We start from the raw sequence: 144,179 nt of genomic DNA, 5'->3' as shown, positions 1-144,179 counted from the left end.
TGTAAACCTGAGCTATTTTTAGAGGAGCCCCATCAAAAAAGTGGGTTCTCTGGGCAGAATGCCAGTTGTTTCCCAGACTCAGTACCTTTTCTTCGTGAAATGGGTAGAGAAGGAGCCCGGGGAGGAGGGAGCAGGAAGAGGAGAGCAATTGCATTACTGAAGAATCTCTTCCTAGAGACCCATTGGTTCTCAAGTTGCCAGATCTTCAAAGCTAAATATATACCCATGTGGGTATTTTAAGCAAGAGAGAAAATATCAGTGGTGATGGTCTAGAGACACAGTGTTATTAGGATTTGTTTTTTAAGCCTTCTGGCTATGTTTGTTACAGTAAAAACCTTTTGAAAGAGAAAAACCATAATCATTACTCTTTGGCCTGGACATTCTTGGAAACATGAGAGCCTGGGTTTTGTAAGAAGCAACCTGCCTTCTGGAACACCATTTTCTTCATAAAATACCATGTGTGCTTTCTTTGTTATTCCTGGGGAAGGAGTGCCAATTTCAAAAGCCCTTCCTCTAGTTAAAAATTATGTTATCAAATATCTACTTAATAAGTAACTGTAAAATTACACTCTGTTATATCAAGGGTGAGCTTGAAGGCATCAAGAACTGGTTTCTTATCAAAGCCAAAGAGGAGATAGTTATGGCAGAGAGTGAGGGCTAGAATGAACGAAGGTATAAAGACACCTGTATTTGATCACATCTTGAAATTACAGGGTTGTTGGGAAAATATTATCAAGTCTTCCTGAGAACGGGCAATATTCTAGTTGCTATATCTTTTTTTGGTTTGTTTTTTGAAGCAAAGCACGAGTATAGTCCTAAGGAAAGAATCTGAGTCTTATTTTTTAAATTCCCACAATGACTTTAGTGTGGTAGTCACTCACTGAGGTGATGAAGGGATTAAGCAATTCTGGAGGAAAGGTTTGCAATCAGTAGCATGACCCACAGATTCCATTTCTCCCTGCTGCAGTCCTAGTACCCAGGACCGTGGCTCAAGCCCCAAATAATCTTGACTTAATTAGGCTCTGGGCTGCCTCTTATTTCCCATTGCAACCTGTCTAAGGAGGATGGATTATATTGCATAGAAATAAGTATGACTCTATGAATCATTGTACCAGTTTGTCTTTTTAGTCATCGGTTAGATTGATTTTCTTAGCCATTATTCCTCTGAAAGATTCTCTTCAAAAAAGAACATCAGCCAGGTACCCTTTCTGGCCAAGATAAGGTCATGGGTAGACAACCTTCCACCCAAACTTTCCATCGGAGGAGTCAAGGTCAACGTTACTGAGAATCTATAACTAAGGTTGCCACCTTTGGGAAATAAAAATATAGGGCATCCAATTAAATGGGAATTTCGAGTAAATAATGAATAACTTTTTAGTATAATTATGTCCCACATATGGTTATTCAAATGTAAATACACTAAAATTAAATAAAATGTAAAATGCAATTCCCTGGTTGCACTAGCCATATCGTCATATGCTACATTTGGCTATGGCTACTGTATTGGATTAGTGCAGAGTATAGAACATTTCCATCACCAGAGAAAGTCTGTCAGACAAGTGCCAGTTAAAGCAAACCAGGAAGATGATTGTTTGATCACCCAGTTGACAGCTTCACCTGCTATGGCAGTGGTTTTCACCATTTTACAGCTCTCAATTATTTTTATTTAATTGTTTAACACAGTGTATTATTGGTTAAAGAGAGGAGGCATCAAGATACTGATTTAGCCCTGGCCAGTGAGGCTGAGTTGCCAGCTTGATCCCCAGTGGAAGGTAGGTGCCCTTTCTGGCCAAGATAATAGAAATTATCTGTTATCTTGACCTGGAGGAGGCAGCTGATGGATGTTTTGCTCTCACATCGATGTTTTTCTCTCTCTCCCTCTCCCTTCTCTCTCTCTAAAAGTCAAATTTAAAAATCTTTTAAAAAAGAATACTGATTTAGTGTATAGAACAAGCTACTGAACTGTACACTTATAAATGGGATGATTCAAAAAATAGAATGAACTAATAAAGGGCCCTGACTGGGTAGCTCAGTTGGTTAGAGTGCCATCCCAATAAGCCAAGGTTGTGGGTTTGACCCCAGGTCAGGGCACATACAAGAATCAACCAATGAATAAGTGGAACAACAACAACAAATCCTCTCTCTCTCTCTCTCTCTCTCTCTCTCTCTCTCTCTCTCTCTCCTCCCTTCCTCCCTTCCTCCCTTCCTCCCTTCCTCTTCTCTAAAATCAATTTAAAAAATTTAAAATAGAATGAGCTAATGAGGGACATAAACAGAATTATTCTGAATTTTGACCTCAGACCTGTAAGTTATATTCATATTATCCTTTCTTGATATGTCAGAATAACTCCAGTTCTTCAAAAATAAAAGTTAAAAGAAGAAAAATTTTATCCAAATTGGCTTTTCCTTTATTGGGAATAAAATTGTCCAAACTCACAGTGTGTTATTTCTGGAGAAGTACTTGCAAATAGCAAGTACAAAACATGAAAATTATAATAATAAAGTAATTGATGTTTTTAAAGTGCAAAATTCAAGAATTTCAAATATCAGGCCATGGAAGCAGTTTGGAGGGTTGTAATACATAGTTAAATTTCAATCTGCATATTAATATATATTTAGTCCCCAAACACAATATAAATATGTCATTTGAATTTGTAGATAAACCATGGTCTTTCTTGCATACTTAATTTAAAATAAATTAAGCAGCATGCATCACTTGTTAAATGGGGAAGAGTCAAACTTTGTCTTTATATGTTATGAATATTAATAAAGAACATGTTAAAATGCAAATAAGACAATCTTTAATAGTATACTGATCTAAATTCATTTTCTAAAACTTAAAGTTGTTTGCTCTTACATGCCATACTCAAAAACACACAATGATTTCGCATTTCTGTGGGGGTTGATGAGATTACAGCTTCTTGTGAATGCAGGTTATAAGCACGGAGACTGGAAGACTGTGGGTGGCTGACCTGGAGAGGGGAGGGGGGGGTTGGTGTGTGTCTGCGTGTGTGTTTTCTCTTAGCCAGGGCTTTTGGGCCACACCATTTCTAGTATAAGCAATAGAACTCAGATTCAACCCAGTTTAAGCAAAAAGAGGTATTTATTTGCTCTGGAAACTGGCATGGCCAGAGGTATAGCTTGTTACAGGGACTCTAAGATGTGAAATGACATCATATGGGCTCTCTGTCACCCTCTCCTCTTAGCTCTGAGTTTCTCTGGGTCGGTCGCTTTATCTCCTAGATATTCTTCCATGTAGTGAGGGGAGATGGCAAAGCTCACATCATCCCAGCTTAGTTGACCCCAAAGAGAGCTTCTCTCTTCTATCAGCCACAGGTAGGTGCACAAACAGATGATAGGAGGGAAGCAGGAAAGCACAGGAAAGAGTTAAACGACTAGGGAAGAAACCCATGGAGCTCTGCTTGGCTCATGCTCCCACCTCCAGTGGCTGGGGAAATGGGCTATTAGGACTGGCCAGACCTTGAGGACTTGTCACCTTTATCATCCAGGGAGATAGAGAACCACACACAGTGCGAGAAAGGCAGTTCTACATGATAAAGGGGCTTCTGTTACCCGAAGAAGGAAGGCCGGAAGTGCCGGACTAAGATAAACCATAGACAATGGCTCTGGTGTGTCTTTGTGGGACCCAGATAATAGCTTGGAAAACAGCTTGAGCTCCTGAGCTGGAGATTCCCCCTTTGTCCCTCTGGATCCCATCTGGAGAGTTGCTGCTTTTGGTTGGGTCCAGCCAGTGGGGGGTAGGGGGGCACACTGGCAGGAGGTTGGAGACAGGAAGAGGGTGGTTGGGGTATTTATTCCCCCAGCTCACCCCCTGCCAGGCTGGGTTGGGCAGTAGCTGTTTTTCTCTAGCAAAGGCCACCGCTACCAGCAGCTTTGGTGACTGCCCCCCCCCCCCCCCCCCCCCCCCCCCCCCCCCGCCTCTTCAGGCCTGGTGTGAGGTGGTTTCCTCTGTTGCTTTCCCTGGAGTGCCTCGCCACCCCTGGTTGGTTTCCTTGACCCCTGCCCTCATTTTGCACATCCTTGCTGAACAATTCTCCATTCCGCTTTGGAGTGTGCCACCTTCTTCCTGTGGGGACCTGCCTGATACGCTGCCCATGCCCCACACCATGGCGATTCCAGTCCTCCTGGATTTGCCCTTCTAGATACAAATATGGGCTTCCAGTTGTGAGTACGCAAAACAGAGTTTATTCCTTTATTATTTATTTGTGTCACAGCTGTAAATCTACCTTTGCCCAGCCCTGTATTTCTTTTTTAAAATATTTTAAAGTTATTTTTTAATACTCATCCGAGGATATTTCCCATTGATTTTTTAGATTGAGTGGAGGAGGGAGGGAAAGCCAGAGAGAAATATTGATGTGAGAGAAACACATCTATGCATGTGGCCTTACCAGGGCTGGGGATGGGGAGGAGCCTGCAACTGAACCGGGCTGACGCTCTATCCATTGAACAAAACTGGCTAGGGCCACCCTGTGTTTCTGAAGGACTCCTGCTGAAGGCTTCATCCTGGGCAGGGCTGTCACCGCAGCCAGCCTGTGCCCGCAGAGCTTTATGGTTGGTGGGTCTGGCTCTACAGCTTTGCTCCCAGCAGTGGATGCAAGCCCCTCCATTCATTTCCCGAAGATAAACTCATGATATTTACTGTACATTTGCTGAAGGTGTAGGGATAACACAGAAATGACAAGGTAGAAAAGGCAAACAAAACTGAGGGTGAGAGCTCCGGGGCCCCTGAGCTGTGTAGTGCTTAGGAACTGCTCTCTCTCTCCTTCCTGGGGCCCAGAACAAACCCCTTGAATAGGCCAGTTCACACCTGGCAAGAGGCTTTGTACTGACTCCCAGGGACTGTTCAAGAGGTCACTTTAGCAGGCTCATCAGCTTAAGCCAGTTCTTTTTGAGGTGCAGAGAGATGGTAGATTGGCAGGAGTTGACTACTCAAATGTTAAGGAGTTGAATTGATTCTAAGAAGAGGCTCCATAAAACTGCTGCTGTTGAGTTTGCGGCCTGAAGGCGGAAAACACCCAAAAGCTCAAAGAATGTCAGCTATGTTGGTCCTAAGAAAATCCGTTTAAAATATGAAAAAAAGTCTGGATTCTTCCGAGGCCCTGAAGATGGATGGACACAGACAAGGCCTACAGCCTTCATTTTGTTTTAACTAGAGATTTCAACATTGACGGGGGGGGGGGGGGGGGAGAAGGGGGGGAGGGAGGCTGGGGTGGAGTGTGTGGTGTGTAGTTTTGTGTTTAAACCCTTCACATTCCCATGTCCTTTGCAGACTGGGGACTCATGAGGTGGGTGCTGGCGAACAAAACAAGATGTGCTTGAATGCACTTGATCCATGAGTAAGTTTCCCTAAATGAAGAAACAAGGGCAGCCCGAAGAATTTCAGGTGCCACAGATGTTCTCTGGGACCCAGGGGCGGGGGTGGGGAAGAGGTCACCTTTACCCCACACTCCAGGCCACATCCCAGGCAGCATATTAGCATCCCTGTAAATTAGAGTAGACGCATTTTAGGAGCAGTGTGTAGGTGTCGATGGAAGTTGGCAAAAGAGAACTCATGTTGTTTAGTCTTTAAGAGAAAAATAAGGTATGCTAGTTTCACTGTCCCCTAGGGCTTCCTGTGCTGACGGAAATGGCCTGTGTCTGTGCAGTTCCATTCCAATAGCCATGAGCCACATGTGACTATTGAGCACTTGAAATGTGGCTAGTGGGATTGAGGAGCAGAATTTTTAAAATCTATTTTTTATTGATTTCAGAAAGGGAGGGAGAGAAAGACAGAAATATCAATGATGACAGAGAATTATCTGCCTCCTGCACACCCCACAATGGGGATTGAGCCCACAACCCAGACATGTGCCCTGACCGGAAATCGAACCATGACCTCCTGATTCATAGGTTGACGCTCAACCACTGAGCCATGCTGACCAGCTGAATTTTAATTTTAATAACCTCACATGGCTAGAGGCTACCAAATTGGACACCACAGCAAAATATGCAAAATGTATCTGGTTTAGGGCAGAGGACTAGGGGATTTATATAGACTTGGGTTTTACTAATGTTCATGAAATTAGGCCAGTGTACACACAACTTGGTTGGCTTGTGTTTAAGATTTACACAATCAGTTCTGGCATGTGATGGTGATGAACCAGAAAGCAGAGGAGAAAGCCTAGGCCTGTAGCTAGAGGAAGTGGTTGAAAAAAGATGAGCGAGGACTGGGCAGGAGAAAATTGGTAAAGAACATGATCCATCCATATACAAGTACCCACGGGGCATGCCCTGGCCTAGGAAGAAGCTGCAAGTGTATGACAAGTTGGTCCCACTCTCAAGGGACTTACCACCTTTGACATTGACACAAGATCTAGCCACATAAAGCACTTGGCGAGCAAGGCAGCCCAGAATGTCAAAGTTATGCCAAACAAATAAATACAGTGTGGACCAGAGAAGGGAGAGATCCGGGTCAGCCAGATCTTAGAACCAGACTGCCTGGACTGACTGCTGGCTTCTCCACTTACTGGTTGTGTGACCTTGGGCAAGTCACTTACTTTCTGTGCTCACTTTCCTCTTCATAAAATGGAAATAATAAAAGCGCCAATATTATAGGGTTGTGGTGAGGATTAAATGACATAATATATGTGTGGTGCTTAGAAGCCTTAGCTATTATCAAAGGGGAGAAGCAAAGGTAGAGTAGGGGAGAGGGCATTAGCTTTTAAGACCTGCATTTATACTGAATGTAACTGAAACTGCTTGTGAACAATCTGATACTGAGCAAAAATAACATTTTTAAAAAATTTACAAAAGAAAATGGACATGAGCTCATGGCCAGAGTCCAAAAGATAGAAATGGGCAAGATAAAACAGTTGCTAAAAATGTTCATGCACTAAAAATGGTGTGGCTCAGCGGTTGAGCAGCGACTCATGAACCAGGAGGTCACCGGTTCAATTCCCAGTCAGGGCACATACCCGGGTTGCGGGCTCAATCCCCCAGGGGTGTACAGGAGGCAGCCGAAGATGTTTCTCTCTGCCTTCCTCTCTCTCTCTCTCAAAATCAATAAAGGAAAACAATTAATAAATGTTCCTGGTATATAACCACAAAGGAAGCTGGAGAAGGGAGAAAATGGGTCAGTTCTAAGGAAGCCATTGAGGCTACAGAGAAGGCTGTTCAATACCTTTGGTTTCAAAGGGCTATGTCAAAAACCAGGAACCTGGCATCATTAAAGGATAAACACAAAGCCTGTCACATATGTCTCAGAATAGAAATTAAAAAGCTAGAATAAGGGAAACAATACTAATTAGAACAATATTGATGGTAGCAATAAAAAAGCTTTTATTCTATATTTGAACCAGAAATGAAATAAGGAGGTGGGGGGAGTGAAGTGATATAGGCAAATGGCAGGGAGAAGAACCACACAATTCCTTCTTTGTCTTGAAACTGGAGGTAGAACCTGGCCAGCCGACATGGCTCAGTGGTTGAGCATCAACCTATGAACCAGGGGGTCATGGTTTGATTCCTGGTCAGGGTACATGCCCGGGTTGTGGGCTCAATCCCCAGTGTGGGGCGTGCAGGAAGCAGCTGGTCAGTGATTCTCTCTCATCATTGATGTTTCTATCTCTCCCTCCCTCTCCCTCCCTCTCTGAAATCAATAAACATATATTTAAAAAAAGAAACTGGAGGTAGATGCAGAAATAGAAGAGTCCCTGGATGTTTGGAATAAGTTCAAGTCAGACAGTCTGCAGATGGAAGAGGCTGTCATGGCGGATAGTGCGTTCTGTTTTGTATGTCAAGTTTTTGAGAAAGCACCAACTCAGAAAAAGGGAGAAGGTACCTGAGAAATGGAGGACCTGAAAATTATGGCAATTGAAAGCCATAGATGTTGTGTGGGTTTAGCGGGGCGGGGGGAGGGGGTAGAGGAGGAGGGTGACTTGGAAGTAGGCATCTAAGCTAGGACCATATGTGTGAAGGGATGCCATTTGGAAAAGGACTTGACTATCCTTTGTATGAGGAGAGAGTGGGACTATGCCCTGTGGATTGACATTGGCGGGAAACACAGTCCAATTCAATGTCAAAACTTCTGAATGTGCTGTACTGGCATGGCTCAGTGGCTGAGCATTGACCTATGAACCAGGAGGTCACGGTTTGATTCCCAGTCAGGGCACAAGCCCGGGTTGCAGGCCCTATCCCCAGTGTGGGGCATGCAGGAGGCAGCTGATCAATGATTCCCTCTCATCATTGGTGTTTCTATCTCTCTCTCTCTCCCTCTCTCTTACTCTCTGAAATCAATATATATATAAAATATATTTTATTGATTTTTTTAGAGGGAGGAAGGGAGAGGAATAGAGAGTTAGAAACATCGATGAGAGAGAAATATCGATCAGCTGCCTCCGGCACACCCCCTACTGGGGATGTGCCTGAAACAAAGGTACATGCCCTTGACCGGAATCAAACCTGGGACCCTTCAGTCCACAGGCTGATGCTCTATCCACTGAGCTAAACCGGCTAGCGCAACAAATATATTTTTTAAAAAAACTTCTGAATGCTTAGAAGCAATTACCAACTGCCTCAAAGTAATGGTGTCTATACAGCAGTAAGGTCCAAACTGAGATTAACTGAATTTGTCAAGGTCGTTGTAGACAGAATTTTCATATAGGGTATGAGTTTGGTAGGTTAGGACCTCAAGCCTTAGTTCTTAGCCTATTTTAGGCCATAAACTCCTTTGAGAATCTGATAAAAACTATGGGTCCTTTCTATTAAAACACCTGTATGTGCCAACATACTACTTTTTCTGTTCAATTTTTCAAGTTCACTTTCCCTAAAGCAGAATCTTGGTCCCTGGGTTAAGAAGCCCACAGCTGAAGGGATTCTTCTATCTCTAAAATGTACCGGTTCTAAGTCCTTTCCCCAGAAGTTGCATTTTTACAGGTTTATCCCCAAGTGGTCTTTTGTTAACATTTTTAGGGCTGGATACAAAAAAAAGAGCGGGGGGCGGGGTGTGCTAGCAGTGCTTTCTCTCCACATCTGTGTGTTGGACACTTGCTACTCACAATCCAATGCCAAATCTCAAAGGTTCAACTTTCTAAATCCTGAAAGGACCAATGCCAAGTTTGCCTCTTGTCTTCCAGCTGTGTCTGCATCAGGGGGAAGCCATGTTGTAATACACAGATGCACCACCAGATGGCACCCTTGGGAAAGTCTTGCTTTGCCAGTTGGCTCCCCAGTTCTGTTGTCCCCTCTAAGCATAGTCAGGTAAAATGCTTGTGGAAGAGGGAGGAGAATCTGCTGTGGGGGAGGAAAGATGGCAATGACAAGACAGCCCTGGCCTTTTCCTGGTTTTTGGTATACAGAGTCAAGCCTTGATTATTTTCTTCTACTTCGTAGTTGCCAGCTTTTGGAGGCAGATGCATAGATTTATAGTAAAAGCAAGCATTTTTTTTGGTCCACATACATTTATTTTATGCCTCAGCTGATGCACCGTATGATTTAGAAGCTGCTCATAATCTGGGGGAAGAGCCTGTTCTTCTTTTGGATTGTAAGCTTGCATATTCATTCTTTTATTGCATCTGTCCCCAACTTAACTTCCGGTAAAAATATTTGGTTTGCAGGGAAACATCACAGAAGGCCTCTATAGAAAGGGAAAATTCATTTAGATCTGCTCCGTCTGCTGTGACCATCAGGCCAACTGGAAAGAAGATCAAAGTGAAAGAAGGGGGCAGATGTGGGCTGGGATGGAAAGCAGGATTATATCTGAAATCGGCAAGTCCCATCTTCTCTCTTGCTCCTTCCAAATTTTTCTGAAAAAAAACAGTTCTTAAAAACCCATGTTCAGTTGGTTAGAACATCATCCTGACATGCTAAGGTTGCGGGTTTGATTCCCAGTCAGGGCACATACAAGAAGCAATGAATGACTGTATTAATAAGTGGAACAACAAATCAATGTTTCTCTCTCTCTCTCTTTTTTCCTCCCTCCCTCCCTCCCTCCCTCCCTCTGTAAAATCAATTTTTAAAAAACCCATGTTCATGCTACATTAAGCCTTATGTTTCTAGTTCTCACTTATGGCTTGGGGAGGTATTTGCTAAGTTTACTTAAGAGAGGAGCCGATGTTGATTAGAGTACAATTATCTGTGTTGAGAAAGAATCTCCCCACTGGTTCGTGGTCTTTGGCAGGCAGTTAGCAGAAATAATCAGCTCAGAACAGATGCCATATTTCTTTGGGGCCTGGGTTTGGCCAGCTCTCTTTTCATTTTTGTACCTGCAAGTGGAAAATCACCACTTTAGTGAACATGTACCCCATGGAAAAAATATTTGAAATTACCCAATAGAGGAAAGTGGCCTTTCTAAGATTGGCAAAGAAGAGGTATGGCAGAATCACACCAAATTTAAAATGGGGGATTCTTTCCCCCTTACATTTATTTAGAAGGTAGCTCTGCTAGAAACCTGCCTTTCTGAGCAGAGACGTGAAACAGAATTCCAGAGTGTGGAGACGCAGGCGTCTAATCATTGAGAGGGCATCTTTCTAGGCCTGGCTTTGTGCTGGGCGTTCTGGGGAATGAAGAGATTAAAGAGACATTGTTCCTCTCCTCCAGGAGCTTCCAACCTGGTGGGAAATGCAAACATACAGGGACCCATGTTATGCCTGGAATTATAGTTGAGTGCCAAAAGCAAAATAAAATCAAAGTACAGCTCTGCTTGGCTGGGCAGCGCTGCGGCAATTGAAAATCTGCTAAAATGCAGACTGTTAGCAAAGTCAAATTATCCTTTGTCCTCGAAATGTAAGTAACTGGCTGGATATGGGCCATTTTTCTTCATCTTTATACTTTTCTGTTCTTTGTAAAATTTCTAAAATAAGCATGGTTAGTTTCTTTTTTTCCCCCCTCATAAAAGCAAGTGGGAATCTGGTAAGAGGCAAATGTATACTTTTTTCTTTTACTCAAACTGATGTTAACAAAAGCAAACACTTATTTGGTAGTTACTATAGTGCCAGGTACTGTTCTGAGTGCTTCTATATATTAATTCATTTAATCCTTTCAGCCACCTCATGAGACAGGTATTATTATTAAACCCATTTTTCCCTGGCCAGTGTTCTCAGCAGTTAGAGTGTCAGTCCAAGCACTGAAGGGTTGTAGGTTTGATTCCTGGTCGTAATTGGGGCACGTACAGGAGACAACTGATCAATGTGTTTCTCTCACCTCTCTCTCTCTCTCCCACTCTCTCTAAAAATCAATGGAAAAAAATATCCTCCGGTGAGGATTAACAACAACAACAAAACACCCCATTTTACAGAGGAAGCAATTGAGGCACAGAGAAGTTAATTTGCCAGGGTTACACCAGGAGTTAAGTAGCTGAGCAAGGTAGCTCCAGAATTCAAGCTGCTTAATTTAGTGAGTTTTCTAAAGGAAGAGTTTTCCCTCCTAAATTAATTTCCCACTTAACTGAAGCTTGTCATCCTGTTTCAGGATTGGGCTTGGGAATGACCCATTCCTGGAGCAGGATGGCGTAGGAAGGGAGATGCTGGGATTGAAAAGTCAAGCCCAAATGGCTCAGTTATCTGGAGGAACCTCCAAGTGTAGACCAAAGAGTTTGCAGCTGGTTGGCCTAGCCTGGCCTAAAGGATTCTGGGAAACTGCAAGTCATTCTCTGGAAAAGCTACCGAGCCTGGGAGGGAGCATGGGGAAGGAGTTGTGTCAGGTTAGCAGTATATCCTGGAGAAATGGATTTGGGGTTTGGGTTAGGGTTCAGGGTTAAGGTCCCAGATTAGAGTTGCATGTTAGAATTGAGGTTAGAAGGTTAGGGATAGAGTTGGGTGTGTAGTTTGGTGTTTGAATTAGGATTAAGGGTTTGAGTAACCATTAGTTAGGATTTTGGTTAGTGTTAGAGGTTTGGATTAAAGTTAGCTTTTAGGAGTTAAAGTTTGGTTTAGAGTTAGGAGTTATGGCTAGTGTGAGGGTCAGAGCAGGCCATTAACATCAAGCTCTTTTTTAAAAAATATTTTTTATTGATTTTTTAGAGAGAGAGGAAGGGAGAGGAGAGACAGAGAAACATTAATGTGAGAGGGAAATATCCATCACCTACCTCCTGCTCACCCCTACTGGGAATCAAGCCTGTGGATCCAGCCCACAACCCAGGTGTGTGCCTTGACTGGGAATTGAACCAGTAACCTTTCAGTGCATGGCATGATGCCCAACCAACTGAATCACGTTGGCCAGGGATCAACATCAGCTCTTTTGAGTGGCTAAACGCTCTTGCCACTTGCTGGAGTCTGGGAGAAGACATGAGAATCTGGGGGAATGATTTTCAAGAACAAAGCAAGACCCTAGACCAGTGGTTAGCAAACTCATTAGTCAACAGAGCCAAATATCAACAGTACAACGATTGAAATTCCTTTTGAGAGCCATATTTTTTAAACTTAAACTATATAGGTAGGTACATTGTTATTAACTTAATTAGGGTACTCCTAAGCTGGCCTTTGCTAAAAACATCCTCAATCTGATTGAGGTACATTCGCTGAGGTCGACCCCTTCCAACTCTCCCATCCACACTCGTCTTGTATACTTGTTTCGCCCAGGCTGAAAACCAACTTCTGTGCATGGGCCACGAAGTTTCAATCGCACTGTACGTGCGCACCCGCACATGGTATTTTGTGGAAGAGCCACACTCAAGGGGCCAAAGAGCCGCATGTGGCTCGTGAGCCGCGGTTTGCCGACCACTGCCCTAGACCAAGGTGGACCTCAGGATACAGCCCCAATCAGGTCTTCTAAATAGAAACAGAACAGGACCAAAGAAGACTCCTCATGACAGGAGCTGGGCTTGCGTGTGGGGAGTGAGCCATGACCAGGTCTGCTGAAGTGGACCTAGGAGGCACAAAGCAAATACTAGAGGTAGGGATTGGCAACAAGAGTCCTGCAATGCAGTTACTATGCAGGGGTGAGTGAGACTGGAGCAGTGGGATGACTGTGGCTTTGAATCAGAAATGGTATTCCTAAGTCTAAAGTGTGGGACATCAGTGAACTTGTTCCAGTACAGTCCTCCTTAGGACTGGCTTAGCCTGGCAAAGTGGCCATGTGGATGGGTCTAAAAAACCCTGGACACTGGACTTTTCTTTCTCACATTGCATGGTTTCTTAGTCTATATCCCTCTTTGGTAGAGGGGACAAAGAGTCTCATCAGCTGCAATGTTCTGGTCTGGTGGCCAACTGGCAGCGATTGTAGTGCCCTCCAGGGTCAAGAGAGCGCTGTGACTCCCACAAATACAGGCAGGAATTTTCAGGCCAAACACAGAACATCCCATGGAATTCTTATAAAGGGATGGCAAGAGAATGGGAATAGATGGATTTCTAAAGGTCTGGGTGGGTAAGGGCTTAAGGATTGCATTCCGGACAGTACTGATGGAAGGACTCACTGGAATTGGAAGCCAAAGTCATAACCTAGTTGCCGAGTAAATGCACTTGGAGGAGCAAATATCTCTTTGAGACCTTGGTTTCGATTCTTTTGGATACATACCCAGAAGTGAAATTGCTGGATATATGGTGGTACTATTTGTAACTTTCCGAGGAATCTCCATACTGTTTTCCATAGCAGTTGTGCCATTTACAATCCCACCAACAGTGTACAAGGGTTTCCACTTATCCACATCTTCAACAACACTTGTAATTTTCTGTCTTTTTGAGAGTGGTCATTCTAATGGGTGTGAGTTGATATCTCATTGTGGTTTTCATTTGCATTTATCTGATGATTTGTGATGTTGAGCATCTTTTCATATGCTTGCTGGCTATTTGTATATTATCTTTGGGAAAATGTCTATTCAAGTCCTTTGCCCATTTTTAAATCAGGTTATTTGATTTAAGCTGTTGTTCAGTTATAGGAGTTCTTGATATACTCTGGATATTACCCCTTATCAGATAGATGATTTGCAAATATATTCTCTCATTCCTTAGGTTGCCTTTTTACTCTGTTGGTTGTGTCATTTGATGGTCAAAAGCTCTTAAGTTAGATGTAGTTCCATTTGTCTTTTTTTCTTTTGTTGCCTGTGCTTTTGATGTCATGTCTAATAAATCATTGCTAAATCCAAATATCAGGAAGCTTTCCCCCTATGTTTTCTTCTAGGAGTTTTATTGTTTGGGGTTTACATTTAGACCTTGAGTCAATTTTGAGTTCATTTTTGTATATGTTGTAAGATAAGGGTCACACTTCATTCTTTTGCATGTGGATATCCAGTTTTCCCATCACCACTTATTGAAGAGTCTGTCCTTTCTCTATGGAGTGGTCTTGGCACCCTTGTCAAAGAGCATTTGGCAGTATATGTAAGGGTTCATTTCTGGGCTCTTCTTCTATTCTATTGATCTATGTGTCTGTCTTTATGCTAGACCTCACTCACTGTTTTTTTTTTTTAAGTTTTTTTTTTAAGAAGAATTTTTATTTACTTATTTTTTAATATACAGTGGGGCCTTGACTTACGAGTGTCCCGACTAATGAGTTTTTTGAGATATGAGCCGTCTCTCGGCCGATTTTTTGCTTTGAGTTGCGAGCTAAAATTCGGGTAACGAGCCAGCTTCAGATACCCCACCGCTAGTTGGCGCAGCGAACGTTACAGTGAATGCCACAACATCAGCCCAGCATCACGTGTCTCACTCGTTCACTTTATGATTTGACATACGAGTAATTTGAGTTATGGGCTCTGTCACGGAACGAATTAAACTCGTAAGTCAAGGCCCCACTGTATTTTATGGATTTTCACAGAGAGGAAGGGAAAGGGATAGTTAGAAACATCGATGAGAGAGAAGCATCCATCAGCTGCCTCCTGCACATCCCCTTCTGGGGATGTGCCCGAAACAAAGGTACATGCCCTTAGGACCCTTCAGTCTGCAGGCCGACGCTCTATCCACTGAGCCAAACCAGTTAGGGCCTCACTCACTGTTTTGATTACTCTAGTTTTGTAATATGTTTTGAAATCAGGAAGTGTGACTCTTTCAAATTTGTTGTTTTGGGCTATTTGCGGTTCCTTGAGCTTTCATAGGAATTTAAAGATTTTTTTCTATTTCTGCAAAAAAAATGCCATTGGGATTTTGGTAGGGATTACATTGACATCTTAACAATATTAAGTCCTCTAATCCATGAACACAGGATGTCTTTCTATCTACTTGTATCATTTTAAATTTCTTTCAGCAATGGTTTGTAGTTTTCAGTGTATAAGTAAGTCTTTCGCATCTTTGGTTAGGTTTATTCCTAAGTATTTTATTCCTTTTGGTACTGTTATAAATGGAATTGTTTTTTTTTTACTTTCCTTTTCAGATTGTTAAGTGTACAAAAAAATAACTGATTTTCATGTGTTTGTTTTGTATCCTGCAACTTTGCTGAATTCGTTTATTAGTTCTAACAGGTGTGGGTTTTTTTGTAGAATATTTAGGGTTTTGAAGTACAGCTTTTAGAAAAAACATAAGAATAACATAAGAACAAAATATTAACATATGCCTGAAATGATGAGTCTTTAAACAGTTCTTGTGAAAGTAAGCTGAAACTTCACTAGAGAGGGAGCTTATCCAAATTCCAGTAAACCTGAAATTCATGGCACCATCTATTGTCCCCCTGAGGTAAAAAGAGTGGACTAATCATATAATAGTTACCATTGCCCATTACATAATGGAAAGGAGTGGGCAGACTTTGTCAATTAAGTCTGTTATAATGTTCATGCATGTGATATTTTTGTTTTCAATGACATTTTTATTCCCTTAACCTTCTAGGGAGACTTCTGATAGCCATATATAGAGGTTTCATCATGCCAGTGCAGAATATAAAACACTGTTAGGGCTTTTGAATATTTTTTATTACAGTGAGTATATTGTACATGTAGTTTCAGCTTCACATTTATAAAGCTCACAAGAAGAGATGGTGGTACTAGTAAAAGAAAAAGTCTGCCGGTTGGTGTGGCTAAGTGGTTGAGCTTCGACCCATGAACCAAGAGGTTGTTGGTTTGATTCCCCATCAGGGCACATGCCCAGGTTGTGGGCTTGATTCCCAGTAGGGGGTGTGCAGGAGGCAGCTGATCAATGATGTTTTGCTCTCATCAGTGTTTCTCTCTCTCCCTTTCCCTTCCTCTCTCTCTCTCAAATTAATAAAAACATATATATTTTTTTAAAGTCTGACTTTGAGGTCCATCTGATAGATAGGTGTCAGGCATCTTCTAATAAGGCTCCTAGAGATTCCATGGAAAAAACAGCTAGAAATGTATTGGCAAAATCTCATTGCAAAGTAGGAATCTTTATTTCAGTAAATTCCTTGCCTGTGAACATTCGTCAGCTTAGAGATTGTTGGAGGCAAATGCACATGTGGAAAAACAAAAAACTTTCTTATCTTGCTACTTCTACTTAAAAATATTCTGAGACATTGATTGTGAACCTTTTTGGGAATTGTGGCAATAGTATTGGGTTAATTTTAAATACGGTGTGAGGCAAAAGTAGGCATATAGTTGTGAGTACCCGAAACAGAGTTTATTGTATTATCATTTATTAATTGTTGTATTATTTTCCATGTGAACAACAGTAAACCTATTTTTTCCTACCCTGTATAGCCTATTCTGAATCCATCAGAGTTCTTAGTTGCCAATGTCAAAATCCACTCTCACACTTAGCCCTGGCCAGGTTAGCTTAGTTGGTTGGAGTGTTGTCCTGATCAAACCTGAGGGTTTGATCCCTGTCAGGGCACATAAAAGAAACAACCAATGAATGCTTGCTTCCCTCTCCCCTCCCCTCCCCTCCCCTCCCCTCCCCTCCCCTCCCCTCCCCTCCCCTCCCCTCCCTTCTTCCCTTCCTCCCCTCCCCTCCCCTCTCTCTGGAATCAATAAATTAAAGAATCCACTCTCGTTCATTTAAGGAGTTTATTCAAAATATTAAATAGCTTTCAGAGTCTTGAGGAGGGCCAGAGAGCAGGGCTTGAAGTCTACGCAGCTAGAGAGGCAGACAAATCTCCCAAGGATTCCATGGGACTGTTCCAGAGGAACCAACCTGATGCAGTACTTACGATCCTAGATACACCACTCAGCTCTGAGTCCATGACACCCAGTTCAATTTAATCAGTATTAAAAAACATACAAACACAAATGAATTTATATTTTAAAACCTTACAACAGTCTTTAATGTGTAATAGACTATGAGATTCGTTACCGATTGAGTCTGTTTGAGTAAGGCCAACTCTTCATTTTCAAGATGAGGAAGGGATGCCTAGCAAGATGATATGACTTTTGTGAGGCCTTTTGACTCTCAGGCCATTATGAGTCGGCTCCAGTTTGTGTTGAATTAGTAAGACATTGTCAGTGTGCATGAATATCATTGCCGGACTCTCTTTGCTAATTTGTCACTGGAAGGATGATCATACATTCTCCCCGTACATTAACCTGCCCTTAACTAATTCCTGACCTTGGACAAGTCATGCAACCTCTCTGGCTTCAGTATCCTCATCTCTAAAATCCTCAGAAAATTGATATTGAGCACTCCACTAAGCACTGTAGGTGCGCTCTCATTTAATCCTTACCCCCATACTATGAAGCAGATATTTCTTTCTTTTTTTAAAAATATATTTTATTGATTTCTAACAGAAAGGAAGGGAGAGGGATAGAGAGTTAGAAACATCGATGAGAGAGAAACATCGATCAGCTGCCCCTGCATACCTCCTACTGGGGATGTGCCCGCAACCAAGGTACATGCCCTTGACCGGAATCGAACCTGGGACCCTTCAGTCCACAGGCTGATGCTCTATCCATTGAGCCAAACCAGTTAGGGCTGAAGCAGATATTTCATTTGTTTTATTTTATGGATGTGGACACTGGGCCTAAAGGGGTTTGGAATCTTACCCCAAGGGGTAAAAATCAGAGCTGCCATTTGAGTTAGAGCACTTGCCCTTAAACCCTGTCTCTCCAGTTTTATGGAAAATTCCAGCTTTAATATTATTTTCTTCTTTGATTCGACCTTGATACCTTAGTGGGATTTGGGTACCTTGTTTGCTCTTGTGAGACCTATAATCGCCCACCAAGCTGCACTCTTTTTGGTCTTGGCCCAGTGTGATGTAATGACACTTGTCCCTGTTTAACAGGGAAGGTTGTGGGGATTAACGAGGTGATAGTGGGTAAGTGTTTTGAGCCTGTTTAATAAAAGCTTGGTCTCGTGGGCTTTCATATGGGAAAAGAATTCTTTTTAGTAGGAGGGAGAAACTGATGAGCACTCAATCGCAAGAAGTATTTTGTTTTTAGATTGGTGGTCTCTTGAACCAAGACCTATCATTTTGTTTAATGATTTCCAACTCGAAAAGGCAATATAACAAGTGAGCCTTGAAATCAGTTAGTCAACCAAAAGGCAAACATTTTGTAACCAGGAGATAGGGGAGCTTTACAGCCTTTAAACAATATAATCTGAGAGCACCCCCTGCCATTTTACCAACTGGCAACATAAAATACGTGGGTTTTAATCATTATAGTGCGATAGCCGGGGCAGCCAACTGATAGGAAGCTCAAACCTAATTTATTCCCAGGGGGAAAAACATAAGCTAAGAACCATGTTGTGTGTTTATTTTGTTTATGTTTTATTTTTTTTTTAAATTTTTTAATTAAATCTTTATTGTTCAGATTATTACATTTGTTCCTCTTTTTCCCCCCATAACTCCCCTCCTCCCAGTTCCCGCCCCACCCTCCACCCTCACTCCCCACCCACTGTCCTCATCCATAGGTGCACGATTTTTGTCCAGTCTCTTCCCGCATCTCCCACACCCCTTTCCCCCCAAGAATAGTCAGTCCATTCCCTTTCTATGTCCCTGATTCTATTATGATCACCAGATTATTTATTCACTTGATTCTTAGATTCACTTGTTGATAGATGCATGTTTGTTGTTCATAATTTGTATCTTTACCTTTTTCTTCTTCTTCCTCTTCTTAAAGGATACCTTTCAGCATTTCATATAATCCTGGTTTGGTGGTGATGAACTCCTTTAGCTTTTCCTTATCTGTGAAGCTCTTTATCTGACCTTCAATTCTGAATGATAGCTTTGCTGGATAAAGTAATCTTGGTTGTAGGTTCTTGGTATTCATCACTTTGAATATTTCTTGCCATTCCCTTCTGGCCTGCAACGTTTCTGTTGAGAAATCAGCTGACAGTCGTATGGGTATTCCCTTGTAGGGAACTGAGTTTCTTTCTCTTGCTGCTTTTAGGATTTTCTCTTTGTCTTTTGCTCTTGGCATTTTAATTATGATGTGTCTTGGTGTGGTCCTCTTTGGATTCCTTTTGTTTGGGGTTCTCTGCGCTTCCTGGACCTGTAAGTCTATTTCTTTCACCAGGTGGGGGAAGTTTTCTGTCATTATTTCTTCAAATAGGTTTTCAATATCTTGCTCTCTCTCATCTTCTGGCACCCCTATAATTCTGATGTTGGTACGCTTGAAGCTGTCCCAGAGGCTCCTTACACTGTCTTCGTATTTTCGGATTCTTTTTTTACTTTGCTTTTCTGGTTGGGTGTTTTTTGCTTCTTCGCATTTCAAATCTTTGCCTTGATTCTTGCGCTCCTCTGGTCTGCTGTTGGGAGTCTGTATAGTATTCGTTATTTCAGTCTGTGTATGCTTAATTTCTAGTTGGTTCTTTATCATAACATCGAGGGTCTCATTACATTTCTTGAGGATCTCACTACATTTATCGGCGGCTTCTAGACAGTTCTTAAGAGACCTTAAAAGTGTGGTTCTGAACTCAATATCCTCCATTGACAGTTCTGTCCTGTTTCTTTGTCTCCGCATTTTTTATGCTTTCTTGGTGCACCCCCTAGTGGTCTTTGTGTGCAGTCTTGTTGTAGTTAAGCCTTGATTGTTGTCGGCAATACCGGGGGGTGATTTGACCTCCAGGCTAACTGGATATCTTGTTTATGTTTTAAAATCTACTGCAAGGGATTAACAATTCAAACACTATAAATATAACAGTCAAGTAACTCCTTCTAAAAATGATAAGCTGAGCCCCCTGGAAGATGCAGGGCTCATGGAAGGGACGTTAAGTGCAGGGGGCCGGCTTCCAGCTCTTCTCATGCTCAAAGGAGCCAACGGCACATGCGTTGGGCCCTAGGTCTCCTAACACCAATGCAGTACCTTCATGGGCCATTCATTACTTTAGAGCAGGGGTCCTCAAACTTTTTAAACTGGGGGCCAGTTCACTGTCCCTCAGACCGTTGGAGGGCTGGACTATAGTTTTAAAAAAAACTATGAACAAATTCCTATGCACGCTGCACATATCTTATTTTGAAGTGAAAAAACAAAACGGGAACAAATACAATATTTGTATTTGCATGTGGCCCGCGGGCCGTAGTTTGAGGACCCCTGCTTTAGACATTCTGACATCTCAATGCCCTAATATCTATTAGATCTCTCCTGCTTTCTCTTTGAGGGCACCTTGACCCTTCCCTCATAACCTTACCCGTAATTTTCATCATCACTTGCCAATGGTTGCCTCTTTCACCACATCGTTAATTCCATGTCGGTATACCCAATACCTAATGCAGAGTCTGGCACAGAGTAACTGCCCAATAAATATTTGTGTTTTTGTGGGAGAATGGGTGAGAATCGACAAAACAATTTTAATAAGATTTAAAATCTTTCTGTCTTCATAAAATCACAGCTAGACTTCAATTTTAGAAATGTGTGCTGCACCCTGGCCGGTTTAGCTCAGTGGATAGGGCATCAGCCTGTGGACTGAAGGGTCCCAGGTTCGATTCTGATCAAGGGCATGTACCTTGGTTTCGGGCACATCCCCAGCAGGGGGTGTACAAGAGGCGGCTGATTGATGTTTCTCTCTCATCGATGTTTCTGACTCTCTATCCCTCTCCCTTCCTCTCAGTAAAAATCAATAAAATATATTTTTAAACAATGAAAGAAAGAAAGAAATGTGTGCTGCAGAGTTTGTGTGGCTCCTGAAGCTGATTGGAGAAAGTTCAGAATATGGGCCCAGGAGCTCTTTTATCACCACGGCACTCCTTGGGGTAGGGGGAGCGTTAGTGGAATTGGGACATCTGTGAAGCTTTTCTTCTGTCCTCTGATGCCACTGTGTTCATGCTCAAGACCGTGTGTATGTAGTGCAGTGGCAAAAAATTAAAAAGTGGGATTTAGAATCAGAAATGCCTCAGCTCAAATCTTACTTTCACTATTTCCTGGCTACGTGGTTTTAGCCACCATAGCCGCCATAAAAATGTTATTTCATGCTTCACTAGCATAATTGACTGAGGGCCCAGCTCTTCCCCCTTTGGATTCACTGCTACATTTGCATCTAGGCCTTGTTTCCCAGGTCTGCTCTTGAAAGGGCGAGTCGTCGTGGGGCCTATGTGGGCCGGCCGCCGGGCCCCATGAGGCACAGCCTGACCACGCTGCTGGCGGCCTCGGGCACCGACTCCCCAGCCCACGGCGGGAGCCCAGTGCAGGCCACCCGCCCGCCGCCCCTGGACCGGACCCACGCAGCGGCGGCAGCGGCGGCGGGGTGCGTGCCATCGCCCGAGGAGATAGAGGAGGAGGCGATCGCCGGCGCCCCGGGAACGAGACGGAGGACGTGGACTTCCTGTCTGGGCTGGAACTGGTCGATCTGCTGGACCGCCGGCAACCGGACTGGCCCCTGGAGCCCGGGCTCAGCTCGCCCTGGGGGGCGGCTAGGACTGCGCCCTCCATCTTGCCCTGGGTCCTCCATTTTTGGGGCGGCCGCCATGTGCTCAGGAGAGTGCCTTCTTCCCGGAAGCCCAGGCCCCTGCTGGCCACGCCCAGGATTTCTTTACAATCAAGGGACGTGCGCACCATAGAGATGACCACATCCTTTGTAACAAGACTCAACTCGCGCCTGACCAATCGGCGGGGCCCACAGTCCCCTCCCCTGCCCTTACTATAAAACCCACAATCCCATCAGGCCTCGCTCTCTTTCGGCCACTGGGCTTACCATTGTTGCATCGGTGAGTGTGGTCGGGGAGCCGAACTAGTTCGAAATGAAGGACTCTTTGCTTTTGCATCGGACTCGCTGGCTCCCTGATGGGCTTTTTGGGAACCTTGAAATCTGGGCACAACACTCCCAGCCAGTGACTGAGCACAGTCAGGGTTCTGGCACAGGTCATTTCAGGGACATGCAGGACTCCTTTACCTTGGCTTGAGGACTCCCCGTCTGCCTGGCTGTGCCTTTCCGAGAGCTGCGCCTCTCTGGGACTCTTCCTAGAAGTCCTGCTCCCTTCTGTCTCTCTTCCACAGGGACCAGACTGGCGCTGCCATACAAAGTCACACCATGCATCTCCTGCTCCTCCCCCTGAGCCTTTCGCAGGCATTTCCCACACACATCCTTTGCACATCTAATCCCATCATGGTATCTAGTTCTCAGAGGGCCCAATGAATTACAATTCATAACAGTAGCAACATGACAGTTATGAAGTAGCAACGAAAATAATTTTATGGTTGGGTCACAACATGAGGAACTGTATTTAAAGGGCCAGAAGGTTGAGAACCACTGTGTTAAATGGAGATAGCAGAACTTCCCCTTAGGGTTGCAGTGACAATCAACATATACACTTCAGAAATCTGTTGGACATCTTGCACAGAAAAGCTACCATTAATTCCCAGCTTTTTGCCTTCATCTTGCCCATCCCTGTTCCTTCCCATTCGCTCTTTATGGAAGTATCTTGTAGTTCTTCCCTTCAGGTCTCAAGGTATCAACTAACTGGATGCCCCTGCTCCGTTCACCTGGGTTAATATATTAATGAATGTGAATCTTCTGTGGTATAACCCCCAAGTCATTCTAACAACAGAACAACTTAAATAAATAATGAAAGGGTGGTGTGTCTTTGGCACTCTCCTAAGTCCCCCTTCTGCCTCTCTTTCTGTTCCTACCCCATGGCGGTGGGAGGAATAACTCGCAGCTGTTTCTTCTCTGCCCCCACTAAAGCCTGTTGTCAAAAAGGCCATGACAGTGAGGGCTCCTCATGCCTGTTCTGTATTTAGCTGCCTGTTCCTCTTGCTGATAGCATGGGTCTGCCATGTACAGCTGGGAGTAAGAGCAATGAGGCTCCCAGTGTCACTGGCTCTGGATGCTCTCCTCGCTGCTCTGGAACTTCCTTTTAAGAACTCCATTCCTGAATGGCGCTCCCTCCCTTCTAAGCCTGAGGTTCTACTTGCACCAGAGGGATTGACCAAATAGAGCAGGGCTTGCTTATCCCTTCAAGCACACATGCTACAAGCATAGCACATAGAAGGTTCTATTTGGTAAATGGCAAAGTCCACCCTTGCCTCTGGTGTTGGAGTCCATCAAAATGTCTTCTTTGCCACCCAGACGTCTCTGGTTTCACCCCACAGTAACTCATAAATGGTCTGATCTAGGGCAGACCTGGCATTAACTCAACTTGACTTCTGAACTAGGGCTACAGTGGGTGTCTTGGCTGTCTCCTAGCTGAATTGAACATTCTGAACCGTCTGCAACCTCCCTGAGAACTTCCAGCCCTGAGCCTTCCTTTCAGTATTTTCTGATGTGGTGTTATGACATATTAGAGTTCTAGATGATGTTTTGCAAATACCACCTACCTCTGTAGAGCCCAACAACCCAGGAGATCCTTTCAAACGGGCTAGAAGTATCACGCAATGGCCTCTAAGAGCACGGAAGAAGCAGCCTGTGCCGTGTCTCTGCCTTTGGTAGTACACCATTTCCAAGACCTTCAGGCCCCACATGCATGGACTCATGGCTCTGCCAGAAGTTTGGCACAGGAAGTGTAAAAACAAGGAATATTGAGACAGAGCGTAAATGCTGCATATTATAAAAAGTAACACCATAAACAAGTCTAGGTAGCAGACATTCTGGATGCCCCATCCATATTTTTGGTCCTCACCATTCCCATGCTTGCCAGTGGCTTCCTCCTTTAAGCCCCTGTGCCTATCATCAATTGATGCTAATTTGTCACTGGATCTACTTCCTTTCCTTTCCCCTAGGGTGGGACAACTCAGTTGGCTACTTAGTTGATAACTTTCTTTCTTTCTTTTTAAAAAAATATATTTTATTGATTTTTTACAGAAAGGAAGGGAGAGGGATAGTTGATAACTTGCTCACAAATGTACCCCATGTTGGTTTTCTTCCCTTCCTTTTCACACTCCTATTTCCCTACCAATGCTTATTTGGTCTATCTCTCAAACTACTCATACTCAAATCCTCATCTCCAGGCCAGCTTCTGGGAGAAGCCAACCTAGAACAGTTCATATACCAAACAATATTCTTTTAAAAAAGCCCTTCAGCTGGCTGGCGTGGCTCTGTGGTTGAGTGTCAACCTATGAACAAAGAGGTCAAGGTTTGATTCCAGGTCAGGACACGTGCCCAGGTTGTGGCTTTGGTCCCCTGGGGGAGGGGGGCATGTAGGAGCCAGGCAATCAATGATTTTCTCTCATCATTGATGTTTCTATCTCTCTCTCCATCTCCCTTCCTCTATGAAATAAAATAAAAAATAAAAAGCCCTTCACACTGCTTATACCAATGAACTCCAATTATTTTGCTTGTGTACCTTCATTAGTACACATCTGTTATATTCATACGTATTTATTTATAAACTAGAGGCCCGGTGCATGGATTTGTGCACCGGTGGGGTCCCTTGGCCTGGCCTGCATCCTCTTGCAATCCAGGACCCCTCAGGGGATGTCAGACTGCAGTTTTGGCCCATTCCCCACAGGCCAGGCCAAGGGACCCCACCGGTGCACAAATCCATGCACCGGGCCTCTAATATGCATATAAGATCTTTGGTTAATCTCTTCCTGCCCTCCCCCCTCCACCCTTCCCTCTGAAATTCATCAGTCTGTTCCATGTTTCCATGCCTGTGCATTGAGCATCTGCCCCCTGGTGGTCAGTGTGCATCATAGGTACCAGTCAAAAGGTCGAACGGTCGCTTAGGCTTTTATATCTATAATAATAAAAGCGTAACATGCTAATTAGACTGGACGTCCTTCCAGACGAAACTGGGACTGCGAGGGAAGCCCAGGTCTCAGGTGCCTGCCAGTGGCTGGAGGGAAGCCTGGCCCCGGGTCCTGGGTGCCAGAGGGAAGCCAGTGCTGGCAGCTGGGGAAAGGAAGGCCTACTCTTGCATGAATTTTGTGTGTCGGGCCTCTAGTATATAGATAATATACTATCATTAACCAGGATATTAAGTCAGAGGCTATATCCAGAGCAAGCTTTCTATCAATATCTCCAATAGGTACCTGGGTAATTTTGACTTCTCAAACAAACTCTTTTCAGGTCTGAATAGATGGTTATTATTATTTTTTTTTACTTCAACTATTGTGGACAAATAAGGTTCTAGAAGGACAAGAAATGCAACATTTGTTGCATTGTCAGAGGGAGAAATCTAATATTTTCTGGTTGTTTGTTTTTTTACCTTATTGTTATTTCCAGCTAGGTTGTTTTTGTGGGATTCTTCCAAGTCACCTGCTTCTTTTGTGAGGGTTGGTTTCATTATAACTAGAGACTAGAATCTGTAAACACATTTTAAGCAGGCAGAGAAAAACTGAGATGTTGCAAAATACTGAAAGCAAATGACGAAGCTTATCATCCCCTCAATTGAGCAACTCCCACTCTGTCTCCAAAATAATTTGTTTTGTTCCTGTTTTGAGATTGTCTGACTTGCCCATAAATGGAAGGTGCTGGCATCAATCCATATATAAACTATTACTTGAGTTTCTTTTTCAGATACAGGTGTTATTTTTATTAAGGGTAAATCCACATACTAAAATTAACCACTTTAAAATGTGTATAATTTAGTGACATTTAGTACATTCACAGTGTTGTTTAACTCTCTCTCTACATATAGATATCTATAAAGACACTTATATATTATATCTAGATATAGATGTAGACATATATATTTCTATACAGACATATTTAGGTGTAACAATCTGTTAAAAGAGAGATACATTATTGACAAGAGCTATCAGAGGTGTGGGTTTTCTGGACACAGTGTGTGGAATCTTATTAGCAATCTGTGTTTTATGTCCTTGCTCCTAAGCTTGAGTTATCACCTTACTTTGGGTTATATAAGCTTTTTGCCTCTAATTCCAAGAATAGTTAAGAAGGAAGGCCCTGCAGTCATATTAGCTAGGACCTAATCCCTCCTCATCACTCACTAGTTCCTGTAACCTCAGGTAGTTGCTTTATCTCTTTGAGCCCATTTCATTACTTGTAAAGGTAAGATATAACAGTATTTACCTCCTAGAATGCTATAAGGATTGAATGAGCTGGTAGAAGTTACTTTACACAGAGTAAAACTGTTCAGTAAACATGATGTTGCATCACTGTGGCAGCATTATTATAACATTCAGCACCAGCGTCTGAAATAACATGTTTTTTTTGTTGCTTGTTTGTTTTTTTTGCCTCCAGAGTTTATTTTCTTATTCTCTGGATCAAAAATAAATCTAATAGAAGTCATCGAGGTTTTCTTCCTGCACCCCAGTGGATCATCTTGACCACCCCTGGCAGTGTGTTCCCCTACTCTGGAGGCTACTGGTTTGGTTTCATCCAGCCCCCAGTTCTCTGTTCCTCAAGAGCCTCCCTGCCCTGCACCCACATTCCTGTACCTGCCCCGCCTCTCTAGGACACTCTGCTCCAGTCTGTCCAGCAACTGCCCTCCTCCAGTCCTTTGTTCCTGGCGCTGCTGTGTGCCCTCCTGTCCCCTTTACACCCACATTTTGTTCATTTTTCCTTTCCTGTGGGATTCTTCTAAGATATTCCAGCCCAGAATGATGTCACACCGCTCCACATCCCTGGAACAAGTCTGGCCCTTGCCGCACATTAAAAAAAACTCACCTCCTACTTGTCTCTGCAACTGAACTCTAACAGGTACCCATAGGCCAAAGCTACTTGAGTGCAGAGACGAGGGAGAGCTAATTGGAGTTGACGTGGTTTTTATTAAGTGGCATCCAGTCCCACATCCCCAAACCAGCCCGTGGGCCTGAAGATCATCTTGGGCTCCTAGCACAGACTGTGCTCTTCAGAAATCCCAGCGTCTCCTCTGGTAACCCTGGGGAGTTTAAACATTAATTGGTCTATGCCACAGAGGCAGTAAGGAAGCCATGAAGAGATTACTCTGACTTCCAGCTGAGAGGACAGAACAGTGCCAGGCTCAGGGTGATTTCACTCACATTTCTCTTAGATTACATCTTTTGTTCTGCCTTCCCAGGCTGAGTCAAGCACATTCATAATGAGACTTTTTTTTTTTTTTTAAAGAAGCCCAGAAGCCCACAATTATTTTCTTTAAATAAAATGAAATCTCCCAAAGCATGGGTTGAACCCATGTTTTTTCTTTATGGCTTTATTAAAGATATATTTCACATACCATACAACTCACCCATTTAACGTGTACAGTGGTTTTTAGTATATTCAGAATTGTGCAATCTGACCTGGTGTTGTCAGTTTTACATTCAACTTGGAGAGGCAATAGTTCCCATTTATTCAACTAATTAAAGTCCATCCATAATCAGTTGACTTAGTAAGGGAGATTGTTTTAGATAATCTGGTGACCCTGATTCAACCAGGTGAAAGTCATTAAGAGCAGAGCTAAGGTTTCCCAGAGGAAATTCTGCCTGCAGACTGTAGCTTTAGCCTATGAGTTCCAGCGGCCTCTTTCCGGTGGCCTGCTCTATGGATTTCAGACTTGCCTAGCCAGCCCCCACTATTCCATAAGACAATTCTTTGCACCAAATCTCTTAATATACATCTCCTGTTGGTTATATGTCTCTGGTTGAACTCTGACTGAGACACACTCACTTTTATAATATAAAAACAAAGTTCTCTTTTCTACCAGGGCCTGCTTTTCTTTCCTAGGATCCCTTGTAGTCTTATCCCCTTTTGCCATGTGTTCTTTTTTTTTAAAGTCTATTTGTTTATTGATTTCAGAGAGGAAGAGGGAGATAGAAACATCAGGATGAGAATCATTGATCAGCTGCCTCCTGCACGCCCCCTACTGGGGGGATCAAGCCCACAACCTGGGCATGTGCCCTTGACCAGAATCAAACCTGGGACCTTTCAGTTCGCAGGCCAATGCTCTATCCACTGAGCAACACCAGCTAGGGTGAGAGGCTTTCCTTTGACACCCCCATGAGAGCCTAACAGTGCTAGGAACGTAGAAGGTACTTGTGGTAGATGGCAAAAATGGCCACAAATTCTTCTTTTTTCGTAAGAATTGCAGTCTGTTACTCCATCTCTTTTTTTTTTTTTTTAATGAATCCATCCTGTTTGACTTCTTTTTTTTTTTTTAAATATATTTTATTGATTTCTTACAGAGAGGAAGGGAGAGAGATAGAGAGTTAGAAACATCGATCAGCCGCCTCCTGCACACCCCCTACTGGGGATGTGCCCGCAACCCAGGTACATGCCCTTGACCGGAATCGAACCTGGGACCCCTCAGTCCGCAGGCCGACGCTCTATCCACTGAGCCAAACCGGTTTCGGCTGTTACTCCATCTCTTAAATCTAGGCTTGGCTCTGTGAATTACTTTGTCAATAGGATGTGTGTTACAGGGAGAGACTTGAAAACTACTTGGGTATTAGGGCTTGGAACTCTAAGATGACCTTGAGCTAGTCTGCTAGTGGGTGAAAGGCTACATGGAGGAGAAGCAAGGCATCCTACCTGAGAGTCTATCAACCACTAGACATGTGAGAGAGACCATTCTAGATCATCTAACACCTACCAGCCTATAAGTTGAACACAGACACATAAGCCAGCCCAGATCAGAAGGACTACCCTATTAATTGAATCATGAGCAGAATAAAATGTTTATGGTTTTAAACCACTAAAATGAGGTTATTTGTTACACAGCAATCGATAACTGGTACAGTGCTTAATAAATTCCCAAGCTCAGATAAAGAAAGGTATGTCATTTCAGTTTATAAATATTGTGTGCTTGCTATATGCCAGGCTTTGAGCTTGGCACCAAGAATATGAAGATTAGAATATGTGGTTCCTGAAAGCTTCCTTAAATATGACACCAAAAGTATAAGTGACAAAAGAAAAAAAGAGATAAATTGGCTTTCATCAAAATTAAAAACTTTTGTGCTTCAAAGGACACTAGCAAGAAAGTGAAAAGACAATTACCAGAATGGGAGAAAATATTTACAAATCATTTATCTGATGAGGGACTTATACCTAGAATATATAAAGAATTCTTACAACTTGATAATGTTAAATAACCCAATTAAAAAAATTAGCAAAGGATTTGAATAGATATTTCTCCAAAGAAGATATACAAATGGCTGATAAACATATGAAAAGATGCTCATTATCATTAGTTATTAGAGAAATGCAAATCAAAGCCACAATGATATATTATTTTCCATCTACTAGGATGGCTTATAATAAAAAAAGACAGACAATAGCAAGTCTTGACAAAGATATGGAGACATTGCAACCCTCATCCACTGCTGGGGGAAGCATAAAATGGCGCCGCTGCTTTGGAAAACAGTTTGGCAGTTCTCCAAAATAATAAACACAGACTTACCATATGACCTAGTCTGGAGTATATTCTGACACCAACAGCCAATTCTCCAATCCTCTGGACACCAATGGGATGTCCAACATTCTATTTATTTTTATTTTTAAATTAATCTTTATTGTTGAGAGTATTACATATGTCCCTCTCCCCCCCCCCATTGCCTCCCTCCACCCAGTTCCCACCCCGCCCCAGGCCTTCGCCACCCTATTGTCTGTGTCCATAGGCAAGGTATATATGCATATAAGATCTTTGCTTAATCTCTTCCCATCCTCCCATTCTCCTTCCCTCTGAGAATTGTCAGTCAGTTCCATTTCCATGCCTCTGATCCTATTTTATTCACCAGTTTATTCTGTTCATTAGATTTCTTATTTGTTTATTTTGATTTGTAGATTCAATTGTTGATAGATATGTATTTATTGCCTTTTTATTGTTTCTTCTTCTTCTTCTTCTCCTCTTCTTCTTCTTCTTCTTCTTCTTCTTCTTCTTCTTCTTCTTCTTCTTCTTCTTCTTCTTCTTCTTCTTCTTCTTCTTCTTCTCCTCCTCCTCCTTCTCCTTCTCCTTCTCCTTCTCCTTCTCCTTCTTTTCTCCTTCTCCTTTTCTCCTTCTCCTTCTCCTTCTCCTTCTTTTCTCCTTCTCCTTCTCCTTCTCCTCCTTCTTCCTCTTCTTCTTAAAGAATATCCTTCAACATTTCATGTAATACTGCTTTGGTGGTGATGAACTCCTTTAGCTTTTTTCTTGTCTGGGAGTGGCAAGAAATATTCAAAGTGATGAATAGCCCTAACCAGTTTGGCTCAGTGGATAGAGCGTTTGCCTGCATCGGCCTACAGACTAAGGGTTCCAGGTTCGATTCTGGTCAAGGGCATGTACCTTGGTTGCGGACACATACCCAGTGGGGAGTGTGCAGGAGGCAGCTGATCGATGTTTCTCTCTCATCGATGTTTCTAACTGTCTATCCCTCTCCCTTCCTCTCTGTAATAAATCAACAAAATATATTAAAAAAAAGAAAAAAAGAAACTATTACTTAAAAAAAAAAAGTGATGAATAGCAAGGACCTACAACCAAGATTACTCTACCCAGCAAAGCTGTCATTTAGAATTGAAGGTCAGATAAAGATCTTCACAGCCAACATTCCATTTAATTCTGACACTAACTACCTGGAGTTAGTGTCAGATTCCATATATTTAATGATTCAGTCCCACAAGACTGCCCATATTCCAGACTGTTGTGCCCAGATTTCAAGGTTCCCAAAAAGCCCATCAGGGAGCCAGCGAGTCCGATGCAAAAGCAAAGAGTCCTTCATTTCGAATTAGTTTGGCTCCCCGACCACACTCACCGATGCAACAACGGTAAGCCCAGTGGCCGAAAGAGAGCGAGGCCTGATGGGATTGTGGGTTTTATAGTAAGGGCAGGGGAGGGGACTGTGGGCCCCGCCGATTGGCCAGGCGCGAGTCGGGTCTTGTTACACAGGATGTGGTCATCTCTATGGCGTGCACTTCCCTTGATTATCATTGGTTAGTCCAGAGAAATCCTGGGTGTGGCCAGCAGAGGCCTGGGCCTCCGGGAAGAAGCCCCCACCAAGCACATGGCTCTGCCCAAAAATGGAGGACCCAGGGCAAGATGGAGGGCGCAGTCCTCGCCCCCCCAAGGGCGAGCTGAGCCCGGGCTCCAGGGGCCAGTCCGGTTGCCGACGGTCCAGCAGATCGACCAGTTCCAGCCCAGACAGGAAGTCCACATCCTCCATCTCGTTCCCGGGGGCGCCAGCAATCGCCTTCTCCTCCATCTCCTTGGGCAAGGGCACACGCCCCGCCCCGCCGCTGCCGCTGCCGCGTGGGTCCGGTCCGGGGGCGGCGGGTGGGTGGCCTGCGCCGGGCTCCCGCCGTGGGCTGGGGAGTCGGTGCCCGAGGCCGCCAGCAGTGTGGTCAGGCTGTGCCTCATGGGGCCCGGCGGCCGGCCCACGTAGGCCCCGCGATGACTCGCCCTTTCACAGACACCATTCATAAGCATTGGGCTACCAGTATTTCTAACTGGCTTTAAATCAGAGGTTCCCATGGCCCACTCCTCAGGGTCAGTAGTTTTTTAGAATGGCTCACAGAACTCAGGGAGATACTTATATTTACCAGTTTATTGTAAAGCATACAACTCAGGAACAGCCAGATGAAGCGGTACATAGGGCAAGGTCTGGAGACGGAAGGAGTTGTGGAACTTTCATGCCTCTCCAGGTGCACCATCCTCCCAACAAGTCCATGTGTTCACCAATCTGAAAACTCTCTGAATCTCATTGTTCAAGGGTTTTGATAGAGCTCCATTTCCAGCACCACCTCCCCTTCCCAGAGGTCTGTGGGTGGGGCTGAAAGTTCCAATCCTCAGATCATACAGTCTTTATAGTGATCAACCCCTATCCTATGTCAATCTAGGGGTCCCACACTAAGTCACCTCATTTGCATAAACTCAGGTGTGATTGAAAGGAGCTTGTTGTGACTAACCACAACAAAAAGACACTCCTAACACTGAGGAAATGTCAAGGCTTTTTAGGAGCTCTTTGCTAGGAACACTATGGGCAAAGACAAAATATATTTTTGTATTATATCACACCCAGCAATTTCACTCCTAGATATATACCCAAGGAAAATGAAAGCATACATCCACACAAAAACTACTACATGAATGTTCATAGCAGCATCATTCATAATAACCAAAAAGTAGAAACAACCCAATGTCTACCAACTGATGAGTGGATAAGCAAAATATGATATATCCATACAATGGGATATCATTTGGTAATGAAAAGGAATGAAGTTCTGATAAGTGCTGTGACATGGATGATCCTGAAAACTATTGTGCTAAGGGAAAGAAGCCAAACACACAAAAAACACATATCCTATTATTCTATTTGTGTTTTTTACTAAAGCACAATGTACAAATATTTTTATATTGTAACTAGTCGATCTCAAACTTGGCTGCTTATTGGACTCCCTGGGTAGCTTTAAAATGTAATGGTATCCCAGCTGGTGTGGCTCAGTGGTTGAGTGTTGACCTATGAACCACGAGGTCATAGTTTGATTCCCGATCAGGGCACATGCCCGGGTTGCGAGCTGTGCAGGAGGCAGCCAATCGATGAATCTCTCTCGTCATTGATGTTTCTATCTCTTTCTTCCTCTCTCTTCCTCTCTGAAATGAATAAAAATATATGTTAAAAAATATAATGATACCTGGGACCTACCCCTCAGAGATTCCAATTTGATTGGCCTGGGCATGGAGATTTTTAAAAATACCTAAGTGAAAAAATAGCCAAGGCGGAGAACCTGTTCTCTAACCTCAGATTCTCTTTGGCTTGTGTGGATGTGCTGCTCAGGGTCAACATTACTTGAGGATTGAATGCCACGTGTCACTGACTCATGTTTTTATAATTCACATAAACTCTTTTTGTGTGTTGGCTTTCTCTAGAGCAGTGGTTCTCAACCTTCCTAATGTCGCGACCTTTTAATACAGTTCCTCATGTTGTGGTGACCCCCAACCATAAAATTATTTTCGTTGCTACTTCATAACTGTAATGTTGCTACTGTTATGAATCCTAATGTAAATATCTGATATGCAGGATGTATTTTCATTGTTACAAATTGAACATAATTAAAGCATAGTGATTAATCACAAAAACAATATGTAATTATATATGTGTTTTCCGATGGTCTTAGGCGACCCCTGTGAAAGGGTCATTCAACCCCCAAAGGGTCAGGACCCACAGGTTGAGAACCGCTGCTCTAGAGGATTTGTGTAACACTATTTTGACAGCATCCACTCTCTCCATAGGTTGGCACTGTCTAAGGTGAATGGATAAGCATGTGGACATGCCAGGTCATTTAGCCTGAATGGGTATTAAGAGGTCTTAAAACAATGAGTTACAAAAGTCATTCTTGAGCATATTTGACATGCACTCCTATCTCTCCTGAAGATGATGTGCCTTGATAAAATAGCGTGCTTTTTACTGGAAGAAATGATGCTTTCAGATGTATAAATTACACAAGGGAGCCCAGCGGAGTGGCTCAGTGGTTGAGCATTGACCTATGAACCAGGAGGTCACGGTTCGATTCCCAGTCAGGGCACATGCCCGGGTTGTGGGCTTGATTCTCAATAGGGGGTATACACGGAGGTAGCCGATCAATGATTCTCTCTCATCACTGATGTTTCTATCTCTCTCTCCCTCTCCCTTCCCCTCTGAAATCAATAAAAAAAATATTAAAAAAATAAATGACACAAGGGAGATTTGAATTGTTCCTCCGCTGTTTCCTGCAGAGGTCACACACCTTTAGAAGGGCACTCTGCAGCCAGGGGGGGGGGGGGGGACTTTCCCAAACAGGGACCTAGATGGCATATTTGAAAGATAATGAAAGGCTTCTTTTAATAAATTACCTTCAAGAGGGAAAAGGAAATGCCTGTTTTATGAGCCAAAACAAATGGGCTGAACAGAAATCAAACACTTCAAGTAGAAAAGGAAGAAAAGGGCATTTGAGCAGAGAAGAGAGATGAGTCTGGGGTAAGTTGGTGCATCCAGGGTGTGAAAGGTATATGGCTGACCCCAGTAGGGGGATGACCAGCTAGCTCCCCTGTTAGGGCTGTTGGCCGGTGTAAGCCGAGCCTCCTAGGTCCTGAGGCACAGGAAACACGGGCAAATGTCTGTGTTAGACAGAGGAAGTAACAGTGAAAGTAAAAGCACAGATATGGAAATACCTCCTGACTCCTGGGGAAATGGCAAGCTCTCCCCCAGTTCACTCTCCTATATGTTTGCATGAGAATGCTGACGTGTGGGCTGGAGTTCCTGGGAACCTCATCCTGTTCAGAGAAGTGCTTGGTGGAGCGTGGCCAGAAAGTCTGTTCCAACGGAGTTCAGAGCTGATACACTTTCCCACGCGATTTCAAGGCGGTGGTGGGTTCTGTCTTGTATTTATACAACCAACAGAAAGAATCTATTTTAGAGAAAACAGCCAAAGAAGGGAGCTGAGGCTAGCAATTTCATAGCCTGCTCTGTAATTTAGCCTGGTATTCTCTGCTGAAGAAGAAAATAGTCCATGTGTTACCAGACAGTGGAGGATGAGAGGAGGAAGGTTCAAGCAATTTGGACACTGGTCTTGGAATTTTCTATGTGCTGGGAAGGGAGGAAAAACTTTTGACTTACCCCCCCCCCCCATTTTAACATCATAGGAAGGCATTGCGTATTTGCAGAGGAGACAGACACACAAATTAAGGTATCGATGGACAGAGACATAAACATAGCAGGGTGGGCAGTAATAATAGAGAGAATGAGAGGAAATGAGAGTATTGGTCAAGAGCATGGGCTCTGAAGACAGACTGCTGCTTGGGATTGAGTCACAGCCGCCACTGAGTAATAATTGACCTTGAGCAGGTTATGCAACCACTCTGTGCCCCAGTGTCCTTATCTGTAAAATAGGATAATAAGAGTACATATCTCCTGGAGCCTGGCATAAAGTGAGCCAATAAAAGTTCACTTTTATCATTATCATTAGTATAACTTGGATACTATGAGAGAACAGATGAGGATGAGCTAGCCTAGCCTGAAGCAGTCAGACAGAATCACCTCCCAGGCCAGGGAAGGTGGTGGCTTGGGCTGAGTCTCAAATGATGGATAGGAATTGGCGAGAGAGGAAGGAGACGGTGTTCCCAGTCTAGGCAGAGGTGTGGGGTCTGTGGATGAGAAACAGGGTGTTTGTAAGGAAGGTTTCCAGTGATTCATATTTTTTGAGTCAAAATTCCCCTCCATGTGTGAAAAATAGGTGAACACATATATGAAAGTCACAATGTTTTCTTTCCAGCCCACAGAAAATGACTGGGGTGCAAGGAGGTCAAGAACATCTTGTGATGTCCCTGATCTCTCCAGGGTCTGTAGTCTACAGTTTAGAAATCATTGCTGGAGACCTGGCTGGTGTTGCTCAGTGGTAAGAGCGTGGGCCCGTGCACCGAAGGATTTCAGGTTTTATTCCCAGTCAAGGGCACGTGCCTGGGTTGTCGGTTTAATCCTCAGTCATAGTCTCAGGCATCAATGGGCCCCCCCCCCCCCGCCCCGTTCCTCTCTCTCTAAAAATCAATGCAGAAATATCCTCGAGTGAGGATTAACAACAAAAATTTTTTTTAAAAGAAATCATTGCTGGAATCTGCTGTATTTTGCACTCAGGTCCTGCTTTCCTCCAATAGCGCTACCCAGATGGAGAGCCATGGAAGGTTTTCAAACAGAGTAACCACGATGGGAATGATTATTCAGCATCTACATAAAACTTCTTTCAGTGCGCCTTTATTTATAGCAGTGTCTACAAATCAAAAAACTACATTTCCCAGACTCCTTGACAGCTGTGTAATTTCACTTGTACCAATCAGATGCAGTCATGTGAGACCAATTCAGTTCTCCCCTAAGTGAAGAAAGAGGCTGGTGAAGCTTCTGTTTGTATGTGCAGCTTACAATAGGCCTGGTGTGCCTGTGAAGTCAATGGGTCAGCAGTGCCTTCCTGAATCCTTAGACTACATCCGAGGTATGCGAGGCTAGAGCCAGCTGCTGAGAGGGCCACTTGCCAGTTTGCTCACATAACACCTTCCCAAGGGTGGTGGTTTGCTGTCTGGAGAACCAGGTTAGCACACGTCTAGTGTCTGCTGTATCCCAGACCCAGATCCTGCCTTCTTTCCACCTCCAGCCTGTGCAGGGTTACCCCCACTCTGCCTGTCTCCTTTCCCCCAGCGTGTGGCCCCTCATTAATGGCATCTGGTCTCTACTGCAGGCTTGGGAAGGGAATCTGCACCGAGGTTTTGGTTACTTTCCTCCCAGAAGGCACCTGGGCTTCTTATGCAAACTTCCCCACATTGATGCAAACCTGACCATTTCCCTGCCTGGAAGCTTTTTGTTTGTTTGTTTAACCCACAAGTTCTCTCCCCAGACACCTTGCCACAAGTGACGCCACTTTGCAGAGGAAGAGGGATGTAGCCTAGGGTGGAGGGGGAGATGCTGATACAGCAGGCCAAGCGATCTAGGAAAACTAACTGGAATGGAGAGGCAGGGATTTCCAGGTAATTTATACATTTTAATTTATTGATTGATTTTTTGAGCGAGAGAAACATCGATCTGTTGTTCCACTTATTTCATGCATTCATCGGTTGATTCTTGTATGTGCCCTGACCGGACATTGAACCCACAACCTTGGCATATTGGCACGATGCTTTAGCCAACTGAGCTACCCGGCCAGGCCTCCAGGAAATTTATAGAGAAAATGAGTTGAAACTGTGTTCTGAAGTAGAAAGAATAATGTTTCAGAATCTTGAAGCAGACACTTAAAGTGAGGTAAGCAGTAAGCTGTAAGCACTAGCCTGGGGTGGTAGGCCCGGGGAAGTTTCTGCCAGTCCTAGACAGGGTCCCCATGGGCATTGTGTACGCTGTGTTCTGCACTCAGACACTTGGCTGAGGACACAGAGCAGGAGCAGAAATACAACCCATGTACCTCTTGCCGAACTGTGTGCTCTGGGAGAGAAGAGATGGGTGTCTTTTAAAAACCGCATTAAACCTCAGCCAGCATTGCTCCGTGGTTGAGTGTCAACCTATGAACCAGAAGGTCACTGTTTGATTCCCGGTCAAGGGCACATGTGGGGCGTGCAGGAGGCAGCCGATCAATAATTCTCTTTCATCATTGATGTTTCTATCTCTCCCTCTCTCTCCCTTCCTCTCTGAAATCCATAAATATATATTTAAGAAAAAAATCCGCATTAAAGTGTCATAGGTGTAGCCCTTGTTCCAGGTGATGAGACAGAGAGGAGAGGCCCAGATACCACCTGTGTCAAAGCCTTCTGACACCTGGAAAAATGCCCCCCCCCCACATGTGTAGAGCTGTCTGCCCAACCCTCCCACAGCTCTGCATGAAACAGCAGTTTGCCCTTTTATTACGTAACCACAAGGGAGGGCAAGGTGGCATTGACTTTGTTATTGTTTCTTCTGCCAAGTGTTCTCATGCCATAAACTGTGCATTACAAAGTCTGCAATCACTTTTTTTGAACTTTGAAAATTGCTTAGGGAAGAATTCTTCATCTCAAGAGAGGGTGTGGGGAGGGAGGAAGAGGAAAAAGAGGCGGAGACCAAGTCATCTTGGAATGCAAACTGCTGGTTTCCCTTCTGGAGTGACGACCTGAGTTTGGTCTTTTGTTCCTTGCGCAGGGAACGTGTTCAACAAGTATACAAGTGGATCAGGCTGTTTGTGGAAATGCTTTGAAGGTGCCTTCTGCTGTAATAGCAGGGCAGGTCATGTTTTCAAAACCACAACCACCAAAAACAGACAACAGGTCAGACCGGAATGAGCTGCTGAGACCCTCAGCCCACTGTTCACTGGGTACCACCTTCAGAAAGGGGGCGGGGTGGGCAGAGAAGAAGGATGGGTCCTCAACAGCAAGGGCGCAGCCTGTATGCACATTGGGGCAAAACCCCACAAGCCTGCACAAGAGACTACGGTAGGTAGAAAGGCAGCTTTGGGAGTTTCAATCGTAAATGTAAATCACTAAAACCTCTTTTTAAAAAGCACCAAAAGGACTTTATCCCAAGAAACCAGAAACACCGATCAGAAAGGATATATGCACCTCTATGTTCATAGCAGCACAATTCACCATAGCTAAGATCTGGAAACAGCCTAAGTGCCCATCAGCAGATGAGTGGATTAGAAAACTGTGGTACATCTACACGATGGAATACTATGCTGCTGTGAAAAAGAAGGAATTCTTACCATTTGCAACAGCATGAATGTACCTGGAGAGCATTATGCTAAGTGAAATAAGCCAGTTGGAGAAAGATAAATATCACATGATCTCACTCATTTGTGGAATATAATGATCAACATAATTTGATGAACAAGAATAGATCCAGAGACAAATGGTAGGGGAGGGGGGGTTAGAGAGCAACCAAAGGACTTGTAAGCATGCATATTAGCATAACCAATGGACACAGACACTGGGGTGGTGGGGGCTTGCCTGGGGTGGGAATGGCTGGGGGTGGGGGGTCAATTGGGGAAAAAGGAGACATATGTACAACTTTAGACAATAAAAATAAAATAAAAGAAAAAGCACCAAAGCAGCCCAGCCGGTCTGGCTCAGTGGTTGAGCGCCGACCTATGAATCAGGAGGTCATGGTTCCATGCTGGGTCAGGGCACAGGCCCGGGTTGCAGGCTTGATCCCTTCTGTGGGGTGTGCAGGAGGCAGCTGATCAATGACTCTCTCTCATTATTGATGTTTCTATCTCTCTTCCTCTCTGAAATCAATAAAAAGATATATTTTTTTAAAACGCACCAAAGCCTTGGTATTACCAATGGGCACAATTGCACAGTGAGAGTGTTCCCTTTATTGGATCTTACGCCATCAGAATTACTGAGTAAATTGTTAATCCATTCATCAATCATTAATGTGATTAAAATGACCAACTGATTTTTTTCAGCATTAATTGAAAAAAAAATGCACCAAAGCGAACGAAAATGCTGGCCCAAGCCTGTTTATTCCGTCAGTAGTAGATGTTTTGCTCTCCCAGTGCCAGTCCTCAGCATTTACTGTTTCATGCACTCTGGCCCAACTTCAACAGCCAGCAATGCTGCTCAGCCCAGAGACGCTGTCTGGACATCAGAGCAGCCCTCAAACACGCTGGCTTCTCAGGCAGCATGACTCAGATACGTGTATTCTCTCTGGTCACGCTGCTCCCCAGCAGGAGGATTCTCCAGTGGCTCACAATGGCGACTCACTTGACAACACACCCTTAAGTGGCTTCCTTCTCTGCCTTGTCTGATTTCCCCATTACCCTGCTGATGTTTCTAGAAATCTCCTCCTGAATCAACTACTTGCACTGGAATCTTTATATCAACTCCTACTTCTGGCTGTACCAGAACTAAGACAGCCTCCTAACATTGTCTGTTTTATTCAAATTTGCTCTCTTCCCTTGTTGAGCAGCTTTAACTGCCCTCCAAACAGGTTCATTCTCAAACTCAATGCCAGGTTGGAGTGGCTCTTCCATCCAAATAATGCATTTGATACACGGTATATGCAAGGTTTAACAAGCCTTTTGTGATTCTAAGGAACTTTCCAATTCTTTGGCAGACTAGAATTTATTACAGTAAATATTTGTTCTGGTATCTGACTCATAGATGGTATTTCACTTGGTAAATGTATTCTCTGATAGATTATATGAAGAGGGTCATGTTTAAATAAATTGGGGGAATTTAGAACTCAAACTAATTCTCTTGTAAATCCTTCCATAAACAATCCCAAATTCATCAATTTCCTTAAAGTGAGCTACCCTCACCTTGATTTAAACAGACTTGACCCATAGTCTTCCTGTTTTTTATGCTATTTCTATTAGTGCCTTTTAGCCTATTACCAAAGACCTAATACAGAACTATCTGAAATACAATATTAATGGTACAGAGCAAACAGGAAATTAGTTTTGTTCCCCAACATCACCCTAGGGCTGCTCTAATATTCCTTTATCTGTCATTAATTTGTTGAGAGAAGCTGGATAAATCACTGACTCTGCATTCTTCAGTTTTCTAGTGTATTGATCAATAAATTAATATTTGAAGTTATATGAACTCAAGAAGGAATGGGACTATATTTCTTTCTTAGAAAATAAAATATTAAGGCTATTTTAGTATTAAAGCAATGTATGCACAGAGAAAACTAGAAGAATTCAGAAAAGTAGAAGATAAGAAAAGCATCTGTGTTCAGATACCTTCCCCCTATTTTTGCAATTATAAATAATGCACAATAGGATTTCATGTTAGATTGTGCTTCCGCACTACCCCCCCCCCATAATTAATTCTCATTTGTGATAGATAGACCCTGTGCTTTATAGATAATGGGTTTCTATACCTTTCTTCTGTTTATATTGAGTGCCTACTCTGTGCTTGGCATCTGAAAGGGGAACACAGACCTCTAATCCACAAATAACAGCAGCCCAATAATTGAGTTCTATACAGGGTATTTTAGCAAGTCTCTAACTCTAGCTAGGGAAGGGTTTTAGAAGCATGAATAAGACTTTTCCAGATAGAGCGCCCAGATAAGGATAATAAGAAAATAAATCAGGGTACTGTGATAGCAATGGGAGGAAAGCAGCAACAGTAGACAGGGTGGATAGGGGAGACCTCTCTGAAGAGGTGACATTTGAACTGAGACCTGAATGACAAGAAGTTTCCAGCCTTAAGGACCTGGTGGAAGAGTGTTTAAGGCCAAGGAACAGTAATCACCAAGGAGACTTGAGTGATCTTGGCTTATTCAAGGAAGAGCATGATGGGAATGACATGTGTGAAAGGGAGTGTAGTAAAGTTGACATCAGGGAATGGGAGAGGAAACTAAAGTGCGTCAAGTGAAAGGATTGCATGGCAAGTTTGAGAGTTCATCTGATACTGGGGAACACAAATCAGAAGTGGTTAGTAGCAATAGAAGTAGAGAAGGCAGATGGTTAGATTGATATATGGTTGGAGATTGCAGAACAAGTGCAGCAAAAAGGCAGTGGGTAGAGGGGAATATCCTGGGAGTGGAGTTTGTAGTGTTGTATTCTAAGGCAGCGGTTCTCAACCTGTGGGTCGCAACCCCTTTGGTGGTCGAACGACCCTTTCACAGGGGTCGCCTAAGACCATCCTGCATGTTAGATATTTACATTATGATTCATAACAGTAGCAACATTACAGTTATGAAGTAGCAACGAAAATAATTTTATGGTTGGGTCACAACATGAGGAACTGTATTTAAAGGGCCAGAAGGTTGAGCACCACTGTTCTAAGGGCTAAGCTGGATAAGAGTGGAAGGTGAGATGGTTGGGAAGAGGTGGGTGTGACAAACAGGAAGAAAACAAAGGGCTGAGGGATTGGAAGTCCTAGAGAGTTAAGAGAGCATTTGTGAGAGAAATAGGCAGAGAGAAAGCTAGGACAAAAGGTTTCACTCAGAGACTATACTGGGGTGTAAGACAGCATTGTTCAAATAGCTTTGGGTGATGTCAGTGTCCCTTGTTGAGTTAAAATGGAGGTGATGGTTGTCGAGGTGTGGTATAAAGTGGGGTATTGGGACTTCATCAAATTAAAAACTTTTGTGCTTTAAAGGACACCATCAAGAATGTGAAAAGAGCCCTGGCAAGTGTGGCTCAGTTGGTTGGGTGTTGCCCTATGCACCAGAGGGTTGCTGGTTCGATTCCTGGTCAGGGTACATGCCTGGGTTGTAGACTTAATTGATGGTAGCGGGTGTGCAAGAGGCAGCTCATTGATGTCTCCCTCTCACACTGACTTTTCTCTCCCTCTCCCATCCTCTCTCTCTCTAAAAAATTAAATTAGGTTAAAAGAATGTGAAGAGACAACCCACAGAATGGGAGAAAATATTTGCAAATTATTTGTGTGATAAGGAACTTGTAACTAAAATATATAAAGAACTTTTACAACTCAATGATAAAAAGATAACCAACCCAATTAAAAATAGGAAAAGATCTGAATAGATATTTTTCCAAAGAATATATACAAGTACCTCAAAAGATGCTCAACATCATTAGCCATCAAGGAAATGCAAACCAAAACCATAATGAGATACCATATCACACCCACTAGAATGGCTGTAATCAAAGAAGTATATAATAAACAAGTGTTGGCAAGGATATGGAGAAATTGCAACTCTAATGCACTGCTGGTGGAAATGTAAAATGGTGCAGCTGTTTTAGAAAATAGTTTGGCAGTTCCTTCAAATGTTAAAATTAGAGTTACCATATGACCCAGCAATTTCTCTCCTAAGTATATACTTGAGAAATGAAAGCATATGTCAACACAAAAATTTATACACAAGTGTTCATAGTAACATTATTCAATAGCCAAAAGTGGAAACAACCCCAGATATCCATCAACTGACAAATGGGTAAACAAAATGTGGTATATTCATGTAATATTACAACATGGAAAACTCTTGAAAACTTCATGCTAAATGATGGGGACAGTCACAAAAGACTACTTATTATATGATACATGATTCTCTTCATACAAAATGCACAGAATATGTAAATCTATAGAAACACAAAGTAGATTAGTAGTTGCTGAAAGAAGATTAGGAATTAGGAGTAATGGGGAGTGGCCAGCATTCTGTTAATGAAATTGAACAGAAGAGAACAATAGAATAGAACCAAGTAGAATAGGATAGAATAGAATACAATAGAATAGAATACAATAGAATAGAATACAATAGAATAGAATAGATCTTTACATCTCAACTCAGGTGTCATTTCCTCAGGAAGTCTTTCCTAACTAGGACAAATTCCCCTGTCCTTTGTAACACTAAGCACAGTTGAAAGTTTGCATTTATTGTATGAGGATTGGATGGATGTTGGAATCCCAGGGTGTGGATATAAATCCATTGCATCTCCAGCACCTAGCCCAGTGCCTGGCACATAGCAAGTGATTTGTAAATATCTGGGAAGGAAGGAAGAAACATAGAAAGTAAAGAAGGAATGAACTGGTAAATTGGGGGTCAAAGTTCTAGATGAAAAGAACAGAGTAACCTAGAGAGAAAGGAATAAAACGGGAATGTAGATGAGATCTGAAAAATAAAGGTTTCTAAGACTGTGTTTTCAAACTGGGGGTCACAACATTAGTGAGTTTGTGAAAATGATATCCTAAGTTGAGGCCAGCATTTTTTAAATGAAATTAAATGAATAGAAAATATCAGCATCTATTGTACATACCAAGAGTGGTTGAGATTCTATTGCAGTGAGACTGGGTGGGAATGCTAGAATGGGCTGTTACCCAAGGGAAAAGCGAAAGGGGAGGGGAGGGGAGGGGAGGGGAGGGGAGGGGAGGGGAGGGGAGGGGAGGGGAGGGGAGGGAAGGGAAGGGAAGGGAAGGGAAGGGAAGGGAAGGGAAGGGAAGGGAAGGGAAGGGAAGGGAAGGGAACAGCTGAAGTGTCGGGATTGGATGGTTGGATAAGAAGTAAATGGACCGGCTGTAGGATATAACCATTGGCTTCCAGAGAGACCTGGTAGTCAACCCGTTGGGACCAATGGCCATTTGGTTGCTCTAGGTTAACTGTGGTGTTACAAGCTGATGATGGGAGGTAGCCTATTGTTATATTGCCCTGTGACCTTGTAAAGCATAAAGGGGCTTTGGGGGATTAGTGGGGTCTATAGAGTGATAGGACCTGTGACCAGGATGGAGAAAGGAGCTATCTTAGTAAGAGACTGAATATAAGTACAGAAAAAAAGGGAGGCTTGACTTTGCCTGGGCTGTAGAATAATTACATTGAAGAGTGGGACCATGGGATATACCCTGATAATTTAGCTGCAGGTGGGATAGTTAGGAGTACCTGATAAGGGCCTTGCCATCAGGCTGTACATTATTTGATGGATAGATTGCCTTTAGAAGGACCCAGACCCTGGCTGTTGAGGAGGAGGGGGGATATTTCCTGTAAAAGGTTGAGGGAGGACCTGATCAGCATGTTCTCTCAGTAATTGTGGGACTAGATTTAAAATGGTAACATAAGCCCTAGCTCAGGGGTCCTCAAACTACGGCCCGAGGGCCACATGCAAATACAAATATTGTATTTGTTCCCGTTTTGTTTTTTTACTTCAAAATAAGATATGTGCAGTGTGCATAGGAATTTGTTCATAGATTTTTTTTAAACTATAGTCCGGCCCTCCAACGGTCTGAGGGACAGTGAACTGGCCCCCTGTTTAAAAAGTTTGAGGACCCCTGCCCTAGCTGGTTTGGCTCAGTGGATAGAGCGTCAGCCTGCAGACTAAAGGGTCCCAGGTTCGATTCCGGCTGAGGGCACAGGCCTGGGTTGTGCAGGAGGGGTGTGCAGGAGGCAGCTGATCAATGACTCTCTCTCATCATTGATGTTTCTATCTCTTTCTCCCTCTCCCTTCCTCTTTGAAGTCAATAAAAATATATTAAAAAATAAAATTAAATGGGGATGTAGTCTCCTAGAAGGGTCTCTGTGGAAGGGAAGTTTCCTAATAACAAGGGTCCATACATGAGTTCAAAAGGACTAAGAAAGGAGGGTGTGCAGGGGGTTGCCCTGATGCACATAAGCGCTAGAGGTAAGAGAGTAGTCCAAGGTTCTTTAGTTTTGAGAGTTAATTTAGTTAGGTAAGACTTAATTAAGGAATTCACGTTTTCTACCTTGCCTGAAGATTGAGGCCAGTAGAAAGGGTATAAATTCCACTTCATGTTCAGAGTGGAGGAGACCTGTTGGGTTATTTGAAATATAAAAGCAGGTCCTTTATCTGATTGTAATGAGGTGGGTAGGCTGGATCTGGAAATGATATGCTGAATGAGAGCTTGTGTGACCTTGGAGGACTTTTCAGATGCAGTGGGAATGCTTCTACCCAGCCTGAGAAGGTAATCTACTAGGGTTAAGAGATAATAGGTTCTTTTATTTTAAAAAATATTTTTATTGATTTCAGAGAGGAAGGGAGAGGGAGAGAGAGATTGAAACATCAATGACGAGAGAGACTCATTAACCAGCTGCCTCCTGCACACCCCACCCTGGGGATCAGGCCTGCAACCTGGGCATGTGCCCTGACTGGGAATCGAACCACGACCTCCTGGTTCATAGGTTGACACTCAACCATTGAACCACACTGGCTGGGTGATATTTGGTTCTTTTAATAGGTGGCATGTGAGTGAAGTCAATTTGCCAGTCTTGTCCAGGGATTTGGCACCTTGCCTGATGAGTGGGGAAAGAAGGTCTAACCTGTCCTTGGCGAGATACTGAGTAACAAGTAGAACAGGTTTTGGTGATATCTTGCAGTAGGGAAGCTAGGCTAGAACATGTGATGAGGGGTTTTAGGAGTTGTAAAAGCGGTCTGTATCCCACATGTAAGGAATTGTGAATAGCCTGTAAGATATTGAAGGCCTGTCCCTGGGGAAGGATATATTGTTCCTGAAATTTTAACCATGGATCTTCCTGAGTGGCCCTAAGACTAATAGGGGCTGAAGTTCCTCTGGAGTGTATTTGAGTGTTACATGAGGTAGAGCTAAGAGTTGGGAAGATCGAGGCTTCCTCTGAGCTGCTGCCGTGGTCTCCTGGTCTGCTTTGTTATTTCCCTGTCTTGTGGGTTCATTCCTGACTCGGTGTCCTTTGCAGTGTATGACTTTTAAGAAGGCTTGAAAAGGGGAGAGAGGTTCCTAAATACTAAGCAGGAAGACCTATTGAGGCTTTCAATGATAGTGTCAAGGACTGTGGATGAGCGGTGGAAATAAATAAAGTCTAGGCTCCAATCTCAGTATTTAAGCAACAGGAGAGAGCCTGGGTGGTGTTGCTTTAGCTTAATAGGAGAAAAGGGGTCCCTTCGACGTCAGGGATTTGTCCTGACTCACTGGACAAACTTTTCTACAACTTTCACAAACCTTCTTACCCATTCACAAATAACCCATTTTAGCCAAAAAGTAAACATTTATAGATTTTCTGTAACAAAAGCTAGACTCAGATGAACTTAAAACTTGTTGAAATATTTAGATGTTTATCATTTAACCCAGCAATACTCCAAAGCCTTTAAGTTACCAAAGACTTTGGAAAATTATGTATAGGCCTATGAGGCTGGAGAAAAAGTGGAGGGAGGAGGGAGCAGGCCCTGCAGCCTGTTCTAGGGCTGCGGTTTCCAAGCCTGCAGCTGCTTGGATTTAAAACTGCCACACTTTTCCTTAGAGATAACACGTGAAGGTTTGGGTGATAGTGAGTTCTGCCTCTGATAGTAGCAGGACTGTTAAGTAAGCATTTGCAGTTTTGCAGAAAAGAACGTTGTTCTTTAGGAAGAGGGGGTGAGAAGGCGTTGAGGTGAGAGCAGTTTTTCAGAGCATTGAAGGGGGTGAAAATGCTGGCCTTGGGATCTAAAGGCTCAGTGAAGATTCCCTTCGCTGTGTCATAGAGGGGCTTTGCGAGAAGACTAAAGTTGGAAACCCAGAGGCGAAAGTACCCAGTGAGCTCGAGAAAAGAGAGTATCTCTTGTCTAGAGGAGAGGACAGTCATGGAGGAGATAACATGTTTACTGCCTAAGGTAATGGCTCGACTTTGTGGGGTGAGGGTGAAACTGAGGTAGGTGACTGTGGTTTGGGACAACTGGGCTTTATGAGGGGATGCATGGTAGCCCTGGCCGGGCCCTGAGGTAGAATGAGAAAAGAGCGAATGGGGGAATTTAGTAAGATGCAGTGTAGAGGTGAGGTGGCTAATGACTGTGAGACTAATCCGTTAACCCCCATAGTAGAGACTGAGGAGGGGACAAGGATCCCAGCGAATTTGGGAAGGCAGAATAAGTGGCCCCAGTGTCAGTTAAAAAGGAGATTGGCTTACCTGCCACTACAATTGTTACCCAAGGCTCTGTCCTGGTGATGTAAGTCTGGGGGCCTTGTCAGGGCCTGGGCAGCTTCAGCCTTCAGTGGCCAGTCTTACGAGGTCTGGGAGCTCCAAACTGGATCCAAAGGGTTGCCTTGCTGGACTGGCTGAGGTCCAACCTGGAGGGGCAAGACTACAGTCTGATTTCCAGTGGCCTTTCCTTCTGCACCTTGGGCAGGACGCAGGCAGGGGTCTCAGGTTTGGGCAGGACTTGGCCCAGTGTCCTTCCTCACTGCATTTGAACCGTGGGCCCAGAGGAGGCTTAGCTCCTGACTTACCCTTGGTTGGAGGACCGGCACTTTGTTTGGGGTTCATGAGAGCGGTGGCTAGATCCTGAAAGGACTCCTTCTGGGCCTCAGCCTTGGCCTGATCTCACCTTTGTTTTTGGATTTGGGTCTCCTTGTTTCTATTATTAAAGACCTTAAAGGCCAGGCTAATGAGGTCTTTTTGAGGGGTTTGTGGGCCTGTGTCTATTTTTCAAAGTTTATGGCATATGTCGGGGCTGATTGGGATATAAAATGGGTGTTCAGATGAAAAGCTTCCTTTGGGAAGGTGGGGTCTAAGGTGGTCAATTTCTGTAAGGCCTCCGTGAGATGGGAGAGGAAGAGAGCTGGATTTTCGTCAGGGTCCTGAGTGATTTTATTAAGTTTGTCATAGTTGATTGCCTATGGCAGTGATGGCGAACCTATGACATGCGTGTCAGAGGTGACACGCGAACTCATTTTTTTGGTTGATTTTTCTTTGTTAAATGGCATTTAAATATATAAAATAAATATCAAAAATATAAGTCTTTGTTTTACTATGGTTGCAAATATCAAAAAATTTCTATATGTGACACGGCACCAGAGTTAAGTTAGGGTTTTTCAAAATGCTGACACGCCGAGCTCAAAGGGTTCGCCTTCACTGGCCTATGGGAAGCCTTTTTGAGTCTGGCAATGAGACAGGTGATCATAAGGCTATGAAGCCAGCACCCTGGAGAATTAACCTGAGTGTCCCACCTCGGGTCAGTTCAGGGGACAGTGTCAGAGCCAACCGGGTTGGCCACCCCATCCTGTCTATGGAGGGGATGGCATGGTCCTGAGCTATTAGGCACACTCTCTCCTTCTCCTCTGGGGTGAGAGAGGAAGGAGGACAGGATGACATAGATGTTGTGCCATGTCAGGTCATAGGACTGGGTCAGGTACTCAAATTCCTTAGTAAAGGTGGCTGGGTCGATGGAAAAAGACCTTAGTCTTTTTGCAGTCTGGGAAAGGTCAGACATAGAGAATGGGAAGTGGACTCAGACTATGCCCTCGGTTCCTGCTATCTCCCTCAGGAGTAAAATGGGAGTGGGAATAGAAGTGGCTGTTGAGGAAGGTGGTCTTTGGGTGGCCTGAGAGCACGTTAGGTAGGGAAAAGGCTGTATTGGAACTCATGTTCTCAGGATTTGGGCTCTCAGAGGCCAGGAGATAAGGTGGTTGCTGGTTAGGAGGGTCTGGGAGGTTGGTGGTCTGCTGAGTCAAAAGTAAATTCAGAATCAGAAGTGTTAGGGGTATGATATTTTGTGTGAAGGGGAAGATCTGATGGGTAGAACAGGACTGACAGAGAGAGGGTCTAAACCGAAGGGTGAAAAAGGCCTGGACATAGGGAATCTGACCATTTTCCATTGTGGTGACAGCAATGATCTAAATTGCGCTCATTATCTAGTTTATATTGTGGCCAAACAGTGTTACAAGAGAAACTGAGGTGCGTGGGCCTGATCTCCCCTATGAGGGTAAGGCATTTTAGGGGGTGTGGAGGGAGTGTTCCCCATGATAAGGAGAATAAGCGTGGGCCACAAGAGAGGAGGGTGAGTGACAGACCTCAATCCAAAGGTGACTGTTTAGGCAGGCATCACCACCTCTAAACAAACCACCATGAGAAACAAGGGGCGACCCTCCCGACTGGGCGTCCCCAGTTCAGAAGGACGCAAGGCCAAACGGCCAAGGAGTCTTCTGGTCTAGCGCTAGGACTTTAGAGAAGTCAGTGAGAGTGAGTGGGCAGAAGGCTCAAGACGAGAGAAATTGTGGAACGTCACTCACCTAGAGAAGATTGGCCGGTGTGGGATGGAGGGTCAGCAATGGAGAAGGAGAGGTTTCTGATCCAGTGTGCTCCTTGGCTGGTTCCAGAGGGCCTGTAAGGGAGGGAGGCCTAAATGAGACCAACAGTCGATCATGTCACCTGAGTATGATTCTGAGGTAAGCCCAGGACGAGCTACCACTGCCTACTGCTCTCCGAGTAGCAAAGTTGGGGTGACTGAAGCCAGGACGATGGCTCCCCTTCCCCGTGGAACCCTCCTGGGTTTTTGGCACCAAATGTTAGGGTCACCAAGGAGACCCAAATCCCACCAGAGGGATGCACAAAGCCAAAGTGGTAAGGGATTATACATTTATTTGGTCATCTGGAAAACCAGATGGGCTGAGCCCCCAAATGGCACCAGCACCCAGGGATGGGAAATCAGAGGTTTTAAAGGACTCTAGGTAGGCTCTTTCGGCAGGGAACTCTCTGGGCAGGTCTGGATCCTGGGAAAGTCCGGAGGGGAAAGATAATGGTCTTAGCAAGTGGAATGTGGTCTTAGCAAGTGGAATGTGGTCTAAGCGAGAGGGAATGTCGGTTGTGAAATGGTCTAAAGGTCAGTTCCCATGGGAGGGGATATAGATTCAATTATTTGATTAGACCTAAAAACGCTCGGCCACTGAGCCAAACCAGCTGGGCAGTACCTTATTTGATGAAACACTAGAGAGCCCAATTTAGACTGATCTTTTCAGAAAGTTTTTAACAAAGTCTTCCTTTGTACTTCTGCAACAGGTGGTTCTTTCCTTGGATCCAGCCCCAGGCCATGGTATCTGGTGACTGTTTAACAATAGGCTCTCTGGAAGTGAGGGTGTGTGGGTAGCTGTGGACCCAATTTGTAGCGTTCGCCAATTTCTGTGGTGTGAAAAATTACATCACTGCTGATTGCAGGCTCCCAACTTGATGCCACCAGATGCAGAGTTGGGAAGACGTGAATGCAGGGAGCTCCTCTGAACTAGAAGCAGCTGGATCCACGCCACTGGCCCCAAGACACATGAAACCCTACCTGAGGGCAATGTTCTATGCACTCGAACTGATAATGTTTATAGGATATTTGATTTATATTTATGCTGCTAGTCAAGTATTTTCACAATTACTACACATTTTTGAAAAACACAACTAAATGCAATAACTTCAGAAATGCAACAACAACAGTAATTACAATATTTACCCCTATCCTAGATCTGTATGGCACCTTCTTATTAAATTGCTCTCTTGATCAGACACCCTGCAGGGTTTTGCTCTTCTTTTTGCCTTGTGTCAACCTATTATTTTAATGACTAACATACTAAGTAAGCATTCCCAAGAAAAAACTACTCTGTAATTTTATTTATTGACTCTCTTGATGATCTTACTGACTCAGATCTTGGGAAACTCCCTTTTGGTGGGATTGTAAAATCAAAGATCAAAAATTTTTTTTAATGTGAAAAAATGTTCATCACAAATAGGGGAATCGCTGAGGCTATGGATCCTTTATCAAGGCAACCAATCAAAGTGTTCCTCTCACTTTGATGTTTCTCTCTGTCTTTCCCTTTCTCTTCCACATTGTCTAAAAATCAATGGAAACATATCCTCAGGTGAGGATAAAAAATAATAAAGAAATTATTATTATATGAAAGACACATCTTGAAAATTCCTAAAGAATGTTGTCATTTTTCATGGTGAAGGGACTGGAGTCCGTGTTGATGAAAAAACCTTGCTGGCTGCGGTGACTGGCAGTGGCTGCAGCAGCGGGGTGATGGGGCTGGTGCCTTCCCCTGATCAGCCCGGTCACCTCCCACAAAGGGAGGCCAGACTGTGGCTTAGGCCCGCTCCCCAAGGGGACAAGGGAGCGGGCCTACGCCGTCACTAGGACATCCCCTGAGGGCTCCCAGCATGTGAGGGGGGCAGGCTGGGCTGAGGGACACCCCCCCCCCAGTGCACGAATTTCGTGCACTGGGCCCCTAGTTTTATTATAAATATCTTTTATTTTTCCTTTCTATTAGGTCAGTGGTCGGCAAACTGTGGCTTGCGAGCCACATGCGGCTCTTTGGCCCCTTGAGTGTGGCTCTTCCACAAAATACTGACTTCAGCGCATGGGCCACGAAGTTTCAGTCGCACTGTACATGCGTGCCTGCATGTGGTATTTTGTGGAAGAGCTACACTCAAGGGGCCAAAGAGCCGCATGTGGCTCGCAAGCCACAGTTTGCCGACCACTGTATTAGGTCATTACATTGATTTTTTTTACAATGATGTGTAAGGGTATGTGGTATCACCTATGAATTTCTCTTCAGATAAGTACAGGAAGACTGCTAAATATAGACTATATTATAGTAGGGATTGGTGGGTCTGAGACTACTGATCTAAATAGCTGTCTTTAGCATAATATGACACTACCATTTATGTTTCCAAGGCTGCCAGTGTATCCCCCTACCATGTGGTATCAGAGTGGCCTGTCATATTCCCTTGGCTTCAAGACTGTTAAAAGATTATTCAATTCTGCCCCAGCCACTACTATTTGTAGTTTACAATCACAATTTTATCATCATCCTTCTTCTTCTTCTTCCTCCTCCTCCTCCCCCTCCCCCTCCCCCTCCCCTCCCCCTCCCCCCCCCCCTCCCCCTCCCCCTCCCCTCCTCCTCCTCCTCCTCCTCCTCCTCCTCCTCCTCCTCCTCCTCCTCCTCCTCCTTCTTCTTCTTCTTCTTCTTCTTCTTCTTCTTCTTCTTCTTGTTTCCTTACTGGCTCTTTCTTTTAAAAATTTTTATCTTTATTGTTGAAAGTATTACAGCTATTTCCCCCTTTTCTCCATTGACCCCTTCTAGCCCACACCCCCTTTATCCATCTTCTTGATGGGTACTTCCAGTTTTGCCATTTGTTCCTCGGAACATTCTTGAAAAAAGGACATACTCACAAAGTCCAGTGGATAAAATCTTTGAGGCAGTTGTAAAATGAAGTGAACCCAAATTTCCTTGAGTTTAGAATTTGCCCCTGAGAAATTTGGAGGCAAGTATTAACAAGCACATCTATTTCATCTCACGCCATGCACATTGGCAATAAACACCCTGGTAAGAAAATAAAAATAAACAGTTAGTGCTATGCACATAGTTACAATAAATAAATAAATAAATAAATAAATAAATAAATAAATAAATAAATACTCTGAGCTGGATTCAAATATGAACCTAGAGTTCATGTTGTCCACACAGTGGATGAGAAAAAAAAAATGCATCATCAATGAATAAACCTGTAATGAATATGCAGGATTAACCTTTGGCAAGATTGTGAAGTAGCTGGCTTTGCTTCCAGCACTTCCATCTTCTTTCTGCGGAGCCCTTTTCTTCCGTCAGTGCCTCTCACAACCGCAAGCCTAAGGCTCTCAGTCAACGTGCAATTAGCAAGCATTTTTTAGCTACTTCTACTGTATGCCAGGCAATGTGGTAGGTGCAGTGAAATTTTTTTCTGAGTTTAAAAAATTGATTTGAGATGAGAGAGATTGAGAGAGGGAGAGAGAGAGAGAGAGAGAGAGAGAGAGAGAGAGAGAGAGAGAGAGAGAGAGAGAGAGAAATTTGTTGTCCCACCTATTTATGCATTCATTGGTTGATTCTTGTATGTGCCCTGATCTGGGATGTATCCTGCAACCTTGATGTATCTGGAAGATGCTGAACCACTCAGCCAGGGCTCTTTTTCTGATCTGAAGGAGTCTCCCTGTCAGGAGGAAAGGGGTCTGCTCAACCTTTTTTTTTTCTTACTAACTCTAGAATCTTTTAAAAGCAGATGAGCTTTTTATAGAGATCAGGATAGTGGTTATCTTGGACAAGGAGGAGTGACTGGGAATGGGCATGAGCGCTTCTAGGGAGCTGGTAATGTTGTGTTTCTTTTTTTATTGTAGTCAAAATATATATCATAAAATTCACCTTAACTGTTTCTAATTGTGCAGTTCAGTAGTGTTAAATACACTCACATTGTTGTAAATCATCTCCAGAATGTTTTCATCTTGCGAAACTGAAACTATACCTATTAAACACCAACTCCCCATTCTCCCTCCTCCCAGCCCCTGGTGACCCCTACAAGTAGAATGGTGAGTCTCCTGCTTATTTCTATAAATTTGACTAGTTTAGATACCTCATGTGCATGGAATGAGTCAGTATTTATCCTTTTGTGACTGATTTGCTTCATTTAGCATAATGTCCTTAAGATACAACCAGGAGGTCACAGCTTGATTTCTAGTCAGGGCACATGCCTGGGTTGTGGTCTCGATCCCCAGTGTGGGGCGTGCAGGAGGCAGCCAATTAACGATTCTTTCTCATCACTGATGTTTCTCTCTCTCTCTCTCTCTCTCTCTCTCTCTCTCTCTCTCTCTCTCTCTCTCTCCCTCCCTCCCTCCCTCTTCTTTCCTCTCTGAAATCAATAAAAATATATTTTTTAAAAAGATGCATTCATATTGTAGCATGTGACAGGATTCCATCCCTAATGTTATATGTCTTCTTCATCTGGGTGCTGGTTACAGGGGTATGTTCACGTTGGGAAGATTTATCCAGCTGTGCCCTTATTAACTGGACACACTTCTGTATGCATATTGTACATCTAAAGAAGAGTTTACTTTAAAAAAATAGATGAAGATAAAATTTTAAAATCAATACTACCATTTCTCCTAAGGTCTTAGTGACTCATGGTGTTAATGTTGCCTTGGTTGTGTTAGAAGTGAGGGTTAGAGAAGGCAGTGCTTAACTCAAAGGACTACTTGCTGAGGGCAGAACCTCCAAAGAGGCGGCTTCAGATAGGCCCTCTTCAAACCTCACTTGAAAACAAGGCTCTTGAGCCCCTTTATTGAGAAGAACATCACGCCCTCAAATCACTAAAACATAATACCCCCGAATAAAAGCAGAAGGTGAAGAAAAAACTGTCCTTAAAGAGGAGTATGAAATTGGGAAGAGAGCCCATTAAAATAAAATTTTAGAAAGAATAAAACAAAGTTGGAAGAAGACAGTCATGGAGGTTTGCCAGATTTAGCAAAAAATAAAATAAAAAAATAATATAGGATACCCAGTAAAATTTGAATTCCAGATAATCAACAAATAAGTTTTTAAAGTGTAAATATGCTCCTAGTAGTGCCTGGGATATGCTTGTACTAAAAATACATTTGTTGTTTATCTGAAATTCAAATTTCACTGGCCATTCGGCATCTTACCTGGCAATCTGAGGTGCGAGGGAAGAAGGAAGGAGATATATGGGCATTGACACCCTCCAATTGAAAATCTGTGTATAGCTTTTGACTCCCCCTCAGAAACTTAACTACTAGTAAATAGCCTGTTGTTGACCAGAAGCCTTATCGATAACAGAAACACTCGATTAACACATATTTTGTATGTTATGTGTATTACATACTGGATTCTTACAATAAAAGTAAGATAGAGAAAACAAAATGTTATTAAGAAAATCATAAGGGCCCTGGCGTGGCACCTCAGTTGGTTAGAGCATCGTCCCGATGCACCAAGGTTGTCGGTCTGATCCTTGGTCAGAGCACATACAAGAATCAACCAATGGATGAGTAAGTGGAACAACAAATCTCTCTCTCTCTCTCTCTCTCTCTCTCTCTCTCTCTCTCTCTCAAGATCAATCAATCAATAAAATCATAAGGAAGAGAAAATACATTTATTGTATTTACTGAAAAACACCTGTGTATAAATGGACCTGCATGGTTCAAACCCATATTGTTCAAGGGTCAGCTGTAATCATAGGGAACATAAAAAATGTCTTTCAATACAGGAAACTACCCCAAAGCCAGATTTTTTGACAAGTACCTAGTATTGAATAATGGTCCCTACTCTAAGCGAGGGAAAGAAATTTCCACACTAGGATTAAGATTTTGCAATTAACAAAGAATTAGGGGACGTTTCTTGAATGTCTTGCCAGGGGTTTGGAGTTTAAACCAAATCTGGTCCCATTCACTGTTTTCCAGAGAGCTGGGTGACATCTGCTGCGTAGGATAGTGTTGTGTGGGCTGTAGACAGGAAGACAGAAGACTTCTGAAAGGCCTAGTGCCTGATAGTGACTTGTCTCATCAACTTTCATCTGAAAAAAAATCCTTGATGTGTATTAGTAGGAATTGCCATTAAAAGTGGTACATTACGCCCTAACTGGTTTGGCTCAGTGGACAGAGCGTCAGCCTGCTCACTTAAAGGTCCCAGGTTCAATTCCGGTCAAGGGCATGTACCTTGGTTGCGGGCACATCCCCAGTAGGAGGTGTGTAGGAGGCAGCTGATCGATGTTTCTCTCTCATCGATATTTCTAGCTCTCTATCCCTCTCCCTTCCTCTCTGTAAAAAATCAAAAAATATATTTTTTAAAAAAGTGGTACATTAGTACTGGTGGAAAACAAATTCCTAAACACTCCGCCCTCCTTACGCATTAAAGCAAAAGCATCCAGGATTTACTCAAGGTGAATGAGGGCAGTTATTCTGGCAGAGTTGGTCTTACCACACAATTTCTGATTCCCTTTGAAGCCTAGTAGTTGAACCCTTCTAATTTTGAGTCAGGAGAAGGGATAATCAGGCCAGATCAATGAAAGTGCTGAGGCTCATTGTTTAAAGAAATACATTTTAAAATTGCAAATATATCATGAGGATTAAATAATTAACAAAATGACCCTAAACTGAGGTTCTGCAAGGCCTATTTTAATGATTTCAGGAGTATAGTTGTACCTAATTAAAGGCACATGTCCTTTAAATGGTTTGCCCCTAGGAATAGGTAAACTATATATAAGTTCTATGATCTTTTTACACCATTAATTGCTTAGTAAACTTTTCTTTCATAGAGTGAAATAAACTTTGACCTGGTTCAGGTTCAATTATTACAACACCTTAGAACAATGAAGCTGAATTTATTATAGGGAAGCTGAATCTATGACTGTTATCAACTGGGTATGTAGACTCTTGGTTGATACTTTTTATGGCCTTATGCAACTGTCAACAGCCCTGACCTGCATGTCCTTGGATGATTCCCTTAGGTGTCCACACCTCAGCTCCTCAGCTACAAAATGAGGAGTGATCTCTACCCTGTAAGCTCTAAACCTTCAGGATCAGATTGCACTAAGGGCGTGTCCATCTCAAGGATAGATAACTTAGAACAATTTACCTAGATGTGTTCTTGGTAGTGATGGTTTCATCTTAATAAAATAAAGGTAAGAAGAATGTAGTAAAAGTGTTTCAATTCCTTCTTGTCCCCTTAGAAATCTTTTTTTTTAAATTAAATCTTTATTGTTCAGATTATTACATTTGTTCCTCTTTTTTTTTCCCCCCATAACTCCCCTCCTCCCAGTTCCCGCCCCACCCTCCGCCCTCACTCCCCACCCACTGTCCTCATCCATAGGTGCACGATTTTTGTCCAGTCTCTTCCCGCATCTCCCACACCCCTTTCCCCCCCAGGAATAGTCAGTCCATTCCCTTTCTATGTCCCTGATTCTATTATAATCACCAGTTCATTCTGTTCATCAGATTATTTATTCACTTGATTCTTAGATTCACTTGTTGATAGATGCATATTTGTTGTTCATAATTTGTATCTTTACCTTTTTCTTCCTCTTCTTCTTCTTAAAGGATACCTTTCAGCATTTCATATAATCCTGGTTTGGTGGTGATGAACTCCTTTAGCTTTTCCTTATCTGTGAAGCTCTTTATCTGACCTTCAATTCTGAATGATAGCTTTGCTGGATAAAGTAATCTTGGTTGTAGGTTCTTGGTATTCATCACTTTGAATATTTTTTGCCACTCCCTTCTGGCCTGCAAAGTTTCTGTTGAGAAATCAGCTGACAGTCGTATGGGTATTCCCTTGTAGGTAACTGAGTTTCTTTCTCTTGCTGTTTTTAAGATTCTCTCTTTATCTTTTGCTCTTGGCATTTTAATTATGATGTGTCTTGGTGTGGTCCTCTTTGGATTCCTTTTGGTTGGGGTTCTCCGCGCTTCTTGGACCTGTAAGTCCATTTCTTTCACCAGGTGGGGGAAGTTTTCTGTCATTATTTCTTCAAATAGGTTTTCAATATCTTGCTCTCTCTCATCTTCTGGCACCCCTATAATTCTGATGTTGGTACGCTTGAAGCTGTCCCAGAGGCTCCTTACACTATCCTCGCATTTTTGGATTCTTTTTTCATTTTGCTTTTCCGGTTGGGTGTTTTTTGCTTCCTCGCATTTCAAATCATTGACTTGATTCTTGCGCTCCTCTGGTCTGCTGTCGGGAGTCTGTATAATATTCGTTATTTCAGTCCGTGTATGCTTAATTTCTAGTTGGTTCCCCAATATAAGATCGAGGGTCTCATTAGTTTTCTTGTAGATCTCATTAAGTTTATCGGCGGCTCATAAACAGTTCTTGAGAGACCTTAAAAGTGTGGTTCTGAACTCTATATCTTCCATTGACAATTTTGTCCTGTTTCTTTGTCTCCGCATTTTGTTATGCTTCCTTGGTGCACCCCCTAGTGGTCTTTGTTCGCAGTCTTATAGTTAAATCTTGATTGTTGTAGCTAATTCCAGGGAGGGTTTGACCTCCAGGCCAAGTGGCTATGAGAATCAGCTGTGTCAGCAGTGAGAGAACTTCTGTCCTCTAGGGAGGTGCTAATCTAGCCTTTGCCTGAGGCTATCCTGCAAATGCCTGTGTGCAGGGCTTGGGCGGGGCGGGTCGAACAGGATCAACAGGGTGGGCCGGAGAGAGCAGTTATGGCGGCTCTCAGTCCTGTCCCCAGGGGCTCTGCCTCTCTGAGTCCCAGCACCCGCTGCAAAGCTCGGAGAGAAAGCTGCACTCGCTCTGACCGAAGCCAGACAGTCCCGCTTCTCCCGTTTGAGTCTGGGTCCCTAAAGACTCGCCCGGATCTGGAGCTCAGAGTCTGCGACTCCCTCCCGATTGAAAACGCCAACCGTGCCCTCCGCCGCCAGCCCGCTCGTGCACTCCGCACCTCAGAATTTGACTTCAGCACTGCGCCTCCTCTGAGTGTCCGTATGCGTTTCTCTTTCCTCCTAGTTGTAGGACTTCCACTCAGCCAGCGTTCCTGTGGTTCTGGGTGATGTCCCTTCCGTTTTTTGGTTTCACTTTTGAAGTAGTTGTTCAAAACAGCAAACTCCGGCGTTAACTTATGCCGCCATCTTGGTTCTCCTCAGAAATCTTCATGGGTAAAATAATCAGGACTTGGAAAAAACCAGAATATCCATAAAGCAGTACAGCCGGCGTCAGCTCTAGAGGGGAGCACGGATTAAAGAACTGAGAATTGGTTACTGCAAGAAGAGAAGATGCTATGAGAGAAAACACACCTGTCTTTGCTTCCACAAAAGTCCAGATCATGCCTGTTGGGAACAAGAGATTCACTCCCACCCAGCCGGTATTGCTCAATGGTTGAGTGTTGACCTATGAACCAGGAGGTCATGGTTCAATTCCCAGTAGGTCACATGCCCTGGTTTCGGGCTCGATCCCCATTAGGAGGCATGCAGGAGGCAGTTGATCAGTGATTCTCTCTCATCATTGATGTTTCTATTTCTCTCTCCCTCTCCCTCCCTCTCTGAAATCAAGAGAAAATATATTGATTGACTGGAATCAAACAAGGTTATGTCACTTCAGCTGCTTCATTGGACCTGTTCCTGTCCCATTCCATGGTTCTGCCCTCCTCACCAAGGGGACAGGGTTCTGGATGTGTGTATGTAGACACTACAGAGTATATGTGCACACTCGAAGACAGACTAATGGAAACTAATTTACAAGAGGATCTAGGAGAGAGTTATAATGTGGTCCATGATGTGTATGGAGTATGTACAGTGTATGGTATTTTGTAGCAGTGTTCAGAATTTGCTCCAGAAAACTTTGCAAAATTTTTTTTTTAACCCTCCTGGGCATGGGAGGTATGGTAGGCGGAATAATACCACCCTCCCCCCAAAAATGATGTTCATATCCTAATCCCTGGAACCTGTGAATATGTTACCTCACATGGATGAAGATACTCTGCAGATATGATTAAGGGTCACATGGAGATTAGGATTGCAATGGGGAGATGATCTTGGATTATCCAGATGGGCCCAATGTAATACAAAGGTTCTTACAGGAAGGAGGCAGGAGTGTAAGAGAAGAAGTGATGATAGAAACAGAGATCGGAGTGATACAAGGCCAAGAGCCACAGAATTCAGGCAGCCTCTAGAAATTGGAAAAGGCAAGGAAATGGATGATCCTTTAGAGCTTCCAGAAGGAATGCACCCCTGCTGACTCCTTGATTATAGGACTTTTGACCTTCAGAACTATAAACGAGTAAATTTGTGTTGTTTTATGCCCCTAAGTTTATGGCAATTTGTTACAGCAGCAATAAGAAACTAATATAGGAGGAGTCAACAGAGTGTTTTCAATTCGCCAAGCATGGCTTGGTGAAAGTATTACTGTAGCAGAGTGAATAAGAGCTAGAGCTGTACAAGAGGAAGTCGAAGGGCTAATAGGAGCTAGACTAGGCAGGACCTCCTAGGCCATTGAAGGAGAGTGTCATGGCCATATTTACATGTTGAAAGATCACTTAAGACTGCAGAAGAGGAAAGAATGGAGTGAGGGGCAGGATGCTGGAGACTAGTAAAAATGCCGCAATAGCCTAGGTGAGAAGTATTGTTAGTCTTGGTCAAGATGGTGGCAACAGTTGGGATGGAGAGAAGCAGAAGGATTCAAGAGACATATAGGACAGAGAATCAAAAGACTTGATGATTGATGCAGTGTGAGAGGTGATGACAGAGAGGGAAGTAACTAGGATGAAGTCTAGGTTCTTAGTTTAAGCAACCCAGTCAGCAGAATCACCATTTTCTTAAAAAAAAGTATACATATATATTAATTATTTCAGAGAGGAAGGGAGAGGGAGAGAGAGATTGAAACATCAATGATGAGAGAGACTCATTGATCGGCTGCCTCCTGCTCATCCCATACTAGGGATCGAGCCTGCAGCCGGGCATATGCCCTGACTGGGAATCAAACCGTGACCTCCTGGTTCATAGGTCAACACTCAACCACTGAGCCACGCTGGCTGGGTGAATCACCATTTTCTAAGGAAAGGCAGAATGCTGGAAGAGAAGAATTTTGGTGGGAAGATCAAGAGTATACTTTTGACATGTATAGCTTGAGGGTGTCACTGAGGCGATGCAGTGGAAATGGCAAGTAGGCATTTGAATATATAGGGGCAGGAGATTCAAAGTTGGGAGTCAGAAATTTAATGGTAAGTAAAGCCATAGTGGAGATTGCCTAGGAAGAGAGAAGCAGGTAAGAGGAGGGATGAGGAAATTGCTCTAAGGAAACCTAAGATGAAGCAGAGGAGAAGATGTCAGAAAAAGAGATCTGGAAATGATTAGAAAGCAGGGAGAGAGAAAAAAGAGGGTGTGGAGTCACTGAATTCAACGGAACTGAGAGTTTTTCAACAAAGAGGAAGTGACCATGAGGTCAAGAAAATAAGGACTAAAAGTGTCCCTTGCACATGAACATCATTGGTGACCTTCGCATGAACTTGATGTGGGGGAATGAGAACAGTGCCTAGGACTTGCCATCTCCTCTAAGTGTTCCTGGCAGTTGTTAGTGAGAACACACTCTTCAGGAAAAGCTACACGGTGGTGAGAAGACCACCACCAAGGCGCACACAAACATGCACTTTGTAGGTGGTAGACAAACCTTCACCACACTTCCTTGTTCACTTGTCGCCTTTGGCCAGGATGACTCCATCACTTGCTCTGTCTCTTGACTCCCTAGTCTTTGCTTGGCACCATCTTGGGCTCCAGTCTTGGTTATTCTGAGACTTGAACCATGAATTCACCCACCCTCTCCTTCTCTTTCTTCTTTCCATTCTCCTGGTGTGACTAGAGAGATTTTGTGTCTCAGGGGAGTCTGAGTTAATCAACATTTCATTGCAACTGTTTCTTTTATTTTTTTCTTTATTTTTTTTGTTAATCCTCACTTGAGAATATTTTTTCCATTGCTTTTTAGAGAGAGTGTGAGGGTGGAAGGGAGAGAGAGAGAGGGAGAGAGAGAGAGGGAGAGAGAGAGAGAGAGAGAGAGAGAGAGAGAATCATCAGTGTAAGAGACACATTGCTTAGTTACCTCACACACACACCCTGACCAGGGATCAAACAGGGAATCAAATCTGTGACCCTTCAGGGTGTGGGCCGACGCTCTAACCACTGATCCACACCAGCCAGGCCTCATTGCCGCTGTTTCTTATCCAGTGTGTATGCAGTGGTTCTTTATCAGGAAAGTGGCCAGTCTTATGAGCAAAGGACAGGAGGATATGAGGTAGGCAAGTTCAGGGAGAAGTTGAAGGGGAGGATACAGTAAGTCTTTTACCTCATAAGGAGCCAGGAAGGCTATTGGAAAAGCAAAAGAGTTTCCCTGGGTGGAAGGTTTACATACTCGGAAGAGAAAAGATTCCTCTACTTTTTTTGTCTACTGAAATTCAGCTTACATCTAATTCAGATGGAATTCTTTGACCATGACTACGAGGTATATATAGGAATCCAACATTCTCCACGCCATGAGTCAACAGAGCATAAGAATGGGAATAGGAACAGGTGTTCCTCAGGCCATGCTGCCAAATAAAACTTACCCAAGACAAAAGTGGCTCTCTCACTGAAAGCAGAGTGACAACAGGAATGCTGAGAGAGAAAAAAAAAACCCAGTGAAAGAATGAAGTCATTTGGAGGGAAAGGCATAAAAGAAGAAAAGGGTTATACAAGGAGTTACACAAGGGAAATACAATACAGTTCTGGCTTATGAAATAAGCTTGAGTGCTGAAAAAATAATTGCACTAATTGGAGAATAATATCAGAGTTCTGAACTTGGTTTTGAACACAAACATAGCTTTTTTTTTTTTTTTTTTTTTTTTTTTTTTTTTTTTTGTAAATGTGGGGGTGGTTATTTTCCCCTTCACTCTTTCCTTTGCCCTTCAGATTTGAAAATTATTCTCTCAAGCAAAACAAAATTATTTTCTTCCATTTTCTGGGAAAGTGCTTGTCCTAGCTCTTCCCTCAGGATCTGTTGAATAAGTTAGTACTTGAGGAATGATAGCCACGGGTGACTACACTGGCATCAATAAATAATTGAGTATTGTAGTCAAAGTTCTTCTCATAGACTTGTGATCTCCTCTTCAGAGATCAGCTGAAGTCCAGCCCTCTCACTTTACATATGAGCAATTGGGCATGGAAAGATGAAGCAATTTTCCCAAAACCATAGAGCTAGTTTGTGGCAGATGGAGGCCTGGAACTTCAAGGTCAGGTGTCTATTAAGCTAAGTTGTCATGCTTGAATGTATCGAAACAGCAGCAGCCTCCATAACTGAAAGCTTCCTGAGGCAAGGAGGTACTGTCTCCAGTTCTCACAATGAAACCTTTTTTAAAAATATATTTTTATTGATTTCAGAGAGGAAGGGAGAGGGAGGGAGAGAGAGACAGAAACATCAATGATGAGAGAAAGTCATTGATCCGCTGCCTCCTGCATGCCCCACACTGGGGATCTAGCCCACAACCCAAGCATGTGCCCTTACTGGGAATCGAACCATGACCTCCTGGCTCATAGGTCGATGCTCAACCACAGAGCCACACCGGGCAGCTGTTAAGCATTCTTACAGAATCTATAAGCCTGCCCCAAAATAAGATTCACATCAACTCTAGTTACTATTTGTAGTAACTAAGTAAATAAAAGGATGGAAGTAAGGAAGGAGAGAGAGCGAGAGAAAAAAACTAGAAACAACCTAAATGACTCCACAAGTAATATAAAATAAACCTTTGTGATATAATACTGAGTGTACAAAGCTAGTTTCAGAAGTCTTATAGCACACTACTCTTTTTTTTTACAAAAATATATTTTATTGACTTTTTACAGAGAGGAAGGGAGAGGAATAGAGAGTTAGAAACATCGATGGGAGAGAAACATCGATCAGCTGCCTCCTGCACACCTCCTACTGGGGATGTACCCACAACCAAGGTACATGCCCTTGACCGGAATCAAACCTGGGACCCTTCAGTCTGCAGGCCGATGCTCTATCCACTGGGCAAAACCGGTTAGGGCTAGTACACTACTCTTATTATAAAGTTCCTTTTTATTTATTTTTTGTTGAACCTCACCCGAGGATATTTTTCCCATTGATTTTTTTAGAGAGTGGAAAGGAGTGGGAGACACACACACAGAGAGAAACATCTATGTGAGAGAGATACATCAATTGGTTTCATTCTGCACATGACCCAGAGCCAGGGATCAAGCCTGCAACCGAAGCACGTGCCCTTGACCTGAATTGAACCCAGGACCCTTCAGTCCATGAAATTCCAACAATAAAAATGAAATAATCTAAGCATACATCTGTGTGATAAAATAATTTTTGTAAAAGCCAGAAAAGGGTACAATTCTGGGCAGTGCATAGAGCAGGCCGAAAGTGCTAGGAAAATGCTTCACCCTCCCCAGGAGCAGCTCTCAGCTCCCCATGCCACAGGAATGGGTGGATGAAAACCCCAGCTCTCTTGCCTCTCGGGCTGGGAGAACTCTGACTGGTGTCTGGAGCTTCCACGAGCTCCCCAGCGGGATGGAGCTGCGGTTACCTGCTGGGTAACTCTCCTGATTGCAGGCCCTCCGTGGGCTGGCTTCCCTGCACCCCAGTGGTGTTTTTTCCCATCATCGCACAAATAAGCGACTTGCACATAGTCTGCTTTGGGGAAAAAACCTTAACTAATCTCATATCTAAGATCCTAATGGTGACACTTATAGCTTGAACACAGGACTCTGGGAAAATTAATGGAAGGTCCTGTTTTAAGCATTGAAAGTGGGTGCTTGCACCAACAATCCGATATTATATGTCATCCAGATGTGACCTAGGGGTCCTCATGCTGCAGGGACTGAGGTGAAGTGTCCTGCCCTGCTCCCATTCTCTTCTTTGGGTGTCTCCCCCCCGCCCCCCCAGATCTCACAGTCTATCACAGTCCTCAGCAGCCCCCAGGATACTTGCTTGAACTAATTTCTCCCAGCCACCTCTGCCACTGCTCTTTCTTACAGCTGCTGCTGAAACAGACAACTCCTTCACCAGAATCCGCATGGACCAAATCACTCCCAAACAAGCATTTGTGAATGAAACACCAGTTGCAAAATTGGTGGGGAGAGCGAGGACATGGGCAGTACAACCTCAGCTCTTTAAAACATTTTTTCTTAAAAATTTTCACTTACAGTTTGCATTCAATATTATTTTGTATTCATTTCAGGTGCACAGTGTAGTGGTTAGACAAGCATATACTTTACAAAGTATTTCCCCGATATTTCCAGTAGCCAACTAGCAGCACACATCCTATATAATAAAAGGCTAACATGCAAATTGACCAAACGGCAGAACAACCGGTGCTATGATGTGCACTGACCACCAGGGGGCTGACACTCAATGCAGGAGCTGCCCCTGGTGGTCAGTGCGCTCCCACAGGGGGAGTGCTGCTCAGCCAGAACCTGGGCTCACGGCTGGTGAGCACAGCGGTGCTGGTGGGAGCCTCTCCCACCTCCATGGCAGCGCTAAGGATGTCCGACTGATGGCACGAGGAGCGAGCCTAAACCATCAGTCAGACATCTCCTGAGGGCTCCCAGACTGAGAGGGTGCAGGCCAGGCTGAGGGACCCCTGCCCGAGTGCACGAATTTTGTGCACTGGGCCTCTAGTAGTTATTATAATATTATTGACTATATTCCCTATGCTATACTTTATTCTCAGCCCTACTTAAAGACCCACCACCACACCCCACCACACCCCCTCTTATTTTTCCTTCAGTCTACTCCCTCTCCCTGCCAAGATCAACGGAGAGGGGGGACAGGGGGGAACATATACACCTCTCCACAGTTCCAACCCTAAACTTGTATCTGCAAACCCACCAAGATGTTCTGCAACAAAAAGAAAGTTATAGGGCTAACTAGCAAATTGTTCTTCCTACCACATCTAAAACTATAGGCAAATACTTAACAGGAACCTTTCTGTTTTGAATGGGGAAAGTCTAGCTCTTCAACAGCACCCATTCAAAACCTCTTTCCAAGTTATGGTTAGATGAAAAGTGAGGCGATACGATATCACTCCACGTGAGTCATGTGTTTTTCAACTTGGAATCGAGGACCTGGGAGGTAGTTTTATTCATTTATTTAAAAAATATTTTTATTGATTTCAGAGAGAAAGGGAGAGGGAGAGAGAGATAGAAACATCAACGATGAGGGAGAATCATTGATCATCTGCCTCCTACACGCCCCCTACTCGGGATCAAGCCCACAACCCAGGCATGTGCCCTGACCAGGAATCGAACTATGACCTCCTGATTCAAAGATTGACGGTGAAACACTGAGCCACATCATCTGGGCGAGTTTTTTTGGTTTGTTTTTTTTTAATGGGGCTTGTCTGTGGGAAGCAATTTCAATTTTACAGGACCCATCTCCTCCCATATTTTTGGCACCACTTCCTCTGCTTGTTTAGGTTTTCAAGTCATGGCAGAGTGAAAAGCCTTGGCAACTGAGTAACATCCTCCACAATTATCCAGTGCCGAATTTACTGGCTCTCCCATACTTTAGTGGCTGATTTTGGGCAACTTACATAACTTCTTTGAGCCTCAGTTTTCTCATCTGTAAATGGGTTACTCACGTGTGCTTTGCAGGATGACTGCACCTAAACACAGCCCTGGCACAAAGAAGCCCAGTAGCCAATGTTAGGCACCTTTTCTATATAAAGAAGAGTATAAGGGATACCCTGCAATATATCGAGCTCAGCACCATCCAACTGAGATCTAATGTGAGCCGCAAATGTGAGCCCCAGTATAATTTTACATTTTCCGGAAGTCACACAAGAAAGGGTTAAGAGAACCAGCTGAAATTAATTTTAATAATATACAGGGTGGGCAAAAGGAGGTTTACAGGGGTCCGGGTTATGATGATTACAATAGCTTTTTTCACTCAACAAGAATAAACTCTGTGTTTTGTGTCGTCATAACTGCAAAGCTACTTTTGCCCACCCCCGGATTTGACTTAACCAGCATATCCAAATGTTATCATTTCAACATGTAATCAGTATAAACATTAGTAATGAGAGCGTTTGTGTTCTTTTTTTTTTTTCATACTAAGTCTTTGAAATCCAGCATGAATTTTATACTTGTAACACGTCTCAGTGGGGGCCCCGCACATTTCAAGTGCTCATAAGCCCCATGTGGCCGGTGCAGTCTTAGCACTACGAATGGGATTGAATCTCTTTAAATTTCAAGATCTGGCCTTTTTCATTCTATTTTAGCACACATTTTAAATTGTAGAAGTGCTTGGCCCAATCCTGTCCCCCTCCCTGTTTTGTTTTGTTTTTGTTAATCCTCACTGGAGCATATTTTTTTCCCTTGATTTTACAGAGAGTGGGAGATGGGGGAGGGGGAAGGGGGAGAGAGAAACATGACTTGAGAGAGCCGCATCAATTGGTTGCCTCCTGCATACGCTCCAACTGGGGCAGGGAACCTGCAACTCAGGTACATGCCCTTGACAGGAATTGAGCCTGCAACCCTTGGGTTTGTGGGCCAATGCTCTGACCACTGAGAAACACTGGACAGGGCAGTCCTGTTCCTTTAATATGACTAATTTATAGTTGTCTCATACATGAGATAGAACATGGGACTGATTATCCTAGAGCAGGAATCCCTAATCTCTTTGTGAGGAATGGCTGTTTTTCTTTTTAAAATCTTTATTGTTGAAAGTATTACATATGTCCCCTGTTTTCCTCCATTGACCCCTTCTAGCCCGCCCCCGACCCCTATCCCAGGCCTTCACCACCCCGTTGTTTGTGTCCATGGGTTAAGCCTATATGCATACAAGTTCTTTGGTTGATCTCTTCCCACTCACCACCCTCCCCCGCCTTCCCTCTGAAGTTCATAAGTCTGTTCCATGCTTCTATGTCTCTGGATCTATTTTGTTCATCAGTTTATTTTGTTCCTTAGATTCCACATGTGAGTGAGATCATGGGATACTTATCTTTCTCTGACTGGCCTATTTCGCTTTTAGCATAATATGGCTGTTTTTCTTTTCCTCAAAACTTTCTCTTACCCTTTGAGACACCATGGAGGGACCTGAGGAGTATCATGCTAAGTGGGGCGGTGGGAAGGCTGTGCCTTGACTAACAGCTTGGATGGATGATGGCTGTCCTAGACTTGCGTTTTCCAGAGAATAGGTGTCACCTTAGATGTCAGAGTCCACTGCAAATGATGGTTCATGCTCAGTTAGTTATGGGCACTAAGTAAATATTAATAGAATTGATAAGATCGTGTTTTGGATAAAAACAGAAAAGCAATAGACTCTGACAAGGCTCTGTGTAATTAACCTTCATCTTTTGGGGCAAAGGAGAACTGAAGAAGGCCATTCGTGTTATCTATCCTTGGTTCATATTTTTGGAATTTGCTCCCACCTAGGGATCCCAAGGATTTCCTAAATGTCAATCTAACCGGCGTATCACTCAAAGCACACTTTAGTGTTTCTTGTGTTGTTGGCATTTTGCTCAGTTTCCTTCCAGACTTTTTTCTACAAAGTTTTTGTGATCTCTTCAGAGCTGAGCTCAAATTTAATACACAACTTTGTATCTCACTTTTACCAACTTATAATGTTTGCATTTTCCATGTTCTCATATAGATTTCATATTACATATGCATTTTTTGTTGATTTCCGAAAAGAAAGGAGAGGGAGAGAGAGAAGCATCAATGATGGAATCACTGATTGGCTGCCTCCTGCACGTCCCAAACTGGGGATAGAGCCCACAACCCACGCATATGCCCTGAACAGGAATAGAACTGTGACCTCCTAATTCATAGGTCAAAGCTCAACCATTGAGCCATGCTGACTGGGCTCATATAATATATGTTTAATGACAGTATAATGGTCCATTGAGTGCACGTGCCATGATTTATGTAACCATTCTCCATTTTTATTTCCCTTCTTCTGGATATTATAGGATATAATTTTGTTCCATAACACTTAGTCACCGGAAACATTACCTTTCTTTATTTTTTAAAATAAAATTAAATCTGGGTTTGAATTCCCACATGCATAGCTGACAAAACACCCAATAGCAGCCATCACTGGGGGGCTTTTTCCTGTGTGTTATGTTCAGGGTATCTGGAGAATGCTTGGTATGAAAGTTAGACTATTCTTGACTCTAAGCCATGCATATCTACCCAAGCTGGCCTAAACCATGAAGGAGATGCACGGGCCTGTAACTGGAAGTTCAGAGGAGGTTTCTGGGTTGGTCTGATTCAGTCGCTTGACAACATTATTGAGGACCCAGTTTGTTCCTATTTCTACATTCAACTTAACCCTGGTGTTAGATGGTTGTCAATTGATGCTACATTCTTCCTTGTGTGCATTCAGAGATGGGAGGAAATAGAAAGACAGAAAGGAGAGAGAAAGAGAGAGAGGAGAGAGAGAGAGAGAGAGAGAGAGAGAGAGAGAGAGAGAGAGAGAGAGAGAAAGAAGAAGAAGAAGAAGAAGAAGAAGGAGGAGGAGGAGGAGGAGGAGGAGGAGGAGGAGGAGGAGGAGGAGGAGGAGGGGGAGGGGAGGAGGAGGGGAGAGAGATTATTCCAGAAGCTTCCTCTGAATAGCAAGCAGGTTTCTGTCACAGATGCCCCCAGGAAATGTCTCCTCCTTTCCCATTGCCCTAAATTGGGTCACAAGCCCATCCCTGCACCAAGAGCCATAGCCAGGGGTCAGAATTAAGCTCACTAGTCTTTTGATTGAGACATATATCTTATTACTACAACTAATGTGGCTATTTCCCCCCCAAAGCACAAATGCACTGCATGGGGAAGTAAACATAGTTACCAATGGAAGAGGAATGCAAGATGACTAAAATGTCTCCTATACCTTCCAACTTCTGTTTTCAGTCCTAGCAACCAAAGCACCCAGCTGCACAAACACAGCTAGTGAAATCCCCAAGGCACAGCAGTCCTAAGCCCACACCCGAAGACCCCCCTCCGTTGTTTTGAAGGCGGGGGGAAGATCAGCTACCCCTTCCTTTGCCCCTCCAAGAGAAGCAAAAACAAATCCCAGATTTACTTTTTCAATTAATTATCCTGCTACACAATCTCTGTACTTAAATTTTTTTTTCTGACCTCCTATGGGGAGAAAGATTACTAAGACTGAAAACCCTCCTTAATTACAAATGAAAGGACCAGTATGAATGGACTTCAAGAGGATCTGCACCATTAAAATATTTTGTCCAAAAAATCAAGAATCTGGGCACTTGGAAGAATAGAGCTACTGCTTCAAATCACACACATATTTGATTAAAGATAAATTTAGCTAAACTTTATTAAGTAGCCCTCACTTCTCTAGTTCACTCACCTACACACTCTCAAATCCTACTTTTAAAATTAAAAAATGGGCTGGTGAATGAATCTTGGACACAACGGAAATTACCTTCAATAGGTAAATGAATAAATAAACTATGGTATATCCAGACCAGAACATACTATTCAGACCTGAAAAATAAATAAGCTCTCCAGCCACAAAAACACATGGAAGAGTCTTTGGTACACATTGCAAAATGAAAGAAGCCAAACTGAAAAGGCTACATATTGTATCATTTCAACAATAGGATTTTTGGAAAAAGCAAAACTATGCAGGCAGTACAAAGATCAGTGACTGCCAGGGTTTGCAGGGAGAGATGTATAGACAGAGCACGGAGGACTTTTAGGGCAGCGAAACTATCCTGTATGATACTATTATGGTGAATATACTATATCATAATACATTTTTCCAAACCCATATAATGTGCAACACCAGGAGTGCATGTTAAGTATGGATTTTTGGTTGCTAATGATGTATCAATGTAGGTTCATTGATTGTAACGAATGTACCACTCGGGTACAAGATGTTGATGGTGGGGAGTTTGTGTGCATGGGGGTGTGGGGGTATGCAAGAACTCCCTGTACTTTCAGCTCAATTTCGCTGTGTACCTAAAATTCTTCTAAACAATTCAGTCTATTTTTAAAAGTGCAGGCTGGTATTATGATAGAATGGAGAATCGAGAGTCAGGAGACCAGGATTCAAACCCAGACTATCATTTACAAGCTGTGTAATCTTTAATTATTTTAACTTTTCTGTGTGTTAGGTGAGTTTACAGGCGAATGAAACCTATAAAATAAGGATAATGTTAATCCATCAGATTTATTGTGAAGAGATAACATAGGTACTTTCACAGGGCATACAGTAGTTGCTCAAAAAATGTTGGTTGAGAGTGAAGACAGAGGAAAAGACAGGGAAACCAGGATTTCATCAAGTCAAGTGATGTTGGAAGCAATTTATAACAAGATCCACCAACTAGTGATGATGAGATAATCATCGGTTATTTTTTCCCCCTATGTTCCACTCCACTTTGGATTTGGGTTTTTGGTGTCATCAAATTATGAATTAATAAAGTTTCTATTATTGCTTGAATGACTCAGAATACTACCCTTGCCTTTGTTCTCTATTGAAAGCTGATGGGAAGAAATGCAATTTGGGGTAGGTTTTGTTACTGTTGTTGGTTTTCTTTTTATTTATTTCTTTTTATTTTTTTTATAGATTTCAGAGAGGAAGGGAGAGGGAGAGGGAAATAGAAACATCAGTGATGAGAGAGAATCATTGATTGGCTGCCTCCTGCACGCCCCACACTGGGGATCGAGCCTGCAACCCGGGCATATACCCTGACTGGGAATGAACTGTGACCTCCTGGTTAGTAGGTTGACGCTCAACCACTGAGCCATGCCAGCCGGGCAGTTGCTGATTGTCATTTATCTAATAAATATTTATTGTGAATCCAAATAAATAGTGACAGGTACTTAATGCTGAACACTGGAGATGAAGCAGTGAATAAGCCAGACTTGGGCTTAGTGGTCACAGAGCTTATGCCTAGTGCTGAAGATCAGCATTAATCGAATTATGCCAGAGTGCTTTGAGGGTTACAGTAGGAAGTGCAGAGAACCAGGAAACCATGTAGCAAGGGGGAACAAATCACCTTTATGGTCAGGGAAGGCCTCCCTTGATGTCAAAATGCTGAGTATGCGGAGGTCTGAGGAATTAACTAGAAGGAATAGGGGGCTGGATTAGAGTGAATAGGACAGGACAGCGGTTCTCACTCTTGAGTATGCATCAGAATGAGTTAAGAATTACTACATAATAAATCAGCCAACGACAAACATTCAGTCAACAAACTGTGAGAGTTTTTGTGGGTCAGGAGTCCAGGAGCCACTTAGCTGAGTACTTGTGGCTCGGACTCTCTCAGGAGGTTATAGTTGAGGTGCAGGACAGGGGAGGGATCAGCTTCTAAAGCAGCGGTTCTCAACCTGTGGGTCGCGACCCCTTTGGCGGTCGAACGACCCTTTCACAGGGGTCGCCTAAGACCATCCTGCATATCAGATATTTACATTACGATAGCAACATTACGGTTATGAAGTAGCAACAAAAATAATTTTATGGTTGGGTCACAACATGAGGAATGGTATTTAAAGGGCCAGAAGGTTGAGAACCACTGTTCTAAAGGGTCCTGCTTCCAAGCTCAATCTTTTTTTTTTTTTTAATTCAAAAGCACTTGTGAGCATTTAATGAACTTCCCTTCCTGGTAGCTTCAAGCTACCACGACACAGGCCTTGCCAGCACCCTTAATGTTCTCCTCAGCTCTTCTGCTGGAGAACTTGGCCTTCACCATGACATGCTGCTTTGGGAGCCTTCCCTTCCCCAGAACTTGGTAATAGCCCGACCGCACCACGTCAGTGACAGGAGCAGCTCCAGTCTTGTTTTTGGCAGCATTTACCCGTGTCTGCTCACCGACCAAGGTCCACAGTTTATCAAGGTTGACAGCTGGACAGAAGCTCTGGTTCCTCTTTAAGGGGTAATGCTTCACACTAGCTTTCCCAAAGGAACCCGGGTGATATTTGTCGAAGTTGAACCTGTGATAACTCAAGCCACCAGCATTACCTCAGCCTCCCCGGTGCTTCCTGTGCTTGCGATGCAGCCACGGTTGTGGCTCACGTGGTCCCAGAGTTTCTGGGTCTTTCTCAGTCTGGATGGCATATGGGTGGCCGAGATGCAAGAGCCCAAGCTCACTCCTGTGGGCCTCTCCCCAGGGCTGCTTTGCAACATGGCCCGTGGCTTCTGAGACAGAGAGAAAAAGAGAGAATATGAACCTCAAGATGGAAGCCACAGTCTTTATTTAAATTCACTTTATTTTTTAAAATATATTTTTATTGATTTCAGAGAGGAAGGGAGAGGGAGAGATAGAAACATCAATGATGAGAGAATCATTGATCGGCTGCCTCCTGCACGCCCCCTACTGGGGATCGAGCCCCCAACCAGGGCATGTGCCCTTGACTGGAATCAGTCCACAGGCCGATGCTCTATCCATTGAGCAAACCGGCTAGGGCTGTTCACTTTATTATTATTATTATTATTAGTTTTGTAATGTGTCCTTTAAATGTTCAGTAGTTATTCTATGATTATAACATATTTTTATTGCTATCATATTTTTCATTATATTACCTGAATATATTTTATTTTACATTTTGTCATAAAAAAGTACTGATTTTTCCCAGTTTTATTGAGATTTAATTGACATATACCATTGTATAAGTTTAAGGTGTACAACATGATGATTTGATATATGTATATATTGTGAAATGATTACTGCAATAAATTTAGTTAACATCCATCAACTCATATAGTTACAAATATTTTCCCCTTGTGACAAGAACTTTTAAGAGCCGCTTGCTTAGCAACTTTCAAACCTTCTAGTTATAAGATAAAGAAGTTCTGGGGATGGAATGTACAACATGATAACTATAACCAATAATGCCATATTGTATAATTGACTTTATTTTTTAGAATAGTTTCAGATTTATAGCAAAATTGAGAAGATAGTACAGAAGTTCCCATTCTTGCATTAGCCTGGTACATTTGTTACAATTATTCAGGAACAAATGTTGATACATTATTATTAAACAAATTTGGTCCCAAGTCCACCCTTTACTCAGAATTTCTTAGTTTTTACAGAATGTCCTTATGTATGTTCCAGAATCCCATCCAGAATAGCACCTTATATTTCGCCACCATGTCTCCTTAGGCTTCTCTTGGTCGTGACAGTTTCCTTGTTTTTAATGACCTTGATGGTTTTGAGGAATTACTGGTCAGGTATTTTGTAGGGCTGTAGCTGTTTAATAAGCTACTCTTTGAAGTGAGGTCTCATCACTCTAGCTATCCTCTGTTAGTGAGAAGCGTGTACTACTAAATCTCTTGAGGGGAAGAATATAAAAGAATTTGTGGCTATATCTTTAAAACCCCCATAGCTTGCCAGACCCCACCCCAGAGTTCCTGATTCAGTAGGTCTGAGATTGGGTCCAAGAGTTTGCTTTCTAACCAGTTCCCAGGTGACACTCCTGCTGCTGGTCCAGGGATCTTGCTTTGAAAGCTACTGGAAGTGGGGCCTATGGGCAAGACCTTGGTGTGTGCAGGAATCAAAAAAGGTTAATCAAGATCTATTTATTTCTCTCAAGACCTGTCTCACAACTACAACTCTCACTGAAATCAACCCACTGATTTAGCTTCTGGATATTGCCAATTTACACAAAACTATTAGCTAAAAATATGTGTTGCTGTATAAAACAGGTACAACAATATCTTGTATTTATATTAGATATGATTTATTTCATTTGATTGTCACAAATGCCAGGGAGAGAAATCAGGTATCTTCATCTGATATAAGAGGTAACTGGGACAGCAAAAGTCTAAGTGACTTGCTTAAGGTCTCACAGCTAGTTAATGATAGAACCAAGCTTGGGACTGGGTCATTTGAGCACAATTTCTATTATAATTATTCCCAACTTCTAAGATTTGCTATAAAGATATAGCCACAATCAATAAAACGACCCACATGACAGTTTAGGTAATCAAATCAACAGAATACATAGATTTAAAGTAGCATTTTGTGTAGTGGAAAAGGAAGGAGTGAAACAAGTGATTTTGAAGCTCAGGAACCAGCAGCATTTGCAGTTTAAGTTGGAAAAACCTTCCTCTTTACCAATATTCAAATTCTTCCTGCTCACTGACTCCCACAATAGCCAATAAGTACACGCTGCCTATAGGTAGCATCTGAGAAAGTCACTGGAGGAACCACAGGCCACAGGGTCTTCTTGCCTGCCCACACGCACCAACAGGATTGCTTAGCTCTGCCAGCAAAGCTCCTGGCTCAGTGGTTGAGTGTTGACCTGTGAACCAGGAAGTCACGGTTTGATTCCCAGTCAGGGCACATATCCGAGTTGTAGGCTCGATCCCCAGTGTAGGGCCTGCAGGAGGCGGCCAATCAATGATTTTCTCTCATCATTGATGTTTCTATCTCTCTCTCCCTTTCCCTCCTTCTCTAAAATAAATAAAAATATATTTAAAAAATAAAGAGGTTGTTAGTATGTCTCTTTCAGACTTTGGTTTGAATGGAAAAGACCTGGTAGTCCATATATCATACCACCACCAAGATGACTTGAAAATCTAGAAGTGGAGAAGACCATTGGATGTCTTTGAGTGTATGGATTAGTGTTCTTTAAATTCAGAGTAGATACGAAATAGGATTGAATGCATAAATACCAATTGGAGGCACAAAAGCTAAGTAGCTACACACCAATAATTTTATTCAGTGAGAAAAACAGTCTAATCAGACCAAAGGAGTGGTTTCTAACTACATTTTTACCATTCTTTAGAGAACATCCTGCCTTTCATTTTAATTGATGTTGACACGTTGCCAAAAATAAAATAAGGCTTGGTGGAAATGGTTAAAGCAAGCAGTACTTCATATGTTCACATTAGGAAATAATGATTTCATATACGGAACTCTGAGTTCAAGTTCACTCTTATGTAGACAAAGAATACCCAATACAGAGTGTAAGCATACACTTCTGTCCCAAAGTAGTGGTGCTGCTGGTGGGGAAGCAAGAAACTGTCCTATGGTGGTGGCGGTGATGAGGGTGTATGAAAGGTAGTGCCAATGACCTTAAATTGGATCCTTTCAACCCTAGTGGAGGTGGGGGCATGAAGCAGAGAGTCAGTGACCTTATAATTAATCCTGCCCAAATGGTATTAGGGGGAGTGCACAGGGGGCGGAGGGGGGAGGCACAAAACAAAGTGCCAGTGACCTAAAATTTGATACCATCCAATGGTGGTGGTGGTGACAGTAACTTTATTAACTTGTCTAAAAGTGTTGGCCCTATGGGAGGGTCGGGGGGAGGTGGTTGGGGAGCAGGAGCCACGGGCCACGAAGCAGAGCCAATGACCTAACAATCCTGTCCAAAGGTGTTCGCAAGAGTTGGGGGTGGGAGGGATGGGAGAGGCGGGGCTCGAGGGGGGGCACGAAACAATGAGTCAGTGACATTTCAGCAAATCCTGTCCAATAGTGAGGGGCGGGAACGAAGCAGAACCAGCGAGTTTACATTTGAATCTGCCCAAAGGTGGTGGTGGTAATGGAGAGCATGAAACAGCCACTGTAGTTAAGTGGCAAACAGAACCTGAGAATCAAAGTGTGGAGATGTAAGGAACGCGTAGAAGCGCAACAGCCAGCCTCCAGGAAAGGCCTCCGGAAGAGGTACCTTCGCTTGCGAGAGGCCAGGAGCGGCGTGTAGGATCAAATTCCCGACGTGGGCCCAGGCCTTCTTCCAATCCTCCTCCACCTCCGCCACCTTTCGGCCACTGAGGCCCCAGTCGGGGGCGGAACGTGCGGTAGCAGCACCAGCCAGCGCGGCTGAGGCCCCGGAGCGAGGGAGGAACGCACGCCCCGCCACAAAAGAAAGCGAAGGCGGAAGCGGCCAATCAGCGGCCGGCGCGCGCGGCGGCCCCGCCCCTCTCGCCCCGCCCCTCCACTCCCCTCCGGCGCCGCGTACGTGCCGAGGCCGGCTCCGCCCCCCGTGGGCGGGGCCTGGGGAAGCCGCGGGCGGTTGGCAGTATCTGGAGAGCTGCTGCCTCCGCTGTCGCTGTTGCTGCGGTAGCTGCATCCCCGCGTCCAGGCCGAGGCGGAGGCTGCGCGTTTGGCGAACGAGCCTGATCTGCGCCTCTCGGCTGCACCGGCCCCTGCGGTCGCCTGAGTGTCTCGGCTGGTGTGTGCACTGCCCCGGCGAGGATGCGGCTGTTCCGGTGGCTGCTGAAGCAGCCGGTGCCCAAGCAGATTGAGCGCTACTCTCGCTTCTCCCCGTCGCCGCTCTCCATCAAGCAGTTCCTGGACTTCGGTAAGTGCGGGGTCCCGAGCTCCCACGGTCGCCACGGTCCGGGCGCGGGGCCACTGTCTTCCGGGCCCTACGTCGCCGCAGGTCTCCGCAGTCTAAGTCGTGGGAACCGCGGGCGGGGCTCCGGGATGCCCGGGGGCTCTCCCAGGGGCTCGGATTTCGGGGCGCGCAGGGACAAGGCCTGGTACACCGGTCGGGGGCCTACCAGTAGACATAGAACCTCGTCCCGGGCGGAACTCCCTCCCCCCAAACCTGCATGTTTAGCTTCAGATCTACTTGACACAGACCTCCCTGCCCTTAAAACTTCCCAGCGGAATGCGGGTGGCTTTTTAAGTTTTTATTTTTAGATTTATTTTTATTTTTATTTTTTTGGTTGGGTAAGAGCTGTTTAGAAACACCTTGAGGTCGTATAAATTATGCAATGGCATTTTGTTCCTTTCCTGCTGTAAGACAGTGTTCGCTCGTGGCTGGAGCAGCAGGATTCGAACTGTTGTCTTCTTAGTGTCATGTTAAACAGAGGCCTGGGCTGCACACGCCTTAGGTGCTGGGGAAGAGGGGACGGTTGGGCGCCTATTGTCCGAGCAGGGTCCGATACAACCCAGGCACCTTTGGTTGCGCCTCAACTTTTGTGTGCTACCCTTCTCCCTGTCGGTTGGGCTAGTGGGCAGTTTTCAGGGGTTGCGGTCGGTTGGGCTGGTGGGCAGTTTTCAGGTGGGAGCCCAGAGGACCCGGTCCCCACCCCTGCCTGAGGCCTAGCTGAGATGGGAATAGATTCCACCACCTTATGCTAATTGGATCGTGTTTCCCCAGAGTGGTGCCCTTTCAGCCGCTGAGCAAATACTCCTAATTGCTGAATGCGAGGGGGCTGGTTGTGAAACACCTGAAAGTAAACCCAAAGTACTAACTCAGGTGTCAGAATGGAACTCGGCAGCCTGGAAGGAAAATAAAATGGAGCAGCAAAGATGTTCTAAGCTCCCAAGGGAAAAGAACCCATTATTCACATTTGTTCATTTCATAAGTTTTATGTAAAAGTCAAGGGATGATGTCAGGTGGACATAAAAACTAAAGTGTGGAGTAGGTAGAATACTCTGGGAAGACCCAATGTACAAAATGGGATGTCCATGCTTAAGTTGGAATAGGAAGAGAGGAATAGGGTAAAGTTGCAATAATATTCAGTTTTAAGAAACCAATTTGCCAGAGAATGATGAGGAAAATTGAAATTCATTGAGGTGTTGACTGTTGGATCTTAAACTTCACTCCCCAAAGCTTTCCAGTAGTTTTACTCTACCATATCTGGCCACTTGTGAGAATTTTAGAGGTTTGAGGCAACTTCTGACTTCAGAGTTTAGAAAGAAAATGTCACTGTTGCTAGAAACAGCATGTTTGCCATCTTTTAATTTATGGTTTAGAAAAGATTCTGAAGGTGTCAGCCTCTTATTAGTGTAAACTGAACCAGGCTAATTCACAATAAAGAACAAAAGAAACCTCAAAACTCCCAGTTCCTCCTTCCCCCCTCAAAGTTGAAGCTATAGCTCTAATAGCTTGGTGAAATTTCACTTGATTTATTTCTATAGCAGCTAGTATCTACCCACGTTAATAGGTGTCTTTGCAAGGATGGTATTTGAGAAGAAAAACCACAGTGGGGCATAGTGCTATTGTGGAAAACCTATGGGACCAGTATCTGGAAATAAATGTTCTAATTCTTGCTCTGCCACTGGCTCAAGAGTGTGGCCTTGACTAAGTGACTGAACCTCACTGGGGTTCATTTTCCTCATGAATAAAATGTGTGGATTATACCAGGTAATCTCTAAAGCACAGCTCCAAAACTCTGTGGTTGTAATTTCAAAGGAAAAGTGATGAGCTGTTGAAAAGAAAATTACCTAATCTTTTGATGGACATTTCACATAAAGGCCTCTGACCTGTCTTGGGAGGGGTGGAGGGATACACTAATCTAGGATACTGGAAGAAGCCTAGTAATTGAAGTCTTTTCCTTATAAGGAATTTTACAGAAGCGCTATAAAGAATTGTACAGTAGTGGAATTTCTTAGAAACTAAAGCTTGTTTGTAATACCCAGAGATGAATTGGGCGGCAGACAGCCTACCTTTGATGATAACAACTAGAAGAGCGTTGCCATAGAAAGACCATCTCAAAGAATACCTTCTCTTAGTTCTTTTAGCTCCTGAAAGAGGCTAGAAAGGTCATAAAGCTAGTTCCATTTTGGCAAGTGATATGGGAGCTTTAGAGTTTAGAATGATGGGTGTGGGGGTATTTTTAAGGTGAGGAGGGAGAAATAGAGGCTTTCTGCCTGTGTATGATTACAGAAGACTGCGGGGGGGGAGGGCACCTCAAATGCTTCAAAAACTAGGAGGGGAGGGGCAAATGAGTCAGTCAGGTAGGGGCAAACTCCCAGGTGCATGCTGGCTCCAGAAGGGGCAGCTGATTGGCGCCAGTTCAATATATAGAAGAAGGAAGAGGATTTCAGAGAGGAAGGAAGAGGGAGAGAGAGAGAGAAACATCAATGGTGAGAAACATCAATGATGAGAGAGAATCATGGATCGGCTGCCTCCTGCACACTCATACTGGGGACCCAGCCCGCAACTTGGGCATGTGCTCTGCCCGGGAATCGAACCATGACCTCCTGGGTCATAGGTCAATGCTCAACCACTGAGCCATGCCGTTCGGGCAGTTCAATGTATTTTTTAAAAACTTACAGCTCCAATGAAATAGATGCATGGGCCATGTTGACCCACACGCTGCCACTTTGTGAACTTTATGACCTTCTCCCTGGCTACTTTACAAACGGCACATAAATGTTTGACTAGAGTAACTGGACAGGGGCCAGAGAAAGGACATACACAGAATGTTATGCTTCAGTATTTGTTAGAACCATGTCAACAAGTACATTCTTGCTTCAATGGCCACTGGAACAGCTTTATTATACCAATTCCTTGTTTAAGAGTGAAGACTAGAACTGGTTGTTACTTCAGAAGCAGTGCTTTTTTATTTCTTCATTACATTTATTGGGGTGACATTGCTTGAAACCTATATGATCTTATTAAGCAGTGCTTTTATTTTAAAGGTGAAAGGGCGAGGGCTATGCCCTCCATCTTACAAGCAAGGGATGTGTGCGCCATAGAGATGACCACATCCTGTGTAACAAGACCCGACTTGCGCCTGGCCAATCGGCAGGGCCCACAGTCAGCTCCCCTCTCCTCACTATTAAAGCCCTGATTTTCTCATGGGTGGCACTCGGTTTCCGGTCGCTGCGTCGACTGGAGGCCCGGGTCGGGTTAGCTAACTCAATAAAGGACCTTCTGCTTTTGCATCGGACTGGCTCCCTGGCGTGGTTTCTTGGGGATCTTGAATTCTGGGCATAACAAAAGGAGTATTTATCAGCCTCAGCACTCTTGACATTTTGGGACAGGTCACTGTTCTGGGGGTGATGTCCTGCGCATTTACTAAAGCAGCATCCCTGGCCTCTACCCACTTGATGCCAGGAACAACCCCAACCCCCGAGGTGTGACAACCAGACAGGTCTCCTGAGAGTGCCACATCCCCTGGGGGAGCAATATCACCCTCTGTTGAGGACCACCGCTGTGAAGTATTTAGATCAGTGGTCTGCATACCTGGGTCCCATCACCTCAACTTCTAATATAAATGGTCTGGGGTGAGGTGCAGGGTATTGGCATTTTTTAGAAGATACCCGGGTTCTAAAGCATAACCAGAGTTGAAAACCACTAATTAGATGATCTGGATCTACAGTGCTGTCTCCCTATCATCTGTGTGCCTTTTTGTCTCTATGCCCTTTATTTTTTTCTGTATTTTATTTTTTGAAATAGGAAGGGAGAGGGAGAGAGAGAGAGAGAAACCTCAACGATGAGAGAGAATCACTGATGGGCTGCCTCCTGCAGGCCCCACACTGGGGATCAAGCCCACAACCTGGGCATATACCCTGACCAGGAATCAAACCATGACCTCATAGTTCATAGGTTGACACCAACCATTAAGTAACACCAGCTGTGCTCTTTGCCCTTTAAAATGATAAAAGTTTCTTGAACTCAACCTTTACTTGAAATATGTCCTTCCACTCTGCAAAGTGTAGGAAGAATAGCAAGTGGTCTAGATGGATCAAGAGTTTATGATGGCAATAATGCCTTCTAAAGGATGGGATTTTAAAAAATGATATTTTTCTTTGTGGTCTGAGATTATAGTCACATGGTTCCAAATTCAAAAGGTGCAAAAGGACATAGAGAAGTCAGTTTTCCACTTTTGGCCGCTAGCCTCCCTGTTTGTGCGCCAACAGCAGCTTATACTTTTTTCTATAACTTGCTTTTTAAATTGAATACCGTAGAGAGCTTTCCATAGCTGTATCAGCAGATCTTTCTTCTTTTTTATGGCTTTGGAGAATTTATTTATATGAGTGTGCTATATAATTCACTAGTCAACTCCCTGTCGATGGCTAGTAGGTTGTTTTGAATCTTTGCTGTGACAACCAGTGCTATAGTGAATTATGGTCAGCATTTCGTGCAAGGATGAGTGTGTATATATAGGACACATTCCTAAACATAGGATTACTACATCAAAGGGCCTGTGCAACTTGAAATTTTGATAAACATTGTCAACCTGCCTTCCTTAGAGGTTGTCTGTTTTATCTTCACTAGAAGGTTGAGAGGTCCTGTTTTCCTACACATTCACCACCTTGTCAAACTTTGGGTAAGTGGAAAATGATGTCTAGATAGCAATTTAGTTTAGCTTTTTATTATGGAAAATCTTAAACACATGCAGAAGTAGAGAGAGAATAGTATGATGCATTCCTGGGTTCATTATATTGCTATCCAGGTGCTTTTTGTCTATAGATGTTGTGTGTATGAGCAATCTGTTAGATTTTCTTATCAATGTCATGCTAGTTTCAGAAAAAAATAATTTTTTTTCTATATTCAGACCAATTTATCCTTCTAATGATCTGTTCTTTAAAGATTTGTTAGAATCCCCCCTGAAACCTTTTATTTTTTTAAAAATATATTTTATTGATTTTTTACAGAGAGGAAGGGAGAGAGATAGAGAGCCAGAAACATCGATGAGAGAGAAACATCGATCAGCTGCCTCCTGCACACCTCCCACTGGGGATATGCCCGCAACCAAGGTACATGCCCCTGACCGGAATCGAACCTGGGACCCTTCAGTCCGCAGGCCGACGCTCTATCCACTGAGCCAAACCGGTTTCGGCCCTGAAACCTTTTAAACCTAGTTGTTTTGGGGTCTATTGTTTTTTGACAACTTTTGGGATTGTATCTGTATAGATTTTTTTTTGTTTCTTCTAGAGTCTATTTTGATCATTTTGATGTATTTCTCTAGAAAATTATCCTGGTCATTGGAATGCAAAGTCAGTTTTCATTGCTGAGATAGAAATCTCATATCAGTCTTAATTTTCTCTCTGGCTCTTTCCCCTTTATTTTATATTTGTTCTCTCCTCTCCTCTTTCTAGATTAGATTAGATGGTGGCTTATGTGATTGGATTCGTTGATTAGTCTTATGACGTTTGTTTCTAGTTCATTAATGTCTACCATGACTTTCCCTTCTGCTCTGTTGTTTAGCTACAGTTTTATAGCCCTAATTTTCTTTATACTTAGTTCTGTTGCATTGTGATCAGAGAATGTTATCTGAATCATTATTTAATTTATTGACATTTATTTTGTAGCCCAATATTTGGTTATTTCTTGTGAATGTTCTTTTTTTATCTTTTTTTAAAATATATTTTTTATTGATTAAGATATTACATATGTGTCCTTATCCCCACGTACCCCCCACCCCCCCCCCCCCCGCTCATGCCCTCACCCCCCCATTGTCCGTGTCCATTGGTTAGGCCTATATGCTTGCATGTAAGTCCTTTGGTTGATCTCTCCCCCTTACCCCCACCCTCCGCTACCTTCCCTCCAAGGCCCAACAGTCCAATCAATGCCTTTCCGTCTCTGGATCAGTCCTTGTTCAATAGTTTATGTTGTTCATTATATTCCACAAATGAGTGAGATCATGTGGTATTTATCCTTCTCTGACTGGCTTATTTCACTTAGCATAATGCTCTCCAGTTCCATCCATACTGTGGCAAATGGTAAGAGTTCCTGAAACCAGAAACACCAATCAGAAAGGATATGTGCATCCCTATGTTCATAGCAGCACAATTTACCATAGCTAAGATTTGGAAACAGCCTTAGTGCCCAGCAGCAGATGAATGGATTAGAAAACTATGGTACATCTACACAATGGAATACTACACTGCCGTGAATGTTCTTTGAGTTATGCTTTCTTCACAGGTTACAGAGAAGAGAGCATAACCCAAATCTACCATATTAATTATGTTGTTTAACTTTTCTCTACTTTCACTTTTATTTATTTTTTTGGTTAATCGTCACCCGAGGATATTTTTCCCCCATTGATTTTTAGAGAGTGGAAGGGAGGGACTGGGGCAGGGGGAGAGAGACACATCAATCGGTTGCCTCCTGCACATGCCCTGACCCAGACCAGGATTGGGCCTGCAACCCAGGTACATGCTCTTGACTGGGAACTGAACCCAGACCCTTCCATCTGCAGATCAACACGCTAACCACTGAGCCAAAACAGCCAGGGCTCTACTTTTATTTTTTTTTTAATCTACTTGATCTGTCATGGCCCAAGAGAAGTTCAAGTTTCCTAATAACATGATTTTATTTCTTCATATATTGCCTATGGTTTTTGCTTTATGCTTGTTAATGTGATGTTTGCTGCTTAGATATTGTTAACTGTTATGTCCTCGTTGTGAGATGTACCATTTAGCAATAGAGTGCTCTCCTTTTACTAGTTTAATGCTTCTTGGTCTGGATTCAACCTTATTTGACATTGGGATCTAGATCCCTATTTTCCTCTTGTTTATATTTTCTGGTAGTGCATCGCCATTCTTTTTTTTTTTTTTTCAGAATTACTTTGTAATATTGCCTTGAAATACAGTATAAAGTTAGGTTTTGCTTTGTGCATTAAATTTTTTCTTTTGCCCTAGCTGGTTTGGCTCAGTGGACAGAGTGTCGGCCTGCAGACTGAAGGATCCTGGGTTCGATTCTTATCCAGAGCACATGCCTGGATTGTGGGCTTGATCTCCAGTAGGGGCCGTGCACGAGGCAGCCGACCAATGAGTCTCCTCATCATTGTTGTTTCTATCTCTCCCTCTCCCTTCCTTTCTGAAATCAATAAAACTATATTAAAAAAAACTTTTTCTTTTATGTGATTAAGTTTAACCAATTTATATTTATTGATATGACAGATCTGTCATCTACTATGATAAACATTTATACTTTTTGTTTCCTTTCTGTTTTTAATGCCTTAATTTTCTACTAAATATATCTTATTTCTTTAGCCTTCTTTGTCTAGTATGGCCAGCACTAGCCACTTGAGCCTATTAAGCTCTTGAAATGTGGCTAGTGTGGCTGAGAAACTGAATTGATTTAATTGCAACTTAAATTTAAAACTGATACTTGATTCAGTTAATTGGAAAACTTTTAAGTGTATTTGGAACAATTTGGATATGTGAATCTATCTTAACTATAAATTTGATGACATCTAATTATAGGTCAGTTATTTCTGATAGGAATTTAGCTTTGAATTGAGATTTTAAGTATAAGATACACACTGGGTTTCATGGACTTAATATAAAAATAGTAAAATATCTCAATATATTTTTGTATTGATTCCATGTTGAAATGATAATCTTTTGGAGAGGTTGGGTTAAATAAAATGTCAAAAATGTCACCTGTTTCTTTTTATGTTAATGTGCTGCGAGGAAGTTTAAAATTACATATGTGGCTGACATATTTCTATTGGACAGTGCAGCTTCAGACATATGTATTAATTTTTACTAGAAGTAAGAGGGACATAACATTTTTTAATGGTCAGAATAAACATTTATTGATTTTATTTCTCAATATAACTTTTCCTCTTTTTTTTCTTGAAACCTGTTAACTCTCAGAATTTGGGGGCCAATTTATTGTTTTGGGCAGTTAATGTTATGGTAGTTCTTTGTTATATTTGCAAAAGTTTGAGGTCTTTCTGTTAAGTAGTTGTTATGAATTGAAAGTTCTCTTAGTGATCAGTATCTTCCCTTCTTCTTTCCCCAGGTGCTCTCTCTGGAGACTGCTTGAACCTTTCCCTTCTCTCCCGCCACCCCCCCCTCCCCCCAAATTTTACCTTTGTCTTTTTCCTAAGCTCTAAGGGCCTTTCTTTTGCCTCTCTTAACTTTTTTCCTGAGCCCATGCAGCCCAGCTGGCTCACCTTTTCTACTTGTGTGACTTTCTAAAGAAACTTTCTCTTATAATTGGAGTCTTGACTCTGAATCCTTTCTTAGAACTCAAATACCAAGGTTGCTGGACTGAGGTCTCACCTCTGGTGGTGTTTCACCGCTAACAGTTTGAGTCACTATAGATCCTACTGTCAAGGCCAGACACTGGATCCTTTTAATTGGAAAACTTCTAAATTAAAAGAAGTTTTATTTCTTAGTTGTCTCTTTGTTATAATAGCTAGTCATTAAGATTCCCTTAATAAGATGAAGCAACAGAAATTAAAACAAAATTTAAAACAAAATCCAAGTCTACTCAGACTCTTTCCTGTTGCCTTTAGACATTTGCAGATATTGTAAAAATCAGGACATTGGAAATACAGTTGTCCTGCACTTAAGAAGAAAAATGCAAGAAAAAGAACAAAATATTATTTAAAGACAACCTAACATTTTATGTCCTAAAAACTCTGCTTGGTAACTGTCAGGTTGGAAGCTCCAGAATATGGCCAGACACAAATGTGGGCTAAACTATTACAGTTAGGTCCTACCAAACTGCTGCGATCCCTCAAGGAAATTATAATCTAATGTTACAGCCAAAACCGGTTTGGCTCAGTGGATAGAGCGTCGGCCTGCGGACTGAAAGGTCCCAGGTTCGATTCCGGTCAAGGGCATGTACCTGGTTGCGGGCACATCCCCAGTGGGAGATGTGCAGGAGGCAGCTGATCGATGTTTCTCTCTCATCGATGTTTCTAACTTTCTATCTCTCTCCCTTCCTCTCTGTAAAAAATCAATAAAATATATTTAAAAAATAAAAAATATAATCTAATGTTACAATGGCTATTACGAGGAATGTTCCAATTAGGAAAAAATGGAATACATAAAACAGACATTAAAAAAGGAAAAATAAATGTTTCACAAGTTCTCTTACTGATCTAAGAAAAGGAGAACTTAGACTGTTACGACAAATTGAACTAGAACCTTCAGAATCTTGAATGAGTTCATAGGAAATGATTCACATTTTCATTGGGACGTGCTTTATATCATTCAGTTTCACCCTATCCATTTCTGGTTCCTTGATTAATCACTTTTATCCCTCCCTGCAGACTTAACTTCATATTTGTTGTATTTTCCAGCTCCTTTGCACTTAGTCTTTTGCATTGCTGCACTCTTTGTATGACAGGCATTTGCACCTGGCTTCTGTTATTTCATTTTATTCTAAACTGTTTCTTTGCAGAGGGTAGAACTTCCGCTTCCTTGTGACCTCTCACAGCTTCCTCAGATGGTTTGCTCTCTGCAGAGAGTGGGCGCTCCATAAATGGCGAGCACTGACTCCATATAAAGGTTATTAAACCATGCCACTTTAACTGAGGCAGTTGTTATATAAGTTTAAACTTCTATAATGTCCCCACGTTTAAATATGGCATCTCCCAAATGAAACCACCAGAAAGCAGGTTGTCTGACAACTCGGCCTTCTCTTCACAGAAAAAATTTCTACCAGAATCACACTGGTTCTGTGAACCTCTGAGCCTTTAGCGATTAGAAGGTAGCAGCCATTTTCCCAGGTTTTACTATTTTTAGGTTTAAGGGCCCAGCCACCTCTGTTTTCCTTGAGAAAGTATTTTAAGATTCTGATACCCACTGAGAAGTTGACTTTAGTTCCAAATGATTGCTCTTCAAAAAGTCTTGGGTTTTTAAGTTATTATACTCCTTAAAAGCCAGGGGAGAACAGGAATTTTGTTTCTGGAGAAGATAAGTTTTTTGTTTTTTTTTTTTGTTTGTTTTTTTTAGTTGTGGGAGGAAAAGGGAAAAACAATCACTTTCTGTTTCTGGGTGTTTTTATTTTGTACCTTTACATAAATGCACAAGACACACCTTTCCTGTAAGCAGTAGGGTTTTTCTTCTGTGAGGAGTTGCCAAGAATTAGACTAACCTGTTGGGAGACGAGCCAGCTACTCAGAATTAAAGGGGAAGATAACAATTTCATTTAGCTTCATGCATCTTGCCCAGCCTTTCAGCTGAAAAAAAGAATTGGCCTTTTGGGTCTTATTGATTTGGTAGGGCTGGATTTCAACATAACCTGGTTTTATCAGACTCTGGGTACTAAAAGTGTAGCTCTGGTTTCATTCCATGTCTTTGCCCTTTTGTGTACTTTTGAAGGGGAGACGTGAACACACTTAAACTGACCTAGTGTTGACTGAATGGTTTCTTCCCATTAAACATTGGGAAAGTGACCACACTGTTAGCAAGATTTGGAAAATTTTGGTTTTGTAGAATCAGAAAATACCACCACTTTTCCTCTTTTTTTTTTTTTAAGTCCTCACCCAAGGATATGTTTTTATTAATTTTAGAGAGAGGGCGGGAGAGAGAGAAACATCGATGTGTGAGACATACATCCATCGGCTACTTCCTGGTCATGCCCCAACCCGGGGATTGAACCCAAAACCCTAGGTATGTGCCTTTGATGGGGAATCAAACCTGCAACCTTTTTTTATTTTTATTTTTTTTTATTTGGTGTATGGGACGATGCTCCAACCAAACAGACCCAGCCAGGGTTCCACTTTTCCTTTAAAAAAAATACTGGTCCTGGCCAGGTAGTTCAGTTGGTACAGCAGTTCTCAACCTGTGGGTCGCAACCATTGGAAAACACATATAGCATATCAGATATTTACATTACGATTCATAACAGTAGCAAAATTACAGTTATGAGGTCGCAACGAAAATAATTTTATGGTTGGGGGTCACCACAACATGAGGAACTGTATTAAAGGGTCGCGGCATTAGGAAGGCTGAGAACCACCTTTAGAGCATCGTCCCAATATGCCAAGGTTTGCAGGTTCGATTCCAGATCAGGGCACATAAAAGAATCAACCAAAGAATGCAACAAATCAGTCTCTCTCTCAAATCAATAAATAAAAGTTAAAAAATAGTATATGTGCATTCAGTTGTTTTACTTCCCTGATAATCTGGATTCAGAATTGGGCAAATCCTCTTGTTTTCAGAATACTGCACTTTAAGAGAGGTTATGGGACAATAGCCTGAGGGCCAGCCACCTGTTGTTTTTTATTGATAGACTATTTTTAAGAGCAGTTTTAGGTTCACAGTAACATTTAGCAGAAAGTACAGGGAGTTTTCAGGTAACTCCCCTCCCCAGATATCAACATCCTTCACCAGTGTGGGACATTTGTTTCAATTGATGAAGCCACATTGATATGTCATTACCTCCCAAAGTCCATATTTTACTTTAGGGTTCCTTCTTTGGTACACTCTATGGATTTTGAAAACATCTGGTTTTATAAAGTTTTATTGGAACACCCAGTCATTCCTGTTTGTTACATATTGTCTGTTGCTTCTTTCCCTCCCCAACAGCAGTTGAGTAGTTGATTCAGAGATGGTTTAGCCCACAAAGCCAAAAAAGTTGACCATCTGGCCCTTTACAGAAAGTTTGTGACCTCTAAACTAAGTTAATTCAGTTCCCTGTTAAAAAAGCTTGAAGTGATTGCTCTTCATTTGCACTTAAATTATGAAGCTCCTTTTCTCCCCTTTGCTACTAACAGTAAACCTTGGCTCTCAAGAGTGTGGCTTTTGGGATAGCTAAGACTTTTCCAGGTAATTGGTAGTTTACCTATATGGTGTGTGGAATTACCATGTGAAAGGCTTAGGGAATTTTATAGCTCTCTCTCTTTTTTTTAGAATATTGGAAAATAATTTTAAAGATTTTTTAAAACTGATTTTTAGAGAGGGAGAGGGTAAGGAGAGAGAATATTGTTGTGAGAGCAAAACATCAATCACTGCTTCCTACTGGGGATTGAGCCCACATCCACACATGTGCCCTGACCAGGAACGGAACCAGCAACCTTTCAAATGCCACCCAACTAACTGAGCCACACCAGCCAGGGCTTAATAGCTTTACTCTATAGGGCTATCATTAAAATTTTAAGGGTACCAGTTTCTCCACAGCCCTGCCAAAATGAGGTTTTAAGATTTTAATTATGTTATAGGTAACATAGAAACTAAAAGATGTATTTCCACCCTCCCATGTGGGTTTATTGTCTACATTTTGTTGTATGTAAAGCACCATTGGCCATTTAGTAACTGGAACCTGGAGTTTTAATCACTTGCATGAATTCCTTGTCTATCTGGCATAGTGAGCTTTTGTGCTATGTAAATATTGTTTCCCACTGTGTTCCCTTCTTTGGTAATTATCAAAGCATACAATTAAAGGCATGTGCAAAGAATATCACTTACAATTCTTCCATCCATTTTTTTTTTTTACGATAGCCTTCCAGCTTTTGCCCATGTACATATAGGTTAACACTGACTGTTGGTTTCCTTTTTATTTAGCGCACAGTCCAAGTTTTTATACGTTCAATCATTTCCAGTACTTTTATCATGGTCAGGTTTATCACCTAAATCCCTCCAGAATTTATTGCTATTTCTGATGAGACTTTTTGTTTAAGCCCAAAGGCTATGAACAAAGAGCTCTATGTCAAAATGTATGAATCCTGTGAGTTTGTGGCATGCTTTCCTGCTGTCCCTACCTGTTTGTGTAATAGGGGTGGTTTCTGGGAATATGTGAGGTGTTAACCGAATTGTCCTTTATTCAAAGTGTCCTTGGAGGCTTTCTGGATGGGGGACACAAATAGAAGAACAAATACAAATGTGTATTACACTTTTCCTTGATTTTTAGCTCCTTTCCTTGGCTGCGTACTCCTATCAATGATCTCCAGAGTTGTTCCCAGATGTGTATTAATTACTAGGCAAGGTTGGTGTAGGACAAACCAAAATCTTCTCTTAGATTCATTCAGTGGGGGCTTGAGCTTAGAGATCATCTATTCAAACTCCCCAGTTTCACACATGGCAAAGTAGAAGCCCCAGGTAACAAAGAGACTGTCCAAAGCATCAGCTAGTTCTTGACATAACATCTTGGCCACCTCTTCCAAAGTGAGCCGGAAATTACTCTCTTTGGAGACACAGGCAGCTTACCTTTTTTTGTACAAATCTCTAGAAGATACAATAGTGAGATGGGAAGAGGTAGCTGTAATTCTCATAACACCCAGATGAAGTAGATGTTTCCATTTCTTAGATGAAGATGCTAAACTTTCGATGACTTAAGTATCTTGACTAAGCAAAATTAGGGGCAGAACCACAGTTAAAAGCTCAATCTACCTGAATTTTAAACCTCTGCATTTTTCATTCAACATAATATACCATTTCTTTCAATGTAATATACCATTGCCAGAATGCAGTTCTTTATAGCAAACAGAGTTTTAATAATGCTGAGGTTTTGTCTAAATTTGTTCCATTAGACCAGTGGTTCTCAACCTTGGCTGCACATTAGAATGTTGTGGCCCCACCCCATAACAAAGAAACAGAATTTCCGGAGGATGAGGCCCAGAAATCAGGATTTTAAAAAGATTCCCAGGTGATTCTAATGTGCAGCCAAGGTTGAGAACCACTGGATTAGACAGTCAGGAAATCGCATAATCTAATGGTCATCTAGTGTTATTATTTCTGAACTGTTAGATGGATATCTACTTACTTACACTGAAGTAATTCTTATTCTGAAGACCACCACCATTTGTTAGTCTGCCTATTGTCTCTGAGGATGTGAGAAGCAATCTACGTGTAGACTATACTCAAGTCTTGATTTGTGGTGCCTACCACCAGTGGGAGCTTTGGGCTAATCACTTAATCCCACTACATGCCAGTGACCTTTTCCACAAAATGGAGACGATAGCATCTAATCATAGGCTTGCTGCACTGATGAAATTAAGAAGTGCAGCACAGTGCGTGGTACATGGTAGGTGCTCTTAGATGTTGGCTATGCTTTTATTATGGGGAATTAGTGACACAGCATTTCCTGAATGAAATCAGCTTTCTGCTAAGAATAAAAACTGCGTAGGATGCTCTTGATCTCCAGTATTAATTATCTGAAAGGTTATTGGCTGAAGCTCCCAGCTATATAAAGTGATCATTTTCCAAGAAACAAAGCACTTTCAGCTCATTTGTGCTTTGAGTGTAATTGGCTTTGGATCCTTTTCATTCACTGGAATGGTTAACTTAACATTTTGCCTCAGTTAACCTTGAAGATGAGTACACTGTGACCTTTACTTAACTATTCCTGCTTCCATGACAACAAGACATCCTGTAACTCACCAATCCACCCTCACGACTAGATCCTAACCCTCTCTGGAATTAGGTTGATATGGATCTGTGTGTGGCTTTGACTACAATTGTTACTTACATGCTCTTGCTGGTCAAAGCTTATTTGTGATATCAGTTCTCAACATTCATGCCTATTCTATCCACTCTCTGGCCAGACATATCATATTGACAGTTACTACCACCATATTATCACCTTCCTGTCTACCTTTTGGCTCTTCCCCTCTAACTCGAAGGATTTCAATACCCCTAACCAAGTAGTATATAGAATGCAGTGATCTGTCTAGAAGAGGAATTTACCATTACCAGCAAATGTTAGCTTGAACCACTGAATTTTATTTGCTATAATAAGTTTACTAGGTATTTTAACTTTCAGTTCTAATCAGTAAATATTAAACACCTACAATGTGCCAAGTGTGCTAATGGACTTCCATTTTCTGAGGTATACTGGGACCTACAGGATATAGATCTCAGTGATTCGGAGCAATGGCAGAGGGATTGCCCAAGGGGTGGGCACAAATTGTGGGTCCTCAGTGAAATCCATGTATAACTTGCTTTGGCCTTATCTGGCATACAGTGGGGCAGGTTTCTTACTAGTCTGTTTATGAGCATATATCTTTCAAAAGAGTAAAACAAACAGGATTTCTAAAGAGAGGATCAAGGCACTAATGGAATCACTCATTTGCCCTCAGCACAGACACAGATGCCCTTCAGGGAAGGATCCACAACCCTCTCCTACTTTCATTATAAGGACTCTACCACAGTCACCCTGTAAACTTGATTCCTATGACAATACAAATAATCACATGAAGGTATGTACCACAGGCTTCAAACACCATCAGGAAGGTCTGCTTATAGTAGCACATTATGTATGAGATCTTTTTCTCATGTTTTTAAACGAACAGCATGGCTGTAGTAGTTTTTTTTTTTTAAAAATTGACTGATTATAGTTACAAGAAACCCTTTTTTATTTTGTTAATTATTATTTTTTAAATATATTTTTATTGATTTCAGAGAGGAAAGGAGATGGGGAGAGAGCGATAGAAACATCAATGATGAGAGAAAATCATTGATAGGCTGCCTCCTGCATGCCCCCTACTGGGGATGTGCCCGCAACCCAGGCATGTGCCCTTGACCGAAATGGAACCTGGGACCCTTCAGTCCGCAGGCTGACGCTCTACCCACTGAGCCAAACCAGCTAGGGCCAAGAAAACCTTTTTTTTAGAAGATTGTGTTTTTCTTTAAAAACACTTTTTTAATGACTGCATATTTCCCCATGTAAATATACACTATCGTAATTTATTTTACTATTGCCTTATTGTCTAGATATTAGGTTGTTAGATATTTAGGTTGTTTTTAATGTCCCCCTCCCCCCAGACCTTTTATTTGGAGAAATTTCTGACCTTAGGAAAAGTTGTAAGAACAATACAGTTAACACTCATGTCTAGCACTTAGATTCACCAGTTAACTGTGCCATCCAGCAGGTCCTTGAATAATGTTGTTTCATTATAATGTTGATGAGACACCATAGGAACCTAATGCTTGTCTGTATCAGTTAGCCTGTGGTAAAATTGGTTTTATTATCTGTTTCACCAAAAGTTGGAGAACCTCCTGAAGGCATTAAGTGGGGACTTACTATGTTTGCTTTTTATCTCCCCCCACAGCCCATTCATTCTTCACTGTGATATAGTTACCATGCTGAAGAATGAACTGGAAGTTTTCAAACAGAAGGGTCACCCTCCACCCTAACCATCAAAACTTTATTAGGCAGGCAGTTACCCCGAGGCAAAGTAAAGGGCAAAAGGGAGGTTCTTCTCTAGCATCCCTGAATAAACTATTTAAGAAGGATTAGGAAAGCCGGGGTGATGTTAGGACCCCCACCGAAAAGCCCTATGTAATCAGGAGTTGTGGGTGTTCACTTAGTCAATCTTTAGGTTGCTTCACTCTCAAACATGACTGAGTAAGCAAAGACCGCCAGCCATCTGAGGGAAGTCCACAGCGAGAAAGAAAGAAACTAAGATAAATAAATGCCAATGTAATTTGAGAGCCCAGCCTGTGTGGCTCAGTGGTTGAGCTTCGACCTAGGAACCAAGAGGTCATGCTTTGGTTTGGTTTCCCGGTCAGGGCACACAGCCAATCAATGATACTCTCACAACATTGATGTTTCTATTTTTCTCCCTCTCCCTTCCTCTCTGAAATCAATAAAAAATATTTTTAAAAATGTAATTTGAGAAATAAATAATCTACACCTTCTTGTGAACATCTTAGGCGGGTGTCATTTTTCCAAAGATGGCCATGATGTTGCTTTTCTGTGATGGGCCTTTGCCAGCCCTCCATCAAGAGGGGGAGTCCGATCCCCTTCCCCTGGAGTCTTTCCGGGCAGGCTGTGACTGCTGTGACTGCTTGGGTATGGCAGAAGGGGGCTAGCTGTGTGACTTCTGAGGCTGGGGCATAAAAGGCCAAATAGCTTCCACCTTGTTTACTAAACCCAATCCAACTAGCTCAAGGCTGCCATGCTGTGAGGAGGCCCCCTGACAGGTGATCCAGCAGTCTCCGGTAGGCAACGCTTGTAGGGTCAGACTTGTGAGTAGGAAGCCTTCAGATACTTCCAGCCCCGCTGACTCTGCCCATGGTCTAGTCACTTCCCCAGCATTTGAGTTTTCCCAGCTGACGTCCCAGACAAGCCATCCCTCCAGTGTCCTGTCTAAACCCCTGACCCACAACATCTGTGAGCATAATAAAATAGACACTGGGCCAAAAGAAGTCATGTAATATATGGGTGTTGTTGGGGTATTGAATATGAAAGGGATAGAGGTGTGTGTGAAACCCCCAGTCTTCTTCTTTATTTTTAAAATGTATCTTTATTAATTTCAGAGAGGAACAGAGAGGGAGAGAGAGAGAAATATCAATGATGAGAATCATTGACCAGCTGCCTCTTGCAGGCCCCCTACTGGAAATCGAGCCCACAACCTGGGCATGTACCCTGACCAGGAATTGAATGTGACCTCCTGGTTCTTCAGTCTATGCTCAACCACTGAGCCATGCTGGCTGGGCGAAACCCCCAGTCTTTGGCTCTGGAGTTTCTGGCTCACTGTTAGCAATAACGTCAGTAATAACACTGTTAGTAATAATAACAAGGCCTGGTCTGGAGTTGAGAGCAGCCTCAAGTTTGGTAGACCCCAAATCTGCTACCTATTTTGATCTATTTTTATATTCAGGAATAAATTTTCACAAACAAAGGAAAACCTAAACTTTTCAGGCAGTGAAATAGTACTTCTAGACATGGAGTAAAACAAACATTTTAAAAGTATAAATGAAGCTAAAAAAATTAAGGGATTCTTTTGAAGGATATTCACAATCAGTTGATAGCTTCTCTGTTCACACTTCAGGCAGTGTCTCTGAAGGACTCTTCAATTAATCATTGTTTAGCCTTGGTAAGTCCAAGAATTAACTATGTATAGTTCTAAAATTCAATGTTTTCAAAAGATTGAAATCTTACAACTGGAGAAAAATCAAAGAGTTGCCCTGAAAATTCTATTTTCTCGGTTAATTTATCCATTTTAAGATGGTTAATGGTAAAAATACATTGACAGTATTTAGAAAAAGCAGCATTATGTGAATGAGCTGCTCACTCTGTTGGGTTTTGATGCCTTGCTAATAATTTTTCCATTTGTTGCTCTCCTTTTCCATTCCCTCATTCCATTACTACTATTCCCAAACTATCCCCCACCAAGTGTTAAAGGTGAAAGTGTTAAAGGACAAAGGTAGCCTTTAAGAAATCCAGACAGGAGATTCTACATGTGGCTGTGAGGTTTCTCAGCCCTCTGCTCTAACTATAAGATACAAGGTCACTTCATTAACTGGAGAAATAATTGTGGGCTTTTTTGGCTTCCTGTAAATTAGTCGAAAAGAGTATTAAAGATTCACCAGAAATACAGGTCACTCTGGAAACCAGGTATAAAAATAATAAGTCTGAACTATTATTCTTGCTCTCAGAAGGCTAGTCAAATGCTCCTTTCTTACGGCGACCACCACTGAGAGAGCTCTCTGCATTAAATCAAAAGTCATTTGTGTTGTTTTTTTTAAAAAATATATTTTATTGATTTTTTACAGAGAGGAAGGGAGAGGGATAGAGAGTTAGGAACATCCATGAGAGAGAAACATCCATCAGCTGCCTCCTGCACACTCCCCACTGGGGATGTGCCCGCAACTAAGGTACATGCCCTTGACCGGAATCGAACCTGGGAACTTTCAGTCCGCAGGCTGACGCTCTATCCACTGAGCCAAACCAGCCAGGGCTGTCATTTGTGTTTTTATGTCTAATTCATTCTATATCTTTTTAAAAAAATATATTTTTACTGGAGTCGAACCTGGGATCCTTCAGTCTGCAGTGCAACACTCTATCCACTGAGCCAAACCAACCAGGGCCATTCTATATCTTGGTGAATGGAAAGCTATTTGGAACTTTTCTAAGCAATGCCAATAATACCTTTTGCAAATGTAGACATTGTCTCCAGCTTTGCAATGGAAGGGCAAAGTAGGAAAAACAAACAGAAAGCTGAACAGAACGAAAGGCTCATCAAATGAGGAAGAAGAACTGAAGAAATAAACATGAGTGTGTTAAAGCCAATGACTAATTTGTGTTCACTAAAGGCAAAATTTTCCATGTCCTTCACCCACTCCTCTGTCATCTTCTGAATTGATACTAGGGACTAATTTAATTGGTAAATTTAAATAACATAGAGTAGAGAAATGCAGAATAAAAATAGAAAATCAAAATGAAGGAATGTGGAAAAGCCACAGAAGTGGGGAAAAAGTGAAGTCAAATAACTGGAAAGAAGAACTGGAAAATAGTCTGCCAGAAGACGTATAAAAACAGAACCCTTTTGAGAGGACATTCAATTAAAACCAGAAGGATTTTTTTTTGTAAGTTTACTTTAAAAAGTTTATTGGAACCCTTTGCTTTAAACTGAGTAGCATACAGGATAAAATACTTGCAACCTATAGGAGGAAAACCACAGAAAGGTTTAAAAAAATCAGGTATCTCATATTTATTTTTAGGTTCACTAATTAACTAACTATAAAAGGACGTATTCCTCGTTTAAGCTGGTGTATAATTATGGTATCTGAGTACAAAGAATTTGTCTTGAAAGCTAAATTAGAATGTAGGAGGCAAAACCGGAGATTTTTCAGGTGCTCCTTTTTAAAACTACAAACTTCTGAAAGTATTATTCTCCAATAAATCGTTGAGAAGCTACCAATAATGAGGCACTCAAATTGGTGCCATGGGGTCTGTGGCTGTTTCCCTGAGTGGCAGAGTGGTCCCTGAAAAAACACATTTGAAGAAAATCTCAGTATAAAGTAGGTGTATATTTATGGAATGAATGGATCTGTTGCCTTCTGGAAATGCCTCTGAACAAGAGTCGATTTATATATTCTCCTACTTTTCTACTTGGCAGTTTTCCCACAGTGATTATTTGAAAACAAACCCAGATTTTATCCCAGGTCACTTTTCTTTTTTTGTTAATTCTCACCTGAGGATATTTTTCCATTGATAAGTTTTAGACTTGCAGAGAGGTTCTCAACCTGTGGGTCGCGACCCCTGAAAATACATCCTGCATATCAGATATTTACATTACGATTCATAACAGTAGCAAAATTACAGTTAAGAAGTCGCAACGAAAATAATTTTATGGTTGGGGGTCACCGCAACATGAGGAACTGTATTAAAGGGTCACGGCATTAGGAAGGTTGAGAACCACTGTGAGGGAGTGGAAGGGACGGGGAGAGACAGAGTGAAACATCGATGTGAGAGAGACACATCCATTGGTTGACTCCCGCACACACCCCGACCAGGGTTGGGGCTCAAGCCTGCAACCCAGGTACATGCCCTTGACCAGAATCAAACATGAGATCCTTCAGTCCACAGGCTGATGCTCTATCCACTGAACCAAACCTGCTAGGACCCAGGTCACTTTTAACACTAGGGGCAGATTTGTGTTAAGGAGAAAAACTGCTTTCAAGGTGGCCTCTTGGAATAAATGTTCTTTTGCTATTATTATTAAATTATTTTCTTAAATTTGCTATTTCAGAGGATAAAAATTTAACTAGAGGTTGCAGGATTATTTAATTTTCTCTTCCCGACCAGTAACTGCTACCATGGCACCATTTATTCCATCTATTAGATTGTAAATCATGGAAAATTTTTCATCTCTGAATAGGGAGAGACAATGCGTGTGAAAAAACGTCATACATGTTTCTACGGAAGGAGCTTCCTGTGCGCCTGGCTAACACCATGAGAGAAGTTAATCTTCTGCCGGATAATTTGCTTAACCGCCCTTCAGTGGGATTGGTCCAGAGTTGGTAAGTAAATAATGTGCCTTCAAATGGGTCTTCCCATGATGCTCTGAACAGTTGGCATTGGGACCATTCTCCCTAAAAGTGCATGCAGCGCCTGTGTAGGAGTGAGTCACTTGGGATAGCCGGGTTTTCCAGGCAAATTAGGATTTTTTTTTTAACTGACAGTTTAAAATTGCCTTAATGAAAATACTTTTAAACTGTACAAGACACCTTTCAAATTTTGTTTTTCTGCTTAGAAATGGTGATGACTTATTTAAAAAATGGGAGAGTACAGAAAAGTACAGAGGAATAGCAATGCAGTTACCGATGTATGCAGGTCTGCAATCCTTTATATGGGGCTATTGCTTCCATCAAGTCTCAGCCTTGCTCCTTTTGTTTTCCTTTTTTTAAAAAAATATATTTTATTGATTTTTTACAGAGAAGAAGGGAGAGGGATAGAGAGTTAGGAACATCCATCAGCTGCCTCCTGCACACCCCCCACTGGGAATGTACCCACAACCAAGGTACATGCCCTTGACCGGAATCGAACCTGGGACCCTTCAGTCTGCAGGCCAATGCTCTAGCCACTGAGCCAAACTGGTCAGGGCTTGTTTTCCTTTTAAAGAAGTTCCTTGAAGGCAATACTTCTTTTAGAACACATTAAGTTATGTAAAGGGACCTTGGATTAGAAAAATATCACTACTTGCTATGCTGCATTTGCCCTGTGAATAGTATGAAAAATTGTAATAAGTATCACTCAAAGCTCAATCAGATACAGCTCTGAGCTTAAAACGTGTTATTTAATTGAGGAAGTTGAATTTGTGAGTAAACCACTGACTAGGTCAGCAGGGTGAGGTTAGTGAGTGGTAGGATGAAGAAGAGTGGGTGCATTTTTAGAAAAGGATTTGCATATATTTGAGAAACACACACAGGTCTCCTCTCAATTATAAAAGCGAGGTAGAAGTCACTGGAGAAGGCTGGGGGAGAAGGGGAGGCCAGGTGCAAAAAGTGCTCTCAGGCAGGGACAGAGGAAGTGCTGTGGGACAAGTGGTTTTGTACTGCCCCTTGAGGGGGGCTGGAAATGACAGGGACAGGGAGAGCATTTTAGGGGAAGGGAATGATGTGGACAGACACAAGGTGAACTGAACTATTAACTTGCATTGAGAGGATCAGTGGAGGCCAGGCTACTGAAAGAGAATGGCCATTTAGTAGTCATTCCTCAGTGATACAGGGGTAAGCCAAAGTAGGTTTACAGCTGTTCCTATGGAAAATAATATAATACAAAATAAAGAATAATACAAGAATAAACTCTGTGCTTCACTTACAACTATCAAACTACTTTGGCCCACCCTGTATTAACTGTAATACATTCTTAGGGCTGAGAATAGAGAAACACTCTATTGGGAGGTCTAGGAGATCCACTGTCCAGTCCCTGTCCCAGACACACAGCAGCTCCTCCCTGTGGGAGGCACAGGGGCCCTGGAACCCAGGAGAGATGGCGACCATGGCTTTGATCTCATAGTCAGTTGCTTTCTACACTAAATGCATAGCTTGTTTCAGAAGGAGCAGCAAGTTTGCATGAGACTTATTTATTGCTCAAGGCCATCATTAGAGATTTCCAAGAGCAAGTATATAAGCACTATTGGGGGCTACCGTGGTGGGGGTTCTAGGCAGGCTAGATGACTTTCAAGTCCCCTGGTCTTGGTGGCAGTGACAGTTAAATATTTATTATCACTTATTTAAAAAGTACTTCAGGAGCTTCAAAGTGAATTATTGGCAAAGTATAGACTCAAATTACTGTGCCAACTCTTTGTGTCTCCTCACCATTCTTTTCCATGGCCGTTCCAAACACACACACACGTCATTTCCTCCTTTTCTTTTCTTAAACATTCAATTTTGAAATAATTTCCTACTTAACAGAAGGGTTTGCAAGACTAGTAGCAAGAATTCCCATTACAAACCTTTACCCAGATTCACTAATTGCTAACATTTGACATTTGTTCTACCATTCTCATTCATATTCTCTCTCTGTATATATATGTGTATATGTATATGTATATGTGTGTGTGTGTGTGTGTGTATGGCATAATGCACACACATATATAATATACGCACATGTTATTTTTTTCCTGAAACATTGCATTAATGCTAGACATCATGACCCTTTACCCCTAAATAGTTTAGTAAGTATCTACTTAGAACAATTCTTAGAAAACCACAGCATGTTAAATTTGGGGATTTAGCACTGATCCAGTAATATTTTCTAATATGTAGAACTTCTTCTTATTTCATCAATTGTGCTAATAGTGTTCTTTTTTTATAGAACACCCTACCCCCAATTTAGGGATCCTGTGCAGGATCGTGCATTGTGTTTAGTTGTTATTTCTTTTCCCTCTTAAGAGTGGCCTTTGCAGGGTGGTTTGACCTGATGATTTTAGCACTATCTAATCCATAGCTTTATCCACCCAGAGACTTAAAAAATATACCCAGAGATGAACATAACTATGCATTGTCACAAAGGTCAAGTGAGGCTGATTAATAAAATATAATTTATATCTATTTATGTGCTTAATGGTCACTTTTAGTTGCTTAAATAGCCTCATCCTCTATCAGAGCTGGCTAGTAGGATTAGTGTCATTAATTGTTAGACATAATTAGAATGAGATACTTCTTTCAGGATATGTTAAAACCCAAAGCAGAGATCACACACCTCTGAGTAATTGAAATCTCTGCATCCCCACCGGATCCAGCAGGTCCTGTGTGAATGTAGCTGCTACAGTTAAAGTGCCTCCCTGGGTCCCATTTTTCTGTGTTCTCTAGATCTTTATGTTGGACACATTATTTCTTATACTGGCCTTGATTGAGATAAGGAGCTATTCTTTAAAAATATATATATATATATATTTTTATTGATTTCAGAGAGGAAGGGAGAGGGAGAAACAGCTAGAAACATCAATGATGAGAGAGAATCATCAATTGGCTGCCTCCTGCACCCCCCAGCCCCCCAACTGGGGATCAAGCCCACAACTTGGGTATGTGCTCTGACCAGGAACAGAAACGTGAGTTCCTGGTTCATAGCTCGATGCTCAACCACTGAGCCACTCTGGCCAGGCAGATAGGGAGGAGCTCTTCTTAATTCTAAAGCTGTTTCTGAGTGTTTAAGAGAATTTAACTCTGAGAAGGAACCTTCATTATTTCTGGTTTCTAAGTTCTTAGCGCACAATTCAGTGTCACACATGTGCTTCTTACAATTTATGTGCATTTTTTTGGATAATTAAACTCTAGGTTTGGTGTGTCAGTTAGGGTATGTTTGTAAGAAATCCAACTAAACCTGGCTGAAACAATTACAATTGGCTTGTTTGTCACTATAAGATGCAGCCATAGGATGTGCTTTTGGTGTTGCTTTGATTCAGAGATTTCATGAGCTTCTCAAGGTCCTGCTTTCCACGGTGTTGGCTTCACCTTCAGGCTGGATTTCCTCCTGGTGACAGAATAGCTGCAACAGTCCCGGTCTTCGCATCCACACAGCCAACTACAACAGCAGAGCAAGATGATTTCTCTCCCAGAGACCTCCATTAAGTCTTTCTTATGTCACTGTTGTGCATTGAGACAGAATGCCCATTCCTGAGCCAATCCCGGTGCCCAGGGATATGTGACGCAGTAACAGGCTTAGACCTGGACTAGCAGACTAATTAGGAATGAGTGACAAGAGAAATAGAATTGTCCAGAGAAAAGTCAGGCCCCCCAGGAAATGTGTGTGGCATCGGCTTTTCCCGAAGCACTTGAACTGCTTGGGGGAGGGGAGAGGATGTTACTTGAGTAAAAATGGGGATTACTCTATGGAAGAGGGAAAGGAGAAATGGGTGTTGGGTAGATAGCTAACGCAGTAGGTCTTCCTTTTTCAGGTATATGCAGAGCTTCCTTGAACTTTTGGAGTATGAAAATAAGAGCCCTGAGGATCCAAAGGTCTTAGATAAGTAAGTATGGTACCAAGCTCATCTAAAAGTCAAAAGATCTAGGTAAAAAGTGGTTTGGTGAATGGAGTTCATGTCAGTGAGAATCAAGAAGTATAATTTGGATGGAAGCATTAGGTTTCTTAGTGGGGAATGACTCAACATTGCCTTTTTTAATTTAAAAATTGAGTTACAAACATAACAGTACAAAATAAATAATGACACTTAGATTATGGTTCATGATCTAATTCTTTAAAAAAATTTTAATTAACTATATTGGGGTGACATTGTTTAAATAAAATATCAGCTTCAAGTGTACAATTCTATAATACAGCACCTGTATATTCCATTGTGTGTTCATTACCCACACCGTATATTTGTTCTTCTTTACTCTTTACTACCAGTTTCTTTCTGGCAACCACCATACTGTTTGTTTTCTGTGTCTAGGAGTTTTTTTCATTTGTTTGTCTTGTTTGTTCATATGTTGCTTTCAGTTTTATATCCCACATTAGAGTGAAAGCATAGGGTACTTGACATCTTCCATCTGACTTATTTTGCTTAGCATGATATGATCTAATTCTTAATACTTTTGTGCTTATGGGGAACTGGTGTTGGCCCTCACTCTAAATGTTGCAGTAAATGTTCCACCTAGTGGTCATTTGAAGAATGCAGTGGTCTCTTTATATGCATGAATCTATCTACGCAGTCCTTTACAGTATTTTTAAGAAATATTTATTTATTTAGACTTACAAATTCTTTACTTTTACAGTTTCAAACAATCCAGATGCATATTGCATACAGCTAACTAACTAGGTTATTTGTGACAGTGATACAATTTTTTCTCTTTTTATTATATTATGATACATATTAAAATCTTCATGTAGTCTATTTAAAATTACTAATCCTGACCACTGATGAAGTTCTTGCATTATATAGGGTGTCCCCCCAAAATGTATACATACTTTGAATGGTTATAAAGTTAGTATTTATTAACATACAGTTCATTTTAAAATTTAAAAGATTCTACAGAAATGAATAATTTTTTTATCAATGCCTTTTTTCAAACTGATGACCATTGTGGTCCAGACACTGCTGATAATGTAAAGCAATGGAATGGCAAACATAAAAAATCATTTTGTTTGGTATTTGTGCACCTTTAATTAGTCAACTCTTGCCAGTTTTGTACCGCAAACTTTTATCTTTTATGTATCTCCATAAAAAAGTCCAGCAGATTAATTTTCTTTGTTCAAAGCTTAGTCTAGCTTCACCCACTATATCAAATCAGTTAAACCTGAAATGGAGTGAAAATTAAGTGAGTTATCAGCTGTTAAAGTGTGTATATATTTTTTGGGATACCCCCAAAAATGTATATACACTTTGAATAATTATAAAGGCAATGTTTGTACTTCAACTGCATTTTCAAACTTCCAGTAGCATTTTAGGATGAATTTCCTTTGTTCAAAACTTAGTCTGGCTGAAAAGAAAGCAACATCAGTTGAGCTATCAGCTGTTAAAGTGTGTATGCATGTTTTGGACATGCCATATATTGTTACCTTAAATCTGAGTTGGTGACATTTTACAAAGACATTTACTTAAGATATTAATTGCATCATTCATTGAACTGTGTTTTACATTAAAATTACTACTTCCTGGTTATATAATTAAGTACCACAGACAGTTCAAAGTTTTGCTTGATGAATTATAATCACAAACTGTAGTCTGCTTTATTACATATAGATTAAGTGGTTTAATAGTGTGATGCAAAAGAGATGTTTGAAATTATCCACTAAAAGCATTTAAAACTTTTTGCGTGACACTGAAACATATTAATGCTTGAATTATCCTTTATAAAAATATTTTCCATATGGCAGTCTAACGTCTGTCATCTGCACCCCTGGGTCCACCAGTACTGTGGCAGTTGACTATTCTTTACAAATCTGTCTTATAGTCTTCTAAATCTGTACTCTTGCTTGCTCTTCCTTGTTCATCTATTTAGCCACTTGAGGAAGGACCAGTGAAAAGCTGAAATCTTTTCTTCTAAGCTCAGCACCAAGACAAGCATGTCCCTATTGCTCCTTCTGTTCAGCATAAGTACAGGAAGTCCTTCATATATTTCTCTGTTGCCTTCTGATTGATTGGCGAGAGCTCTCCGAGCTCTTGATTTGCTCAATGCCCATTTCTTCCACGGTACCAATAAGCTATTACACAATCTTTTCAGTCTTTAAAGAAAATGTTCAATGTGTTGCTACATTTGAATGCAGAAAATCAATAATGGTTTTATTTTGGAGAAACAGAAAAGAGTGTCCTTTTTATATGACAACTTTGATTCTATTGCTGCTATTATGCACGAAGACCACTAAATTCTCATGCTGATGGGAAATATTTGTTTTTCATTTTCATTTAGCCAGGAAACACGAACCCTAGCTCTGAGTGTGGCTCTTTCCCTCAGGGAAATGAAGTATCCTTTTTACATTACTTTCTTCCTGTTTCATAAACACATGAATGAATGCATATGGAAGGCCCGTTGTGCTGAGGAATTTCTGAGTAGAAACCTGGTCCACACAATTGTGAGACTGAGCACCTTACATATAGGTGTTCCATTAAAAGAACTAGAGAAACAACACTTTATATAAGACCTCAGCACCAGGCATTTGACCCAGCCCTCTCAATTCACAGATAGGGAAACTGAGGTCAAGGTGTGAGGTGACTTGCCCAAGATCACAACATTAGTGAGTAGTAGAGCTGGATCTGGAAATCACATTTCCTTTTTCGTAGGACATTGTTCTTGACCATGTACCATACTGCCAGCACTGCTGGGTCAAGCCATGAGTAGTTAGGTCAAGTTTAGCTGTAAATTAAAATATAAAGGGGAAAATATTGACCTGTTTTATACTTGGCTAGGTGTTTGTGCAATGAATCTGTGAAATGTGGAAGGAAGGTTAGAGTTCCAGATGCAGTGTTTTTCTTACTATCAACTTGTTTTTTAAAAATATATTTTTTATTGATTTCAGAGAGGAAGGGAGAGGGAGAGAGAGATAGAAACATCGATGATGAGAGGGAATCGTTGATCAGCTGCGTCCTGCATGCCCCCACTGGGAATCAAGCCTGAAGCCTGAAGACTGGGAATCGAACCATGACCTCCTGGTTCACAGGTCGACACTCAACCACTGAGCCACGCCAGTTGGGCATTACTATCAACTCTTGCTGTCATTTAAGGTTTTGAAATTAAATGAATCCAATCCAGAAGCTTTGTTTTCTCAGAAGTCATTAGCAAGTAACAGTTTGCTTGGCTGATATCTTAAAAATGAGGACTGGCCTCTTTTCTAGCTTCGAATTTTAGGACACAGATTTGTGGAAGTATGTGATATTCAATTTCTGCTGTGTGGTTCCCAGAGTCCTGTCTCAGCTTCTGGAACAGGTGGTCAGTCTGATGTGATTTATGGACGTGAGCCTGCAATGTAAACTGCTAAGTGCTAGGTCCAGTGTGTCCAAGATCTTTGTAATAATTGCTCTCACTCAGGAAGCTTTGGAAACTTGCCTAGGTGCACACAGCTAGTTAGGATATTTGGGATTTTTGAAGCCTGGGGCCCATAGTGAAGGAAGGAGTGAAGGTGAGTCATGTTACTCATAGTAGTAGTCTTTTGTGTTCAGTGAGAGGTTATATAGGAGTCATGGGCAGGGAAATCATTTAAGTAGAGTGAAAGTAGCTTAGAGGACAAGCACATTTATGTAATGACTAAGTGACCCAGTGCACAGATTTGTGCACATTGAAAGGAAATTAATTAGAAGGTGGCCGGCAGGGCAGGACTGAGCGAGATGGGCCGCACGCGTCCTGGAGGCAACCTCCCGCAGTCCCTCTCAGGCATCTGCAGAGTGAGCGGAGTCCCTCTGGCAGGTGGGGTCCCTCAGCCTGGTCTGCGGGAATCGGGCTGAAACTGGCTCTCTGACATCCCCCAAGGGGTCCCAGAGTGCGAGAGGGCACTCTGCAAAGTTGCTGTCATACAGGGTGTGGAATGCAAATGCAAGTGTGCAGTAAACCAGATTTGGGGCGACAGTGCCCCAGCAACAACATAAACCATGGCCAAAGGTGGAATCGCGCAGCCCCGCGAGGAGTCGGGCTCCCTCCTCTCTGGTTTCGGGGTGTATCACCTGAGAACCGCCACTGCCAAGTCACTGCAGCTCAGCCGCTCCTGCGTTGACTGCCCCCTGGTGGTCAGTGTGCATCATAGCGACCAGTCAGATGGTTGGACACTTAACATATTTGCTGTTTATATATATAGATAAGCTTAGAAGAGCCCCGGAAGATGGGGCAAGTAGCTGAGAATTGAACCATGAAGGCAAGTCTCCTCCTTTCAGATAAGTTGAGACACAGAGCATTGTGGCCCTAGCCAGTTTGGCTCAGTGGATAGGGCATAGTCCCGAGGACAAGAGCCCCTGGTTTGATTCTGGTCAAGGGCACATACCTTGGTTGAGGCTCAATCCCGGGCCTGGTCGGGGCACGTGTGGGAGGCAACCAATCGATGTGTCTCTCTCACATTGATGTTTCTCCTCCTCCCTCTACTCTCTCTAAAAATCAATGGAAAATATACTCTAAAAATCAATGGAAAAATATTGTTTTATGGATTAACAATAAAACAAAACAAAACAAAAAAGAAAAAAGAAAGAGCATTATGTAAAGGACAAATTGTCCATCATAAAATTTCTTGTGAATAATTATGACCTCCTAATTTCAGAGTTTATTTACTCAGGTTTCCTGTCTTTGTATGCATTTGTTACAGACATATTTCATCATTGGGAAAAATAAGACTATTCAGATAATTAAAAAGAAAGTCACTCCACATTTCCACTGCCAGGGGACAACTATTCTAAACATTTTCCTTCCATCCCAACTTTTAACCAGGCATACCTATGCATTTGTATGAATTTTTTTTTTTTTTTACAAAAATAACCATATGACGTTACAGATCTACAGCACTATTCAGTTTCATAATAGTCCATCTAAAGATAAGTCATGGGATTTGAACTATCTTTGGGTTTTAGAAGGGTTTACAGTTTCCTTGTGACTAGGAACAGTGCCCTAAAGCAGCAGTCGCCAACCTGTGGTCTGCGGACCACTGGTGGTCCGTGAGGTCCGAAAGGTTGGCGACCGCTGCTCTAAAGAACAGCTCTTAGATCAACTAAAGGACTTGTATGCATGCATAGAAGCATAACCAGTGGACATAAGACATTGGGGGATAGGGGAGGCTAGGGGACTGTCTAGGGCGGGGGGATAAAATGGACACATATGTAATACCCTTTGTAATACTTTAAGCAATAAAAAAAAAAAAAAGAACAGCTCTTAAATACAGCTGTTGCACTGTTTTAATTTGTTTTTCTTTTATGATTTGTGAAGGGGAAGTTTTTGGCATTTGCGTTTCCTCTGGTAATTCTCCTTTGATACCATATTACTTGCCTAGTTTTCCTATGGTGGGGGCTCATCTTTTTTTTTATTTTTTTATTAAGGATAGTAACTCTTCCAAATAGACTTTTCCCAGTTTTCCTTGTTTTTTTTTGTTTGTTTGGGTTTTTTTTGACAGAATTGCTGAAATTCTACCCAGTCATATAATTTCTTTCTTCCTGGTTTCTGCCTTTGGTATTAAATTTAGAACAGCCTTCCTTACTCCAAGGTTATATACTTTCTCACCTGATTTTCTTTTATCTTTTATGTGATTTTGCCCTCTTGCATTTAAATCTCTTAACCCACTGTTTGGCTGAAGGCTGGAAATTGGGTTGTGACTAAATTGTTAAGCAGCTGTCCCAGGTAATTTGATTGATTCCCGACTGATTTGCAATGCCACTTTATCGATATGCTCAATTTTTATATGCATATACTCACCCTTCATCCTGGTTCCAAGCTTTTTATTGGTTCCATTGACTTGTCTTTCTTTTCTTAGTTACGTACCATTCATAATACATTTTCTGTCTACATCTTTACAGTAATATACCACAATACTTAAATAGGTTTGTTTTGTCTTTATTCTATCTACATTTCATCACTATATTTTACTGCTATGAGAATTGTATTTCAAAATTTTACTCTTTAAAAGTTTGACATTATTTATTCATTAGCATATTGAATAAATAGCTAATATGCTAAGTGTCTGACCATCTGAACCTTTTGCTTTGGAACTCCATAATAAATTCTTGGAAAATTTTTTGGATTGTCCTCATGTTGTCAGAAGAAATAATGTGCTCTGCAATTATTTATTCAGCAAATATTTATAGAACCTGTGTTATATGTAACTAGAGGCCTGGTGCATGAAATTCCTGCATGGGTAGGGTCCCTAAGCCTGATTGGTGATCAGGGCTGATAAGGGTCTTCTGGCTGCCAGCCGGAGCCTGCCTTCATTCCACGCTGCCCCCTGGTTATCAGTGCACTTCATAGCGAGTGATCACTCCCGGTCTTCCAGTCGAACTCCTGAGGGGACACTTTGCATATTAGCCTTTTATATATATATATATAGATCATTTATCCAAAAAGGCAGTGGATTCCTTAAAAAGGTATTTGAGCATTTTTTCTTTACTGGAACTGTTTACTTTTTGTGTCTCCGAAAGAATTTCTGTAGAAAGTTTCAGGCAAAAACTTAGGTAATACTTCTGTTTCCCATGAGTTCTTCCTTGTAACCTGTAATGATTATGATGTCTCTACCTATAGAAATACCAGAAGATAAATAGTCCGGAGATGGAACTGGGGAGGTTATGCATCAGCCATGAGGTATAAAGACTGACTACTTTTGTTTCTCTCCCACACAGCTTTCTACAAGTTCTTATTCAAGTCAGAAATAGACACAATGATGTGGTTCCTACAATGGCACAAGGGGTGATTGAATACAAGGAGAAGTTTGGGTTTGATCCATTCATTAGCAGTAACATCCAGTATTTTCTGGATCGCTTCTATACCAACCGCATCTCCTTCCGCATGCTTATTAACCAGCACAGTAAGTCGGGCTTTTGGTCCAGATTTGAAATGGTAATCAGAGTGATTTCTTCCATATGTTTCCCTGTTACAGATCTGCATTTTTGTCTGTAGAAATTTCATTCCTAGTTAAGTTTTTTTTCTAAGTAAATCCTATCTAGTAAAAAGCTATTCATTAGTATTCTTTGTTCAAATAAATCATTGAAATGTTTTTTGATGCTAAGCCTTTGCTGTCCCATTCCTGATGGGGGCAAAGGTCCAGCTTTAATGGCGCCGTATTAATCTCCAAACACTTTTATGTGTCTCTGAGAGAATTTTCTAGTATTTTTTCCAGGTTATTGGATGGTTTCCTTTTTGGTTTTAAAAACATTGTTTCTGGGAATATTGAATTGGCATGTTGACAATATGAGCAATTGGTCTTTTATGTCATAATGATCAGTGAAAACAGATTAAGTGAGTTATCAAACCATAATCCTGAGAGATTTAGTCCACTCTCCAGGCTGATAAGCAGATAAGAAAAAAAAAGCAACTAAAATTTTCTCCACAAAAAAAGTTGGGGCTTATTTTTAGCATTGTCTCTTTGCCTGATTTCATAATTCCTTTGAAAAAATACATCTTTATTGATTTCACAGAGGAAGGGAGAGGGAGAGAGGGATAGAAACATCAGTGATGAGAGAGAATCATTGATTGGCTGCCTCCTGCACACCCCACACTGGGGATTGAGCCCACAACCCAGGCATGTGCTCTGACCGGGAATCGAACCATAATCTCCTGGTTCATAGGTCAATGCTCAACCATTAAGCCATGCCGGCCGGGCTGATTTCATAATTCTTATGAAAAAGTATACACACATCTAGAGTCTAAATCATCCTCTTTACTGAGTCATAAAATGGATAATGTATCTTTATTTTACTAATTTTATTTATTTGAATAAATGAATGTTATACAGCTATTACATGAAGGTTGGACCCCCTGGCAATGGGCAAGGAGACACCAGATTGGTGGTGTCGCTCTTATATCCATCAGGGGCAAAGCAGGCACACAATCCTTAGTTCATTCTAGCTGATGCCTGTGTTGTTGGCCAGCTGATTCATGCCTGGGCACATAAAAAAATAAATGTGGTTGGTTCTGAATGTATAGCTTTTAAAAATAGAAAGGTATGCTGTGTACTGAAACCAATATAATATTGAATGTCAACTGTACTTGAAAAAAATCATATTAGTTACAAGTAAAATATATAACTCTTTACAACAATAATCAAAGCATATCACTCTGATGATTGATAATAAAGGTAATTTATTATTTTTTAAAAAGTATGACAATTTATAGGAGATTTGAAGGAAAAAAAGAACCTATATACTATTTAACTAAACTACTTAGATAACAATAATGTCTTACTGACCTAAATCTGTGTCTGTGTATATATGTATATGTTTTATTTATTTTTAATATGCTTTTATTGATTTCAGAGAGGAAGGGAGAGAGAGAGAGAGAGAGAGAGAGAGAGAGAGAGAGAGAGAGAGAGAGAGAGAGAAACATCAGTGATGAGAAAGAATCATTGATCGGCTGCCTCCTGCACACACCACACTGGGGATCGAACCGTGACGTCCTGGTTCATAGGTTGACACTCAACTACTGAGCCACACTGGCCAGGCTATATGTACATGTTTTTAGATCATGGACTAAGCTTGTCACTTCTGATTTTCTTTCACTTAATCAGTTGGAACTTTATGTATTGGCCTAGTGCTCATATTCAGAATTTTTATAATTTAAAATCTCCCCTATATTATTTTTTTTTCTTAATTAAATCTTTATTGTTCAGATTATTACATTTGTTCCTCTTTTTTTCCCCCATAACTCCCCTCCTCCCAGTTCCCGCCCCACCATCCGCCCTCACTCCCCACCCACTGTCCTCATCCATAGGTGCATGATTTTTGTCCAGTCTCTTCCTGCATCTCCCACACCCCTTTCCCCCCCAAGAATAGTCAGTCCATTCCCTTTCTATGTCCCTGATTCTATTATGATCACCAGATTATTTATTCACTTGATTCTTAGATTCACTTGTTGATAGATGCATGTTTGTTGTTCATAATTTGTATCTTTACCTTTTTCTTCTTCTTCCTCTTCTTAAAGGATACCTTTCAGCATTTCATATAATACTGGTTTGGTGGTGATGAACTCCTTTAGCTTTTCCTTATCTGTGAAGCTCTTTATCTGACCTTCAGTTCTGAATGATAGCTTTGCTGGATAAAGTAATCTTGGTTGTAGGTTCTTGGTATTCATCACTTTGAATATTTCTTGCCATTCCCTTCTGGCCTGCAAAGTTTCTGTTGAGAAATCAGCTGACAGTCGTATGGGTACTCCCTTGTAGGTAACTGAGTTTCTTTCTCTTGCTGCTCTTAAGAGTCTCTGTCTTTTGCTCTTGGCATTTTAATTATGATGTGTCTTGGTGTGGTCCTCTTTGGATTCCTTTTGTTTGGGGTTCTCTGTGCCTCCTGGACCTCTAAGTCTATTTCTTTCACCAGGTAGGGGAAGTTTTCTGTCATTATTTCTTCAAATAGGTTTTCAATATCTTGCTCTCTCTCATCTTCTGGCACCCCTATAATTCTGATGTTGGTACACTTGAAGCTGTCCCAGAGGCTCCTTACACTATCTTTGTATTTTCGGATTCTTTTTTCATTTTGCTTTTCCGGTTGGGTGTTTTTAGCTTCTTCGCATTTCAAATCTTTGCCTTGATTCTTGCGGTCCTGTGGTCTGCTGTTGGGAGTCTGTATAATATTTGTTATTTCAGTCCGTGTATGTTTAATTTCTACTTGGTTCTTTATCATAACATCGAGGGTCTCATTAGATTTGTTGAGGATCTCATTAAGTTTATCAGCGGCTTCTAGACAGTTCTTGAGAGACCTTAAAAGTGTGGTTCTGAACTGAATATCCTCCATTGACAGTTTTGTCCTGTTTCTTTGTCTCCGCATTTTGTTATGCTTTCTTGGTGCACCCCCTAGTGGTCTTTGTGTGCAGTCCTCCTGTAGTTAAGCCTTGATTGTTATAGTTAATACTAGGGGAATTTGACCTCCAGGCCAGCTGGCTGTGAGAATCAGCTGTGTCTGCAGTGGGAAAACTTCTGTCCTCTGGGGAGGTGCTAATCTAGCCTTTGCCTGAGGCTATCTGGCAAATGGCTCTGCGCAGGGCTTGGGCAGGGCGGGTGGGTCGCTCGGGCTTGGGATCAATAGGGTGGGCCGGAGAGAGCAGTTATGGTGGCTCTCAGTTCCGTCCCTAGGGGCTCTGCCTCACAGAGTCCCAGCAACCGCTGCAAACCTCGGAGAGAAAGCTGCCTTCGAGTTCCGACTGAAGCCAGACAGTCCCTCTTCTCCCGTTTGAGTCTGGGTCCCTAGAGACTCGCCCGGATCTGGAGCTCAAAATCTGAGACTCCCTCCCGATTAAAAGCACCAACCGCGCCCCCCGCCGCCAGCCCGCTCCGCGCGCGCACTCCGTACCTGAGTATTTCACTTCAGCACTGCGCCTCCTCTGAGTCTGGGTATGATATTCTCTTTCCTCCTAGTTGTAGAATTTCCACTCAGCCAGCCTTCCTGTGGTTCTGGATGATGTCCGTTCCGTCTTTTAGGTGTGTTTTGATTTGGTTGTTCAAGGCAGCAATCTCCGGCGTTAACCTATGCCGCCATCTTGGTTCTCTCCCCTATATTATTTAAGCATTCTCCTTTTGTGAAAGCTAAGTTGTTCCCAATTTTTGTTTGATTTAAAAATAACTATACCAAAAATAAATAAATGTTATATTTGTATCTATAAACACTGAAGTTAGATTACTTTTTCCTTTGGGGCTCCTTTTGGCTTTTGTTCAAAAGTAAAATTTGCCAATCTTGTGTATTTTGAGAGCATTTATACTTTTAAAAATACTTGAATGTTCCTGGCCAGGTGGCTCAGTTGGTTGGAGTGTCATCATATACACCAAAAGGTTGAGGGTTCGATTGCCAGTTAGGGCACATATCTAGGTTGCAGGTTTGATCCCCTTGTTGGGGTGCGTACGGAAGGCAACAGGCAACTGATCGATGTTCCTCTCTCTCCCACCCTCTCTCTCCCAAATCAATAAACATATCCTTGGGTGAGGATTAAAAAAAATTAAAACTTCGGGGTTAAAGAAAATACTTGAACAAATATCATTTGTGTATACAACATTGAAAAATAATCTCCATGATGGAGGCATTTGAAATGTTCACAGTGAAGACATCTCACAAGCCTAGCCTAATGAGCAGGCTGTGTTTTCTAACTATTGAGTGAATGTTGGATTAAATGTCCGCAGTAGTATTGAGAAGGTGGGTTAAATTGAAAGCAAGTTTTTTCATCAAAGTTACATTGGTTCAGGAAGAAAGGATTGGACACCTGGTATGTGTCACTGCTTTAGGACCTGCTGAGCGCTACTGACAGGTCTTAAAGCACATTCTTCCTTCTTCGTTGTCCCCTCATCATATATTCAGGGTAGGGCAAAAGTAGGTTTACAGTTGTTGATAATGGAAAAGGATACAACAATAAAAAAGAATACAAAAATGAACTCTGTTTTTCACATACAACTGTAAACCCACTTTTGCCCCACTCTATTCTGTTACTTTAAGTCAATGTGGATGCTAAAATGATTCTTACAAACACGAGAATCCTCCATTTTTCTCTGCTTGACCATCCCAGCCTACTTTGTTTATTCTCTCCCTTCCCTTCTGTGTTTGTTTAGCGCTTTTGTTTGGTGGTGACACAAATCCTGCTCATCCTAAACACATTGGAAGTATCGATCCCACCTGCAACGTGGCTGATGTCGTGAAAGGTAAGGAGACCACTGTAATGTTAGCGATTGTACTTCAAATAGGATTGTGGTGCTATCGAGGCAGCTTGGAGATAGGGTTATGTTGCTCAGTTGTTTGCCGAGTCCTCAGGCCACTCTGGGCCCAAGCTACTTCACCCAAATATGAAATGTTCTTTTTAGGCAGTTCAGGAAAAGATGCATAATTCGCGCTGCTCAAAATGGGAGTTTCTACTTCATTGACTAGGGTTTTACTTCTAGTTCTATCTTAAACCATGAACATGTGTCAGCCTAAGTAGGATTCTAGGTTTTGATCGCCACCAGTACCTGAAAATCTCAGAGAATGCAAACCCTTGTTATAAAATTTGGCTGAATTCACGTGTTTGTAAAATGAAAGCATCTTTTTGCACTTGATCTTAGCCAAAAGGCCGAGAAGCGATGAAAGCATCTTTTTGATGTGCACCCAGGCTTCAGAATCTACGTGGCATGTGGGCTTCGTGGGGTCACTAGACATCGAGGAACTGGACTCTGTCTCAATAGCCTTGGTGTAAAACAGAGCCCTAAAACCATAAGTCCCTAGTCCCCAGGCGCTTTGAATCTGAGCTGCAGTTTCCTTGTTATTCATTTAAGATTGATGCCAGCTCCAGAAAACCTTCCTGGTTGCAAGTGATCCACCAGGTTTCTAGACCTCTTTTTCAGTTGTTTTCAGGAGTACAGATACTCTGTGCAGCCTCACATTCCCAAATTGTCCCTTCCCAAGATGATATCTCCTATTGTGACCGTCCTCTCCCTCCTCTAAACACACACAAGTGTTCGCGGCCACCACTCTCCTGGTCTTCACCAAGGATCTTTGTTGCTCTTCCCTGTTCTGGACTGTGTAGCTAAGTCAGTAGGAGGTAGAAGAGGGCCTTGTCTGCTTGGTAAAGCTCTCAAGCCTACCTCAAGCAGAGTGACCTTTGTTGCTGGAGTTAGAGCCAAGGGAGGTGGCCCAGTGTGTGCAGCCTCCACACTGGAGGAACATCACACTATCAGCTTCTTTCACTTAGCATAGTGTTTTCAAGGATCATCCATGTTGTTGCAGGCATTAGTACTTCATTCATTTTTATAGCCCAGTAATACTCAGTTGAATGGATAAACCACATTTTGTTTATTCACCGGCTGATGGACATTTGGGTTAGCTGAGCGACTTTGGACGTGTTATGTAAACTCTTTGGGCCTAAGTTTCTTCATCTATAAAATGGTACATTCAACTGTATCATAGAGTTAAATGAGTTACTATATGCAGAGCTCCTAAAGCAGTGCTAGCACCCAGTCAGCAATGTACACAAGTTTATAGCAGAAGCCCTTGTCCTCTCACAAATCGTGTGGCTTCTCATTTATACCACTGATCATATAACACATTGGTGCCTTTACATTTGTTTTTGGCATAAAGTCTAAAATATTTTTAGAACTCATTTAGGACATTTATAAGACAACTGGATATTTGACATTCAAGAAAGATTGTTCATTTGTGTAGGTGTGATATTGGTATTGTGTGTTTTTTTTAAAGGAGTCCTAGCTTTGAGAGAGCTATTTCAAAACATTATGCATGACATAAAATGACACGTGGGATTTACTTTAAATTATGTGGAGGGAGGGTAGTGAGAAAGATTTGGCATGTGTTGAACACTGGTAAAGCTAGTAATGGATTCTTTATTCTGCGGTCACTTTCTTCACAAATAAAGTCTTTCATTAGTTTTTAGGGAGGTTTTAGGGTCTTTTTTAATTTTTAAAAAATATATATTGATTTTAGAGAGGAAGAGCAAGGGAGAGAGGGAGAGAAAATCACTGATGAGAGAGAATCATTGATTGGCTGCCTCCTGCACACCCCTCAGCTGGGATCGAGCCCCCAACCCAGGCATGTGCCCTGACCGGGAATCAAACTGTGACTTCCTAGTTCAGGGGTGGGCAAACTTTTTGACTCGAGGGCCACAATGGGTTCTTAAACTGGACCGGAGGGCCAGAACAAAAGCATGGATGGAGTGTTTGTGTGAACTAATATAAATTCAAAGTAAACATCATTACATAAAAGGGTACGGTCTTTTTTTTTTTTTTTTTAGTTTTATTCATTTCAAACGGGCGGATCCGGCCCGCGGGCCATAGTTTGCCCACGGCTGTAAGTTCATAGGTCGGCATTCAACCACTGAGCCATGCTGGTGGGGCAGTTTTTAGGGAGGTTTTAACCATGAATCAGTACAACTAGGTAAGCGACAGGGAGCTCTAGGCAACTGTTAGCCCTTCTGGATAGCAGAGGAATGAGCAGTGCTAAAGTGAGTCGGAGGCGTTGGAGAGGGTGAGGAGGAACCTGCTTCAACTTGCCTCTCAAGGCCAAAAGAATCTTGTTTTGCAGCGCTTGCTATCTGTACTGCTCTTATTGGACTTATTACCAACTACCCGGCCTTGACAGCTGTACTTCTGTTGATCTCTCTAACTGGGGTGTAAAGTTCGAGAGGTCTGCAATTACTCTCACCCACGTGTGCATCACTCCTCTTAGGGACAGAGATTTTGTACCAAAAACCAGCTGAAGATCACGTGCAAAACAGTTCAGTCAATATTTGAAAGAAAGAAACCGAGAGTTCATGTCCACAGCCTGCCTCACAGCTTCCTGCTTCCTTTGTCCTGTGTAGTCATGATTTTGACCGGGGGCCAGATCCCCTTTCCCCTCCCTCTTCCTGTGCTGGCTCACAGCCTTATCTTCACTCTTTCTCTTGACCCTTTTGAGTTTTCACCCAGTGAGACCACTATTGCATAGTGAACAAAATTTACTCCACCCTCTCATTTCATCATTTCTGCCACTTGTTTGGCATAACTTTTAAAATATATATATATTTTTTTGTTGATTTCAGAGAGGAAGGGAGAGAGAGAGGTAGAAACATCAGTGATGAGAGAGGATCATTGATCGGCTACCTCCTGTGCACCCCAAACTGGGGATCTAGCCCGAAACCTGGGCATGAGTCATAGATCAATGCTCAACCACTGAGCCATGCCGGTCAGGCTGTTTGGCACAGCTTGAAGTCTGGCTTCCTGGCGATACTGTGTTCAATAAAAGACACCTCCAGGTCCCTCTGCCACTCAGAATGCTACTTCCCTCGACACATGCATATGTATGCACACTCCTACCCCCACACTCATGGAGGAAGGGGAGACTGGCATGTCCCCTGCTCCCCACTGCCTCTTTCAAACCATGCTTTTCATTTCTCAACAGCCTCTTCCCTTAAGGAAAACAACAGTGGAGGATGGTTTCAGAGTCTCAAAATGCATAAACACAGCAAGCAGCATCCATGCAGTCAACCTCTCTGCCACCCTTCATTCCCTTCATAAATCACACCTACTGATACCCACAGCACACTAAGTGCACTGGCTTGTACATACTTTCTTGGATGCTGTTGTGTCCCATCTGGTGAGGCATATGTTTAGTAAAGGTCACTTATTTGTCCTCAAACCATTGGTATAAGTTATACCACCTGTCGTGACTACATAATTTATTAAAATACTAGGGGCCCACCCAGTGCACGAATTCGTGCACCTTGAAAGGGAACTGTGGGCCGTGAGGCTGCAGTGGGCACAGGGGTGGGTCTTGGCCCATCCTCCATGCCCCCACCTGGCCCCTCCCACCACAGCCTCTGGTCCCCTGTGTGCTGGCAGCCCCGCTCCCACCACTGCCTCTCCCATGCACTGATGGCGCTGGCCCCACTCGCACCCGCTGATGGCGCGGAGCGATTGGGGCCAGTGCCAGCAGTGGGTGCGAGCAGGGCTGGCATGGTCAGTGGGTGTGAGCGGCAGCTTCTGCCCTGATTACCCTTCAGGAGCAGGGGGAGGTGGAGAAGCCCTCGGGGGTGATCGGAGCCAGCAGCCGCTGCTTGCACCCGCTGATGGTGATGAGCAATCGGGACTAGCACCGGCTAGTAAACTGGCAGCGGCTGTGAATGCTGGGTGGGACTGCAGCATGGGAGCAAAGAACTTTCAGTAACCACCAGAGGCTTGCCCTGATGACAGCAACTGGTGCTCCACTTTGCTCTGGCACCCCCGCTCACCTGCTCCACCATCCTGCCACACCCAATGCCCATCATGATCCACGTGCGCCCCCTGGTGGTAAGCGCATGTCATAGAAACCGGTTGTTCAGTTGTTCAGTTATTCTGCTGTTTGGTCTATTTGCATATTAGCCTTTTATTATATAGGATTGTGTAAACTTACCCTAGCTGGTTTGGCTCAGTGGTTAAAGTGTTGGTCCGTAGGCTGAAGGGTCACAGGTTTGATTCTGGTGAAGGACGTGTACCTCAGTTGCAGGTTCGATCCCCACCCCTGGTCAGGGCACGTGCGGGAGGCAACCAGTTTGTGTCTCTCTCACATTTATGTTTCTCTCTTGCTGTGTCCCCCTCCCTTCCACTTTCTCTAAAAAAAAATATCAATGGAAAAACTATCCTCAGGTGAGGATTAGCAACAACAACAAAAAAGACATGGGAATTGGAATAGTCATAGATTTATGTGGTGTTTTCTAATCTAAGATAGATGAGCTAGAACCCTAACCCATCCATATTCAAAGAAGAGGTTTTAGACTTATATGAAAAGATGGGTAGAGGAATAAATGGTGTATTTACATGTGCATTTTAAGTCATGTTTATGATAGTAGTCATATTTTATGGTTTCCCACTTTAGCCAACATTTTTGTCAATCATCCAATTCCTGTTCCCAGTTGAGTCAGTGAAGGAGACTAATCCTATGTTACCAAAATAATAAAAAAATTGCTCATTGAAGACAATAGAAAATATGGGACAAGAGAGAATAAAAATGACCTGTTTTTATAACCCATTGCTTTATACATTTGAATTCATACTAAATTTACAGATCGGTATAAAACTGGGAATGATGTAAGTAATCTTTGTCTCTACAAAATCCATAGTCTTTGTGTATTTCCCCATCTCTAGCACTCATGTCCATCATACATGGCCTTCCTGGGTGAATTCAGTACTTGACGATAGGAGCCTCTATTCTGCCCTCTGTATCAGTATTGTTGGAATCCTTCCTATGTCTGATCTGCAATACACAGAATCTCTAGAGTCAAATGATTTTTCAGCCAGGTGTATACAACCTTTATTCTTCAGTGGGGCCTCAAATCAATTACCTTTTCTGCCATGGCAAAATGGGCTGGGCCACCTAGCAGGAACCCTGAAGGTCTCTCTTCTCCCTGTAGGCTGAAGCAAATGTTAACAGTTTTCTATTTCATTCCCCATGGGCATGAAAAATCTTAATTTTGTGAGTGTCAACATACCCGAGTAGACACTCTTTCTGGCTTAAAATAAGACTGTGAGAGGACAAACAAGGCAGAGAGCACCAGTGGTAAAAATGCCTGGAAATTCTTCCATTTCTTCTAGCAAAAAAGTACTGGAGTATCCACCCCAAAGGCTCTAGGAGCAACACCCAGAAGGGCTCAGAGTGCCCCGGCCTCTCCAGTTCTTTCCTCCTCCCCCTCCTCCTCCTCCTCCTCCTCCTCCTCCTCCTCCTCCTCCTCCTCCTCCTCCTCCTCTTCCTCCTCCTCCTCCTCCTCTTCTTCCTCTTCCTCTTCCTCTTCCTCCTTTTCCTCCTTTTCCTCCTCGAGGAAGGGAGAAGGAGAGAGAGATTGAGACATCAATGATGAGAGAGAATCATGGATCGGCTGCCTCCTGCATGCCCCCTACTGGGGATCGAGCTTGGAACCAGGGCATGTGCCCTTGGCCAGAATCGAACCTGGGACCCTTCAGTCCATACACTGATGCTCTATCCACTGGCTAGGGCCAGCTTTTCTTCCCAGTACCCACAAGTGTGTGTCAGTTTCCTTGGCCTCTTAGTGAAGTCTTAACCACTCCGTTCCTCTTTTTAGAGTAGTTGGTATTTTTCACTAGGTTTTTACCTTCTCATATGCTCTGAGATTTCTCAGTTGATCTTCTAACTTGGCATCTCTATCTCTAATATTGTTTCCCTTCCTTTTGTTTTAGGAATCTTGGTGTAGAGGGAGTTGAGCTTCTGGGTTTTAATGACAGCTCTACCATTGATTTTCTCAGCTGGAAAGATCCTGGTTTAGGCCGGTCAGATGTCCAGCCCAGATGATCTGTGTGTGTGTGTGTGTGTGGTGTGCACGTGCATGCTTGCCTATGCATGCACACATGTTTTATAGCCTTAGGAAGCCTTAATGAACTAACAATGATTACATGCTTAGATCTCTTGAGACAGACTAGAGAAAACTTTTATGTAGAAGAGTAGGGACAATATTTTTATTTTTGACTAGCCAGTTGTATAAATGTATAAAAGTGGGGTGCATCACGCACAACATTAATTGAATGTGTGGAACACTGAAGCATGTCTCCTTGTCGCTTATTTAGCACATTAATATCTACCTTTACACATCTGCAAATTATAGACTCGAGGTAGTGAATGCTAGAATTAGTATTGTATAGCAGTTTCTGGGAGGTTCCTTCCATTGTGACCCTTTCCTCCTTTCTTTGTGAGAAACCAGGAAAGAGAATGGAAAATCCTGTGGGAAGATAATTTTAAAGGTACAAACTTAAATACTTGGTACAAAAGTCACCTCTCGCAGCGATGTTAGCCTGCCTGTGTTGTTCCTATACACCAGTAGGCTTAGCATAATGGCGTACAAATGGCATCCTAAAAGTGTGTCATTATTTTGGTTCGGAAATAATGTCTTGTGCTCTCACGTGGGGCTCTTCAGTTTGGGAATAACAGAGACTCACTTACACTAGTTCAAGAAACAGATTTATTGAAAGAACCTAGTAGGTCCCATGAAAATCCAAGGACAGGAAGCACTTCACAGGCGGAGCTATAGACACTGGAACTGGAAAACAGAAAACAAGGCTGTTTTCTGTGTGTCTTTGTAACTGGGGTGGCCAAGTCCTAGCCCCTCTGCCTTTCTCTCTTATCTGTATACTGGCAGACTTGTTTAGGGCAATGATGGCCACCGCAGGCCTTCTAGATGATGATAACTCTCAGAGTTTCCTTTGTCTTCTGCGCTGCCCGAGTCTTGATCTGAAATTCTCAAAAGATGAAGTTCTTTGCCTCAACCTATCTTTCTGCCCACAACCACAGGTTGTAGGATTTTGCTCAGCCTGTAGATTGGTTACCCTTTTGTTAGATGCTCTGCCCCCCATATCTCCAGTTGGCTGTGGTTTGGAGGGTGAGAAAGGGTCTGGTACTTAGAAATACCTGGTGGTTCTCGCTTGGGATGCATTTTGGGTGAAAGGATGATGGTAGACATACCTTATTGGAATTGCTTTGTAACTTACAAGGGTTTCTAAAAAGCAGCATCTCTATGACTTTGCAATGCTTTGTGGCCATGTGCATTACCTTGTTCTGGCAGTGGCTTCTTAAACTTGAGCTTCACAGTTTTCTATGTCCTATTAAACCTGTTAGGGACCTTGGCACCTTTATGTGTTTTTTTCAGCACCCACTCAAATTCATCCTTGCCCTGCCTCTTCTAAGATATTTATAAACAAATGATCATGTGTATTCACAACAGAGGCCAATATTTGATAGCAGAGTTCTATGGTGAATTTTGAATAGGCAAATCTTCTAATAAAAAATTAATAGCCCTAGCCGGTTTGGCTCAGTGGATAAAGTGTCAGCCCATGGACTGAAGGGCCCCGGGTTTACTTCTGGTCAAGGGCACGTACCTCGGTTTCAGGCTCACCCCAGGCCCTGCGAGTGTGTGCTGGAGGCAACCAATCAGTGTGTCTCTCTCATATAGATGTTTCTCTCTCTCTCTCTGTCTCTCCCCTTCCAGTCCACTCTCTCTAAAAATTAATGGAAAAATATCCTCGGTGAGGATTAACAAAAATTAATAAAATAACCTCCATAATGTATTAAATTTTCCTGTGTGCTTTTCTTAAATTCTGGGCTAGGTTGGATCTGTTTGGCTAGTTGCTTGGTGAACCTTCACCCTGCTCTTTATGACTTGGCCTTTTAAATAAATAATCAGTCTTGTGTGTTTACAGGTTGAGTGTTCTAGCCTGGGGGATGTATGTATATGCCACACCAACAGTTTTGTTAGTTACTTTATGATCATTATCTTATTGTTCTTGAAAACTGATCCTTAAAACAATGAATAGCATTTATGTTTAGTGGCAGTAATAATAATTTCCTTTTAAAGATTGTTTGGAGCCTGGCCGGTGTTGCTTAGTGGTTGAGCGTTGACCTATGAACCAGGAGGTCATGGGTTTGATTCCCAGTCAGGGCACATGCCTGGGTTTTAGGCTCAGCCCCCAGTAGGGGGTGTGCAGGAAGCAGCCAATCAATGATTCTCCCTCATTGATGTTTCTAGTTCGCTCTCCCTCTCCCTTGCTCTCTGAAATCAATTAAAAAAATTTTTTTAAAAAGATTGTTGGTAATTACTTGCTCAGATGTATTGCAGATAAAAGTAATTTGGTAAATTATCATATTTAAAATGTTGGTTTCTAATTAAAATTAGAAAAGTCTTATTTGAAAGCTTGTTATAAGTAGAACTTGCATTCTACCCCAGAATGAAAGACATGAAATTATAAGCCAGTAGTTGAATTTTGGTTATGTGGGTGATGTTTAAAGTTTTTACATTTTTATGTTAGTTCACTTAAATAGAAGTGAAGTAGAAGTTTGAGTACATGTGTGTTGTATACACCTCAATACCCCATGATCATTCATGTCCTGGGAGAGACAGTGACTGAATTAACATGGCCCAGCCTTGGCTTTCCCGGCAAGTGGTCCTCAAATCTAGCTTCTCTTCAGAATTACTTGCTAAGCTTTTTAAAATATAGATTCAACACAGACCTACTGCATCAGAATCTCTAGGGGCTCATTTTATAATCTGCATTTTTTTTAAAAAAAACTTGGTAGTGAATTCCACATACAATGAGGTTTGGGAACCACGCAAGGCCTCTAGTTCCTAGTCTGACCAAAAAGAACATTTCTTGCCCTGGCCGGGTGGCTCAGCTGGTTGGAGCATCATCCCATGCACCAAAAGGTTGTGGGTTTGATTTCAATTAGGGCACATACCAAGGTTGTGGGTTCAATCCCTGGTCCAGTGCATACAGGAGGCAACTGATCTATGTTTCTCTCTTCCCTCCCTCCCTCCCTCCCTCCTCTCTCTCGAAAAATCAGTTTTAAAAAAAGCATATCCTCCAGTAAGGATTTTAGGAAAAAGAATATTTCTCCTTGAGAACTTTCTCATGGGCAAGAAGATTGTTCCATTTAGCAAATGCTTGCTAGCTGTGTATCGTGTCCAAGGCATGATGATGTGCTATGGGAATTTCTAAAGATGTGTATGAATGTAGATTTTACCATTACTACCCCCCAAATACTTGAATGGCTGGTGTATGTGAGTCTCATTGTGGTGGTTTGAGTTTTTCAAGCATCATTATGTGATTTTTAATTACAGCACTGATACACCATAATTTGTCATGATGCTTTAAAAACTCTTATTCACATGTGGTTTTAGGAAACACACTGGGTCTTTGGGTCTCAAGTTGATGGCTTCTATCTGGGTTCTGCCATCTCTTCTACATGTTGCATTTGTGTAATACCTTTTCTTAATAATACCATTATACTCTCATGCCATTGGGCAAGCAAATGCCATGAGGCGATATCGCAGTTAGTGGGCACTTTTTCTTTTATGGTGAATGGAAGAATGATGTCAAAACACCTTTAAAGGTGTTATATACTTGGAGGAGTTGTTTTGAGCAGATGTATTGGCTTTGTGTATGGATAGCAGAGCATCACTTTGAGATTTTAGGATTTGTTGGTTTAAATAAAGTAGCCTTGGAGGTTCTTGGTTGGCTTTGTGCTATTGTGTCACTAGGTGGAGATGTAGCGTTGTTTGGTGCTATAGCCAAAGCAGAAAGAATGCATCTTGATTTCTTTTTACAGAAGTACTTTACAGATATTTAATGAGGTTTATTATACCCTAGGAAAAAACCCTGCAAATTTAATATAATTCTGTATTTTAATTTTTTGGGGTTTCAATTAAGTCCTACTTTAATGTTTGTTTTCACAGTGATCAACTCTTTTTTTCCTCTCCTCTTACTAACATTTCCTCATTATTTCATTTTGTCAGTTATTCTAATGTCTCTGTGGTTCTTTTAATGTTTTAATTCTAAAAGTTGAATAATGGAATCTGAATTTTTATTCCGAGGTCAAATAATATATACAATTTTAATTTGCTAGCAATATGAGATCAATGAACTGAAACTTACAGTCGGAACACACCTGAATCTTATCTTTGTATTATTTTAGGTTGATATGTCAAGTTTTAACATATTTAAATTCTATAGGGCTTTAAAAAAATTTTTTTATTGATTTCATAGAGGAAGGATGAGGGAGAGAGAGACAGAAACATCAGTGATGGGAGAGGATCATTGATTGGCTGCCTCCTGCATGACCCCCACTGGGGATCAAGCCCGTAATCCAGGCATGTGCCCTGACCAAGAATTGAACCGTGACCACCTGGTTCATAGGTCAAAGCTCAACCACTGAGCCACACCAGATGGGCAAGCCACAAAGGCTATTTTTAAAAAAGGAAGTAGTTAATTAATTAAAAATTCATCAAGTTAGAAATTGTCCTTGTTTGCTTATCTATTATGTCTATCTCTATCTATCTATCTATCTATCTATCTATCTATCTATCTATCTATCATCTGCTTGTGCCTGTGTTATTAGTGCAGCAGCTAAACTTTTTTCTTTTTTTGCAGATGCGTATGAAACCGCCAAGATGTTATGTGAACAGTATTACATGGTAGCTCCTGAGTTGGAAATTGAAGAATTCAATGGTAAAAGAATAATTTTAACCTTAAGTACAAAGAAGTTGACCCAAATCTGATTACTCCTAAGCTATATTTAAGCGAGATCCTAAAGTTTTGTTGATTTAAAAAATCTTTTCTATATTTTTAAAACCTTTTCTATATCTGTGGTCAACTAGGTATATTGTTGTAAGGAGTTTTTGTACAGGAATGTGTAATCTATTAGAACTCAAAAGTTCGTGGCACAGAAATAATCCAGTAGAAAATGCACAAAGGTATAAATAGGCGATTCTCAAAATAGCAAATGCAAACAAACAATAAACCTATGGGAAAGTGTTTAACTTTATTAAACAAAGAAGTACAAACAAAACCAAAGAGAAATGCCATTTTTGTCTTTCAAAATGGCAATGATTGAAACATTTTATTGCCTCGAATTATTGCCCAGAAAAATACTTTCTTACCAACACTTACACATTTTTGGTATAAGTTTAAATTGGTCCAGCCTTTCTCAAAAAATGCCACCAATATTCTTTCTCTTTGACCCAGTAAGTTAGTAATAGTCTTATTCTTTGGCCCAGTGAATTAAACTTCAGAAAGGGTATTATAAGAAAATATAGAAAATATAGATATGCACAGTTGTATGTACAAGAATGGTGAGCACAGTGGTTTCCTTATAGAGAAAAATGAGAAGATCCAAGTTTTCTACAACAGAAGACATTAACATTGTGGTTCACTCATAAGATAGAATACTATGCAGCCCTTTAAAATAATGCTTTAAGAGAATCTTTTAAACACACGCTATAGAAGTTTGTAATAGTGCAAGTTCACTGGAAAATATTTTGAAGGATTTCTAGCACATAGGGAGAAACAACTCTGTGTGGAGAGTAGGGTTATAGCTGATTTTTCTATTAATCGTATGAGTCTATATTTCCATGTTAAATTTTTTTAAAATTTGTAAGTTACCAAAAAAAAAGACATACTCATTGTAAAAATACAAACAATACAGAAATATAGAGTAAAAGTGAGTCTCCACTGCTCTCTCAGTTCCATACAGAGCTTCATTTTTTACATAAATGGGGTTGGAAATATTCATGTTCTATGATGTTTTTTTCACTTTGCTTTGAAGATCTTTGCCTGTGTTGTCATTTAGAGATTATCCGTAGTGTAGATTGCCATAATTTATTTAATGATTTCCCAATGAAGGTGTGTGTGTGTGTGTGTGTGTGTGTGTGTGTGTGTACGTACGTACGTACATACGTACGTACGTACGTGTCTGTGTTTGGAGGGCTGGGAAAATTTGTGAACGTGTGGAAGTATTTCTGTACATTAGATTCCTAGAAGTAGAATGACTGAGTCTTACGGTATAAGCATTTACAATTAAAGATAAGCCCGGCCGGCATGGCTTAGTGGTTGAGCGTCGACTTATGAGCCAGGAGGTCACGGTTTGATTCCTAGTGAGGGCACATGCCCAGGTTGAGGGCTTGATCCCCCATGTGGGACGTGTAGGAGGCAGCTGATCAATGATTCTCTCTCATCATTGATGCTTTTACCTCTCAGTCTCTCTCCCTTCCTCTCTGAAATCAATAAAAATATATTTTTAAAAAGATAAACCAAATTCCTTCTTAAAATATACCAGAACTGCATTTCACTTATCACATGATCTCATTCATATGTGGGATATAATGATCAACATAATTTGTGAACAAAAATAGATCCAGAGACAAATGTCAGGGGAGGTGGGTAGGTTAGAGAGCAACCAAAGGCTTGTATGCATGTATATCAGCATAAACAATGGACACGGACACTGGGACGGTGGGGGCTTGCCCGGGGTGGGAATGGCTGGGGAGGGGGAGGTCAATCGGGGAAAAAGCAGACATATGTAAAACTTTAGATAATAACTGAGAGAGAGAGAGAGAGAGAGAGAGAGAGATTAAAATGTGAAAGACTTCAGGCTGCTGTTGTAAGACATTGGCCCCTACATTTTACTAGAAAGTATGGAATCAAAGCTGCTTTCAAAGTCCGTTGGGTCCTCTGAGTTGTGACAATGTTTTGAATCAATACACTATGAGAACCTAATGGACTTGGCTGGAGTATTCCTGAGTAGAAGCATCAGAATATTCTCTCTTCCTCCTGGCTATTCTGGGCCTGACCTCACTGTCCAGCTTTCTGTTTGTCAAACATGGAACTTACATTCACGGGTAGTAACCAGATGCTCTTCGGCATGAATAGCAGCCTCACTCACTGTAGGCCAGAGCAGCGAGCCTGTTCTTGCTGATTCCCAGGTGCAACTGTGTCAGCCGCTCCTTCCCAGCGAAGTGGTCACGCTGGGCAGCACACCCCACCAGGAGCAGAGCTGTATGACTACTTTTGTCATTGTCTCATGCATGACTTTTTAAGCCCTTTTTCATCACCACTAAGATAAATGAATGCTGGTGGTTAGAGGCAGCCTCTAGTTTCCTCGTGCTTTCAGGTAATGTATTTATGATTTATATTTATGATTTCTTAAATGTCAAAGCTCTTTGCGAGTGCAGTTCAAGACTCTGCTTTGTCTCTAGTAAGTTCTGTGTTAGAAATACAGGTTGGAGGTTGGCCCTGAACACCGTAAGTAGACACTATGGCTGCAGAATGAGAGAGAGTGCACGTGTCTCCAACATGATGGCTGACTGTTTTCAGGGAGCGGTCAGATCATATCCAGATACTTAATGGATTTATTTTCAGAGCCTGTGTGAACCAGCATAGCATTGCCTTTCAGGATGTTCCCGTTGCCCAACGGGTACCTTTAACAATAGTCAGCGACATGCTTGCTGCCCTTGCTCTGCATTTTAGACGAGTAAGACTGCCATTAACCCAAAAGAACAGTCATTGCTACCTGAGGATGTAAGTTTGGCTAGTTTGACACACCACCTTTTTTCCCCCTCAACTTTTTTCTTTTCCAATGTAAACCCCTGAGAAGTGGTAAATAGGATTATGTAGGACACATACTGTGTGAACACCACAGTATTTACCAGTCCTCACTAGAATTCGGAATATTGGGGGCCAGTTATAGTAAACTTCCTTTATTATCCTTTCTGTAACACATTTAACAGCTTTATTTACCTCAGATCTTTCTGACTGGCCACTTGTGGCAACCCATGTGGGTTCCTCCAATGACAAGTAGCTATTTCATCACACTTGTCCTCATTTCTCTTGAGAAATCAGTTGCCAAAACATTAAGCAAATAAACATTTCTAATTGACCTTTTCTGAATCCATATGGTAAGGCAGCAGGGCTTAGGGGGAGGATGGGAACTTTGTAGCTTAACCAGGCAGTAGAAATGTGGATTTGAACACTTAGATGTGGGTTTAGACAAGTCACTTCCTGCCTGACACCCAGCTTCTTCATCCATATGCTCGCTCTGTGGGGCAATCCTATATAATAAAAGGCTAATACACAAGTCAACCTAACCGTGGAACTACCAGTCACTATGACGTGCATTGACCACCAGGGGGAAGATGCTCAACGCAGGAGCTGCCCCCTGGTGGTCAGTGCACTCCCATAGAGGGAGCTCCGCTCAGCTAGAAGCCAGGATCACGGCTGCTGAGTGCAGTGGCAGTGGCAGGAGCCTCTCCCGCCTCCACAGCAGCGCTAAGGCTGTCGGACTTACAGGGAGCGAGCCTAAGCTGTCAGTCAGACATCCCCCCAAGGGCTCCTGGACTGTGAGAGGGTGCAGGCTGGGCTGAGGGACCCCCCCGCAAAGTGTATGAATCTCATGCACCAGGCCTCTGGTGAAAGGATAATGTTGCTGGGATCTCAAATACAGCACTAGGCACATACTGGATATTTTTATAAAATATATTTTTATTGATTTTAGAGAGGAAGGGGGGGGGGAAGAGAGAGAAAAAAAAATCAATGATGAGAGAGAATCATTGATCGGCTGCCTCCTGTACGCCCCACGCTGGGGATCGAGCCCACAGCCCATGACCTCCTGTTTCATGGGTTGACACTCAACCACTGAGCCATACCTGCCAGGTATACTGGATATTTTTAAAAGGGTGGCTACTAGAATTCAGGATTGACTTGGGAAAGATAAGACATATGGTTATGACTTGAATTTTTCATTTCTACATTAGTCTTTCCTCTCAGGAGGTTGATAGCTTTAGATTTGGTGGGAAACAAAAATTTCAACTCATGCTATCTATTTTGTTATAAGAAGTTTCATAGAAAGGTTATGTATCTACCCTGGGATAGTTGACCTCTAGTTTCTCAATATTGGGTACTTTTGTGGATATTTTCAGGCAAATGGTTCTATGCAGCAGTCAAAAAGCCATTACTGATAGCTCCATTAATACTGTAGAAATTAATTTTTAGTTAAGAGAATAGGCAGCATTTATTGACTGCTTACAATGTGGCGGGCTCTATGTAAATTAGTTTATCGCCATGATCTCATTTCATCCTTATATTAACCCAGTGAGATAAGTTCTGCGCCATTTCAGAAATGGGATGCCGAGGCCCAGATGGGTTAAGTACCTATTAATATATCTATTAAATGCCTAAGTCAGAACTTGGCCCCAATGTGACTTTGAACTACACTATATATTGTCTCTAATAGCCTTATGCATTGATTTTTGGGAATTGATTAACCATCTCTAAGTGCCCAGGTACCATTTCTCTTTTTCCTTCTTGAATCTCTTATTACAGCTGTTTTTTTTTCCTCTTAGAAATCTGTTTTTATTTTAAATTTTATTGTTAATTGCAGTTTACATTCAGTATTATTTTGTATTAATTTTGGGCATACAGCATAGTGGTTAGACAATCAGATATTCTCTCTGATATTTCCAGTACCCCAACTGGCACCATGCTACACAGTTATTACAGTATTATGTAATTGCTTATGAGGTAACTGCTTTTCTTTTGCTGCTTTTAAGATTCTTTGTCTTTAATGTTTGGCATTTTAATTATGATGTGTCTTGGTGTGGGCCTCTTTGAATTCATCTTGTTTGGGACTCTCTGTGCTTCCTGGACTTGTATGTCTTTTTCCATCACCAGGTAGGGGAAATTTTCTGTCATTATTTTTTCCAATAGGTTTTCAATATCTTGTTCTCCCTCTTCTTCTTCTGGCACCCCCATGATGCAAATGTTGGTATGCTTGAAGTTGTCCCTGAGGCTCCTTACACTATCCTCATTTTTTAAATTCTTTTTTTAAAAAAATATATTTTATTGATTTTTTACAGAGAGGAAGAGAGAGAGAGAGATAGAGAGTTAGAAACATCGATGAGAGAGAAACATCGATCAGCTGCCTCCTGCACATCCCCCACTGGGGAAGTGCCCACAACCCAGGTACATGCCCTTGACCGGAATCGAACCCAGTACCCTTCAGTCCGCAGGCCGACGCTCTATCCACTGAGCCAAACCGGTTTCGGCTAAATTCTTTTTTCTTTTTGGTGTTCTGATTGTATGTTTTCTCCTTCCTTATCTTCCAAATCTCTGATTTGAATATCTGCTTCATCTACTTCACTGTTGATTCCCTGTAATGTATTCTTCATTTCTGTTTATTTTTTATGTTTTCTAGTTTCCTATCTCTTTATTGAAGTTCTAATTTCACCTACTCTTCCCCTAAGTTAATTGAGCATCCTTCTAACCAGTGTTTTTAACTCTACATCTAGTAGATTGTTTGTTTCCTTTTTCTGGAGTTTTGTTTTTTCTGGGTTTTTTTCTTCATCTTGGAATGTTTCTTTGCCTCCGCATTTTGGCAGCATCCCTGTGTTTGTTTCTGTGTATTAGGTAAAGCTGCTTTGTCTCCTGGAATTGGCAGAGTGGCCTTGTATAGTAGGTGTCCTGTAGGGTCCAGTGGTTCAGCCTCCCCAGTCACCCAAGCAGGGCACTTCAGGTGTACCCCATGTGGAGGCTGTGTGCACCCTCCTGTTGTAGTTGAGCCTTGATTGCTGTTGGCTCTTCAATGGGAAGCACTTACCCCAGGCCAGTTGGCTGCAAAGACTGGTTGCGACCACTGTGGAGGATCAGCTGTGCTGGGTCCATCCCACAGAGCAGTACTTAGTTCCAAGGGGCTCCTCAGTCACTTGGCTGGGCAGGACATAGCCAAGTAGAGTTAGTTGGGGCTGAATGTCCCTCAGAACTTCAGGTAGCCACTCTGTGAAAAGAACGTAAGATCTGAGGAAATGTCATCAACCCATCCATTTTCAAAAAGATACTTCTGAATGCACAGGAAAATATTTTCAGACAATTCTCCTATAGGGTTCACCTTCTCCATTTCGAGCCTCCAGTGTCATTAGACAGAGACCATAATTGAACTTGGCCACAGCAGAAGAGATGAGATCTTCTTGGAATCACAGAAGCTGGCGTCTCCCAATGGGAGCCAGTCTGTTCTGAGCATCTGTCTCTGGCTCAGCGTTGTTGGTCTGAGCCCAGTTTTTCCATACTTCAAGCCCTTCTTCTGGCTTTGGAGAATTTGGAAGCAGAAGTTCTGGGGAAGGCTGTGGTGCCCACTGAGTCTGCCTTGTGAGTGAGTCACTGTGGAGGCGGTTGGGTGGTGCTTCGATGTGGTCTGAAGCTGTCCGCTGAGTGTACTGGCTCTGCATTTTGCTAATGATTAGTGAACATCTTTTCATGGGTATGTCCTCTTTGGAGAAGTGTTTATTTGGGTCCTCTGCTCATTTTTTAATTGGATGGGGGTTTTTGTGTGTGTTGAGTTATATGAGTTCTTTATAAATTTTGGATATTAACCCTTTTCCCTTGAATGCATTTTTTTTTCTTTGTAGCTTCCATTATTTTTTCATTCTTATAGGAAAATTGTCTGAAAATAAAAAATTGCATATCTTATGTAGAGTTCTCTTGGTACTTAATAGATGTTGTTTTAATGAATGATATTTGGAGCAATGACTGTGCAAAAGAGAGACTTCATTAAGTCTCGAGCATGAAAAACCTGGACAGTTTTTTCCATTGACTTTTTAAAATGTACCTTTAGATGGAACATTCATATCCCATTTGTGTCTTATTTTAAAAAGTCAGCAAATGTTTATTAAGAGCCCATTACATAAAAGCTCCTGGATCCGGGATTAAAAAAGAGTCATGGACAAAACATTTGGCATGGCTTTAAAGGGAAGGACAGACATGTAAACTGTATTGCCCCCAAAGAAAAGTCCAAGTCATTGAGCAAGTCTTCAGAAGGCTCCTAGAGAGTGTTGATTGAACTAAAACACACACAATAAAACTATGAAAGGTATTTTAATTTTCCTGAGATTTCGAGTGAAAAAGGTTGAATTCAGAAGGCTGTTTATATAGCTAGTCATGCCTTTTAGTCCAAACAAACATTTAGTGTACTCCAAACAAAAACAGCAAAGCAACCAGGAGGTTCATCAGTGGCCCACTGATATCACCTCTTGCCATAGGGCTGTGGTCGGCAAACTGCGGCTTGCAAGCCACATGCGGCTCTTTGTCCCCTTGAGTGTGGCTCTTTCTAAGCCTTAGGAGTACCCTAATTAAGTTAATAGCAATGTACCTACCTATATAGTTTTAAGTTTAAAAAATTTGGCTCTCAAAAGAAATTTCAATCGTACTGTTGATATTTGACTCTGTTGACTAATGAGTTTGCCGACCACTGCCATAGGGTAACCAGAGGGAAATATGTCGAGCAGAAGAAGCCACAAAGGAGGCAGCAGAAGAGATGGTACCTGTTGCCAGAGGTTATCCTGGAGGGACTCCAGGAGCAGAGCCAGGAGGTGCAAAGGACTGAAATGGGAAGTGAAAGGGTAGGGGTTAGTTGGAAGCTGGTGTAAGTTAGAGCTACCTCAAATGATTAATCCAGTCCCTCATTCTTCAACAAGAATATTACAACCAAGGTGTATCAGGCCTCAGGTGAAAACCAGCAGTGTGAATGAAAATGTGACTGGCATTTAAACTTAGCAGCTGCACTGTCGGGCCCCCCTTTCCAAATTCTGAGAGAAAATGATTTTGAATGAAGAATTCTGTACCCAGCCAAACTTTCAATCAAGTGAATCAGAGGACTAAGGATTGAGAAATGTACCTCCCTTGCACACCTTTTTGAGGTAGGTTATCTGACGGTCTTGATGGTGTGTTTACTAGGGATAGAAAAAGTAGCGAAAACATTCTAGAACTTCAATCAAAAACGATTTGAGGATGATTGCTATGCAGCATGTTTGGAAAGCAGTTGATTCTAATTTGAAAAGTCCTTAAGAATGGAGTAGGTACCATGCAGTAGAATAAAAAGCTGGAAGATTTTAGTGATATGGAGAGGAAAGCATAAGTTTCTTGTGCAGTTACCCAAGAGGAAAAGTAGTTAGAAGTTCTGGGAGATATGTAAGCCTGTATCAGAAAGACATGGTCCAAATATTCGGCGACTTAAAAAGGGTAGTCTGATTTTAAGCAGTTGGAGGACGATAAAGAGAATCCATTTCACCTTAAGACTGAGAACATTCTTCTTCAAGTGATGCATGGATCATGTCATGGGACTCACAGGGAAGGAAATGTTATCCTGGTACATTGTTGTGGGTGCTCTGCAGTGATCGGTCTAGAATCTATGGGCAAAGTACAGAAGAATTCACTGGCTGCCTCTGGGTGCAGTCTGGGGGGTTAGATAGGAAAGGGTGGAGGGACTTGTTTTCTTTTTAACAAATTTTAAAATCATTTATATATATTAATGTAGTAATTTAAAAAATAAGAGATCAACCGAAGGACTTGTATGCATGCATATAAGCATAACCAATGGACATAAGACACTGGGGGGTAGGGGAGGCTAGGGGACTGTCAAGGGCGGGGGGAAGAAATAACAAAAAAATAACTGATTATCAAAGGGTTCAGGATTTAGAATCACAAAAGCTCTTGGTTCAGGTGTCCAGTATTAGTGCCTCTTCTGTTCTGGTGGGCAAGTCATGTAGCCTCTGCAAAGCCTGTGTCTTCACCCATAATAATGCCACCCACCCTATGAGGCACACAGTATTATCACAAGGATTCAATTGGATAATGTACGTTCAAGCTCTTTGTAATCTAAGAACCAGACGAATGTTCTCTCTACTTTATGCTGTTAATTATGTACTTTGTTAGAGGAAGTAGTTAGGTTGAAATTATAACATGGGTGGGTATGTCTGTGGTCCTACTTAAGAAAGTTCCCATAGTTTCAGTCTCTTAAGTGATTTCAGGTCACGAGGACTACATTTTCTAGCATCTACTCAGTAGCTCACACTATTCTTAGTGCTTGATATGGAATTAGGCATTTCTTAGATTTCCCCAGAAAATCACTGATGCAAGGAGAAAGGACTGTAGATCTCCAGGGGGCTGTTAGCTCCTAGTAGAAAAGTCATGTGAACCTTACATTCTACTCTATAATATGCCTTGTTTGTCATAATTTAACATTGCTCTTTAGTCCAATTCACCAAAAAGATGTGCCCCTTTTCCTCTGTGGCTTCACACTCCCCCTGCTGACCACTGGGGTCAGTGGTAGGGGTGGGTGTCTCCCAATTTGAAAAACACTGAATGAGCCCTGGCCGGTGTGGCTCAGTTGGTTGAGCATCCTCCCGTGCACCGACAGGTCACCTGTTCAATTCCTGGTCAGGACACATGCCTGGGTTTCAGGCTCGATTCCCAGTAGGGGGCGTGCAGGAGGCAGCCAATGAATGATTCTCACCATTGATGTTTCTCTCTCCTTTCCTCACTCTGAAATCAATAAAAACATTTTTTAAAAAGAAAAAAAAACCCAGAGTGATATTTGGGGTGGCCTTATGTAATGCTTAGAACATTATGATGTAGGTGATAATATTCCAATATTACTCAGCTAAGTTCCAAAGCATTTGAATAATTTGCCCAGGGTCACATAGCTGGTAAGTAAAGGAACTGGATGCCTCCCCCCAAAAAAAAAATTTTGTTGGACTTCAAAAGCATTTGCTCAGCCCTGCCTTTAGAGGTGGAAACCTAAATTAGCCTTTTGTAGAGTTCCTTTTTATGTACTCAGAAAATAGAATGCAAACATTTTTTACTTTCTTCTAGTTTGGGTCCTTATTCATTGACGATTTTGTCTCTGTTTTCAGCCAAAGCTCCAGGCAAACCTATTCAGGTAGTTTATGTGCCCTCACATCTGTTTCACATGCTATTTGAGTTGTTCAAGGTAAGTGGAATTTAACAACATGGGAAGAAGTCTTCGTTTTAAATTACTTTGATTCAGGGCATAATGGATTCATTACATTAGCATAAGAAAAAGGTTTTGCATACCATTTAAAAAATTCTATTTCTGATATCCTGTGGGTTTTATAATTTGTACACTGTGAGCTGAAAAATTGCTGTGTACAATGTAGTCTTCGTGAATATTAGTATATATTGATTTTGAAGCTTAATTGTACTTTAGTGATTTGATGTAAAATCCATACTGTTTTTTCTTCAGTTAGGAGATTAGAGATGCTTTTTAGTTTCCAAACCTGGCAAGGTTTTATTGATGGTACACAGATCAACATAAAAACAATTTTACACATATTTACGCCTCTGAACATTAACTGTGCTGGTGCATTAGTCGTTGTTCTAGTCCTGAGAGCTACCGTAACCCTTTTACATATTCGAGTCAATTCAGAAAATCTGACAGAGGCAGAGGAGAAAGATATGGAAGGATCAAACCAAAAAAGACCCTCCCCCCAAAAAAGAGTCTTTAGAATCTCTCTGGCTTAAGCTGCTGCTTTTGTTAACCAGTAGCTAATGGCATTTACAGTAGCAGAATTACAGGCACAAGGCTTTGGAGCTAAAATTTCATTTCTGCCACTATGTGCGAAACCCTAAATTGAACACCTGAAAATCACTTATGCTGATTTGCTTCCCCAAAACGATGCTGTTATTAATGCAACACTCAAAGGTGGAGATGGGCATTCAGTTGTGAACTTTCTCCTCAACAGCTGTGGCTTCTTTTTAACTGGCGTCTTCCACTTTTTTTTTTTCAACCAAATGATTCATTCTGTGGGAAGCAGGTTTTCCACCTGCTTTTGAGGAAAGGCACTCTGAAACCACAGGCTGATAAGTAGATTTCAGGTTCACCAGTGAGCCTCTGCGGCCTTGTGCCACACGATGAAAACATTCCTCTTGGTTGAAAGTCGAATGGCTTGAATACCCTAAAGCCAAACTAAAAGAAAAAAGGGAGGAAAACCCTAGCCAGTTTGGCTCAGTGGATAGAGCGTCGGCCTGTGGACTGAAGGGTCCTGGGTTTGATTCTGGTCAAGGGCACGTACCTGGGTTGCAGGCATGATCCCTGGCCCTGGTTGGGGCTCATGCAGAAGGCAGCCAATTGATGTGTCTCTCTCACATCGATGTTTCTCTCTGTCTCTTCTCCCTTCCACTCTCTCTAAATATCAATGGAAAAATACCCTCAGGTGAGGATTAACAAAAAAAAGGGCGGGGGGAAGAATTGATGTGTAGTATGGTAGATGGGACTTAAACTAGATGAAAAACAAAGCACCAGGGAGTGTTTCCATGATCTGAACCCACATTGAGCTAAGTTCTTTAGAGGGAAAAAATGTCATATAAATGCAACCAATATTCACTCCCCCCCCCCCCACACACAAAAAAAATAGTGCATAAGTAAGCTCGTGTGAGTTTCTTTTTTAAAATTGTGGTTTGTGAGGGTTGTAAAGAAAAGGGCTTATTATTTCAGAACTCAATGAGAGCAACAGTTGAACTCTATGAAGACAGAAAAGAGGCCTACCCAGCGGTTAAAACCCTTGTCACTCTGGGTAAAGAAGACTTGTCCGTTAAGGTAACTGCTTTGTTTGTACATACACTTTAATTGTCAGTTCATGTCATAGTATCTAGACATTGTGGAATCAGAGGGAAGGGAAGAAGACTGACATTTGCTGAATGTCGGTATTCATCAAGCTCTATGTTAGATCTTTGACTTAAGTTACCTCGTTTAAACTTTATTAGCAGCCTGTGTTTCAGGGAGCTAAACAGGGTCTCAAACCCAAGCCCGTGGGATCCCATGACACTTTCCTACCTCCTTTGTTTTACACTGTTCATATTTCATTGGGGGCTCAAAGCCCTTGTACACTTGAGAGTAACCTCATAAGGGCTTTATTTAAAAAACTTGTTGTCTCCTATTAAGTCTGGAATGACTCCTCCCTCCCCCCCCTTTACCACCACCTCCTCCTCTTCTTTCTCCTCCATTACAGATCAGCGACCTAGGTGGTGGCGTCCCCCTTCGAAAAATAGATCGTCTTTTTAACTACATGTATTCCACTGCTCCTAGACCGAGCCTGGAGCCTTCAAGAGCTGCCCCTCTGGTAAGCATCTTAAACTGCTGCTTAAGGAAAGGCCGTTAACATGGGCAGGGACTCCCACGGCTGGGCATAAGCCTCATTGAATTGGAATGCTCCCTGTGTGGGCCTGGCTTGGAGGAGGGAGAATTTTATGCCACTGCTGCTTTCTTTGTGAAGCCTTTGGACTGAGATTTCTTCTCTGATTTGTCTGAGACACACTCAGAGCTCCATGCCTTACTCCCAAATACAGAGAAAAGGCATTTCTTGTGGTTACAGGTGCTCCAGGAGCACCATTTACTACCTGGAGCTACCCCTGGAGGGGATGGAAGTCCAATTGCGGGTGAGCAAAGGAACAGTGCAGCATGCGTGGCTGTAGTGTGGTCCTGGCACTTTTGTGTGCATACCATAGAGGCCAAATCACTCCGGGCCCTTGAACTTCCCCACCAAATTTGTTTATATAATTAAAATGTCAAAATTAGGAACACTACATTTTTTATATTACGTAGCACAAGCAGGAAACATATAGGTGGCGTATGCATTTTCAGAGCCCTTTCTGTCTCACTCTGGAAATAACCTTCAGCCCTATTAAGGCAGTGAGAACAGTCTGGTTACCATGGCAGCATTGAGATCCTGGTAGGGCCACACTTTCTTCCCCTGCTGAGTGTTTCTAATTGACAAACAACAATTGAACCCTTTGTCATTAAACACAGCAACATCTATCAGTCTGCAAAATGGTTCAGGGTATAAATTAAGCTTCATTTTCAAGTTCTACCTGACTGGTAAGCACGTAAGATTATATTTTATTTGCATGAATAAAATCTTACATTTTGCATTGTTTATTCAAGACAGAGTTTATTAACTCAGCATGTTGAAAACAGAGAGGGAGTCACTTACATTGGATTCAAGAAAATTCATGAAAAATCAATTTTGAAAGGCATTGCCTTGACCAGGCTCCTGGTACCTACTTAAATAAATGTCAAAAGGTGGGGGTGCAGGGTGGGGGTGGGGTGGGGGGAGAAACACCCGCTACGAGCAAATCTAGAGCCTTCCCCAGTTATTTAAAAGGAACTTGAGTTGTCTATTCCAGGTCTCAAAATACCATCCTGGGGATAGCTGTTATGTCATAGTTATTTGTTAATGAAACTGAACGCCTGAAGCAAGAGACCTTAAAAAATGCGCGTGCACCATCCCATTTTGTAGATGAGAGAATAAGCTTAGTACCTCGCCCAAGGTCATTGAGCTCATCACAGCACTGGCTCTGTCTGTGTTCTTTCCAGTGTACCATATGGCCTCTCCTTGTGAAGAAATGCTTCTACTAACATCCCTCCCAGTTAGTAAACAGTCCTCAGCTTTAAAGTGTGGCCCTGGCCGATGTGGCTTAGTTGGGCGGACACCGAAAGGTTGCTGGTTCAATTCTCCGTCAGGGCACATGCCTGGGCTGCAGGCTTGATCCCCGGGAAGGGGCATGCAGGAGGCAGCTGATTGACTGTCTCTCTCTTTCTCTCTCTCCTTCTCCCTCCTTCCCTCTCCTTTCCTCTCTCTAAAAATCAATACAAATATTAAAACAAATAAAGTGGGCATGCGGATGTGTACTACTAGAGAACCTAGTGTCCTCACCCAACACGTTACTGTGTTCCAGCTCTGTGCTGTGACACATGCATTTGTTTTTCAGAAATGCCCTCCGAGCCAGCTCCTATTGACCTTTTGACACCCTGGAAAAGCTTCCCTGCACCTCACCAAATCTGAGTTACAGGCCCCTCCTCTGTGTTCCACAGGACTCTGGTCTTGCTTGCCTCCTCACATCAGGCCTGTGTTGGCCCTAGGCATTGTCGGCTGGTCCCTGGCACACCTGAGAGTAGGGTCTGGGCTTTGCTGGAATGGATGAAGCTGTTTTCCTGGCCTCTTGCTGGCGTACACTGGCTTCTTGACTGTGGTGATCTCAGTAACCATTGTGGCTGTTTTGTCTTCACTACTGGCCACACTCTGTCAGTCTTAATGCCCTTAAAAGACGGAGTACACGCCTCTGTCATATCCAGCCCTTTGAGTTAGGCCCTCCCCTGAGGAAAAAATCTAGGGAAGATGGTAGAAATCCATGTAACATAGTAGAATTGCTCTTCTGTAGTAGCCATAATAGCAATTTCCATGCGTTTAGTTTTATTATGTCTGACGAGTTGTTTTTTTTTATTACTACATTTTCCGATGAGAAGACATTCTCACGGAGGTGCAGTAAATTGCTCAGAGTTGCCTGGCTGGTGTGGTTCAGTGGTTGAGCAACAAACTATGAACCAGGAGGTCATGGTTCAGTTCCCGGTCAAGGCACATGCCTGGGTTGTGGGCTCAATCCCCAGTAGGGGGCGTGCAGGAGGCAGCTGAGCAATGATTCTCTCTCATCACTGATGTTTCTCTCTCTCTCTTCCTCTCCCCTTTTCTCTGAAATCAATAAAAATATATTGGGAGCCCCAGCTGGTTTGGCTCAGTGGATAGAGCGTCGGCCTGTGGACTGAAGGGTCCCAGGTTCGATTCCGGCCAAGGGCATGTACCTTGGTTGCGGGCACATCCCCAGTAGGGGGTGGGCAGGAGGCAGCTGATCAATGCTTCTCTCTCATTGATGTTTCTGACTCTCTATCCCTCTCCCTTCCTCTCTGTAAAAAATCAATAAAATATATTTAAAAAAATAGAATGATAGAAATTAAAAATATATATATTGGGAAAAAATTGCTCAGAGTTGCACAAAAAGCAAGTTTCCATTTAAGTGTATCTGAGCCTAAAGCCCATTCACTGATCCCACCAACTCCTTTGTTAACCTTAGCAATGGATTTAATCAGAGGGACTGAAGCTTTCCCTCTACCCCAGCTTCAGTCTCAGTTGTTTTTATTGTTGTTAATACCTAAGGCCTTCCCCCCACCCCCAACAACCTATTACTGACAGTCAGAGTTCTACGATATAGAGATATAGGTGGGTACTGGAATTCTTGTCTTTAAAAATACTAGTATAACACATTTGTAATACCTTAACTAATAATAATAATAAAAAAAAAGAATCATTTCATTGGTTGAGTGGAGACTTGAAATAAAAAAAAAAAAATACTAGTGTATGCACTACCATATATCCAAATCTTGTAGTATTCTTATAACCTCAGGAAGTAGTCACTCAGGAAATTTTCTTTTCAATGTGTTAGCCTTGGTGCTGGTAGATTTGCACTGCTGTGCTATTCAATTTATTTCTTTGCTTCAGAGGGCAAGGGAATCTGATAATGAAACTTTGAAATGATGTGGTTTCGTTTTGTTGCCAGTTCAAATCCCACTCAATTGGGATTTGCTTTAAAAATGTGCTTTCAAGTGCTAAGAAAGCACTAGTCAAAAATTGCAGTATTCCTATTATTTTCTAAACCTACGAGAAGTGCTTTTGTAGAGTGAAAATTGTTTGCCATAGGCGAGCATATACAGCATTGTAGAGGTTGAATCAATTGGTTTTTTTTCTTTAAGTCTGAATCAAGAATTTATTTTAATCTTGAATGATCCTCATACTAAACGTGATGGCGTGTGTGCCTGTCTCACGGAATTCATTTTCTTTCCCCTGTAGGCTGGATTTGGTTATGGCTTGCCAATTTCTCGTCTGTATGCTAGATATTTCCAAGGAGATCTAAAACTGTATTCTATGGAAGGAGTGGGTACGGATGCTGTAATTTATTTGAAGGTAATGCATTTTTTTTCCTGTTAGTATGAAGGCATCTACGCTTTAAAACTGTAAGTTCTAATAACTACTAGATAATAGACCATAGCATCTATTATCTCTTATATTCAGCCTCAGATTTACTTAAGTTTTATGTGAAAACCATGTTATGCCTCACCCTTGACTGTACAGTCAGATATAGCAAAATATGAAATATGGAGCTATAAAGAGTAAAATGATTGACTTTTAAAACCTTAATTCAAAGTTGTGATTTTCAAAAGATTGCATATCCATTGAAAGGATTCATCTAGCAGGAGACAGATTATCATAAACTGGAATCTTTTGGTCTGTTGCTTTAAAAACTTGCTGGCTTTCCCAAAGCCCCAATAACTCAGTTATCATAATATATTCATTTAAAAAGGCTGATCTAATAACAGAGTTCTCTGTGACACAGATTTTCTCACTCATTGATACTGTTATACTTTTCTTGACTTCTAAACTCTAGAATATTTGAAGTATTTTTTGAATAGGTTATATAAGTACATATTACAGAATTTTAATTCTACAAAAGGGAGAACTAAGTCTCTCCCACCACCGGCCCAAAATCACCCTATTCTGTTCCCAGCGGTAACCAAAGGTACCAGTTTCTTGTGGATCCTTCTAGAAAAATTTAATTTTTTTTCACACAAATGATTATTTCAGCACTTTGCTGTATATTTTTTTACTTTCCAGTATGTATTGGAGATCTTTTCCTATCAGTTCATATAGAACTGGCTCCTTTTTAACGGCCACATAGTGTGCTATATGTTATAAAATATAACATACATGTAATGTATTATACCGTAACTTCACTAGTATTTGGAGTGTTTATCTTAGATGCCAGTGCATTTGAATGTGTGATATTTGATAACACTTTATGGCTTTATGTTTGTAAATCTAGTATATATGGAATTTTATTTCTTTCTGAGCCCTTTGGGAGAATGGTTGCCCAGTGAACAGTAGTGCTTGGCCTAAGACGGTATAGTCCAAAGTATCTCAAAGCAGTATTAACTAGATTCAAATGCTTTTTGTTGTGGTCATGTGTACGTCAGTACTAGCTTTGAATGAGTGAATATTTTTATTCCTTTAAAAAAGCTTTCATTTCATCCTCCCAGTCTAAGTAATCTACTAAAATAGTATAGTTTTAATATAATTCAAAAAATATATATTAAGGTTTCTAATGTTTTAAATATAAAATTTGAATTCGTATTTCATGTGAGACAAATGGCACTGTGGCCCTTCGGTGTATGTTTTTTTCCATTAGGCTCTTTCAAGTGAATCATTCGAGAGGCTTCCAGTATTCAATAAGTCAGCATGGCGTCATTACAAGACCACACCTGAAGCGGATGATTGGAGCAATCCCAGCAGAGAGCCCAGAGACGCTTCTAAATACAAGGCACAACAGTAATAAATTACTTCGCTTTCTATCCTAGAATATCTGATTTTCCCTACAGTGTGCCAGCCTGTCAATTGATACTTTCAGCCAACTCTTCTTTGTGGTTTTATCACTGGGAAAGCAAAGTGAGCCCTGGCCAGTGTGGCTCTGTTGGGCGTCGTCCCATGCACCAAGAGGTCCCTGGTTCCATTCCCAGAATACATTCCCTGCTTTCTAGCTCCATCTCCACTAGGGGGCGTTCAGGAGGCAGCCGATCAATGTTTCACACTTCAATGTTTTTCTCTCTCCCTTTCCCTTTCTTTCTCTAAAATCAATAAAAACATATTGGGGGGGTGGGGAAAGCAAAGTTATCCTTAAAAAATATTGAAGCAACTTTCTCACCCTAGACAGGAAAGAGGACAAGAATTGGGTAACCAGAATAGCCATTCAAATAGAGGCCTTGTTGTCCCAGGAGTCCTTGCACTGTGGAGATCTTAACAGCAGTGAGCGGAGTTTATCATGCCATGAATTATATTTGAAAAGTAATTGAGTTGGCAGTTTATCATCATCCACAGGGCTTGACAGAAAAAAAAAGCTAGAGAAATACTGTGAGTTCAAACTGAAAAAAAACCAAGAAGTTAAAATTATCAATCAAGATAAATAAAATGCGGTATATCCACACAATGGAATATTATTAGTCACCCTTTAAAATGAATGAGGTTCTGGCACATGCTACAATATGGATGAACCTGAAATCATTACACTAAGTACAATAAGCCAGACCCAAAAGGACAAATACCATATCATTCCACTTATATGAGGTACCTAGTGTAGTCAGATTCATAGATATGAAAATTAGGATGGTGGTTGCCAAGGGCAGGGGGAATAGGGAGCTATTGCTTAATGGGGAGAGAGCTTCAGTTGGGGAAGATGAGAAAGTTCTGGAGATCAGTTGCACAACAATGTGAATGCACTTAACACTACTGAACTGGACATTTAAAAATGACCGATCATATTGAGATTTTTTATGCAAATTTAACATTGCAATTTTCCTCCTTATCTATGATAATAAAAGCGTAATATGCTAATTAGACCAGACTTACTTCCAGACAAAGCTGGGCCTGCAAGGGAAGCCCGGGTCCTGGGTGCCAGAGGGAAGCCGGTGCTGGCAGCCAGGGGAAGGAAAGCCTATGCTTGCAGGAACTTCCTGCACTGGGCCTCTAGTTATATTTTAATTGCATATATCTCTTCTTACCCTGAAAACCTTGTCTTAACATAATGCAGCAGAAAGCTATTTGTCTGCAAATATAGTTTATATAGCTTTGTCATTTTGTACCATTATCATAGCATTGGTCTTTTTTTAAAAAATATATATTTTATTGATTTTTCACAGAAAGGAAAGGAGAGGGATAGAGAGTTAGAAACATCGATGAGAGAGAAACATCGATCAGCTGCCTCCTGCACACCTCCTACTGGGGAGGTGCCTGCAACCAAGGTACATGCCCTTGACCGGAATCGAACCTGGGACCTTTCAGTCCACAGACCGACGCTCTATCCACTGAGCCAAACCGGTTAGGGCAGCATTGGTCTTTTTGATGAAGGATATAGAGGGTATCTACACTGATGTATTTTTTTTTTCCTATGGAGTCTTGTGATGGACCTCTGAGCAATATTGTGGGACTGGTCACTTACCTCAAATGATAAAATTTAGAGGAGTTTGGTTTGTGCAAGTGAGTGCAAGCACATAGGTGGTTATGCCTATGTATACACACATAGGCATACACCACCACCACCATCACCACCACTACTGGCCAAGATTAAGCTACATCACCTTAATACACCTGGATCAATTTCCTTTGATTCCCTTCTCAGTCTGTATGTAAGCCAGGTAGTGTGTTGGGCATCAGTGTGACCAATTAATTCAAACTATTGCTCTGATGGGGGAGTTGTTGAGTAGTATAGAAGCAGTCTTTTAAAATAACATCCATTTGAATTGTAAAGAGATGGCTTTAGTTGACTATTGTTTTAAAGGCAGTTTTAAAGCTAAACAGTTTAGAGGTTGTATACTAATTCAGATGTGCTTAATTAGCCCTGGCTGGTTTGGCTCAGTGGGTAGAGCATCGGTGTGCAGGAGGCAGCTGATTGATGTTTCTCTCTCATCGATGTTTCTGACTCTCTATCCCGCTCCCTTCCTCTCTGTAAAAAATCAATAAAATATATTTTTTAAAAAGATGTGCTTAATTAGTATACAACACTGTTCAGCACTATAATTTCTAATATAGTGTTAGACAAACATATTTTAGCAAAAGACAATTTTTAAAATGCTAAAATGGTTAGCCTGACAATTTAAATTGTTAAATCATACAAGTAGGATAATCTTGGGGAAGTATTCACTAGGTGAATGAGAAATTCTAAGAAAACTTATTCTCTAACCAGGCTTTTAACAGTTTTATTTATATAATTCATATACCATAAAATTCACCCTTTTAAAGCATACAATTCGGTGATATTTAGTATATTCACAGAGTTGTGTGGCCCTCACCACTCCCTGATTTTAGAAAATTTTCATCTCCCCCAAAAGAAACCCTGTACTTGCTAGCAGTCATTCCTCATTTCTACTCAGGTTTTTAACTGAGAGTAAAGTATATATACGTAATTAAATGGTAATTCTTTTTTCTGTAGTAACGATAGAGAATAATTCTGAGATAAGGCAAATATTTTTTAATTATCACTCTAATTAAACACTGAGTAAGTCTTGGTTAAAATAGAGAAGGTTATACTCATAAACTCACTATGGATTTTCTCGTTATTTTCTTTGTAGAGACAAGATCAAGACTAATAGAACTTTCTAGAGAACTGAATGCTCTGGTCCTCTCTGTGAAGAAAGATCATCTTCCGCAAGTCAACCTCTGAGCTCCTTTCCTCTACCAACTCTGAGTGTGACACCATAGTTACTCCAGTACTGGACCTTTCCCAGAGAAACTTCCATGTAGCTACTTCAGATCTTCCAACTAGCGTAGTAAATTGAGTACCTTTATAGTATGTTGTGATTTGGTTGGTGCCTGTCATAAGAGAGCACAGAGCCTCGTGAGCGCTCTCGTGAACTCATACCTCTCTCCTCATTATCATAGAGTCAAATGTCTACAGTGTCCCCAGGGTTCTAAGCTCCCTCCTCATCCCAGATACAGATCTCTACTGTTGTACTTTGTGACCAAATACCATGTTTGTCCCAAACCACTGACTAAGGCCTGGGGAATTGAAGACATTAGCTGAGCGATAATTCAATCCCAGGGCCCTTCTCACATGCATCACTCCTCGCTCTCTGATGGAGAGTTTTGCCTTCTGCCATCTGATCGTATTCTCATTGTGAGG

General features: G+C 42.2%; 1 protein-coding gene, 1 long non-coding RNA gene and 1 other non-coding gene across 5 annotated transcripts; 2 read left to right on the top strand and 1 right to left on the bottom strand.

Moving 5' to 3' along the window:
• Nucleotides 1-61,512: 61,512 nt before the first annotated feature.
• Nucleotides 61,513-75,694, bottom strand: LOC118654546. The gene is made up of 3 exons (XR_004967003.1): nt 75,546-75,694; nt 71,896-72,072; nt 61,513-61,574 (listed from the first exon to the last, which is right to left on the bottom strand). It is a non-coding gene; the product is annotated as an uncharacterized LOC118654546 (long non-coding RNA).
• Nucleotides 75,695-75,852: 158 nt separating this feature from the next.
• PDK3 (pyruvate dehydrogenase kinase 3) lies at nt 75,853-143,844 on the top strand. 3 transcript variants are annotated; one of them, XM_036304698.1, is made up of 12 exons: nt 75,853-76,178; nt 96,859-97,000; nt 100,882-100,953; nt 107,722-107,906; nt 112,623-112,712; nt 123,435-123,512; nt 133,520-133,596; nt 135,121-135,222; nt 135,635-135,745; nt 139,304-139,417; nt 140,697-140,828; nt 143,629-143,844. In XM_036304698.1, exons 1-12 carry the CDS (start codon nt 76,073-76,075, stop codon nt 143,644-143,646), a joined length of 1,227 nt encoding a protein of 408 aa, XP_036160591.1. In that variant the 5' UTR covers nt 75,853-76,072; the 3' UTR covers nt 143,647-143,844. The 3 variants fall into 3 exon arrangements, with proteins under 3 accessions (XP_036160591.1, XP_036160590.1, XP_036160593.1); XM_036304697.1 differs by having other exon boundaries at nt 140,697-140,836; XM_036304700.1 differs by lacking the exon at nt 75,853-76,178 and adding an exon at nt 90,722-91,449 and having other exon boundaries at nt 140,697-140,836.
• Nucleotides 108,852-108,992, top strand: LOC118654892. Its single transcript, XR_004967140.1, has one exon. It is a non-coding gene; the product is annotated as a small nucleolar RNA SNORA48 (small nucleolar RNA).
• Nucleotides 143,845-144,179: the final 335 nt, after the last annotated feature.

Source organism: Myotis myotis, unplaced genomic scaffold, assembly GCF_014108235.1.
Source record: "Myotis myotis isolate mMyoMyo1 unplaced genomic scaffold, mMyoMyo1.p scaffold_m19_p_4, whole genome shotgun sequence".
NCBI lineage: Eukaryota > Metazoa > Chordata > Mammalia > Chiroptera > Vespertilionidae > Myotis > Myotis myotis.
Note: the sequence above shows the minus strand (reverse complement) of the source record. Positions and strands in the feature narration are given on the sequence as shown.

Coding starts and splice junctions, on each gene's coding strand:
- PDK3 (XM_036304697.1), top strand. CDS start 76,073: ATGCGGCTGTTCCGGTGGCTGCTGAAGCAGCCGGTGCCCAAGCAGATT. Junction 107,907..112,622: donor CATGCTTATTAACCAGCACA/GTAAGTCGGGCT, acceptor GTGTTTGTTTAG/CGCTTTTGTTTGGTGGTGAC. Junction 139,418..140,696: donor ATGCTGTAATTTATTTGAAG/GTAATGCATTTT, acceptor TTTTTCCATTAG/GCTCTTTCAAGTGAATCATT.